This window comes from Corvus hawaiiensis, chromosome 8 (genome assembly GCF_020740725.1).
Source record: "Corvus hawaiiensis isolate bCorHaw1 chromosome 8, bCorHaw1.pri.cur, whole genome shotgun sequence".
Lineage (NCBI taxonomy): Eukaryota > Metazoa > Chordata > Aves > Passeriformes > Corvidae > Corvus > Corvus hawaiiensis.
In genome coordinates, this window is record NC_063220.1 from 6861840 (window position 1) to 7006018 (window position 144179).

At 41.3% G+C, this 144179-nt stretch overlaps 3 protein-coding genes across 3 annotated transcripts; 1 reads left to right on the forward strand and 2 right to left on the reverse strand.

The window, feature by feature from the left end:
* The first annotated feature begins 8995 nt into the window (after window positions 1-8995).
* On the forward strand, window positions 8996-62484 carry PDZD8 (PDZ domain containing 8). Its single transcript, XM_048311528.1, has 5 exons — window positions 8996-9965; window positions 26704-26826; window positions 30855-30957; window positions 56685-56847; window positions 57901-62484. The coding sequence occupies exons 1-5, from the start codon at window positions 9088-9090 to the stop codon at window positions 60093-60095; spliced, it is 3462 nt and encodes a 1153-aa protein (XP_048167485.1). The 5' UTR covers window positions 8996-9087; the 3' UTR covers window positions 60096-62484.
* Window positions 62485-63665: 1181 nt separating this feature from the next.
* On the reverse strand, window positions 63666-91008 carry SLC18A2 (solute carrier family 18 member A2). The gene is made up of 15 exons (XM_048311879.1): window positions 90793-91008; window positions 88685-89045; window positions 81436-81494; window positions 79293-79376; window positions 76841-76933; window positions 76352-76441; window positions 76200-76243; window positions 76064-76124; window positions 72636-72731; window positions 69660-69738; window positions 69360-69411; window positions 68881-68944; window positions 67684-67803; window positions 66992-67125; window positions 63666-65150 (listed from the first exon to the last, which is right to left on the reverse strand). Exons 1-15 carry the CDS (start codon window positions 90911-90913, stop codon window positions 65040-65042), a joined length of 1569 nt encoding a protein of 522 aa, XP_048167836.1. The 5' UTR covers window positions 90914-91008; the 3' UTR covers window positions 63666-65039.
* Window positions 91009-118474: 27466 nt separating this feature from the next.
* KCNK18 (potassium two pore domain channel subfamily K member 18) lies at window positions 118475-121717 on the reverse strand. Its single transcript, XM_048311271.1, has 2 exons — window positions 121546-121717; window positions 118475-119317 (listed from the first exon to the last, which is right to left on the reverse strand). The coding sequence occupies exons 1-2, from the start codon at window positions 121715-121717 to the stop codon at window positions 118506-118508; spliced, it is 984 nt and encodes a 327-aa protein (XP_048167228.1). The 3' UTR covers window positions 118475-118505.
* Window positions 121718-144179: the final 22462 nt, after the last annotated feature.

Sequence of the window (144179 nt, forward strand, 5' to 3'; positions counted from 1 at the left end):
TAGAAGCTGACAATACTCCCACTTGTACGAGGTGGTAGGAGTACACAGGCTGTGGAACTAAACAGCACTTGAGAGGAGCTTTACTCAGTTTTTCAACCCTTAGAAATTTGTACATGTACAGTTTCAGCACTTCATTAACAGTTTCTTGCCTTTGCAGATATCCCTTGTTTAATATACTCTCCTTTTTTAAAGCAGAAGGGCTTAGGATCAGCACTTAGGATCATTGTAATTGGGGTGATAAACGCAGCAATCCTATTATAAAAATAAGGGTTATCATTCATATGGCTGGCAGTGCATGCACTTGGAGCTCCCTCAGTAAAATCTGAGCAGTTTCAACACATGGAATTCAAACAAAAACTGCACTGACTGCATTAAAGATTTTATTTATCTTTGAGCTGAGCTGATCAGGTCACAGTACCAATGGCAGAAAATGTATTGCTGGTACTCAGGTAGTTACATGGGCTGCTCTTTTCAAAAGCTTTTGAGAACATGTTGCTGATCAAATGCAGTTAAGTCAAAATCTTGGCAAAAAAACCCTCCAAGTTTTTATTACCATATTCTAAGCTTTACCCATTCCAATAAAAATAACATTATTTGGAAATACAGCCCTCACAGAACTTCAGTTTCACTTTTTAGATGACAGTTTTCATCTTCCTGGCTTTTTTTTTTTTAAATATTGATTCGGATTAAATAACCTTGCAGGGATGACAAAATTTAGCAGAAATTATTCAGGAAGCCAAGCTGCTTTAAGGCTTATTTCAGAGAAGTTTTAAATTTCATATTGAAAATATTTGCTTCAGTTTTTCCATTTGTTAGATGTAGAGCTCAATAAGTAAGTTCAAATAGAAGTGTATGGGCTGCATTTCAGGCAGCTGTGGTTTTAGAGACATGCTTCTTAAATTAGTGGAATAACTGAAAATTTGTAGGCTGGTAGTGGGAGGAAATGCTCATCTGCTGTGATGCTGAAGACAACAAACAGGTTCCTCACTTCTTTTAGCCTGCAGATTAGAATTTCACCTTCTCACTCAATCCAGCATCCTCAGCATCACCGAGTGCCTGGGAAAAGAGAGTGGAAATTGAACGGATCCAAAGCTATGAATACCCATGAGCTTTGCTTTCTGGCCTAATGAAGCTACAGGAGTACAGTTTGTCCAAAATATGGGAAATTGTTCTTCAGTTAAAAGGGATTTGGATTTTTTGCCTTGACAGAAGTTTGGAAGTGAACATGAAGATCCTTGTTTTAAATTGCATTTCTGCCAGAAATTTCCATCTATTTTTACTGATAACCCAAATTTTAGAACAGCCTCCCCAGTCTGCTGATTTTCCTTACTATTTTTCTCACTTATTTTTGTTCCTTCCTTTGTGTAGGCAGTTCACTTAGCCTGTTCCTCTGCAATGCCTTATGCACAAAAAAAAGGTGTTAAAAAAAGTGTTAAAAACTTACAGCCTAGACTCCATGTCAAAGGATAAGGCCAGATCTGACTGTTACTACAGAGATAATAGTTTTACAACTTGCAAAATGTTTGTGACATTACGAATTGCTTCTGTCCTTTCAAATGTATCATTTCTTGAGTGTGAATCATGAGGTTGTGTTTCTGGGTGAATTTAAATTTGGCTGATGTTTGCCTTGCTCTGAACAGAAGCAGCACAGACAGCTTAGTATGAAACCAGACTATTAAATAAACTCTAAAGGGAGAATGGCAGGAATTGTAATGTTATGCTTTCTCAGCTGAAATGTGTTACTAATGGTACTTACAGAGATTTTAATATTATAGCTATTTGTCTTACGTAGTTGAACAAAGTAATTCATGTTATTACAAATATGTAGCCCAAATTGACATGTGTATGTATTAAAATACAAACATATGTACTTATATTAGAATTATCATTCAGATATGGCCGCAATGATTATTATTTGTCATTAAACATGGTCTTTGGGATATTTTCTGAGAAAATCTACTTGAGTTTGTGCAGAAATATGTTGTGAAGAGAATAAAACTTCGTGCATACAGATTAGCCTTGGGAGCCCATGTGCATCTTTTAATTCTCTGAATACAGAAGCATCAATACAGGCAGGGGAAGACAGTTGTGAAAACCTGTTAGGAGGAAGAAACAGAAATGAGAATATGTAAATAAACGTTTCCATTTACCTTTCCTGAGCTTCCCACCAGTATAAAAGGGACTTTCCCCCCCAGATTTATTTACATCAAAATGCCTGGTCTACCTTTGAGTGCTTGGAAAAAGTTATTTTAGTTTAAACTGCTGGGTTGAGGCGAGGAAGGGCTGACCAAACAGGAGGGGAGATGAAAGGATCTCTTCAGGCATTTGTGAACAGTTCAGCTCCACAAACACGCTTACAGATGCTGAGAAGGACAGCTTTATGTACAGCCCTGCGAAGGTGCCTGAGAAGCCCAAGGCATGAAAGGACACAGTCATGCCTGCCCACTGCACCTACACCAAACACACCTTCTCCATAAAGTACATGAGCTGATCAGTAATTTCCTTTTTGTTTTTCTTTTTAATGGCTCGAGACCTCATATGAAACTTAGCAGCAATCAGAGACGCTTAGGTGAGTAATGCAGAAATCCCAGAATCTTCCTTCTCTGAAAAAAACTCCAGTCTGAGCTAAAATTTCTGAGATACTCCCTCCAGCTTGGAGGACTGGAGCAGGTTCCCTCAAATCTTCTGCTCCCTTACTTAGCTTCTCTTTCCAGCTGAGCCCCGTAGGATACACGGGCCGTGCGAGCAGCTGCAGGCATCCAGGACCTGCCACGGCATGTCACCGATCCCAGGGCTGGAGCTGCTGAAATTGGATTACCGACTCTTTGCACAAGTAATTGCTCTCCCGAGACCCGGGCACGAACTCGGGCTCGGAGTGTGGCAGTGCCAGGCGGTTCCCTCCCACTGCCCCCGCAGCCCTTTCGCCCTCCCTGCCGCAGGACACAGAGGCTGATACAGAACCTCTGCCCTGCGCCTCCGCGGCTGCGGCCCGGCCGCGTGTGCAGCTCTGACCTTCCCGCAGGGGTGGTCCCCTCCAGCAGCAGGGAGCGAGGGAGGCAGCGAGGGAGCTCTTGCCGTGGCCTGATTTGGCCGAGCTTATCTGGAGGCTAACGAGACACAGCAGATGCTCCGCGACCGGCGGCTGCCGGACCTGACAACTACCTGCGGATTGACGCAGGGAATTACGCTTTTAATGAAGGGCAAGTGAGGCACAAAGCCTCACGGGGACCCTCATCTCAAAGCCCACACTCATCCCTGAAGTGTGTATTAACCCTTTAGCCAGTGAATCCCTGCGCAAACCAAAATTGCTTTTTAATGCAGTTTCCTGAAGCCTCTCCATCAGCCAGAGGCTGCTTTGGACTAATCCAGGAAGTGAGCCAAGCATTAAAAAAAATAATGTGAGGTTATGGAATATCAAAAACATATTGAACATAGTGTAATTATACTTGAAATGGATTAGGGGAAGTAGCTAAAACAATCTCCATTCTGAAAAAGATAATTTGGGCGCGTGCAAGAGGGTCTTGGGGAGGCTGCCTGCAGTCCTGAGCAGGGATGGTGAATGTGCTTCAGAGCATGTAAGGAAAAGGTACTGGAATGAACACTAAATGACAAATGTGATAATAACTGTCCCAAACATATCACTTCCTAAGCCTTAAGCAAGCTGGCATTTACATGAATACCACAAGTCAGCAAAGTAAATGCAGATAGAAGTGAAATGCGTGTGACAAGTCTCACTCGCATCTGCGAATTAAGTAACAGTTTCTGGACTTAAGATGTAACAGCAGACAGGGAATAAAGGAAATCTTCAGTTTGCCGCGGATACTGGTAATTTTAAAAGCCTGAATTTGTTGTATTTACAATTAAAATAGATATTTTTGAAATATTTTTTTTAATCTTGGAAAAGTTATCTGAGAGCTACAGTTCCTAAGCAGAGGATCTTGTTTCATGATAAAATAAAAGCTAGGTCTGTGTGAGATATTAACAGAATCCCTAATTAAGAACCAGGATACTTTAAGCTTGAACAAGATGAGCCTCTTGAAGCAAGCATCCAAAGCAACTTTACATCCAAAATGTTAAGCTCTTGATAAAACAAGCAGAACATACTTTAAAAGATAATTAAAGATGAGCTTCAGTGAAAATACTGGGTTTGTATTTGGGCCAAACTAAACCTTGGATGCAAACCCTCACTGTCGTTTTTTGTTTTAACATGTTCTGATCCAAAGTGGTTGGGCTCTAAGCCACTATTACCAAACAATTCAAGTGTTTTACTTGTTGCAGGTAAGACTGCAAAGCTGTTCACAAATGAGAGTATCCCTTTTGTGAGACAGATTATACCAGATCTGTAAATTTAAACACAGAGTTAAAAACCCTCTTCTTCAGAAGGAAATGTCAATTTGGGGCATCCGCATCTTTACTCAGCTAGTGGAGTTGTTTTGTTTTTTTCCTCCTGCTGCACACAATATTCACAATTCCAAAGTAAATTCTGTAGTTTCTCATTATCTCTGAAAACTGAGGGTTGGGTATCTCAGGAAGGATCCACCAAAAAGCAATATGTAATATGCACTCCTAACTTGAAAAAATAAGCCTTCCAGTGAGACATTTCTAGGATAGGAATAAAACCTCCTCAAATTCTCAGTTCCCATCCTTAAAAATAACTAGAAGTTGGGGGATGCATGTGTCATATTTTTTAGCAGGACGAATGGATGCATTAACGCAATGAAGCCAATGATTTATTCCGGCTGACGAAATGCTGGTGGTTCTCCATAGCACTAACACATCCTAAATACGATTGAGTCACCCAAACTGTATTTTTTTCCCACAAAATTCTGAGTGGGGGAACGTAGCTTGTAATAGTGAAATGTACTTGAGAGATTTGGAAACGAATATGGGGCCACAAGCAATGGATTCTCCTCTGGGCAAGGAATGGGCTCAGAGTGGGTGAGAGGCAAATTCCTCCAGGTCAGTTGAACAAATCTCCCCAGGAACCATCTGGAAACAGGGTGAGCTCTTTCTGCCAGCTCTGGGAGCAGCCTCACAGTGCAACCTGCCCCTTCGAAGGCAGAATTAAAACAAAAAAAAAGTAGGAATTTAGATGGCATCAAAGAAAATCTCACCTGACCTGAAGTCCCAGTGTTCTTAAAGAGGTTTACACCAATAAAATGCAGAATTGCCTGATATTAAGATAACACGGTGCTTGGCAGGGTTCAGAACTAGAACTGGAAGCAGTACTGATCACTGTGTTTCCTTTTTTTTTTCTTCAACATATCTTCAAAATTGGAGCAGACCAGCTGCTCTCTGTGCAGCATATCCTGTCTGAATTTGTAGATGCCTGAGGACAGTCAAAAGGAAAAGACACCCGCCAGCTGTCTGTCACCAGTGTAACTTCCAGCAATCTTTGTGTTTAATAGCCTTCAATGGATTGTTTTTTCCTCATGAATGTACCTAATCACTTTCTAAATCCTGTTTCATGCAGCACCATGAGAACGATAATCTAATTTTGGTCTCTAAGAGATGTAATACAAAAACAATAGGAGGCCCAGGAAAGAATGAAATCATTTTGCCAACAGATATTACAAAAGAAGGCAATAATTCCAGTCCAGTGATGAAGAAAATTACTAAAAACCACTCATTACAAAACAACCCAGCACATCCTGCTTTGAAAAACAATCATTTAGACTACTTTGCAATTTTGAAAAAAATAAAACCCACCCCATCTGTAATTGCCTTTCCAATATTGTGATATGGATGGTTCTTTCCTTGGTGCCACAACATGAACTTTAAAGTGTGCAGCTTTGACTGGTCCTACACTGCCTGGGGTTACTGAAAACTCTCCTAAAGCCCAGTGATCCTCGGACCAGGCATGAGTGAGATGAATTGAGACGAATGTTCCCAAGGCACCACCACTCTTTGCTTAGAACAGGAGAATTGCCTCAAACACATCCCTTCTGTGAATTTATGCTACTTGCGCTCTGTTATCAGTTAAGGAACTTTACTTATTTTGCAATCTTTGCACACTGTCATTGCTGCAATCTCCCACAAAATGTTGAAATTAATTTTGAAGTTCTATACTTAGAGATTTGCTGCCATCATGTCCTAAACTGATTTACAAATTAAGAGTATCTTCCTTGTTTAAATACAGGTAGAATATCCCTTTAATAAGCTATTTCCTAGTATTTTTTTAAAAGACCAGTATAAATATAGGCTTTTTTATTTTGCATGTCTTGTGTCCCATTTAATAAGTTCCAGCTATTCAAAGAGTAAACAACTGAGTACATTCTACACAGCTTTGTGCAACCAGGGTGAAATTGTTGAGATTACATAAACCTTTCTATTTATCTAGACTTCCAAAAAATGCAAATAAGAGCTTCCAAATGGAAGCCAAAGTAAAATATGCTCTTAAAGGCCCTTTTTAGATGGTATTAAGATGAATCTTCTTTTTCTCCTCTACCTGACGAATTTAAATACTTTTTTCTTTTATTTCAATCCTGTGTTATATAACATTTTTGCACAACCATTTTGTATTAACGTTACCACATTTGCTATTTCCCTCCATTCTCCCATTCTCATTGAAAATGCTAAAACACGCCCGATTCTTGCTTCATAACGTGTTTTTTAAGATAACATAGCTCCTGTTGAAAACGTTCCCAGGGAATGAGAAAAGCGATTACTGAGCTGAACATTTCAGAGGCTCTTAAGCTGCCATCAGGTGCACAGAATGTGCCAAATTCCCTATTCTGCTTGTCTAACAGAAGAAAATACTCAATTGAGACATCTGCAACATGACTTTTTTTTTTATCCTCCTGCTGTTCCTCCTGACCCAAAAGCAAGGCTGCTATTGCCTTTTTGAATAGATTAGTCCTTATCTGAAAAGCCATTTAGTTGCAAATCCCAAACCTTTCCACTATTACCACGTATGCCTGTATTAGCCACGGTAAAGGCCCGTAACAGAGCAGTTCAAATGTTGGACTAATGACCTCTGGTATTTCTATAGAAGTGCTCTGTTAAACACTCAGGCATTTCAACTTTCAGTCACAAGACCTATAAAAAATTCATACTCTGAATCTCTAGTTTCAAACCACAGCACTACATCATTAAGAGCTTTTCAATCCTCCCACCCCACACACTTTATGAAGGGGGATGGGGAAGAGAGCTTTTATCTTCCTGGCAATAAAATTTCACATTTTCTTCTCCTCTTGTTTGCATTTTTAAGCAGTTCTGGAGGTTGGGGAAAAAAACAGCCACCAATGTGAGCATGAGCTTTCTTTTATTCTATTAAAATATAACATAATCTGAGAAGTTTTAGCTAGGTATTTAGCTAAACATAAAAAACGGTGTAAAAAACAAGCTTAATCATTTATGTAACTTTTGTCTCAATTGTGGCTGCCTTTCAGAAATCATAAAACTTCCATTTCAAGACTGAAAGAAAAGACTACCCCCGACAAAGGGAAGCACCTGGAAAAACAGTGTACAGCTGACATAGTACATTCCCCAGCAGTATATACAGCTTTGATCTGGCTTTTAAATGAGTCTGCTGGATTAGAAGAACAGGGGTTTCTTTTGGATGCATGTTTATATTTTCCAGTAAAAATATGGTTATTTTCTATGACAATTTAGTAAACCAAAATAGAATACAATGGCTCTTCTAACCTCTCAAAATGTTCAAAATTACCCTTTCTGAAGAGTCACATGTTTTTCCTGCATGGTGTTGCCCTGTCTCATGTCACATTTCTTCTTTCTATCCTCACTCACTGCTTTTAAAGCGATGCTGTAATGCGCATCCTTCCTGGTCCCCAGTTTGATGGGGTGTCACTGGCCGTGCCACATGCACGGAGTACATCTGTCACCTCCCTGAAAGGGTTATGGGCAGCCTGGGCAGTGAGATCCCTCCTCTCCTCTCCTTTCCTCTGTGATCTCATCGAAGACACCGTTTGTCCTAAAAGAAACCTCTGTCCTTGATTGTCCTACCCACAGGACAGCAGCGATCTCATGCACATCACAGGCTGAAATATCACGCAAAGCTCTCAGCTTTCTTTTCTTCGTGTTCCTTTTCTCCATAGGTTTGGTTGGGCTTTTTTTACCTCATGTATTCAATGACGACTTTTAAGCACAAGTAGATAGCTGAAGGGGCCGGAAACAGATTTATATCTTATCACCGATAATAGCAGAGCTGGATAAAATGTCATCTAGGGAGGTTTTTTTTTTTTGGTTTTGTTTTTTTTTTTTTTTTTTAATGTGCTAAAAGCATCTCTCATCAGCAGGAAACAAAGAGGTTTCTAGGAAGTCACACAACGCCCACGAAAACAGACTTTATCTCATCGCCGCTCTCCGGAACAATTTTACCGAAACAATCCGCACCCGCCGCCGATTTTTGAAGAGGCTCAGCGTCCTTTTTCTGCCACCGCCCCCCGCTGCTCCTCGGGCGACCAAGCGCCACCAACCCCGGTCACCTTCCCGCGGGCGGTGCCGTCCCCCGCCCGTGCCCGCAGCGCCCGAACGGCGCCGGGAGAGCGGGGCGCCCACCCCGCCTGCCCTGCCCCGGACACCCCGCCCGCACCGCGACACCGGGCACGGCCCGCCGTGCAGAGGGTCTCGGGACCGTGCCCCGGCAGCAAGTCTCGGGGATGGCCAGGGAGAGGGGTCCCCGGGAGCGTTCTCAGGGAACGGGCCGTGGGAACGGGTCTCGGGAGCGAGGATCGGGAGCGCGCCCCGGGATCGCTCTCGGGAGCGAGCGCCGCCCCTCACGGCCGCGGGTGACCCCTGCACGCGCCACCGCCCCGCCCCGCCCACGCCGCTCCCCCCCGCGCGCACGCGCCCGCCGCGCCGTGACGCCACAGCGGTGCGCGGACCCATGACGTCGGTCGCCGATCCCGCCAATAGGAGCGCGCGGAGGGCGGGGCCGGCGCCGCTGGTTGGCTGCCGCCGCCGCCCCCGCCCCGCCCCGCCCCGCGGCCGGCGGCGGGGGGGGACCCGGATGAGGCGGCCCCTGGCGGCCGCGGCCGTTAAACGCCGGCCGGGCGCGGGCGCGACCCCCGCGATGGCGGCGGCGCGGTGAGGGCGGTGCGCCCGGGGCAGCGCGGAGGGCCGAGGATGCCGCTGCTGTACGTGATCCTGCTCTCGGCGCTGGCCGGCTGCTGCCTCACGCTCCTGCTCCAGCTCCTGCTCCTCTACAGGAAGAAGCCCGAGCCCCCCGGGGCGGACGGAGCCTACGGCGGTCTCGTCTACGCCCGCGTGGCGCCCGAGCACGGCCTCAGGGAATACCTGCAGGGCGCGGAGCCGGCCGGCGGCCCGGCGTCGGCGGAGCCAGCCCCCAGCCCGGCCCCGGCCTCTGCGCCCGCCGCCGCCCCGGGCCCCGAGCCCGGCCCCAAGCAGCAGCAGCCGGAGCCCCCTCCAGACCCGTCCTCCCGCGAGGAGACGTGCCACTTCCTCAATGCCATCTTCCTCTTCCTCTTCAGGGAGCTCAGGGACACTGCCCTGGTCAGGGACTGGGTCATCAAGAAGATCAAGGTGGAGTTCGAGGAGCTGCTCCAGGCCAAGATGACAGGGAAGGTGCTGGAGGGGCTCAGCCTCAGGGAGGTCTCTCTCGGCGATGTCCTGCCTGTCTTCAAGTCCGTGAAGCTCATCCGGCCGGTGATCTGCAATGGGGAGGGCTGTCCCGAGGAGCTGGGCTTTGAGGTAGATCTGGAGTACAATGGTGGCTTCCACTTGGCCATCGACGCTGACCTGGTGTTCGGCAAGTCGGCCTACCTCTTCGTGAAGATCTCCCGGGTGATGGGGAAGCTGAAGCTGGTCTTCACGCGCCTGCCCTTCACGCACTGGTTCTTCTCTTTTATGGATGACCCCGTGATACTCTTTGAGGTGAAGTCTCAGTTTGAAGGGAGGCCCATGCCTCAGCTCACTTCCATCATAGTGAACCAGTTCAAGAAAGTAATTAAGCGCAAGCACACCTTACCCAATTATAAAATCAGGTGAGTTGTCCTGCATCCTCAGCATTACTTGGGGTGGTGTGCGGCAGAATTGCTGCTTTGCTGTTAATGGGTATTAAGCATGGTACGTTGCTTGTCTGCTGGCAGAAGCTTTCCGTGAAAGGAAGGATCATTTTCCATTTATAACAGGTGGAGAAGCCATTGCACGGTGAGGTTGTGGCATGCCCTCAACTGGGTGTAACTAAGTGGCAGAATTAATGTGTATAAAAAGTTTTGGGGTCTTATTAGGTGTGTGGTAATAGGACCATGATATCCCTCTTCAGAAGAGGTAGGAGGATGTCTCCATGGAGAGTGTATGGGTTTGGGGTGTCCTCCCAAGCTTCTGCCACTGGTGAGCCACCAGGGCAAGACTTGTGGCTTATGCTTACCTATAGAGATGAGATGATTATTACTTAATATAAGAAAGGGTAGAGTTCACTCTCTAAGGAATATTTTTGAGATCCCATGATATGGGCAGTACGCTTCTTTTCTGGTCTGCTTAATTCCTTTAGCAATTGGGGGGGAAGTCTAAAAGTTGATAAGAGAAATATTGCCACTACTGTGGTAAGTAAAACTTTGGGGGACCTTTTGTTTTATTGGGGTTTTTTTTGTTTGTTTGTTTGGTTTTTTATTATAGTATGTTTTACAAATGCACACACTGCAGCACAGACTTCATTATATAGTGAATATAATGAAATGTGCAGTGATACCTCTGTAGCAGAAGTGGCAAGAGGCATATGTGCTTTGTTTCTGTCCTCTGATATTGATATCGAATGTCTTACCACTGTTCAGGTACTGTTTCCTTTCTGTTGTGTCTTACCACTCGTAGGATACCATGTTTCCTTTCTCTCTTGTTTGTGCTTTGTAGCTTTTGTTATGTGTTAAGTAAGGATTTCAGTTTTGTTTACCACATTCTTCTGCAATAAGCCTTTTCCCTGAAATTCGTGAGAGATGACTAACTGAAAATTCCCATTTGAATTTTGAAGTGTAATTAACCTTGTAGTGATGTAATTTTTAAAGCCTTTTCAGCTGGTTCTCCTGAAATTGAATTTATAAGAGCTCTCACGAAAGTGGATTTTTAAAATATCCAGGATTTGGATAGCCCTGTCAGGGCAATAAGTAGCTTTGTCAGGTAGTGTGGTAGTCCTTTCAAATTTTGAGGTACCAAATTGCTCTCCAGAAGAGAGTAACCCCTGGACAGCAGGGAAGCTGCTGTCAAGAGCAAGTTTGCTTCCATTCTCTTACTGTTTTGTAGAGAGTGAAGCTGTAAACCGTGGAGAAGAGCCCGAAGGAGAGGCTGTGATAGCACAGTCGTGGTGCAGAGTCAGCACTCCCAGCATACCTAGAAAGAACAAATGAACTTTGCACTCCCTAGACCAGCTTTTAGGGTTCCTGTGCAACCAGTGATGATGTGTTTCTCCCCTTCAGCAGATGTAAATGGGCATCTTCACTTTGCCTCTGAGAGATGCATGGGGACAGGAAGGTGTTTTCATTATTTAGTTAGAGGTAGTAAGTTTTCCATGTGTTTCTCAAACTTTCTGCCACCAGAAAGAATGAATGAGGCATGTGTGAGGGACTGGAAGGGCAAATAAGGCAAATAAGGAAAGATGCAGAGTGCAGAGCCTGAGACAGAAATGAGAAGTGTGAGGATAGAAGGTAACTGACACTAAGAATAATACATGAAGCATAAAGAATTACAAAATGAAGAAGAATTAACTTTTAGCATAAAGTGTTCTCTCTAGTTAAAGGAGTTGGGAATTTATGAGTGTTTCAGAGTAAAATGCAGTATCATAGCTGATTTCCACACTACATAGTGGCTGGTAGCCTAGTGTGTTCAGTGAAACAGTGTCCAACTCTGATATGGTGCTTTTGACCTTTACATTTTATGCCATGTACTGAACATATCATTTCAACCCCCTGTGTTGTGAAGGGGGCATTAAGGCAGGGCATTAAGGCAGGACACTAAGCTCATTGCACATGAATGGAATTGTCCTAAGAAAGGAAGACAGGGTCATTGGTGTCCCAGGTGTGTCCATAACATGGCCTTTAAAGCTTCAGGTGGGAACTTTTAACTGTCCACAGTAGCCCAAGGTTTTGTGGAATACAGACTAAAAGTACAAATTCTTCACCAGCATGTCCCAGGTGAGTTTAGGCAGGTGAATGCCCAAACTTGATAACAACTGAATAGTAACAATATACTCTTAGGTGGTGGCAGAGCTGAGAGTTCAGGTGTTACTGAGAACTGGTTTGGAAAACCAAGTCCCTTGCTGATAAGATGCAAAACTTGGGGCTTTAAACAGAGTTGTAAGATTACATTGGATTTGGGGTTATGGTATGCTAATATATTTCTTAGCAAAGAATAGATACGAAAAAGTCAGGAGTTTCTCAACTGCTTAATAACCTGTTACCTTACTTAAAGCTTAAAAGTTTCTCAACTACAGGGAACGTGATTATTCTCTCCTAATTTTTTCCTATTGCTTATATGCCTTTAAGTACATAGTCAGTATTTGCTTCCATGTGTAGTTCAAAACCTTTTTGGTGTGTCCCTACTCTTGCTCAAGTAACTTTGTAAATAAATCTTTGAATAGCAGTGATTACAACGTTGTAAACAAAAGCACTTGGAGTGTGAGGAGTTCTCTCTTCATCTGGTTAAAAGGGGCGCTTTGCTGCTCTGTTGGCTTCCACGCTGAAGCCCACAGAAGAGTTGTATCTTGTTTCAAGGTGTTAATTAGCATATAAAAATATGCCATTTTCTTTGGCTTTTGTATTAGGCCACTTCTCGAGGTTATTACTGGGTAGTGGATGGCAGATGAAGAGAACTTTTGCCAGTAGTTGATTTTGAACATCGTGTAGCTAAGTTTGTGTTACAGATCCTGGCCTCCTCTGTTATTTAGTTATAAAATACTGTATTAGAAAAATGTGTCTTCATATGTGTAGTGTCTGTTGCTACAGCCAAATTACTACACAAGTACTTTGTATTCTTTCCAGTTAGGTACAAAGTTTATGCAGCAGAGCACTGATGAGTAAGATCATATTTTGTATCGTCCATTTCTAGGACTGACTTTGTGTGATCTGCATAACTGTACCTTGAAAGTAGGAAAAGGCATCTTGCATTCCTGCTGTGCTCCTTAAGAGTCTCTAGGGAAAGGCACTGTAGCCTAGTTAGTGCATTTAAAGTTTGTCTAGAATTTTATGCACTTTTTTTCTCCATAAAAGCAATTGTCTACTAATTGAAAAAGAAGGGATGCACTTAATGTCTAAACAAATAAGTAGCAATTTGTGTTTTACTCTTATAGCATGTAATCGCTTTTCTCTGTCTCTTTAATAAATGTGTTTGTGTCTGGCAAAACACCCTGTTTTGTAGCTGCTCTACCATTGAATGGAATTGCTATCTTGTATAGTAGAATTTGAGTAAATGGATGTAAGGCTGATGGTAAAATCCAGTGAATGGTAGGCTGGGTTTTTCTTTTTTTTTTGTCATCGTTGATAAAGGATTTATGCAATTGATAATAGCAATAGTTATATTTTATAGTTAATGTGAATGTATTTGTTGTTTTGTAACAGAAATGCAAACAGCTTTTCTGCAAATATTTTGGTCTGTCAGAACAGTGTCTTGTTCAGATGTGGGGAAGATCTAATACAACTTTTTTTATTCTCTGGTATACATGAGTTCTACTGCACTTTTGGGAAACAAAATAACTGTAAGTTAATATTACTTCTTTTTTACTACTAGCTGTAATGAATAATTGCAGGTATCATTTATTTGACTCTAAATGCTCCAAACTCTATTTTGACTTGACTTAACTTTTTAAATTACCCTTTTTTTTAGTGCTAAGATACATTGACCAGTGGGTAGAGTTTGAGAATGAGCATGGAAAGCCTTGACTTCCCTGTTGGTTGGTTGTGATGTGAACTGCTGGTGTTCTGCAGTGGCCACTGACCCACTGGTTGTCTTATTGTCCCCAAATCTTTCATGCTGGCACTCTCAGGAACTGTGTTCAGTCAGTCTTGCATCTGCATAGCTTGACTTGACGCTGGATTTTTCACGTAGGTTTCTTTTAGTAGAGCAGGGCAGTGAATACTATCAGCAGGAAGCGGGGTTTATCTTGTGACCCGAGTTCAGCTTTTGTTTTTTCATTATACACAGTCAGTTCTTTAACGCTATAGACACTGTTCATGTTGGTTTTAACTTTATCTTGTCCTTTTAATAGTGGCTATTAAGATGGTTAACGCTAAGCTGCAGTCCCTTGCATTGCCATAGCATGTTTAGGATTTAGAGGCACAAAGTAAGGACTATTTCAGGTGTCTGGCTCCTTGCTCGATGGTGCTGTTGCAGTAGTCATGGGTTCATCTGTGTTAGTTCTCTAATGAGCTGTACCTTGCTCATTAACCTTTTATTAAGCTGCTTATGGTGACAACCTTGCTATGCGCCCCCTCACCTCAAGTTTACACTGGTTGTGTGGTGTCCAGCCTGTTCTTAATAGTTGGGTGTATTTTTGCTCTTTTGCACAGCTCCTGATCTTGCTTTTAAATTTTGGAGAGGTTTGGGTTTTGGGTTCCTTCTAGGCAATAAAAACGCAGTTTGCCATAATGAAGATACAAAGCCTGGTATGTATATGTAAAGTCCTTCTTCTGCCAGAATTTAACTTCCGAGTATTTCTTAAGCAGTGATGTAAAAAAACCTGACAGCTGCTTTTTTTTTCCTGAATGAAACATCTTGCAAGTTCATCCGTTCAGATTCTAAGCAGAGCTGGTGTTGCCTGAGCAGTGGGTCAGTTCTGTATATTTTAGAAACACTGTTTCTTAGTTTGTTACATTAAAAAACTCGAATATTTTGTATTGATACTAGCCTGCTTTGATAGACTATATTTGCTTTATTTTAACACATGCTACCACAGAGGGGAATAACTTTCTTTTCTTTAGAAGTATTCTCACAAAGCATTGCTTCTACCATTTCTATATTGGGTGTTTAGATTACCTCCTCTGGTCGCTTCCAACATGAATTTTCCTTAGAACTGATCATTTGCATTATATTTAGTCATGTTAGATAGTTTTATGCTTTATTTGGAAGCTGGGGCTATATTGAATTTCTCTGGGAAGAACAATTAGACTAGACTATTTTTATTTACCATTATAGAAGGCAATTTGAGAGTTACATAGTAGTTTCCTATTTTTGGCAAAACTTAAGCCTAGAAGTCATGTAAATAGCTATTGATTTGAAATGTGTTTTACAATAGAAATTACTTCATAACGAGGAAATGGAGGTATTTGAAAAACTATAAAATTTTAAGAAGTATGTATTATTCATATGATGAGGCTATATACAGGAGTACCAGAAATAATCAGAGCTTGGACTTGTGAGCATGTCTTTGCTTCAGAGACCTTTCTTTGTAGCTGCTGCAAAGGGAGAGATTTTCTTTTTGACTGGATTTCTACTGTAATTGATATGAATCTCTCTGCTAGTTAAATCTGTAAGACACTCCTGTATGAATTTCTCATTCCTACTGGTGCTGAAAGGAGAGAAGAGTCATTTGTTGGTTTTTTTTATTGTTTATTTTTTTTAAGGCCATGCCTATTCTAGATACAAAAATCTTCTAATGTACAAAAGCATTAAGAAAGCCCCCAGGATCTGAGTCCTTTTCTGCTCTGCAAAAATTGATGGTAAAGCAGCACTGTGATTTGCAGACTGTCCCAGAGGTACTGCCCTGAATGATGCCAGCACAGACTATTCTGCTAATGGCAAAGTGGTGATAATTTGACTCAGTAGATCTGTCTGTAGGTGGTAGTTTCATGCTTGAAAGATTATCTTAGTAGTGCATGGACAAGCAGTTTTTCTTAGTCTTACAGGAATTGGATAAATGGGTCTGTAGGCAACCTGACACACAATAAACACAATCAAACCTCAGAACAGCAAATATTTTCATTTTTTTCAAGGGTGCTACATGTGTACAAGGGAGCTTTGTAGTGCAGAGCTTTTTACTGTTTTGTTTTGGGAGGCATACATAATTTCTGGAGGGTCACTAAGTACAAGTTTCTTCACATTGTATGAAATTATATGGTACAATGTATGTATGTAAATCTTATGTAGCTATCAAGTTCAAATCCATTGGTTCTAAGGGTTTTGAAACATTTTTAGTCATCTTCCCCAGCTCCAGCACTTCATGAGTTTTCACACTGGAAGGATTTAATTCTGAAAGAATGCCAGTTTGAAACTTGTTCATTGTAAAGTCAGATTTAATGAGTGACCAGCTACATACCAGACATTTCCCAGTATACAGGTGACATTCTTTTCAGCTTAAGAGTGAGACTTTTTCTGTGGTTAGTCAACAAATCTTACATTTTCTATTCTTACCTGCAAGGGTGAGGAACTAACACATCACTGACTTGAGATGGTTTAGTGGAAAAAATTGGGAGGTATAGTCAGGGATGGAGAAAAAATCTCAGTTGGAGGGGGAGATGGATGAAGACACAAAGGAGTAAGTGTTGGTGATTAGTATCTGCCTTTTCTTGCAGCTAGAAATCCAGTAAGCTTAATTGGTCTGACATAAAAATAGGACCTCCTTCAACTTTTCTTCCTTGCAACAATATATAAAAGACTGTGCAATAATAATGAAAAGAAAATTACCTCATTTAATCCTTTGCTGGTTTGTATTTAAAAGTTACTTGATCTTAGTCCTGCAATGAACTTTCATGTGGATAGTGAATAAAGACTGAAAAATCTGCTAAGATTTATTTAGTACTTGATGGTGTTTCCTGTTCACCAGCATTGAGACCATGTTTCTGTTCATCTGGGCTCTGATCTTGAACTGATCTGCTGCTCAGTGAAAATAAATATGGATCTTTTTATCAGTTGTCCTAATTTGTGTTGCTTTCAGTGCATATGAATAAAATATGAACTAAGCAGTAGTAGTGTTTATTTTTTGAAAGGTAACTTTTTTCAAAATATAAATCATATAGGAGTTAATCACTTTACTGAACTGTAGGCACCTAAGAAATGTCTGGGTTTTGTTCTGAGCCTGCCTGCTGAAGCAGGTAGGTGTGTTCAGGCACTGGAATTGGGCTATTCTGAACCACCTTTTACAGGCTGTATTATAATTTTTAGACTCTGTGCATAGATAGCATGGTTAATGTTCCCTACCTGCCACACAGAACTGAACACTGGGTTTCCCTGAAGGAGATTACTTCAAGGAACAAAGATACAGAATTTTCCTGTAAAGATATGTAGCTAATACATCTCTCAGTAGCTCATTTGATGTAAAAATGTAGGAGTCTTTTTTGTCTAACCTATTTATATGTATTAAATGCACAAAGCAGTTAATCTTTTATTGGCAAATGACACTTGATCAGAAAGCTCTTAAAAGCAGCCTGGGTAAGGACAGTAGGTTTTAGTGGGATAGAACAGTGCAGTGCTGGTGAAGCTCAGTCTCAAGCTGCTGGATTCACTATTGGAGCTAGTCCTCTCATGTTCTGGATTTCTGTGGGAAACTGCTTATTCTGCATTCCTGCAGAGATTGCCTAAAGTCACCCAATCTGTTCCTGTGTTTACAGTTCATGTTCCTGCTTGCTTGATTTAAAACAGTTTTAACATTTGAGTATTCTTGATATTCTTTTTTCTTTAGAGTATAGTCAAAGACTTTGACTCCACTTCTAGGATTAATAAGCTTTATTTTCTAAAATGAGTATGGTGAGAAATTAGCGACCCACATTAGGTTACCTTAATAGATAATTTGTGTCACCCCAGTCTGCTAAAATCCCTGAATTGTGGAAGTACAAAAACCTTTGGATGATGATCTCAAACCATGCTTTCATCCAGAAAAAAGCAATAATCCAATGTGATGATGAAGACTCCTACATCACACCTGCCCAAGGCCATTAAGGTGCATCTTCTTCCCTAGGCACCCTGCCTTCTGGAAGGACTCCTACCCTGTGCAGCCCTGGACTCTGCTGCAGGACCCAGCTGGAGCCTGGCAGAGTTTTAGACCTGTCTGTGGCCAAACACAGCTCTGCAAACTGCCAGGAGATGCTGGCCATAGCAGACAAGAAAAGAAAGAGAGGGAAAACCTTAAATTTTGTGAGGTAAAAAACCCACAGAAATTGTGTTCAACCCTGAGTTGGGCTCTGGAGAGCTACTTAGTTTGGTATTTTCTTTCCCCTACAGGCTGCTCTAATTCATTTTAGCCTTAAAACTGTGGGGTACAACTTACCTTCATAACATTTTAATTCCCCTGTTCAGTGCTGCTGGAGTTCAGCAGAATGGCCTGTGAGGACCAGAGTCCCCAGCCCTCTCCATTAAAGCTGTTTCATATAATGAAAAATACAGGAATTCTACTACAGCAATACAGTTCACACATTTTTGAAGGCTCACCAGATGTCATAAAGCTCTGTCTGAAATAGAGTGTGTATTACAGTGATCAGCTGATGATAGTTAATCAGACTGTTACATGTCCTCAAAGACAGTAATTAATTGCCAGATATGACTAGCATAAAATTAGACTATGATAATCACTTGGGAATTAATTTTTTGGCAATTTTTTGTTGCTTTAGCTGAAAAACTTACAGGGACACTTTGAGATGTAAATTAAAAAAAATTCTTTCTGTCCAATATTTTTAAATTATCTGTGGACATCTAATGGAAATCGTAACACTTACATACTTCGTTCTGACTTTCTTAACTGTGACTTAATGCTAATCAGGATATTTTCCTGCATCAGTGTCAATGGCAACATTGTTATGAAAAATGCTCACTCAGAAGGAAATGTGTACAAATACTACAATCTACTTTTGTAATGGCATTGTGTTGTTTGCAAGTGAAATGAAGGTAGTAGTACTGGTCATAACTACTACCACATATGTAAAATGCTTTAAATTATGCTTAAATCTGTGAAAAATACCCGTCACATGTTTTATACGTAGTATCTTAAAGGTAACCCATTGTGTAGTCACTTGTGTAGTAAATGGCTTAAACCATTATTAAACCATTATTCCTGTTGGCCTAAGCTCAAATAGGAAGAGTAGAAATGGAAGATCCCAGTCTTGCACAGGGCTTCCTGGTGGTGCTTGGATCACCTCTGAATGATCTGGCTTGGTGAATAGTTCCTAAGTAATTAACCAGGGGTTATGACTCAGAAAACTTCAACAGCTGTGTGGTTTTTTGTTGGTTTGGGTTTTTTTTTTTTTTAAGAATAACTGCATACTTGCTAACAAAACCTGATGCCACATGTTAGAAGAAACAAAACAAAGGCTAATGTTTCCAAGCAAAGAAAGAGCCCAGTGAATTAAAAAGGGAGGTGGGGTGGGAACAGCAGTGTTAGTCAGTGGTATTGTTTTAAAACAATACTACAAAAACTCAGATGGTTTCTTCTTTTCCTCTGTTCCTCTGAATGAAGAGCAAATTAGAGAAAGTATTCAAATTTCTAATGAGGTTGGTAGGAAAAGGTTATACTAATTTGAGCAGCTGCTTCTATCAAATGTAATCACAAGTCCTAATTGTAACTTGCCATGAGGGATGCAGGATTTGGAAAGGGCAGGAATCCTTCCTGTTAATTAATCTTACAAACCCTTCCTGTGTTTGACTGTCAACAGTGGTGCCACAGGTCATGTCCAGACTGAGCTTCTGTGTTATTTGATCCTGTTTACTGTATGGGTCTATTAATAAAATGCTGTGACTTGCCCTGTGGTGTCATCTTTGCTTGGGGGACAGCTGGCAAGTACATGGCCATGGTGTGTCCCTGGGTCCATGTGTGCCCTCCCCACCACTGCAGACCCTGAGCTGTCTAAAAACCGGGCCCATAATGACTGCTGTTTACAGCTTCAGGGTGAGCTGTCAGTCATCTCAGCTTTGAAAATGGTACTACGAAGCCTGAGCTCCCAGGCAGTGAATTGGAGCATCTTCTGTCTTGTCAGAAGTGACTGGATAAATGTAGATTGAGGAGAATCTTCTGCAGTTCGAGCATTTTTAAAACTAACTGGAGGAGTGAGGATAAACCTTGGGAAGTCTCTTGCCTAGAATTCACAGTAGATACAAATGTTTTTTTCACTTTCGGTTTACAGCTGTCAGAGACTGCTTTCATCAGTGAGACAGTTGTTTTCTGTCTAAGCAGCCTGAGAGATGTCCCTTTTTTCCGCATGGATATAGGCTAGGGTTTAGAGCAGAGGATTAAAACTCTTCAGCTCAATGACTGAGTCGTGTTCAGAGCTTAGACTTCTCACAGAACATCATCTTTTTGCTATAACTGGGATTGCAGACAGGTGCTATTTGTAGAGGCTTGAGACTTCCTTATGGGAGAACATACTGCTGAAGTGAGCAAAAGCTAATGTTTGCCTAGCATCAGTCACTGGGACCAATCTCTAATCCAGCTGGCTAAAGGTAGACTTCTGGGGTGGCTTGGCTTTTATTTGCTTTTCTGTGTGTGTACTTTTTGTTTTATGTTATTTGTTTGGCTTTTTCCTGCTGCTGTTTTCCTTGAATGCCTAAAAGCTGGTTGCTAAACCACACCTACTTCTCTTTCAGCTCTATGTGAACATAAGCACATTCTGTGTTTTCTGTCCCATTTGGAGCAAAGCCACAGCAATTCAGGCTTTTTGGTTAGACAGGGAAATTTTGTCTTCATCCTGTCTGAATTACAGCAGGATTTTCATCTCTTAATTTGAATCAACAGGACCTGAAAACTCAGGGGTCAAACAGGCATTGACTACATTGAGTTAACTAAGCTGTTTCAGTAGTTTTGGAATTTAGGATTTGGGAAGCTAGTGTTTTTGAAATGCAAAAAAGTATGCACGTGGTCAAGTTGATCTGGTTTGTGCTGATAAGAAAGAAGTTTTGGTAAGATTTGTTTTTTACCTGTGGCTATTTCAATCCAGGCAGTAAAACCATATTGTTAAGACTCTCCACGTTGTATTTGCAATTTCTGTCATATAAGCAAGAAAAAAATCTACTGTCTTTTTTGAAGAAGTTACTAAGTTGTTTGCATTTATTCTTTTATTTGTTCTTGTGGAAGCCAAGAACAAATTGAAGTTTGAGAAGTGTCTTGTCTCGAGTGTATGATTCAAAATATACCTCAGAATTACTGAGAAGGTAGAAGACTGTAGTTTAAGAATCTGTGAAACTTCTTGGAAGAAAAAAAAGAGAATAGTAAAATCCTTGCCTTTTTTTATTTTTCTTTTGAGGACTTGGTTGAAGGGAACAAAAGGGCACTGTTTGTATATTGAGAACTTGTGTGTATGAGCCTCCTACATGGTGTGGCAGAATATCCTGTAAGACAGTGGGTGGATTACTAGATCTGATTTGTAGTTTACCATAACTCGTTATAGAAACCTACCGTAATTTGAATTGTTAAAGTCCCCTGAGTGTGAATGCTGACACAGTTCAGTAGCATTATTCCTTGAGAAATTAGTGGAAGCTGGAGAATTGCTTTTGTAAAATGTATAACAAAATCTATAAAGAAACCAGTACTGCTACTTTTTTTTTTTTTGCTCAAAGTAAGGATGAGCTCCATTTTTATATCTTCAGTGTGAAAAATGATATAAGCTGGTTACAATATAATTCCTGACAAGTATAAGTGTTAGCTGGTAAGTATTTTTAAATCTTAAGGTGATCATGTCTTTTTAGAAGTGGATTGTAATATTTTAGATTTTTTGTAGAAGTAAAACTTCATCTTAAATTACACACAGTGTAAGAATAGAGGGCTGTTTGTATCTTAAAATATCTGGTCTCAATGACTCTTTGAAATTTACACACTTTATAAGTGCCTGACTTGTGTTTCTGTGACTCAGGTGAAAAAGGCAATCTAAAAATGACTCAATTCTGTTGTGTAGTTAATTGAACCTTTTGATTACTCCCCAAACTGAAAATAAATTCAGCTGTTATTCTTTCAACAGCATTTTAGATACTAGAATCTTCAGATACGGTAGCATTTACAAAACTGAATTGGTGCTCTACTAGAATTCGAAGTAAAAATTAAGACTTGCAATGCATTTGAAGTAGTCCTATGCTGAAGATACTTGCATTTTTAGTTGATGGGTTCTTCTAAGATTAATTTTTTTTTTTTTTTTTGCTTCTTATTAATACTCAAATGTAACTTAAATTCCTAAACCTGAAAACGTTTGATCTTTATGTCAGTAGAGTAGTGCTGGGATTCATATTGTGCAAGTGTTTAATGTACTCTTAAACAGATGTTCAGTAATTTTAAACACTGTTTTAGATACCAAACTTACTGTATAAAACCAGAGAATAATTTAAAACTTTTTCTATAACTTACTCTAGAAAAATATGCTCACTTCTGAGTAAAAGCTCTACGAAATCCCACCTGCTCCTGCACTTAGAAATGAAACTGTAAGACTTTCTGGTTCTCCCAAGTAGGAGATGGAGTACTGAGAGCTTTTGAATTTTGATCCTGTTTCTGTTTAGCTCTGAACAATTTATTATTGTTTTTTTTTACTGTGATTGTGTATATTCTTAACTGATGCAATGAGCAGACACAGAAGCATATGGTTATACCAGATAAATCAATTTTTTTTAAGTTCTCAATAGATTTCCTCATGCAACTAAAAATATTGTTAAGTAGGTACTGAGGGGACCAGTTAATTTAGGTAATAGGTTAATTAAACTAAGGTATAAAAGACTTCTGTCCTCTTTTCTGTTAAAAGTTGGTTAAAGGACTGCAAAGCAATCATCACAGAATAGTGAATATAAATTAAAGGCAATGTGGGTCAGACATCTTTAAAACTTAAATCACTGAATTACAGACTTGTTCCATGTAGGTGAGTTCTGCTCCCAGAACTGGCAACTGGAAGGGAGAATTCCCCCCATTCAGGGCTGAAAGCACTCAAAATGAAGAGAATAAGGTTGATTTGCTTGGGGTTTTTCTGGACACACTTTTGATCTAGACTTTGATGAGGCGGTGGTGAGAGGGAATGAGTCACTGCAGAGCAAATGAGCCACTGAAGTGACTCTGAAGTCTGGCACGAATGGAGTGTAGAAGTCCTTCAAGTGAAGGAGACACTGCCTGCAGTGGCTGGAAACATTTTTGCTGTGCTTTGTGTGTGGAAGAGCTTAGTATTGTGCTATTTTAGTGTACACCTTTAATCCTATATATTAATTGAGTAACTTTATCTTAATTGCTTTCAGTGTAATCATCTGACTAATTCCTTGCATGAAGCAGAATTTTTTTGCTGTTTGTATCTTGCAATGTTTGTTAACAAACACTTGCTACTCTACAGCTTCTTTTAAATATTGCTTCTGTAGGGTTGTGGTTTTTTCACTTGCTAAAATTTCACATGAAGTTTGATTGATGGGTATTCCTCTTCATATTAATGCTAGGTTTTAGCTAGCATTTTCTTAATAGTGTGCTGTCTGAATTTCACTTTTAGACAAATAAGATGAGTTTGTGGAGGGACTCTGGTAATTTAAAAACAAGTTGAAAAGGCACTATAAGCATTTAATATAAGGCACTTCTAAAGACTTTCTGCAGAGAGCATCCATTGCTGGCCTGCTGCAGTCCAGCCAAACAAAAGGAGAGATATGATGGCTCTGTAAGAACATGTGCCCTGCTTTTAGAAGGTGGGGAAGCTCACAGGCTTTTCCTACTTTGGGGAAAAAGATGAGAGAACTGTGCTGCCTGTCCCTGTTGAGAGCGTGGATTTCCTGTGCATGGCTTTACAACATAAGGGAACCGTCCCACCCTGTTACCAGCACTCCCCATCTGGGTCTGTATTAGTTCACCAAATCCCACTGGGAAAGTCTTTCCAAATAAATAATGTCGTCTTGCGCTTCAATATTCTGACAACAGTTCAGTTCCCTAATATGTAATTGAAATCTACAGGAAATAGTTTAATTTTGGAAATGCACAAACTCTCTGTAAATTAAATAGATAAGTGCTATTATAAATTTGGAAGGGTTCAGAGTAGCTGACAAACATTAAAAATGCATTTAATATGAGATATTTAGCTCTTTGTATGTTGCTATGGAAATGGGTTATGTGTTCCTTTTTTGCTAAAGATTTTGCAAATTAGTTGTGGCGATAAGAATGTGAACATGAGTGCTTGTTGTAAATTAAACATGATGTTGAGACTGCCTTTTAATCCCATATTTGTAGGAAGTTTAACTAGTGCTGCACAAAGTCCTGCATGCACTGCGAAGTGTTTTGCATATTATTGCATATAACTGTATTGGTATTTTAGAATTATTTTGCCTTTAATTCACTGTTGTATAAATTTGTTAATTTTTTTTTTTTTTTCAAAATAGAAATCAAAAATATAGTAAACATTGTCTTAATCTAGCAAGGAAAATGGCTTGCTGGGGATTATTTCATTATACTGTGCTGCAGCAAAGGCTTGCAGTGTGTGCTGTACTAACACACTGTTCTGAAGTCACTTGAGGATGATGTTTTTGGTTTGAATGTGTAGGTGGATATGTCTGCATTCTTACTGGAATCAGTTATTTTGCTCTTCTGCTCTTCTTTCAGTATTTAAGATAGATTTGTCCAGGTTTGTGTTCTTGCTAAATAGGCTGCAGGATGTGTGCATATGTAAGCGAAAGGCCTTCGAAATACCAACACTTTTAAGTATGGTATTTGCAGAAATTGGAAGAGCTGAAGGTAGCCTATTGAATCTTCTGTCTTCTTCTTTGTCATTTTTCCCTGCCAGAAGTCTTGTTTCAGTAAGTTACTGAAGCTCGGAATGGTGGTTGTGCGTTCAATACTCCCATGGAAAACTATCTTTTTAATAGGTTTTAGGAAAAGGCGTATTGGCAGTTGCTGGTACTAATTGAAAAGTAGTTTATTAGTGCTTAAAAATCCTCAAACCTACAAGTACCTATTCACTCAAAACTTGGCATTATTTTGCAGGTTTTTTGCCTAACTCTTCTGCCTAATGAAATCTGAGCTAAGCCTGTATTTTGAGGGAGTAAAATCATTCCTAGCAGGTACCATTGCATGTGCTTAAAGTGAGAAACATGAGGTGGGTCTGAGTGGGGAGGTGGCCAGGCCCTGAAGTGGTACTAAGTTCTGTAGAGTCAAAATAGTGGGGTCATCTTGGTGTTTTTTCCCTACCCTTGTGATGCTTACTATTACTTTAGTAATTCAAGAACTATAAAGGAAAACTGTGAGTAAAATACCACACCAGTCAGTACATGCACAGGGCATATTTTGACTTGGTTATTTGGGGTATACTCATAAACCTAAACCATGGCCAGAGTGATTTAATGGCCTTGTATTTGTCATGCATAAGACTTAAAAAAAAAAAAAAGTGTTTAAAACTGAGTATTTTTATGTGACATATTTCAAAATGGTTTTCTTCATGAAGGAGTTAATGAGGGAGAAACTTGGAACCAAATTAAAGTTGAAGTTGAGTTGGATTTTAGGAAAATTGCTGGAGTGTTGAGTTGTGTTTATTCACAAAGAGAACAAAAGAAATGTCTTTCTCATGGCTCTGTACGAGGCTGTTGCTCATACAGAAACAGAGCGTCTTGAATCAGAGAGCATGGAGCTCCCTCCCAAAGTGTGTGCTGACAGTTAAAGGACACTTAATTATTTATTTGAGTTTCTGAAACTCTTCAGTTCAGCTCCATGTGACTGTTTCCTGAACATACTGTGATCTCTGAATGTGACAAGCAGATGCCTCTGATGGTTGAGCAAACAGTACTTATGAAAGACTTCTTTCTTATGAAATGACAGAGACATCCTGCAGGCTGTGCTGCTCCTCTTCTGCTATTCGTAAGTCTCCACACAAATAATCGCTGGGAGGCTGTGTCAGTGACAGAGGATGGAAACCAAAGCACAAGGCAGTGCTAGGAAATGAGAGCAATAAATAAAGACTGAAGGAAGGAATACCCTGTAGGAGGTTTTTTTTTTTCAAAAACTTTAGTACAGATGCTGTGATATCTTCCTTTGTGCGAGGTTGTGGCCCTTGCAGTTGGGATTGCCTGTGTGTGTCAGCCATGTGATGGGGCTGCAGCTGTGCAGCCTCTCCTCCGCCTCCCCTCCCTCAGATAGGGGCTGACACTGGAGCACTATCACTTAAAAACCAAATTGGTATTTATAACTCAGCATTTTCTAATCCATAAGAGAGAATTATGTGGTGAGATAGTCAGTGTTTTACACACGTTATCTTGAACATGAACTGCTTTTCCTGTGAATCACATGCTGCAGTGAGGGAAATAAAGTGTAAGGGCAAATATTTAGAATACCTGTATCTTTATTTTTATTTGAGAAAACTGGCTAAGAAGAGCAACTGAAAGTTTTTTACAAAGTGGGAGAAGACTCAATCTGTGTAACTAAAGGGAACTGTTCATTAGGGTGCACCAACAGCACTGTCATAAAAAGTTGAAGTTTTAGGGTCATAGCATATTTTCATCTTTCTATGCTGTGATGTTTATTCAGATGAACTTAAAGACCTGGGAAGATATTTACTGTAATAGGACTCTTGTATTGAATCATATTTGCAATCATAAACATACTGTGTGATTTTTACCTGCTTCCCACTTTCTCAGAATTTCCTGTGCTAGTAAATGTAACTCAGTCTATTCCTGTGAAGCAATCATTGTTTATATTGTTCAGTCTGCTGCATTTAAAAAGCTTTGGTAGCTCCTACTCATTTCCTTTGACCAATGAATATGTAGGAATGGCAGTATTTCTCTTAAATCGTGTTAAAGATTAATTACCATCCTGTTACCTTTTTTATAATTTTGTGTGTTCATATTATTTGTGTAATTTGAATTAAGAGAAATTTATTCTGTATTTTTCAGGTTCAAGCCATTTTTTCCATTTCAAGTATTGCCATCTGAGGAATATGAAGATCGAGACCTCTGTATACAGGATTTTCTGTTGACAGAAGGTCGACTGAAAGTCACATTAATTGAATGTACAAGGTATATTTTTGTGCACTTTTGCTCATTCTTGACTAAGCAAGGACCAGTGTTTCCTCAGTTTATAGTAATTATAGCTGTAGGCCAGTTCTGATTCACAAAGTGGCAGCTTTGGTGTTGTGATTGCACTCTAATCAAGAAATGTACTTTCCTTAAACTAAAAATGAGCAAAGGAAATTGCAGTTACTTTGAGAAACTTCTGTTTTGTGTGGGTGCAATCCTTTGCCTTTCTGAATTTTGCCTGGTTACAAGCTAATCTGTGCCTCCTCTTATTTGTTTGATTTGCCTTTCTGCCACACCAAATTAGGAGTCTCTTTCCAGGGCAATATAAATGTTGCAATTATATTACTGTATCATGTAAGCAGAGGGAAATAATTGTTTCACTCACTTGGATAAATCCAAATCACTTTTATAAGGCATTATTTATTGTCTTTGTCTTGAACAAAATAATGGAAAGAAATAAAATCTATTTCCTTCATTCATTGAAGAGAAAATTACTCTCTTCAAAGCTGGAGAGAAGGTGTATGGGCTCTTGGTTTGTTGGGGGGTTTTTTGTCAGGCCTCTTGGTTTATGTTAGATTTTATCCAAGTAGTGCTAAGGCTTTGATCTAGTCATGTGCAGTTCTATTCTTTATGAACTAAACTGCTTTGCAGAAAGACCTTTTTTTTTTACCTGTTCTTTTCATTGCTTGCATTCCCATGTCAACTCCTCTTGGCACTTTCTTTCTGTAGCATTGTACAACCACTTGAGCTGTATTTGCTGTACTAGTGTGGTTTATCAGCGCTGAGGATTTCTTGCTTCTAAGGGTTCTGTGGTGACAACAGTGGTTATATTTTTGTGATAGAATTCCTGCTTACCTATCTCCCTATCTTTGTGATGTTTTCTGTGGATAATCCAAGGATCCCAAAATGTCTGTCTTGAGTTCCTTGTCCACTAGGAGCATTTCCCCCTTTGCCTGTACTGAGTAAGGGAACTCTGATCTCTCTTCATAGCAGTTCTCCAATTTCAGCCCAGTGGTGCATTTCTTTTTATCCTAAGAGCCAAAATGACCGATCTTGCACTGTGTGCAGTTATTCTTGGTTTGGAAAGTAATCTTTTAAATGTTGTCTTTCCTGAATCTGAAACACTGTGCAGCATCAACTCTTGAGTTTCTTTGCACTGAGAACCCAGATTGCTCAGTCTGACATCATCATCTGACCTCTCAGTATTTTCAGCTGTCACAGATGCTTATCAGATGGCTGGGAGAGGATGCAGTTGCTGATTTGTCAGGTCTGGCATAATCCAAGTGTTTTATGCAGCTTGGGCTTTCTCAACACACCCTTCTCAGCCAAGATGTCTGACTGTTGGACCCACAGTAATTCCTCAGATCTTCCAGTTGCCCCATTCTTTTTTTGAACAGAACAACTACAACTGCTGTCCATAGGGTCCCTCAGTGAGTAAGTACTCTTGCTTTGCATCTGAAGGTATTGATGAGGTAGAAAGAGAAATAGGGAATTTTGGTAGTGAAAGAAGAAACATACAATATATATAAAAGTAACAGTGATCAAATTTCCCTTTTCCACCAGCCCTCTGTGAGTGGTGTGAAGTTGGCTGGGCCAATTCCCAGTACAGCACTTTGTGCTGACATCCAGGGCTTTTGCACTTATATCTGCCACAGAGGCCTGATCATTTTTCATTCTTTCATTCTCATTCCAGAATGAAAGATCACTTTAATTTCTGTGTGGTTTTCAATTTTGCTCAGTGCCCCAGAAGGTTTTATATTTTCTCAGTACAGTAGATGATCTTTGACTTCTGTACAGAGTTTGGAGTAGAATTCTTCCATCTAGTCAGGTAATGGAGTTCTGCTGCTTCTCCTGTTTGAGTCTGGACATCAGTGGTGAAACTATAGTGGTAAAACATTTAGCAAACTTTTTCTATGTTATAAATGGCCTGTTTAATTAAATTATGCTCTTCACATGACCCAATACTTGCACTTTTTGCGCTAATTGCAGGCTTGACCATAGCAATTTTCTGCTGTCATGTTTCTTTCTGTTGAAAGAAAAATTAAATTTTGCACATCTTTTAAATCAATGAAAGGATGGGAATTTTGGTGTAAATGAAAGGAGTATGTTTTGCTAGTTTTTATCTGACCTGTACGAAAACCTCAAATTTCTGTCAGTGTGATGCCCTCACAGAACTTAATTGTTGCAAAAATGCTGTTATCTGTCATTTTCTTCAAACTTTGAAGAAAAAGGGAAAAACAAAGCAGCATTCTGATAAATTTTGAGTTGTTTGTTGTTTTCTTTTTAAAGAGACACTATGAAGAAAGTAACAAAGCCTATAAACTCTGATTATATTAGGTGAGAATACGCTTCCAAAACTGTGCCATAAAGTGGGCACTTTTCAATCTGTAGGATATAGATATCTCTTTAATATATAGTTATATATAATCATGTCAGTCTTTATGTGCAGCCATCTTACAGGGTACAGCACCTTTGTTTGCATATTAATGGAGATATTGTTCAAACAAAAATTTTCTTAGTGTAGCAGTAGTTAAAATTTTCCCTCTGTCTTTCTGAAATTGCAAACTGAGCTCCAAACTCCAGCATGAAGAGCTCTTCAAAATTTTAATATGTAGTTGGGCTGTCTTGTGATGTATTTCTTCACCTTTCACCAGGTTAACAGGTGCTGTTGACCTGCTGTAAGGTGAAATCTCAGTATGGCTCTTTGTTTTCCTTGTGACTTTCATGTTACAGTTCTAGCTAAAAATTGTTGTATTCCTGTTTTGACCTATCTCATGTGCTTGTTTTTCTATCTAGTATAGCTAAATAGCTTCTGTGCTGATATTTTGGAGGGACCATAAGTACCCCTGAAAAATTGCACAGGAGTGTGTCTAAGTGATCAAAAGCAAGCTTGAGAGCTGTCACAGTCACAAAGGTGTTTTTCTGGGTCGGCTTAATTTTACCAGTTCTAATTATTGGTGAAAGTTGTCTTCAATAGCTTTACTTAATTTTCAAAGTATGTTTACTACAAATCTCCACATCTGAAAGAAGAGGTGTTTTTTTGATTATAAATATTTAACCTAGAAATATTATTTAACAATGTCAAGATAAACAGAGAAAATGGACATGTTTTTCTGACAGCTTTTGTCTGTATCATCTGAAGAGCTGTGTAACACATCACAGTCACAAATAAGGTACTTTGGATGAAAACTTAGAAACTGTTCTTGTCAAATGTATATAGAAGGTTGAGGGGGAATTATAATCTAACAGCTTTTTTGAATGGCTAAGGTTTGTTTGAAGTTTTTATTCCAAAATATTTATCTGCTTCCAGCTACTGTGAGATAAACTGTGAACAACTTGATTGTTGTTCTATAGCCTAAAGTTTATAGTCTGGGTTTTTTTCCTTTTCTAGTACTGATATCAGTCTGAAAAGCTTTGTAGCCTTCTGGAATAGGGTATCATGCATGAAGAACCACTCTTTCATTTGTTATAAATGTTACAAAAATCACAGATAAGAGGATCCCAGTTTAGTGAAATACAAATATAAGCAGTAGTAAACCGTGACTTTAATCTACGTAAGAACTCTCTTAAACCCAAGGAGAGCTTTGCATTGTGATGTTTAGGACTAAAGTGGACGACTCTGGTGGCTGTTGTTGGTCTTCTTAAAATAAAACACAAGTCCTTTATGGAAAAAATGCCAATTGAACACTTTGTTTAAAAACAGAAAACCCAAACAAACAAACCCAAAACCAAACCAAAACAACAACAACAACAACAAAAAATGGAAAACAAAGTAGGAAAAAAGTCAACTCAAAAAAACCCCTTAGCTAAAAATTCTGTTGTATTTTACATTTTTGGAGTTCTTCCACTAGAGGGTGGCAGTGGCTTTCCTTTGCTGTAGGGCTGTGCCTGTGCAATCTGTTGCATCTGGACTTCTATGTGTACACATTGGTACTAATAGTGTATAAATGAAGGATGGGGAGTTTAATGTGGTATCTGGGGTATATGTAATGGTATTACAGTTCTTACTATTGGCTCTTCTCTTTCAGGTTACTGATCTTTGGATCCTATGAAAGAGAAACAAATGTTCATTGCACAATGGAGCTGAGCAGTAATGTTTGGGAAGAGAAATCAAGAAGTTCTATTAAAACGGTAAAAAAAAAAAAGGGTGTCATCATTGCATATTGCAGTTTGTCTTGTGCTCCTGGTACATCATCTAGAAAGTGTGTCTTTAGGTAATCAAATGGGTGATGTAACAGGAAAAAAACAAACCCTAAACGTAGCAGACCAGTTACTTTTTAATCCACTGTCAAATTACCATGTATGGACAACATCACATTCAGTTATCACAACTGTGCTTGAAACTGTACCTGGTTTGAATATACTGTCAGCTGTCTAGCTGCATTAAAACAAATAGTGGAAAATAGGCATTTTATAATCCTGTTACATTTGGGTGGGGCAGTGTTTAGAAAGCAGTGAGTAAGATTCACCTGTCTTTGCCTGGCCAGTATTGTAAGGTAGTGTTTTACTAATTATTACACTTGATAACATGAGTTTAGCAGCATACAGCCTATAGACTGCCTGCCTTTTTGTGTGTGTGAGGGTGAGAATGACCTTTTTATATCTTCAGAGAAGAGGTGTGATGTATGAAAGAGCCTTTCAGTTTTACATTAGAGGGATATTGTGTTAGTAATCAAATTGAATTGGGCTTGTGCTGAGCAGTAAGTAGCATGCTTGTTGAAGAAAAACCCCTGAAGCTTTAAAAAGACTTCAGGTTAACAGTTGGTTTCATGTAAAGAAATCACTGGAACAGAAATCCCTGTCCTGCATTTTACCCTCTGCTGAGTGCAACTAGCTTAAGCATGTGCCTTTGTTATATCTGACTGGAGTTGTGTTTGGAGACCAGCATCATTTTCCACTGGAGTAGCAAGAATCCAGAATTTCAACGTCTCATTCAGTTTTCCACCATTAAATTCCACTTTGCATTGGTTCTAAAATCCTTCTAACAAATGCTGTGATACTTGTTTCCAGCTTACTGTGTATTATGTTTTGCCAAAAAGGGTATATGGCTGAGTAACATCTGTGTATGAAAACATGCATGGATCTGCAGGGTTGATGCTCTGGCAATGAAGGTGGCAGTGCATTGATTTACCAGTACGCTCCTCTGCACGGATAAGGCTGTGATTATTTTTAGGTGTTGAGTAGCACACATTCTTTTACACTCTTAACAACACAAGAGGAAAGGAAAAACACTCTGTAGACACTGTGGCACCAATGTGTTTGTGACAGCAGATGGCAGTAAGAGTAAATGAGTGAGGGTGGAATGGCTGCTTTTTAAAACTATGGAAAAGTACTCAGGGAGAGACTCTCAAAAACTCATCTTCTGTGTCAGCATCTAAAATGAAATGGCAGGTTTTTAAATGAAATGGCAGTTTTTAAAAATGTCTTCATGTATTTGGAAATCTGGCCTGCAGTGTACGGGAGGGTTTTCTGTGCAGTCCTTCATTAAGCGTGTTCAAACACTGCCAGAGAGCAGAGACTCCTTGGTTTGAGTTGCTGCATCTCGAGCTCAGCTGGCACTGGAGAATTCACTGTGCTCAACCACCATGAACTTGAGCCACTGGAATGGTGGCCTGGTTTAAAGATCGTGCTTTTGAAGGTCTTGATATGGTACAATACAGAAAATTAAAATTAGCAGTTTGCAGAACTACTTGTTGCTTCTTGATTTATATTCAACAGCTGTAGTGTAATCATGGAAATCTCTTTTCCTTAGGAAATCAGGTTACCTTTTCAAGCTAAGTTACGAAGTGTTAGGACATCTCACCGAGTGGTAAGAGTATTGCCAAAGATCCTCAACAAAGTAGGAAGTGTTGCTGACATATTTAGCACTGGAACTTTGTTTTTTTAAGAAATATTAACTGTGTGAGTAGTTAAATAGCAAGTTATAATGAAAAAAATGTGATATTTGTCCAAACAAAAAGTTTACTTCTATCCTTCTGATTATTAGTCCTAATGCAATATTAACCATGAGGCAGCAAATACTTAATCTTTCTAATATTAAATCCTTATTTTAATGCTCACATGTGCAATATTTACTCGAGATGAAGTTAGAATGAGTAACAACTTCAGAAACTGTGAAGAAGAAATGGCAGACAAACTTGAAGTGAAAAGTTAAAAGATATATTGTGGTTTAAAAGGATCTAATTTATACAAGCTTCACAAAGGCATGACAATACATCCTCTGATTCAGACTATGTTCTACAATGTTCCTGAGGAAAATTCTCATAACTTTCTATACTTCCTGACATTTTCATTCTTTTTATTGTGCTGGTAGTAGTGATAAAAGATTAGACAGATTTAATACTTTGTAATGAATTTTGGCAAGACTTTAATCTGATCCCAGAATTTATGCAACATTAGTAGATGTCACAATTGATTTTGAAAAAAGCTGCTGTGTTACTGAATATTTCTGGAGCATTATTGAAGTGTCTATTACAATACAAAGGTGTCTCAGGCTTATGTTTCTCAGGTCTGAAACACCAATAAGACTTCAGAGAGTGATTTGGCACATTCCCGTGTGAAACATTCTTAAATATCTTAATTAGTAGTACATGCTGGTGGAATTAACGTTAATCAGTGCATTGCTATGTAAAAATTATGTATGGCTAGGATGCAGTAATTAGCATTAGCAGCACTGGATTACTACGCAGGTGTTCCATGCTTAAATAATTAGATATGTCTCAATAGTGAGATACATGCTTGTAGATATGAAGTGGAGGCTGTATCATAAATGTGGATGGTTATGTCCATTGAACTGCCGGTCAGCAATACCAGATTTATTTCTACAAACAAAAAGAATTGTTCTATTTTCCCTTGGAACACATCTGTTCAGAGTGACCCCTGGGCCCCCTTACCCTTGATGAGACTCTTGCTGTGACTTTACCTGTGCCAGCACTTCCTGTATAATGTTGTGAAAGAACAGCATGATTTTTTCAGCAGAAATCAAAGTTCTCTATGCATAAGAGGGGAGAATATAGTCTGCCTTCTTTAGAACTGGCAGAAGAATGGACATAGAGATGAACTCGAGGTATGAGTAGTAGAGACCTGAGGTACCTGTGTAAGCACCCTGTGCATTGACTGCTGTGTCTTGACTGCTCTGTGGATGCTGGTGCTTTTCTCTGGATCCACCTCTGTAGAGAAGAGTGGCTCAAAAGTATTGTTGTACTGAAGTGAGAATCTTGTTTCTTACGAACTGCTCTGTTCATCTTTGTAGTCATGGTTTTTATCTACATCCTGATTTTTATGATAAAGATTAAGTAGTTTTCTAGAAATTGCAGAAACTATTGCAAAGAGATTGGTATCGTCTGATACTCTTATACCCAGAAAACATATGTAAACTGTAATTGGTTTGTACTTTTTATTGGTTGTAAGAATCTAAAGTAGTGAGGAGAGGTTCTCAGCTGCACACCAAAAATGTATCTGTTCCAAGTTTTCTCTTAGTATTTTTTATAGAAATTCAGGAGCACAAGAGAACCATTATTGATCATGAAATAATCAAGTTAGATAACCCAAAAAAAAGAAGGAACACTTTTAAACTCTGGTGTCAACTCGTTGTCTGAGGTGGTACTGTAAGAATAGCCATGGGTTTGTATTTCTCCACAGTTTCCTATTTCTACAGGCAGTAAGTGTTGAGGCTTTTTTGTTGTTGGTTGGGTTTTTCATTACAATTTTTGTGGAAATCCCTTCTGTAAATATTAACTTTAGCGATGCTGAAACTGCATTTCATATTCTGCAAAGTAAAAATTTCCATCTAAAATGCCACATCTGGTAGCCCATAGGATTCACTCTTGCAGCAGTTGTCTCAGGAGCACACAGATATCTTCTGAAGTAAGCTAATAATAGAAAGAATTAAAATAAACATCCCAGTGCTTTTTTATGAATACTGCTTGATGTTTTCTCCAGTTCATTCTGAACATTGTGGTTGGCACTGGAGTAACTCAAGGAGATGACCTTTAACACCATCTTTCAATCTTGCACTTTGAATTTGTTCATATGTATACCTAGAGATATATAGGCTATGATCTCCAGGCTGGTTGGTACCTGTTTATCAAAAAGAAGAGCAATATTTCTCAGCTTTTCATAAAACTAAATTTCCTTTATCAGGGATTAAGGGAAACTTAATGGTATTCCAGTACCATAACATATGAATCTAAAATGAAAAATAATGTAAATCAAATCCAGCCCTTCTGAAATGAGTTGCCTGAAGTTACTAAACTATAATGTCAAAATTTAAAGCAACTGTGAAATGTTAATTTGTAAATACATGGAGTTAAATGCCTCACAGTTGGCATTTCAGTGTGCTTATTTTACAGCCTGCCATTTCAGCATTTAATCCTATCAAAAGAAAGGAGGAGGATTAAAGCAAGAAAGGCTTTTTGAAAATGTCACTTTTTATGAAAATTCATGATCTTGTAAAACTTGGTAATATTTGTAAATACAATGGGGAATAGTTCTGAGATTTGTGCCTTACATAATATTCTGTAATCTGTCTTTCAAATAAACTTGAAGGCCATCAGGATTTTTTCAGTCTCATCCTAAACATTTAAGCTTTTTGACTTGGGGCTTCAAAAAGCTTTACTGTGATTTAATGAACAACCTCCTGTGAAAATGCACTGTAGTTCTTTATTGCTTAGGGATTGTAGAATATGAACATTAAAAACCCACACCAAAACCCCACTGACAGAGGGGTTTATTTCAGTGTATATTGAGATAGTTCTTTAGAACTCAATGTCATCATTCTAGTCACGGTCTGACCTGGTACTTCTTACCTGCTCATCAGAAGCTGTTCTGTGCTGCACCCCTGGGCATGAAGACCCTCGCTGGGCAGGCAGAAAGTGGAACTTGCCACACTGCAGCATTTGGCAGCAGGCAGTACTAGATATATCTATCATGTGCATCCAAATCTGGAGCTTCCCTTCCCTGCACCTTTTTCTCCCTATGTCCAAATTTGACATTGTGATCTTTCCCTGGAGTACTGCAGAAACTGACTGCTTGCAACCAATCTGACTTGCTGAGTCTCAAATTTAAAATAGTAGATGAAAAGATTCATGGATGAAATCCATTAATTGAGTGAGAAGAAGCTGTGCTGAATAGTGCTTAGTGCTCTCTGTGTTCTTGAACTTCCAGACCCCCAACTTTGAGAGCTGCCAACAAGGCTAATTCATGGTACTTGGGTTTAGGAAGAGTTCTGCAACCAGATACTTGTCTTGTATAGTGAAATAAGTTTGATTTGAAGCCACTTAATTCCAGTTGAAATCTCCGTTAGATTTTGTAGCCAAGTGGTTTTGCAGATGCCATTGGTGATACTGTCTATCCAGCTGGGGTCTTCCAAGCTGATATTTTGCAGGGTGTTGAACTCCCTGAAAACATGGCAGTGACCTCCTGACTCTTCACAAAGTTGTGAAAGAGGCTCCAGCCTTTTAATTGGTTGTGTTGGGTGAATACCCCATAGTAAGACTTCCCTGTATGACTGTTCCAGGACAAAAGTTACATGAAACTTCAGGCTTGCTCAGGATTAGTTTTGTTTCTTTAGTACTTTTTACAGAGCTGATATGAAAAGAATACTCATTTCTGCTGTGGTTTTATGCATGTAATAGCCAACCTGTAGTACAGGTTCTATGAGTTACCTTTCAGGTGACTATTTTATGTATCATCCTGGTAGTACCCAGTTCAAGTGGCAGTTGTAAGCTTTTCTTGTCATACTTTTTAATGTACAGTTTCATGTTTAAATATATATAACTAATAAGAAAACAGTAAATTATACCTTTTCCTTAGAAATGCTTGTAAAAGTAAACACTGTTTCAGAGTGTCACTAGATGTGGTACTGGTGACTCTTTTTTTCCTAGTCTTGTCACCTGTTCTGCAACCTGTCCAAATACCGAATGCAGTGTAAAGAGTTTTAAGTAGGTTTTACAGCAGCTGTCTTTCTCATTTGCAGAGAAATTGATTTACAGTGATAGCTGATCTTGCTAAATAAATAGATGGCTGATGCCCGAAAGCTAACTTAGTTTGTATAAACAGTATGGCTTATTGTAAGAGAGATAACAGTGTTTTATTGACCAGGGCACACAGAGTGGTTTCTGGGTAATTCAGTATTTCTGGAATGACTTTTTAAATTATTTTGTTACATCCTATTGCAAAGTTGCATGGCCAGATAAGCTGGCAGCTTCATTTGGAGGCTGCCTCACATGGCTGGAGTGGAAGGGGAGGGACTAACTTAAACACAGATATCTACAGCCATCTTTGGAGAAATAAGCTGGTTCTATTCTTACTGGTTTGTAGTTTGTCTTCTTCTTCAGCCATCCAGTTTACTTTTAAAATACATTTTCTCTGATAACCTTGTAATAGCTAACCTCTGCCTAACACAGGCTTTTTCTTTTCAGATTGAGAGACTGGGATCTGCTCTTACTAAGGAGGTAGTAACTGGACTGAAGCTAATTTACTCATCTGTATGGATGTTGTAATGATGTTGCAATGTTTCCCTACCAAATCAGGACCTCATCAAGTTGGGCATGCTTTCCTTCTGTTGGTGAACAGTTATGTCTCCCAAAATAATGAAGAAAGGGAGTCTGTGCTTGAATGTGTAATTACTGACCAGAAACGCTTTCCAGAGAGAAAGCCTGGGAGTGGGTAAAAAATTGTGGAAAAGAGGCCTGTGGCTGTGAGTAAAAATACTTGTTAAGAAATAGCAAGGTACTGGCACTTGGTGCTCATAGGCTGTCCTAAAACCAGTCATCTTCCAAAATCTGTGTGAGATGTGTGCAGGTTTGACACATGACAGAGTTGCAGAGTTGTTCTTTTCTGACTGCGAGTTGCTCAGTGGGAACTTGTCTGAGTGTTTCTGCCACAAGCAGTTCATCATCTGGAAGTTCATCTTGCAGCTAAGGAGGAGAAAATTACACTGGAGTTTCTGCAGATTGTCAAAGGATAGGCAAGTGCTTGTAGTTGTCACAGAACAGCTGATGTTTAACTTCTGCCCTTCAGGAATCTGATACTGTCCTTGCTTCCAAGTATAAACATCTCACCTGTTTATAGACTTTGGAGGGCATTAGTAACTACTGAGATGACTGTACAAGAAATCTCAGCTGCTTGGTTCTGATTCCTATTTTTATGTTTACACTGGCTAAGTTAACAATTACATTAGCTTAAACAAGAGCATCATCAGGTTTGATACCAGGAAGAAATTTGGAATGGCGATTTTAAAAAATATGCTTAATTAATAACTATAAAATAATTATTAATATGAATTATTTAACTAATAAACTTACCAGTCTTTAACGTAGGTATCTGATGCCCTTCAATGGGATAGAAATGAATTTTCTTACACCACAAATAGTTGATGTCTAGTCATTTTAAGTTTTGTGGTTGAAGTGTCAAAGTACAAGCATAAAATGTACTGAGTGACAGCAAAGCCTTTAATTTTGTGGGAGGAATTCCTTATTCTGAGTACACTCTAATGTATTGTAACTATTTTTATGAAGTCAAATGATTTAAGCAGTTCAGATTCTTGGACTCAAGGTAATGCAGTGTTGTTACATGTCACATCTTGCCTTCCTAGAATGTAATTATTTAACTGGACATTATCTTAAATCAACTATTTATCTTTTCTTTCTTTCTTCCTCTTCAATCACAAGCTAAACCAGAAATTAGGTGCTTGTCTCAGTGTTACAAGTCTTTTCTAGTTCTGGTGGAGCTCAACACGTGGAGGCCGCACAGAGTGTTTGAGAACAATGCTTGGTGTATTTACGTTGTTACAATTTCCGCTGGTTACTGCATACCAGTTACTGTGGCTGTTCTGTGTCTGTAGAGTAGCAGGAGTGAAATCTCACTTCGTAGGCAAAAGTGAATGTTAAGATAATTATCAGTGCAAGATAAGTGATTCTTAATGATGACCAAGTATCTTAAAAATAGTTTCCATAATTTAAAAAAATGTATAAGCAGAAATGTTATGAGGCAAGTGCAGTGCATGTTCTCCCAGAGCTCTGTGACGATGGCAGAGAGCACTAAGAGAATAATGTGAGTGGGCAGCGCAGCAATTGCCCTGGAAAAGCCTTGGGGATCAAACCTGGAACTGCCGATTCCCGTCACACAAATGAAATGACTAAAAGGTCACCTGGTGTATTAAGGTTAGAGGGAGCAGAGTGATGCTCTGCAAAGGCCACCTGCAGATCAGAAGTGATCAGGAGTAAATCATCATCAGAAAATGGAGCATTTCCCTTAATGCAATCTGGTAACAGGCTGCCTCTGGCAGAGTTTGGGTGAGATAAATAGAATTTATGAACTATGAATGTCTTCACAGATACTTTAACCAAAAGTCAGTATATTCAGATCTATACTTATGTCATCCCTTTCCATTTTTAGATGGAACAAATATCATGTCTGTGCACCCTCAGATCCATTTGATGTTAATCGAAGCTATAGATTTTCCCAGGCTGAAGGAAAGAAAAAAACCTAAGTCCTTAGAAACCTGAGGCAGATATGCAGAAATATTTTTGTGTGTTTGTTTGTTGGAGTTCTTTTAATTATAGAAGCCATCTAGAAGCATATATATTATAAATATGCATATGCACTTCTTGTGTAAAAGTAACTGCATGCACTTAGTAAATGTATATATAGATAAAATGAAAAACATCAGTTTTTCTACTTCAGTTAAATATAGATGGAAGTCTGATGCATAACAAGTTGAGCATATGTTAAAAAATGTAGGTACTTGCAAATACAATAAATGATCCTTGAGAAATTGGAATTGACTTACTTGAAGTTCATCAGCACTTATCTCTCCAGTGATCTATAACAGAGTCAAGAAATAACAAAGTTGATATTTAGAGAGCAATTGCAGAAATCTGTTTCTAGGTTCCACAGCAGTTAAATCACACATCTGTGGGAATATATCAGGAATAGTCTGCACAGCAGCTTGTAAACTAAAAACAATCACTTTATATAACTATGTGAGCTACATGTGAAGGGAGCATAGGATAGTATGGAATCTTTAAAGTGCCTGATTAATGTATGTTATCTACAGGTTTGAGAAACTCCCAGGAAATATGTGGTTGTACTATCACAAACATTGAGCAGCTGGCTTCAGCAGAAAAATTGGCTTGATTTCAAGCATTTCTTTATAAATATAGATATATAATCCAAGCATTTCTTTATAAATATATATATATATAATCCAAAACAAGATTAAAGTGGTATCTGGACAAGGTATCTGTTTGGTTACTAGACTAGAGTCAGTAATTTAGAACAGAAGGGAAGTAATCTGGTCCCAGCTCCAGCAAGGTCAGGGCTAAGCTGGCTCAGACCTTCTTCCTGAGCACAGTCAGGCAGTGCTTGTTGATAAAAGTCTTTTTTCTTCTAATTGTATTTCCACTTTTGCTAAATAGTCCATGACAGACTATACTGTTACACAGGGACGGGAGGGCAGCAGAGCTATCTGAACTGATTGTGACTAGTTAAAGAAAAATAATTCACAAAAAGACTAATTTAGTCTTCAGACTAGCCTAAGAATGTATCTGTAGGCTTGGCTTCAGATGGAATAAACTTTCTTTGTGTAGCAGGCAGTCCAGCCTAGAGGCAATTTTAGCCTAAAAACAATTAAATTGCATCAAGATGACACCTGAGGTACAGACCTGCTGGAGAGAGAAAGTAATATTAAACTTCTTCACTTTGGCTACAATGGGTGTATAGCCAAGACATGAAAACATCTATGATGGATTTTTATTCCTTGTAAAACAATATTTGAGAAAAGAACTCATTTTTAAAACAAGTTTTTTGCCTAGCTTGATAAATATTTGTATTTCCACTAGAGTTCATAAAGCTTTAGCTTTGGAAGAGAATCTGAAATAGCAAATATTCTGAAAATGTTTGTAATAACTAGGAGCAAACTTTTGGCTGCAGTTGGGAGCAGAGGCATTCAGATTCTTGCCAACTGCTGTGTAGAAGTATATGAGGAACCAAAAGTCTTGGTTGCATATGACTGAGGTAACCAAGAGTTGTAATTAATTGCCGAGCTTTAAAAATAGCTGCTAGGAGGAACAGATTTTATGACAGGTCATTAAAGCAACATTCCCTCATATCTAATAATTGTAATGAAAATAAATGAGATTTATCAGAAAATTAAGAACCTGATTCTTGCTAGGAAGAAAAAATTTACTTCCACAGAGATTTGTTTTATTTCTTTTAACAGATGGGAGTAGTAACCCATAAAGGCACTGGAAATGTGTCCTGGACACAATACACACTTTTCTGCATGTTCAGGAATAATTTAGCGGAGCAAAAGGCTCTTTTTTGATTTTGCCAAATCCTCAACCTGGTATATAACTCCTCAAATGCTGAGGTATGTATTTTAAATCTATGACAGAAGAGACTCAAGGAATGCTGCTGTGGCAGCAGGAAGAACAGTGTAGGGAAGGATGCTGTTTGGGTCTTAAGAGATTTTATCCTGGCCCTCCTTTTCAGCAAGGCAGTGGTAGAACAGGAGAGGTGCAAGCAAGTTCCTTTCTCTTTCTTCTCTTCTGTCTATATCAGAAATAACTCTTTGACATCGCAACTTGGCACTCTTATTTTTTATTTTTTCATTTTATTGGGGAGTAACTTTACCAACCAGCTTCTGAAAGAAATTCTTCTTCCTTTGGAAAGCTAGATTCTTTTTTTCTTGCTATGTGCTTTCCTGATGACTGGTGTCTAGCAGTTCTACAGATTACTAGGTAAGATTCAGGTGTTATGTATTGACAAATGCAAAGTTCAGGAGTATAAATTTCTGCTGTCAATAGAATGGATTGAATTTTTTTGTAGGTGGAATTTCTCTTGAGGCATCAGCATAAACCCAGAATAGGAGAGCAGTGGTTAATTTGTCATTACAGAAAAGCGAAAACTTCGCAAGTAGATCATGAACTTGAAGTGTCCAGACATCTTTTTATGTATCTATAGGTATCATGCATTTCTGCATAGCATTTATTAAGGAAAGAATAGCAGTTGAGAATGCTGAATGAGCAGGAAGCCAGTAACTATCAGTTGGTCAGAAATACTTCAAAGCAATGCCTTCTGTAAGAGAGAGAGTGTGGCCGATATGCAAAATGTGCGTGGGTGGTGCACTATAGATGCAGACAAGCTTTTTTTGAGTTTCTATCACTTCACCTCTTCCCCAACATCTCTTGAGTTCCATTTTTCAAGTATTGCTGCCATTTATCTTGAATATTGTGTAATGTGACTGTTGGCTAGGGGTCTTATCTAGTGTAAAGATTTATTTTTAATTGGTTATTGTCAGGACTGCAATTTTTTATTTAAAAATTTCAGAAAATCATATTTAGCCACACTACATTGAGGTAGTTGTGTCAACTGAGTGAGTGTCACTGAAATCTGGAGGCATAATTTTGATATCCATTTCAAAGTGTCGCATTGCTCAGTGGAAGAGTCTCGTCTGTGTATTAATTTAGCTATGTCTCCTTTTTTTATTCCTCTGAGTGTCTGTATACCTGTATAATGCCTTTTATTTTTTTTAATGAAAGCACAGTTATTTGTAAAATAGACTTTCAACTTCTGTTGGGAAAGATGTGTTTACCCAGGCAGAGACTTTAGCCAAGAAGGTGGCCTAGCTTGGCTCTAGTCCTTGTTACTCTCCTTGGCCCTGTGTCCTCAGAGCTTTGCTATTTGTATGGGGTTTTTTAAGTTGTATTTATTTCACAGGCATTGTATAGTGTTGACTGATTCTTTGTTCAATTTTCAATTAAATGAGTGAGTTGTGAAATCTTTGGAGAAGGTAATTGGCCACACTCCCAAGCAAGCTGGATTTCTGCTGAAGGAGGAGAGAAGGGGGAAATGGAAATAGAAGGATGTTGGGTTATGAAATCTGGTGGGAGAAGGGCCTGTAAAGGGCGTGGTACTTTACTCTCTGTGTAATAAAACCATAGCTCTCTCAATAATTATTAGCAACTTACTAATTGATGTTAGCATTATATTCAGATCATGATCCTTGCATGCCATTTTTAACCTGGGACTGCTTTCTACGCAAAATACTGTTTCAACTCAGAAACGTGTCCTTGTATGAAAATGGCAAAAAATAATGATGCTTCTGCTGAAAGTATCTAGATTACGGTTAATTTTGATGTTTGTCTGCCTTAATAGTGTAGACTTACCTGAGGTTTAATTACTTTGTAATGCTCTTGATCAAATGGTATGAAAGTATGTAAGTCATTGTCTGGTTTTGTGGACTTCAGGAGTTCATGAAGAAGGGCAAGCTGTGCATGGTGAACACACATGTTTATTCATTATGATTTTCTTTGAGCGTTGCAGACTAGCAGACTCCTAAAGTAAGCATTGATAGTTTTGGTTTTTTAGCTCCAAAATTGTCTTTCTTTTTTTCTTTTTCATGCAAAAAAGGCAATTATTTTCTTAATATAGTGTAATATATGCATGGAGGTCTCTACCAAATGTAACATTGCAAACAAATAATTGAAAAGCTGAGTTTAATCCATTGGTTTCTTGGTAGTTGATGTAAATTAATTACATTTTATTAATCAGAGGTCATGGGAATGGGAAAATTATAAGTCTTTTGCCATCGTAGTGCAGCCATGGGTTTACAAACTGCAGTTTTCCAGTCCAGGTCTGATTTTTTTTTTTTTTTTTTTTTTTTTTTTTTTTAGTTCCATCTCCAGTCTCCTTTCCCTTCCCATCTCTATATATACAGTCGTTTTACCCCTTTATTTTTTTTCCTCTAAACTCTGACTGAATGTAATTTTTCTGGTAGGTTTTTTTAATGTGTTGCAGAGGTTATAAAAAATATTGAACTCTAGTGGGAGGAAAGTGGCTGTATAACATCGGGAGCAAGCTGATGATTAAATTTGTAATTTTGTATCCGGAAGCTTTGCTATTAAAAATTTTGTTGGGTTTACTTTCTTTTTTACTGTGAGATATTTTGTCATTCATCACACTGCACATTTGTGTTTTCTATAGAGTCCTAATGTCTTAAGCTTGTAGGTTTTCAAATGAAGTATTTTTAAGAGCATCACTCTAAAAGAAAAACCTCAGACTTTTGAATACTTAGTACTGAATGTGCCATTTATGAACGATGCCTTTTTTGGCCTGTTTCACCAATGCCTTTACGGTGATGATCAAAAAAGTATAGTAGCATGGTCTGAACCAAGTATTCAAATTATTTTACAAGTTTTCATCAGCTTCTTAGATGCAATTTTCTTTTTTTTTTTTAATAAAGGTCATTGAAATTAAGTAAGCTGAATTATTCATACCTTCTTCAGTATGATTTTTTTTTTTAAGTTAGATTTGTTTCTCAAACATTGTACAGTATTGACTAATCCTTTGTTTGATTTTTCAATTAAATGAGTGAGTTCTGAATTCTTTGGGAGAGGTAATTGGTCACAGTCCCAAGCAAGCTGGGTTTCTGGTGACAGAGGAAAGAAGGGGAAAAGGGAAGTAGAAAGATGTTGCTTTACGAAATCTCATGGGTATTTTTCATATATATTTCACCAGCTATCAATAAAATCTGTTGCTAATTTAAAACTAATAGAGCATAAAACCAGAGTGTATGAAGTTATAGCGAGTGCTGAAGTAAAAGAAGTTTTTAAGCTTGACATAATTTCCTATTCATTCTTTCACTTACCTTACCAAAGGGAGATGAGGAAATGGTATATATTACTTCCCTGAGCCAGAAGATACAAAAAAAAAAAGTCAAAAGGAATGAACTTTTACTTCCACTATGGGTAGTGTTCTGTTCCTCTTGTAATTTTTTTTGTTGTACTCCTAATAAGCTGTTTCTGGAAGAATATTTATTTTTAGCCCTTTTACATGCTTTAGTGTTAGTGGTTTGAGATCTAAAATTGCTTTCTGGAGAAGATGTAGTTACAGAAATTGATTTCTTGTCATTCAGATAGCTGACTATAGGGAAAGGAAATCCTACTTTTTATTAGGAAGTTATGGTCACTTTGATTGCGTGGAGAGAAAACTGCACACAAAGATCCCTTCTGTGAAAAGTTCAGATGTTTGGATTTTCATGAAGCGTTTTTAGAAGCTCAGTTGCAAAGCTGGCTGGTATGTGATTCCAATTTATAGCTAATGTTCTGTTTCTAAATCATTCTTTGTAGCTGTTGGGAATTGATCTTTATGTGTTTAAAAAAATAATCTGGATTATTCTTCAAGTGCAGAGGAGATAGAGCTGGGTATTGATTTCTTTTGCAAAGTGAATTGTCAGTATGTTGATGTAAAGATATTTTCAGTTTAATAGTTGTGGCAATTTTTATAAGTGATGGTCAGTAACAGAATGAAAGTCTGGTTTCTAGGTGTGCTGTTGTCTTGGTGCTGCTAATTAGATGTGACATTGAGCTGCTGTTTCACTGCCTGCCAGCGACTTGTGCCCTATAACCGTAAATAAATTGATTTCATGTGATGTGTTCAACAAAATAACCAGAAATAGATGTATGGCTGTGGAAATCTTTACTGGTTATATATTTGTGTGTTTATACTGCAGTGTTTTGTCCAGAATTTAATTGAAAACAACTCAGTGTAGTTTGGCTGCCTTTCTAGGTACAGAAAGATTATTGTATACAAAACCTTGGCCTTCGTGTAGGAATTATTTGGAATACATTAAATACAAATCCTCATTTTTTCTGGCCATGGTAACGCAGAATTTCAGAAGAAAAGTGTGGATCTGGTTTTACCGGGCAAAGGGTGGGGCTGGGGCTGTATGCAACAGAAACTTCATTTTGATACAGATGGGTCTTCTATTTAATCTCTGAAGAGCTGTTAAGATCACGAATCATTTTACTACATCTGCTTTAGTTCCTTTGGGTTTAGCTAGTTCGGTGGGAATGTGGAAGTCTGAACACTCACTGGGTCACGCAGGATATTGTTCAGGCTTGTGCTTTGCTTTAATAGCCATCTAGCCATTAATGTTGATGAGACATGTACCAGTTGCCAAGAAAATAGTGTGTTTATGCAGTGCAGAAATAACAAACTGTTCTCTTAACTTCTATGGTATTTCAAATTGTGTGGTTATGTAGGTTCTAGGTGTATGTGAGGTCCCTATTGCTTTGGCCGTGTTATTGGTAAGAGTGTAATTTGTATTATCTGCAGTCATAATGGTTTGTTTGTGAGAATGTAGCTTTTCTGTCAGGAAAGTAACTTCTAAGCCCTTTAAAATGTTACTTTTACGCCCATTATTGAAATCTAAAAGTGACTACTTTCTAGTGCATATTAATTACATTGTATATCTGAATTCCATGGAGACTAGCATCTGTGATGCACATTATTGTAATTGCAGTGGATAATAACTTTTTGTATTTTTAGTTTTGATGGTAATATCCATGTCAGTATTCAGATAGCTAATGCTGCTGGTTCTGATAATCAAAATTGCCAAGCGGTTTCTGTGTGTGGAGAAAACTCTTCATTATGTCTCTTATTTCCATTATCAAGAACCTTACCTGATAGTCCAATATGTTGAGCTTATTCCAGGAAGGTTAATAGTAGCTGTGTTATCACCGTTGATTAGGTGCTTCCAAGATACATGTAAGTAAGTACTGTTTTAGAGGGTTTACTTTTAATGCATACACTTGAATGTTTTCAGGTTTTTTGCTTCCACCTTGGAGATGAACAAAACCCTGGGTTGACCTCTCATGTGCACTTATTCACAGTGCCTAAACTCATAGGTTTTCATTAATCTCCTTTATCTGTGATTTGCAATCCAGTGATTCATAACAAAGTAAAGTTTTTATTGGTTTGATGTCACATATGGTATTATTAATGAACTTAGTAGCCTTATTTCAGTATTTCTTTTTAGACTACCTGAGTTTTGCACTAAATATTTATGTAATGACCAAGTAATGCTTAAGCAATATTGGAGGAAGCCTTTTTCCTATCAAAGACTTATATGGTGATATAACATTAGGAAAAAAAATCAGTCTTTTCCATTTCTTCAGGGCCAAAGGAAATCATCAGAGTTGGGTTTAATAAAGACTAAAAGGATGTCAGTGAGTAAGAGCACTTAAAGAAGAGCTATGTTGATGTTTGTGCTAAATTGCTCTGCAAAGAAGAGCTCCACCTAAAACTGAAGGCCTGTATTTTACTTGCTTTTGACACTTCAAAGTTAAATGCAGGTTTTCTGCTGCCTTGTTTGTCTTTAACTCCTCCATTCTTGTCCTGTAATTGCTGTAAGAATGCTCCAGCAATTCATGATAATTGCTAAACAGTTTGCTTTTTGCATGTCGTGTAACCTGCTTCACCATGCAATTGGAAGGTGCAATTTTTTAAGCAGTGGCTTAGCTGAAGAGCACCTGCAATGTGTCAGAAGTACTGGGCAAAATAAGATACAGCTCCTCAGTTTGTTCTGTAACAAGCCTGTTCTGGATTTTGCTGATGTCAAATGTTTTCAGTGCTCATCAGGCAGACATGCAGATGTTTAATTTTGCTACGATGAATTGTCACATTTATTTTCAGACAAATAGCTCATGATGGTGAAGTTAGACATGTGCATAACATTTGCAGTATTGTGGCCTTAATGAATTACTATTTTAAATACGATCTTGGTCCAATATGTAACTCATTTCAGAATGAAATTACAAAATATTTTGTAACTTGTATTTTTTGGGTTTTACAAGCTATCATGTACACCAGAAAATGAGTCCCACTGCCTTGCTATTTAAGATGACTAGTAAGAAAATATCAAGACCTTTATCCATAAATACACTTCTTCCTAAAAATAAAACAAACCAAGCAGGAAAAATGCAACGTTCGTCTGAGATCGTTGTCTCCCCGTGCACAGACCACAGTTCACAAGGCTACAAAGACTAACAGAAAAACTTCCCTTTTTTCGCTGTTATATTGTCATCAAAAGCTGTTGTTCCTAATAATCCACAAAACAGCTGGTGGCTATTCCAGACCTTTGTAGGAAAGCAGAGGTAGAGAGTCCATCAAGCCTGATGTGTCTTTCTGTGTCACATTTGCTGTACAGACTTTTTCATCAATAATGCTGTTTGGGTTTTAAAGAGAAAGTAGTTTTGTTAATTAATTTTTAATTAATTTTACCTTCTTTTACATTTTAATTAATTGTGGCGGCCAAAACGTGATGTACTCATTAATGGGAAATTCTGTCTCTTAAAAACTGCTGCCAGTATAGCTTGGAGAAAATCCTATGTTATGCTTAAAGATACTTTAAATGGACAAGATTAAAAATGGTAGAGAGTAGTAAAAATATTAGACACTCTCAAAGCAACTGAAGTACTGCGCTTTAATATTAATATACCTGAAATAACTGAGCAGTGCAAACTTATCTGTACTAAGATTTAGTTCTGTCTCAACATCAAACTCAGAGCGGCCTAATTCATCTTGTGCTGACCAATTTGACATCAGAACACAGACCAACATGCTTAAAGTCAGCATATATGTTTCAATGTTTTGGTCACTGAAGAACATAAGAGCCAATCGCCTACCAGCCATTTCCAGATGCCAGTAAATGTAAGAAATCTTTTGAAGGCAAAGGTGTTTCATGTGTGTGTTTGGGGGGTTGTTGGTTGCTTGCTTTTGGGTTTTATAGCTCTTAGTGAAGGGGAGAAGCAATGGGAAAGTGGTATGGAGGTCATGTGCATCATCTGCTGAGATGATGCACTGGGAGAACAGTAACCACAATTTAAAAAAAAAAAAAAAAAAAAAATCTTTTTCTGGAACTGAGGTGTTTTTACAAGTTAAAAATGGTCTTTTAAAGGTCTAGTGCTATTACGACTCCAGTATTTCTTTCTTAACTTTATTCTGAATGTTTTAATTTCTGAGATTTTAACTTAAACTGTGCCTTTCAAAATGACCATGTCATTCCTCTGCTCTCAGCTCTCAGAACTCCCTTTAAGAAGTCAATGTCAGTCACACAAAGCTTGCAGAGATCCTTGTGATGGTGGATGAACACGAGTCAATCCATTGTATTAGAAGTGGGTCATTTTACAGAATTCCTTTATAAAGGAACTTTAGTATTCATTCAGTGACACTCATAAAAGATACCAAGGTGTAGCCAGTCCTATAAAGCTGCTCCAGCTGATAGGGTATGGAATGCAAATATATGTCAAAAATGCAGAAATTGCAAAATGGGCAGTGTTGAATTAAAGGAAACAAGCTGAAGAACTTATTTTCTGGTATTGCAAACGTTTGTACTAGAAAAATTGTGTGAATAATTAGTCTCAAGATGATTTTGAGTATTGGCTGATTCCTTTGTTTTATTGATGAAAATTGTTTTCAGGACAGAATGTGTTTTTCAGAGTTTTGGGTAGAAAGGTGAGCAGTGTGAAAAGCTGACTTTTTTTAGGGGATTAAGCAAGTGAACATCTGCTCAGGACAGCTGTGAGTACAGAAAAACCCTCCTGACTCTTGGGCTTTCAGCACAGAGTAAGAGCTGCAGTGGAGGAAAGCAGAACACCAGGTTAAGCAAAAAACAATTAATTAAAACTGTCTAAAATTTGAAGGATCAGCCTGGTCCAGAAACCCACTACAAACACTACATTGAACACTGGGTAAAGGTAAGGAATGGTTTAACTCTCAAATAAGGGGCATAGAACAGAAAGAGAAATTAGGAAAAGGTGGTTGAAATTTTATTTTTATTGGTGATATCTCCTTATGGTGAAAGTCCATTTTACAGTTAGTAGCTTTTCCAAACTTACTTTGGTTTTGCATGTTAAATTTTTAATAATATCATCAAATTTCTTCTTTCAGGCAAAATGGGTGCAAGAATATATTTTTGGCAGTTGCTCGGTTATGACTGTAAAAGGAATTGTGCAAAAACAATAATTGGGATTGCTGTTCAACAGGGGGTTTTTTTATATGCAGCAGATAGTTTCCTTTTGGTTTCTTATTGAAAGTTCTATTCACACATATATATATTTAAATGTTTAAGTGTATTAATAAATTTAGTTATTTGGGGGAAAAAATTACACACACCCCCTTCATCCACTGTTCTGTATATTGAGAAAAAATACATATTCATTCAACATATTTGCCTGATATGTTTTGTTAAGTTACTAAAAAAATGATGGGGACAAATCAAAATGATTGTTCAAATTAACTGAATGAGTGTAAACCTGGGAATGGTGGAAACATACATTAAAATTTCCACTTGAATGATACTATTAGTGTGTATATCTTTGGTATGGAGGAAGGATCACATAGCAAAAAAGAGTGTGTTACTGTCATAGAAGTCTTGATACAAATTTTGGAACAGTAACAACTTTAGATTTAACTTCAACTAAAAAAAATTAAAGTCAGATTTTTATTCAAGCAGTCTTTTATTAGCAATTTGACAAAATTATTTCACAAATCAGTAAATTAATTTCCAAGTTTGTAAATGTGTTTTCTAGTATATGTTTGTTTCTTAGAATGGCATATTGCTTCTCGCTGTGATGTACACTGATGTATTAAGTATCCAGTGTATTATCTTTTACATTGCATTGCCATCAGTCTTTTTCTAATGAGTGAATATCTTAAGTCAATTTCCTATGTAATTGGAAAATAATTTGATTGCAGAGATTATTTCCTTCCTTCTCATTGTTTGTCATACTGTATAGTCATTCTATAAATATTACTACAGCTTTTTATTTTATTTAAACCTTCTGTCAGTGTGTTTCAACATTTCTGAACCTGCTAAATGAAATACACTGGTTAAATCTGGAGATGGAGGCACATCCGTACATCTGCATCGTTACACCTGTGCATGTGTAAGACAGTGAACACAGTTTATAATTGATTCTCAGCGCATACTTCATTGACTACTGAGCTATTTAAGCAGCCCAAGAACAGGGCTAGCTCTTGGATGCTCAGAAAACTTTCCTCTCTTTCTGTTTTTGGGAGTTTTCTCTATGCCTGGCAAATGAAAGTGTTCCTGTCATCATGCATTCCTCAGTCAAGGTTTGCATCAGAACACGTCAGGGATTGTCGTGCCCCATGGACAGGAGGGCTGGAGAAGAGGTTGAAAAAGACTTGTGCTACATTGGCACTCTGTTTTTGGGCTTCAGGGCTGTGTCACAAGGAGAAGAAAAATATCTACTCCTTTTCTAAACCATAGATTGAAATCCTCCCAGAACATTAAAAGAAATTGATTTTCTTTCTTTTGTGTCCAGTGTTCCTAAGGAGCAAATCGTGAGTGTGGCGATACCCATTTCCTTTCACTGCCTCCTCTCCCCCGTAGATAATCTCAGTCACTTTGCTCTGCAGGTCATATATAATAACTGCATTCAGTAATAGGGTTGAAAAAAGCAATAATACCAAAGTCCATGTTTTAAAGATGTTTGCCAAAAACCTTTTTTCAATAATAAAAATAACTGAGTCTTCAGAAAAGAAGAAACTGCTTCCCAGTTTTGGACTTTAATGTTTTGGGGGTTTTTGACATGAAATATTCCTTCCTCTCCTCTCGGTGTGCGGGGTTGTCTGGAAGAATGTAATACTTTACAGACATATTCACAGACATTTTCACTTCTTTTTCCTCAAAACACATTAGACCATGCCTTGCTAGAATACTTAAGATCCCCTTTGGCAACTCTGATGGTTTGACTAAAATAATATTTTTATCTGTAGTACAGCACTGACATGGGTTCAGTTTCTGCTACATAGAGTGCGTTACGTTCCCTGATAGGGAATAGGAAGGATTTGAAAAAACAGTATTCTTTTAGTTGATGTAAAGTCAGTAAAATAAGATTCCTTATTTTTGCTTGGGTGATCAAGCTTTTCTTAGCATTTATTCAAAAGAATATGACATGCTTACTAAATTCTAGTGGATTTACTATGTTAATACTTGCAAATAGTTAAGCAAATACAGAATATTAGTTACAAAGTAAAATTAAGCTTTCAAAAAAACAATTTCCTTTTTAGTTCCTGAAAACAAGCAGGAATAAGTCTTATGTTCTAATTATCCTGCTGTGGCTTAATTTTGTGATTTTCTATTTTTGTATGCACATAATAGTTTTTAAAGTTTAGCTGAATGCTGTTGCACTGCTGGTTAGAGATTGTCATACACACTTTCCTAGATGTTGTAATCTCTGTATTTATTAATGGACATTATTTGTTATGTCTTGTCTTAGAAATTCTGAATGGAAGTGTTGTATCTAATGTTAACTTACATTCTACTTACAAGACTACAGTATTACTGGTGGCATCCTTACCTCTGAAATAAATCATAATCTAAATTCAGATGTACAGTTTTGGAATAAATAGTAAATGAGATGGCATCACATTTGTCTGTTGCCTATAAAAGGGATGCTTGTTTATCGTCCTGTTGTATTCATAAATTATTTCAGACTGATAATTTAATGAAGCATTTGAAGATTAAAACTGCATTGTGTTTTGACACTCATATAAATATTTGGCCATTTACATGATACTAGTAAGCTATAAATTTCTGATTAATCACTGTGGAGCTGTGGAGTTCAGTATTGGTATGTTTAAAAAGGTTTGGAAAAATTGATTTTCACTGATACTCAGCTGCTAGGCTTTCAGAACAAGAAGGCTGAGGCAAGGAAAGGCTGTGAGACACAAGATAATTTTCTCCTGCATTGTGTTTCCAAAGCATACGTCCAGTATTGAACTGAAAGTAGCAGTGGGGTTATGCTCTGCAGTGCCTCATACACTGGTGCATATAAATGAACTAAAGCCTGGGCTGTGAAATTAATACTTAAGGACTCTGTCATGTAAAAGTCAAGCATTCACAGCTCCACATCAAAATGCTCTATTAATTTTAAAGTTAATGGTCATCTTACGTCCTCTTGTTTTATTGTTTTTGGGGTTTTTTAAATAATAAAACACTAAGGGAATTAGTTCCTTTTTTTTTTTTTTTTTTTTTTCTCCCCCAGGATAATCATTCCTGTTTTGTTGCATCTTAATCTCAGCAAGTATTTAATAAATAGCCTGGGGATTGCTTGCCTTTTTTTAAAAAAACAGGTATATTTTCTCAGTTCTGGGATACAGTTTAGTTCTAACTCTTTCAAAATAAAACACACTGACAACGAAGTACTAATACCTGTTTTGTCTTGCTCCTTATTTAAATAACTACTGAGGTTTGCAGGAACTAGTAAAATGGAGCTATTAATTAGATCAAATTAAAATAAACTTGCTTTAATATGATACAGCTATAATTGGTTAAAATTTCCCTTTCTCCTGGGTGCAGCTGTTAGTTTTTCTCCCTTCAGCAAGGTTTCTTGATAATAAATGTCCTTTCATTATCAGCAATTTTCTTCTAACCTCTGTGTCATTTAGCTGATTTTCATCCTCCTCATGTTTTGTGTTCCAATAGCTCTTTGGCTCTTCACATTTATTAACAGGTCTTAATTTGAGGGGGAGACAGAAAGGCATAAAGTAGCTGTGCTGGGTATACAAAGATGTTTGGGTTTGTGAGTGTACTTGTTGGGGTGGAGGGTGTTTGAAAGCTCAAATGGTCTTCACCTGCATTCATCTTACCCTGAGATAACGTGGTATTACTTGCAGTTGCCAGAAAGAATAATCAAGGAAACTATTCATCTGGTTTGGGTTGATAAATAAGGCCAGTTTACTTCATGAGAAAGCTTGTGACTCTGCCAAAGTTAATAAAAAGTTGAGATGAACTTTGCTTGTTGTGTTCAAAGGCTCTCTCCTTCCAAAACAGCTTTCCATCAGATACTGCTGGAATATTGGAAGTCTCCTTGCCATCAGTGAGTCATACGCGTTGTAATCTGCAGGCCATGTCCCTGCATGGGAGCCAAATGTTCAGAGATACCTATGTATCTTGGGTCCCAGCTGTCCCTCATTTCTTTCATGTGGTCCCTCCCTGGGGGAGGAGGGAAGGGTGAAATGCTGGGGATCACCTCAGGGGTTTCTAGACTTTGCACTACAGAATATTTTCACTGTTGAGTCATCCACTATGTAGCTCTGCTCAAAGGAGCCCTTGGATTCAAAGGGAGCTCAAGAGGATGAGAGTCTGTACCAGCAAATTCTGAAAAAAAGAGCTTTTGGTAACTTTTTTTTCCGTTTTTACTGTCTAATTATGCCCTTCCTTTGTAGTATCTGCTCATCATGCACTTTGCCATGATTTCAAGTACCAACAGTGGTTAGAGGTCATTGCTGCCTATCTTCAAAACACTAGATACTGCAACACCAGCTCTTCTTTTCCTCCTGACGTTCTCTTTCAGACAAGACTTGTGGCTTTCTGAAGAAATCTTAACACTTTGGGCCACTCTTTGAACAGATCAGGAATTATCCAACTGTAAAAGAAAGGGGTAGGTTTGCCTGAGGTAACTCCTGTGACAGTGTTGTGATGGCCACCTTCCTTCAGTACTTGGGTGGTTCTCTGCTCTGCTCAGAGACTGAGTGGACAAGAGTTACCTCGTGTTGTGAACAAACTCACAGCAATGTCTCTCCTGCTGCCATGGAAAACTAACAGGGTGTCTATCCTGGATGGGTGTGACTCTCAAACATCTTGTCTTACTAATGAGCTCCAGTTCTGGGCGTTGAGATACAGAACTAGTGTAAGATTTCAGAAGAAACTATATGCGTCAAAATAGATGACTCCCTAAAGGAGTATAATTAAATGGCCAGAATAACATGGTGTTAAAAGGAAAACCATCTCGAGGTTTTTGTTGGGATTTTTTTCCCTTCACTGTTCTGTCTAAGCATCCATTACTTTCCCAGAATTCTCTCACTAAACAGCTTTCTACTTCATTGTGCTAACAAAAATTAGGGGAAAAAGTGGTTATAATTCGGTTTCCAGCCCTTTGTAATTTTCGTGTTTGTCAGCATTCCTTAAATGTGAGTTTACTTCCTGATCTTCATTATGATAGTTCCTCTTCTATTCAAACACAATGATTTGGAAATATTTTTTCAAGCTTAATCACTTAGAGTGAGTCTTACAAAGGAACCATCATAGGAAAACTGAGATTTGAGTACTTGGACTCTGAGCAAAGCTCAGAAATAATGGTTTCCTCATTGTTTGATAAGAATGTGCAGTTACATTATTGTGATCTTTGGATGTTGTTTTTGTTGCAGCTTTGCGTGCTGCCAAAGCAAATTCATGTCATTTGTTTTTTTGACAGTTAAAATATTCAATTAGTGTTGTTTGAAATTGCAGTAATTGTTTATGTTGTTTCCATACAGGACATTGCAACATTTGTGGGTTGCCAGCTTAAAGCTATATTGCATATAAATAAAGGACTAAAGCAGAAGAGCAATTCTTTTTTTTACAAAAAAAGTTTGTATTCTTCCACAGACATTTCTAATACTTCTTTGTTTCTTAACACTTAGGAGTTTATTATTTAATTTTTTTGAAACGTAGTTATGTAACAGTGGTTTTGGTGTAAATGAGGATGGCATTTAAACAAATGAACAAACATCAACCCAAGAACCCCATCAAGGTTGTTTCTGTAGGCAGCTATTTACTTGTTTCATTCTGAAGTAACCTTAAATCTGGGAACAGCATTTATGCTTATATTGGTCTTGTTATTCTTACTTACATTACTGTGTATTCACAATAGGAGTTTGAGAAAAAAGAGTAAGTGCCTGTAGGAAATGCAGAGAATAGTGACAAAGCTTAGAAAGTTAATGCAAGTCTGCTTCTTCAAACTCAGTGCTGTTCTTAAGCAAACTGCCAAGCAGTGCAGCATTTTTATTTCTATAAAGAACTGAACTATAGTTAACAAAAAACCAAGATGTGGTGCTGTTAAAATCATAGGAAAGGAGTGACAGCCATGGACTGAACTGAGTAATCCACTTCATCTTTGGAAAGCCATTGCACAAACTGAGTAAACAAACATATCCTCCAAAGAGGAGGCTCAGCTTCAGACAGTTCAAACATCCACAATTGAATAGCAGCAAAGTAAATGCAGAAGGACGGAGGAGAAGGCTGTCTACCTGAACTCAATAGATTGAAACCAAATACAAAATTTCCTGTGGAGGTTTCTACACTGTCAGCCTCTCTGTTCTTGGAAATCAAAAAAGCAAATTAAATTTCTATCCTTGAAGCTGAAACATATGAGTTCCCCTTTCAAATAGAATATATGTTGATGGAATGATGGTAGACAGTCATTTGAAATAGTCTAAAAGGAATGTGCTTTAGGGGAAAACAGGATATTGTTAAATTCATTAAGGACTGCTTTTATTAGGAAAAAAGTTGCCAAAGATCTCAGGCACTGAGGTCTGTAAACAATTGATCACTACCTGGGTCTCCTTGGTCTGTTATCTGAAAGTCAACTACAGGAACACCTCAGTTGTCTTTTTTTGTTGTTGTTCTTGTTGGGTTTTTTTTTTGTTTTTTTTTTTAAAGTATTTGAGGTTATTTGAGTTAAAATTTAAATTGTATTTATTTTGCAAGACATGTATGAGGGAAGGGTTTGAGTCTTTGAAGAAACTTTTTAGGCTATTTGTTAATTGAGATTTGTTCTAAATATACTTTAGCAATGTGTAAGTACATAAGAATTTTGTCACTCCAAACACCCTTTTGCACAGACTACTGGAGAGCTGCTCATAGTGTTAGGCTTTATAACACAAATGGGGTACATTCTGAGTGATACCTGGATTGATGCTACAGTGCTCCTAATAAAATGGATAATGAGGTTGTGTTTAGTCATAATATTTTATTTTGGACTCGGGCTTTTTGTGAATATCTCCAAAGGTGTAAACTTAGTTGGTAGACAGTTAATCAATTAGGTGATAATCTTAAATTGATGTCCTAACGTGTTTTTTAAATAATAATTTGTTTTTAATAATATAAATGGTATAATTTTATTTAAATGATATTTAAATAATATAATTTAATTTAAGTTAGTAGCCAAGAATCTTTGCAGGCAGCTTTACTGAGATACTTTTGACTTCTTTCTCTGCAGGCAGAACTTGTGAAAGGGAATCTGCAAAGCGTTGGGCTCACGCTGCGCCTTGTGCAGTCCAAGGAGGAGGATGCAGGGCATGTTGTCATTGAAACTGTGACTCCAAACTCACCTGCTGCAGCTGCTGATCTACAGAGAGGAGACAGACTGCTGGCAATTGGCAGTGAGTGATATGTCAGCTTTCACAATAAGGGTCGTCTTGTCACGTATGCAGTTCAACTAATCTCCCTTTCTTAATAATTGCAGTTGTGCTTGGCACTCAAAAGCTAGCAGTTATGTACTTATGGTCACTTAAGGTCTTTGTTTGCTTGATTTATTTTCTTGCATATTTATTTACTCCTTCCTAGGTAAAAGCCGAAAGAAGCTTGAATAAACATTTGGCAACAATATTAAAAACAGAACAAACAAACAGCAAAACAAAACAATAAAAACCCAAAAAGCCAAAACATTCATGTGACTGTGCTAGCAGGAAGTTTAAGCTTTTATAGAGGTTTTACGGACCAGAGCTTAAAAACTAAGAGTTCTTTTGCTTAGGTACTGCCTAAATAAGTCCCCATTACAATATTCCAGTGATTATTTTAAAAGGGTTTTCAGTTGCTTTGAACAGATAGTTGATGATTGCTTTAGAACAAAGGAAAAGTCGTTTTTGTATGATCCCCTGCATGGCTGTATTTGGACTGTGTGCTCATTAAGATGTTTTAGCTTGCATGTAATTTGGAAATACGTCAAACAACTGTGAAAGTTCTGCTGAGGAAGATGGTTCAGCTCACTCCAGCCATACTGATAATGTAGCATCATGGCCATATTTTTTTAATGTATTGGAACTATTTTCTTTTTTAGCATGCTTCTGTTTTAATTATCACTGTCTTTAAAGATACCCATCTTTTATGAGTCCGTTGTTAAATGTCTACTGCTGAAAAGTCCAAACTTACAGTAAGAGCAAAGTTAAAACTGTTTCCACATCAAATCAACATTACTCTGTAAGATTACAGTATTATTACCAAGCAGCAAACTGGAGTATTTATGTAATTATTTTTTCCAACTCCATATTTTCATGAATAAAATGGAGAGAATACATCTGTTACATTTCAGTTAAGCTTTTCTGTGGTAATTGACTTCCTTTGTTACTGAGCAACAATGTGTTTGTTGACTATTTCTGGTCATTTAGATTGTTATCATAATTAAAACTTAATAATGTCTGTCTTGTTTTTAATAGGTGTTAAAATCACATCAACTGTCCAAGTGTTGAAGCTTATTAGACAGGCTGGGGACAGAGTTCTAGTCTTCTATGAAAGGCCTGTTGGGTATAATCAGCATGGACCAGCACTGCAGGATGGATTTGGACAACTGGAGGACACTGCTTTCTTGGCACAGGCAGAAGATGACCAGAATAGTTTATCAGCTGATGCTGATGGCAGAGATTTTGATTCAGAATTTGAAGACTTAGCTTGTGATTCACCTGAGCAGAAAGAAGATCTGCCAACAACTCCAAGTCCCAAACGGTCGGTAGTAATTCTTGCTGCTGCTAAACCTCTTGGAACTATATCGCCCATCCTGAATCGGAAGCTGCATTTAGGAAGTTATCAGACAACATCAAAAACGCAACAAAAAGATGGGGCTAAAGTGGCAGCACCTAAAACTGTTGAGGTTTCAGATGCATCACAGCCATTGGGTAAACAGTCACAAGGATCCAGTACTAAGCCTCCTGTGCCACCTAGGCCACAAATTAAGCCTATTTTGTCTACTAGTGATAGCCAAAATGTGTTAGAAACCGGAGGTGTATGTTCCGATAAACCAGAGAGGCCACCTCCACCTGCAAATAATGGAGAAAAATCTACAGAGAAGATAGTTAAAATTAGTGATCAAATAGAAGACCCAGCAGTATCAAAAGTAGTAACAGCACCAAAGCAAGATACGTTAAAAGATGGACTTACAGAAAATGCACGTAGTTGCAAAGATAGTGATGATCAGCGAACATGGGAGTCACCAGAAATTCCGTATAAAATCCGTCAGGGCCGATGGCCAGTGACGAGAACATCCTCCTGTCTATTTGAAGTAGAAAGATACCACAAGTACCTTAATGTTGCACTGTGGTGCAGAGACCCTTTCAAAGCAGGTGGTTTTATCTGCTTAGGATATGCAAGCATAAAACTTGAAGAAATTGCTTTAGATTGTCTAGCTACAACCTCGATGGAATTTGTTAGAACATTTAAACTGGATGCTCCTACACCTAAAGCAGCAGTCACCAGAACAGCATTGCGGAGTTTGACAACCCATAAAGGTTTCAATGAAAAATTTTGTTATGGTGATGTAACTTTACAATTCAAATATTTAAAAGAAGGTGAAGTGGATGATTCAAGCATATTGCTGGAGAAAGAGAGGGAGTGTCACTTAGAAGAAGAAGCTCGTGCCCTTCAGAAAGAGGATCCTTTCTCGGGACAAGTTCTTACAGAGAACAAGCATAACTTTCAAGATACTCAGTTTCAGAATCCAACTTGGTGTGATTACTGCAAAAAGAAAGTATGGACTAAAGCAGCTTCGCAGTGCATGCTCTGTGCTTACGTTTGCCATAAAAAATGTCAAGAAAAATGTTTAACTGAGACGCCCTTTTGTGTAGGAGCTGAGAAGCGGCTCGATCGAACTGTGGGCGGTAGCCGAGCAGAGGGACAGGAGGCTCCCCCAGCCGCAGCCTCTCGGGTTGATTCCGAGGCCAAGTCTATGAACAGAACTACAGGTCTGACCAGGCATATCATCAACACGAGCACCCGCTTGCTGAACCTCCGGCAGGTGCCCAAAGCCCGCCTGGCCGAGCAGGGCCCGGACGTGGCCGAGCCTTCGCCAAAGCACACCCCAAACACGTCTGACAATGAGAGCAGCGATACCGAGCTCAGTGGACCGAGCAGCCCCTCCAAGCGGGCAGCGGGCACCGGCATCAAGCTGGTCCGGAAGGAGGGCGGCCTCGATGACAGTGTCTTCATTGCTGTTAAAGAAATTGGGCGTGATCTCTACAGAAGTTTACCCACAGAGGAGCGTTTTCAGAAATTAGAGTTTATGTTGGATAAGCTGCAGAATGAAATAGACCAAGAGCTGGAAAATAATAACTCGCTCGTTAAAGAAGAAAAAGAGACAATCGACGCGAGGAAAAAAGCTCTGATTTCTGCTGCACTGGCTAAGTCGGGTGAGAGACTGCAGGCCCTCACGCTGCTGATGATCCACTACAGGGCAGGCATTGAGGATATAGAGTCCCTGGAGAACATGTTCTTTGAGAAGCAATCCAAAAAAGTAACTAAAGATTTTGAGGAATCCAGTATAGCAGAAGAAGTGGATATTGAAGATGGCAGTCTGACAGAGGCTCCAACATTGAACATCATATCAGAAGAACCAGTTGATCCACCTCAATCAGTAGACTGATATTTACATATTTAGTCTTTGAAGGAATGGACTAAAGGAATCCTTTGCACTTAACTCCAAACACACCCAAATTAAATTAAAACACTGGTATAATGTGCGTGTCCTGCTTCTCCACAGTTAATTGCTAATAGTGGTTCTTCTCCAGCTACAGCACCATCATTTTGTTAAACTGGCTGGTTAAAACTACATTTTGGGGTTTATATTGGAAATTTATTTTTAATAACTTATTTTTATTTTTTCTAATTATGTAACCTTACCATTTCACATCAATGTGTGTGGTTTCCCTAATGTGTTACTTGCCCCCACTTCCCCTCCCCATATTATTTTTTTTTTTTAGCTAGTCTTTTCAATGGGAAACAGGCAGGATTTTCAAAACATTCAGTTTCCATTGTATGATGAAAACATTATAAGCTTGTTGCATGCCTAAGCTGATGACTGACGCAGAAGTCACGGAGGGGCCAGGCTTTTAAGTGTTGATCACAGTTTTATTGTATGTCTTCTAGGTAGTTGTGTATTTTTTGCCAAACATATCATGAAAGCAAACAAAAGGTCTTTCATTTTGTCTGTTATTAGTAGTTACTGAAATTACCATTGCATATCATTTGTTTTCCATGTTTTTGTTAAATATGAGTACTTTTTGTAGTTTGTAATTAACACAAGATATAGTAATGCTAAGCTAAAAGAAATCCTCCTTAGAACTTCGGACTATTGTTAGATACCAAAGTATAAACTGGTATCTCATAATAATTTAATTGGGAATATTTTCAAGGTAAGAGGCTTGTTGCCTTCCAGAGGAAAATCATATGTTCGTGATGTTGTATTATTTGATAGCCTGATAAAGGAAAGTTGTTCTTCACAAGAGTTGGAGGTTTCATTGCATTCTGTGAAAAAGCATGTAATGATGGTGTAAGTAATATAAGGAGATTAATATTTTGCTGCAGACTATCATTTTGGAAAGCTTAAGGTGCAAAATACAAAGTAACTAAACATGTTCTCTCAACACTTTCGAGTAATCAGAGTGGTAGGAGGTTGCATTCAGCTTCTCAGACAGAACATACAGTCTGAGCAGAAGGATCACCTTTGTCAGCAAAATGTCCTATAGTGTATATAACGTCTTTTATTTGAGTCAATTTGTGAGTCCAGTAGAGATGAGGAAGAAATTCAGCCAGCTGCTTTTGAAAAGAACTGTCTGGTCTTCTGCTGTGTGTAAACTGTGGATCTTAGCATCACCTGGCTAAGGCCATTGTTCTTATTTATTTCCTGTAGACATGTCTTTGTTTCACCTTCTGTGTATAGAAATTTTGTATAAAATATCATCTTAATTTTAGGTACTGTGCTAGGTACTTGTATCATTATCACTGGTATTGCTGGTAGTAGAAAAGAAACGCCTTTGTGGGAGTGGAGTTTGAGATGGTAAAATAACTCCTTTAGTTTTTGAGGTCATCTATAATGTACCTCTCCTTTAAATTTGCATCTTGGTTTAATTTGTGATGGGCAAAATTAAGCAGTGGTTTTCACCATGGAACAGCATACTTGTGCTTCTAAGCAAAATGGTTACTGCCAGTCATGCAACTACTTGCACTTTTTTGTGAGTTCTGGGCAGTTGATACTATTTAGTTGATGTATGGAAAACACTATCCATGCTAAAACAGGCATGTGACACACTTCTGAAATTAAGCTTCAGCAAATAATCGCACAAAATTAGCTTCCCTTCTTGTCTAAAAGTTATTTAACCTATACTTGCTTGAGATGCATATTAAGACTTCCCCACTGCATTTTCTCAGCGGCTTACCATTGGTGGTGATCTGCATTCAATCCCATCAGTGTTTGCTCTTACAGAATACTATAGAGGTTTTCAAATATATCCAAGTGCTTCATTTAAGCCCTGGTGCACATGAAGGAGCTGTGAAAACAATGCAAATACTGATTTCAAAAACACATTCATGGTTTTAAATTGTCCTGTGGAATACAGTGGGTAAGAAAAGCTGGATATCGTTTTCCTCGCATAGTGTTGCTTATGATGATGATTGTAAGAGGTAAATTAAATGTAGTGCAATATTTTTAAATATACCGAATGGAAAAAGGGCAAAATAGTTGTATTTTAGTGATAAGAAGGAAAACATAAATTCCTATCTGGCATTATTTACAATAAACAGTGAATCTCGAGGGGGAAATTGTCATACTACATTCCTGATGTAATCTTTGCTTCATGCTTGACTGTAAATAGCTGAAAATAAAGAATACCACAGAAAACAAGAATATCTTGACTTAATGATATCTGAATAGGTGGCAGCTACACATTTGCAGAAGATCTGCTTAATATGATTTTGTTGGCTATTATTTTATCATGAGAATAAGCTTTAATAAAATAGTTTTGCTAAATTATCAACTTCTTTGCATTGTGTCAATGTTTTTTAAACATTTCTATTTCAATAGCTTATCATCTAAAGCCACCACTTAAAGGAAGGATCTTCAGGGGAAAAACACACTTTACATTATATTAAACTACTGATTACTGGGTTAATTGGGCTGAGAAATTTGAAGTAAAGCGCCTGTGGAAGTTTACAATGGCAGAGGAGGAATAAGTAGTGGGAGGAAATGAATTAAGTGTCTTTATCACACTTAAATTGACACAGATCAAAATATACAAAATATGAAAAATCCGTATTTTTCCAGAACAGAAGGGGGATTTTTGTGTGTTTTCTGAGTAAAATTTCTCCTGACTGTCAGCAAAAAAGGTTTGGTTACTCATTACTCAAAAAATCCCAAACAACTGCTAAGTTTTTATTTGGGAGTGGGGGGAAAGGTGGCTCAGAGATTCCAAACGTGAGTGTCTGTGTGGATTTTAGTTACCTTCCTCTTTTGGTGGAGCAGGAGTGGAGCAAGAGCAGGGGAGCCCCTGCACCACATTGCTCTGCTCAGGAAATCATGGGAGGATGCTGCTCCCTAAGGCCCAGCAGAAACCTGGCTCCAGCTGCAGAAGAGGAATGTCATCCATGAATCTCTCCTTGGGTCTCCTCCTCATAGTCATGTTGCAGATTAATGCAAACTCCTCCTTGATTTTGATGTGCCCAAAAGTACAAAACCAAGCCATGAAGAAAGCCTTTCTGTGCTTTTTAAGAAATATATGGGAGTTGCTATGTTTGAATTACATACTTGTGAGGTCAGGCAATACACTGATTGATCAGCTGGCAAAAAAATGAACGTGTCCTGTAATAATTTAGAATTTTTGCATTGGTATTTCAGTTTCAAATTTGATTGGATTAACAATGTGATGTTGATCACAGGAGTTTAGTGAAGTTAAGTAAAATAACTTCTCTTGGGGCAAAGTTTCAGTCCAAATCACAGTAAAATCTGAACCTAATGTAAATAGTCACTGATCTGCACAGTTGTTACTTACTTGGTGCCAGTGAAGTATTCAGCAGATGACAGAATGTTGGTTCTGAAGCAGCTCTGAGAAGTGCTTTCCCACCAGCTGAGACACCTGACAGCTTGCTCCACGTTGGTAAAGCAGAAGCTTCATTCTTTTTTAATTCTTTTTTTTTCACTTTATTACAATAGATCATGAACTTCTGTCAGATAACTTTATTTTGATACGTTCTCAATGTGTAATTATTGACAGAGCAATACTTGATCCACTATATTTTTGATATTTTTTGACCATAGTATATACGCTTTACAAAACTATATGTAAACATAGTATCTATGCTGTAGTACATAAAACATCTGCAATTACATGAGAGAAGGCACATAAAGATTTTCATTTTACAAATGAAATGATACAGCATGGTTGAGAAGGACATTGGGACTGTTTTTAAAACACTTTCTTTCCAAGTCTTGTTTTGTCTCAGTGTAGATCAGGATTGCCTAATACAGTACTTCACCTGTAGTGGACTGTGTCCCCACATGTTAAGAGAGCTTGGTCACGAACTGGCTGGTTCTTCCATTTTTTAAAGCAAAGAGTATATTTGAACTCATTTAAAAAAATAAGTGTATTTTTAGATGTGTATGTAAATGCATGTAAAAGAGTTGTTTGAGCTGCTCCAGTTAGCAGCTCACTTTCAGTACATGCTAAGACTAAATACTGTAACACTGCAGCTTTTCTTAACCAGTCACTGATAATGCAACTAAAATAAGGTTGAGATATGTTAAGAGATCCAAATGATAAAAATACAAAAATTATCCTCATGCTGTTACATTCCCTGCCAAGAGAAAGGAACGATGCATATTCATACCAACTTGTTTACCTGGTGGTGTGTGTCTGGGGGGCTTCATGTTGCACAACTGCTTGATTGAAACTTTCTTAAATACCAATAATAGCAATACACTCAGCTGTTTAACAACCTGTTTTCCTCAACATTGGTGGTTCAGGGAGCGCTCACTCTTTCAACTGGCAGAGAAGTTGTATTATTATGACCTAAGTTGATGAAAAAAGCGATAGTGCTGTCCAGACTCTGAATTCCAGCTCGTTTCAATGTACCTACAAGGGTGCCACTTAAAAGGATGCAAATTGGATAGGTTTTCTTTAATGGTTGCTTTTTTTTAATTTCCAATTAAATAAGAAAGACTCGAGCTTTTGACAGTAACTTATGACACCAAATAAAATAGGAAATACTGTCAAGGAGGTGACTTTAAGAACCGAATAGTTAAAATTCACATTTTATACAGATTTATACTACACATTTAATAAAAAATAGAGTGTAATATTCAATAAAATTAAATACACAAAGAGTAACACTATACAAATGGTCTGTAAAAGCTCTTCCCCCCCCATAAGGCGGTTTGCAGTCTGCTCTATAGTCACGGGCAATAAATAACGTACCTTTGGTTTTTCTGACCATTTCACTATTAAATGTACAGTACAACTAAGACCTATTTCTGGATGAGATGTTTCACATGAACCACAGCATTTTGTACATCTAAATACGTTATATGGCTTTTGTGTTATTCATCACTTTCATATTCCTCCTCTTCTTCACCTATGGGGTAGGACTGGATGTTGTTCTGGGTGTACATTTTTGTTTTCACAGGACAGTTGTGATCCATGAGTATTGCCTGGAAGAAAACAGAGTGAGAGTATTTCTGCTTAACATCCAGCTGAGTCTGGGGCTGATCCACCACACAGCCAGCATGCTGCATGCACCACTCAGGGATTCACCTCTCCTCCCTTGAGGTAGAGCCCAAACTGATTGCAGTTAGGGTAAATTGAGTCCACAGGTCTGTGAGGTGGGATCTTGGCCCTAAAGACATCTCTGGAAAATTTCTCTTTCCAATATTTCAGCCCATGTATTATTGAAATACATTCACCTGCTCTCCAGATACAGTAGTTTACCCCTCCCATATTTAATCTCCATTTATTAAAAACTGGATGAATGGTCAAGAGCAGTCCTACTGCTTCCAGCCAGTTGTCTTTTACTGCTTTTGTTCCCTCTTTCCATGGAGATCCAGAACAGCATAACTGAGGGTAATGCCAAGAGGGGCAGTCCCACTACTGTGCCTTGCCCCCCATGGTAAGCTGAAAGTGGTAATCATGCTAAGGGCCAGATGAAGTACTAAATTCTCTGGGTTGAATTTTCCCAAGGAGTTTTGGAGCCATCGTGTAGTGTTCTTCATGGTGAATGTGATTAAGGGGGTTAATTAACTGTGCAAAGACCACAATTTTGGAGCCCTCCTTTTGACTCTCCAACCTGAAAGAATAGGTCCATCATTTTACTGCCATAAGCCACTTTGGGAACAGGAGCTATTTTGCATTTAAAGGTATGTTAGAGGTGGCAGATGCTGGAAGGTGTTGGAGCCATGGGGAGAGATCCTGTCCCTTCAGGGATTGTGATGTTACAAATGAAACTCTGTCAGGGACCAGGGAAGCACCTGGTAAATCTTATATTGCCAGGAAACAGCAGCTGATTTACTTTTTTTTTCTTTCTGTTCCTCAGCCTTATTTAATATATGGAAACCAAAACAAACTAAACCAGTGCAGTCAGCAAAGGTCATGACAAGGGATTAACTGGGATCTCTGGGATTCTGCAGTCCAAATATTAGCAAAACAGAAGGTCTCTGGCCTCACATGCATCATTATTTCAGCAAGATTCAATTTTCCACCTTCTGTGCTCTTGCCACTACGAAGTGAGCAGCGCAAGCAGCAGGTGCTATCCTTACCTTGCAGACATGTGCCACTGCAGAATAAGACCATGACCATGCAAGATCAGTTTCTTTTCACCCAAATGAACAACCAGCACCTACATTTTGGGCCCAGGGCAGCCTTGCTCAGGAAGAGCAAGGATGGAGTGCTGGGTGGGCTAAACCTACAGCCTGTAACACTGTTCTTACACACCCTACAGTGGCTGGGGAACCCTGAGTGCTCTAGAGCATTAAGTCTTCGGCAAATTTATATTAAAAAAACCCAAAACCCTGTGGTACGGATTGGACAAGAGAAGCCATTGCTTTGTAGGGGCAAGTGAACTGCATGGAGGAAGGAGAAGGAGGAAAAAAGATGATGCAAAATATACTGTAGAGGACCATGGGAAAAAAACAGGTTTAGGCACACCAAGGAATAATTTGGTCAATTGGCCAATACAGTTCTGGCTCTTCAAGGAAAACAGAAATGCATTCTTTACTGACTCCACCACAGCATAGGCTGTTGCTGAGGGATGTCTGCAGGACCCTGTTTACTAAAAATCACATTTGTGACTTTGTAACATCTAACTACTAAAGAGTTTGCCTTTATACATCTTGGACATAAAAAGAAGGGGGAGTTCATTCCAAAGTTAATGCCTGAGGGTGAAATACACTGTGCTGGTCCCATTTTGAGGAAATAAGAGGCAAAGATGCAAATATAAGTTACCATTTGTTTCACTGAAGAACCCAAAAGAAAAAAAAAGAAACCAAGTTACTCTTACCATTTTCTCCTCTTTGGCAGGTGGACTTCGAAGGAAAAAGCACAGGGGAGCAAAGAGGATATCCACAATTCCTATAATTGTCATGAGCCATGGGAATCCAATGGCCTTGGCAATGGCACCACCAGCAGAGGGACCTTGTACAGATAAAAACCCTTTTCTGGAGATTGCTCAGACACAAAATTTTCAGCAGTCACTTTAAACGAGGCTAATTTTATATACAAACCCCCGTCTTATAAATGGGTTTGAGGAATGTAAAGACATGTTTGTAATTACATGACAAAACTTTCCTAGCTCCATACCCCACATTCCTTGAGGAGATTAGAGATGTTCCTAAAGGTATCTGTGTCATGCACTCAAGGAGGCAGGGGGTCAGTGGGGAGTTACTCCTCTCACAGACTCTTGGAACACAGCTGTGGTGTTCATTTTAAATGTTCCGAAGCCTCTTTCCTAGGCATATCCTATTTGTGTTCAGTGCCTTCAGACACCTCCAAGCCTCTTACAGCTAATGAAGTGAGCACAACATTGCTGCAGAGGGGAACAGATGCCAAACAATTACCTCTGCTTTGGTTTCTTGCAGAAAATAAGAACCCCTTCTCATATAATCTGCAAGTGCTGCTGGGATTCACACCCGGCGTTGCAGCAGATTCCCTTTTCTTAACTGTGCTTTCCAGGCAGGGAAGGGCTGGACTTACCTATGGCAAAACCCATGCAAAAGGCAACGTCAGCTATTGCATACACACTGCCATAGACTGACACGTGGCGCAGATCCACCAGGTAGCCCATGATTGGCATCATGGAGGAGTCCACCATTCCTGCTCGTGAGGGAGCAAAACATGTTTCAGGAAAATGCTGCTCTTTTTTCCCCCCTACTTTTAACATCTTGGTGAACTATGTGCTAAGAAGGGATGCAAAAGCAGCTAAAAGGATGCTTATTCATAGCTAAGCAAAAGATTTGTGTAAAAATAGTCTGTATTATCTTTGCTTTTTATGGTCTTTGCTGTGTCTGGGGTCATGTGTGGGCATGTATACAGGTGTACATGTGACACCTGCCAGAGGGCAGGAGAGATGCGAGCTTAGAGTGTATCCACACTGCCCAGCAACTGTCTGTGCAAAGCTCCCACCTCACATTACCAGCCAAGTAACTAGGGGATAGTTATCTGGTGTGAACTTAACATATACTGAAGGTCTAAAGACAGCATTAGCCCCCAGTCCCTCAAAATTACTTACAGTGTTTTTATCATGTCTCTTGATACACACCCTCATTTCTGGCAAGGAACAGCACAGACAGCTCGCAAAACTGCTGAGATGCTTGGGATCTGTAGTTGTGCCTGTGACATCTTTCCTCACTACACATCGCTCGTGTGTGAAGATGCCCCAGAACATTTGCTGAGCAGTGAAAACCAAGGCAGGGTCCCCACTGCAGCCTGCATGGCCCAGCATAAGGAAGGGTCACACGTGTTACTTGAGGAGTGCACGTGTGTGGGCTTGGGAATTCCTCTTTATGTACAAAAGTGTTAAGCCTTTTTTTTTCTGTGGAAATATCTATATAAATCTTTTTCCACTGCAGGGAAACTGCAGACTCTGGGTTTGGGGCAGTGCATGGCTTCATTTCTGAAAGCAACATTTACATTCATGGACAGGTTGAAAGATCTGTTAGGTCGATGGAGCAATTCTGGGCTTGGGGGTCCAGCTTGTCTAAGGCAGCCTGGTTCAAACACCCTGAGCACTGTCCTTTAATCCTTTTTGCTCTGCCTGCCTGTATGGGCCACAGCTGAGGCTTCACCACTGTTAGATCAGAACGGCAACAAAACTGATTTTCCATGTAACTTCATATCAAATCATTTTTACATAAACAACAGATTGTGAGAACTCATTGCAAATTTTCTTACCTATGGCAAATCCAACTCCAAAAGTTGGTGCTATGAGCCCATAAATGTTTTTAGCAAATGGTACCTATAAAGGAAATTTCAGGCAGTTAATTATGTCACACTGCACATACTAATGAGGTTAGTTTCTTTTTCTGAGATAAATTCTCCAAGCAGTTATGGCCCATATCTAAGAGCTTGATCCTTGTTCTGAGTTGTCATTTCAGACAACTGTGCCATTAAACCACTGACACAGTTACTGTTATCAGCAAGAACAAACTGCTGAGTGACAGCTCAACAGAGGAGCATCCTCCTTTCAGAATCATCATTTCTAAAAATAATTGAAGCACTGAAATTGGAAAGCACTCAAAACTCTGATCTGGAACCTATTAACTACACATTGCTTAATAACATGTCATAAAAATCTCACTGGAAAAGGGCATATTTGAAGATGAGCACACAAACATTCACACGATTTAAAAGATGCATGATTGTCTACTTACACATAAAATACTTATTCCCACGATTAGCATCCCAAGCAAAGCACAAAGCCACCTATTAAAGAAGAAACATCACTCAGAGATGGGTGATAATGAGATATTAGAGCTGATCCTGAGTGTTTCAAAGCCATGTCTGAAGTGCTGAGTTAAACAGCAGAAGTAGCAATGTGTTCAAAAAGAAGCAATTTTGCTGCAATAGAACAAACTTTAATGATTTCCACTATCAATAAACTGCCCTGGGAAACACTGGAAATGGTACACAGAGAGACTGGAAGATCATTAGTATTTTTAAATTAACCATACCTTCCAATTTTGTGCGCAAGTATCCCAAAAAGATTCGTCCCAATGAGATAAGAGATGCTAGCTGGAAGAAAAGCAACGCCTGAAAAATACGAACGAGACATTTTATCAGCAAGGACTTTAGTGAAGTGTTAGAAGAAACTAATAAATCCCAGACACCGCAATTTTGATCTAGACACATCTAATAGAGCCCAAAGAATCAAATATCCGGTTTGTTGCTTCCCATGAAATCTAAAGACATCATCTGTGAAATGCAGGAGCAACGTGATGCCTTTGAAAAGAGTTTTTCAGCATCAGCTACAAGAACTGGTCTGGGAGAGGGGACAGAACAACAAAGAGCAAAAAGTTTATCTCTAACTACAGTAAGCTTTGGGATAGATCAAGGAAAGCAACTCTCCTGCAGCTTCAGGGCTTATGGAGCATATGCTCAGCACATGCAGCCAGCCCAGGATGCTCAGGGGTGGGTGATTCCCCCCTGCAGGAGGGGACAGCAGAGCTGCTGTAGCTTTGCAAGAGACAGTCCCCCTCTAAACCTGGGAATTCCATGAAGCTTCCTGTTACAGGCAAGTTTGTAGTGCCATGATATGGCCCTTGGTCAAATCGAGACTGAAGTCAAGCATATATCAATAATGAAAGGGTAAAAAGCCTTTAAAAATTGTAATGAAACAATTTAGCCATATTTTTAATTTTTTTTTAAATTATGTATTGGTTTAAATAAATTTAAAAAAACTACCTGTAATAACTTGCAGATGAGGACACCTGAGTAAATTCTTTCTGACTCTCTCATCCCCTACCTCCACTTGCAAAAGCTCATTTTTGGCACCAGCAAATGTTTTTCTATCCTTGAGGTTGCCACAGCAGTGGCCTTATCAGGAGTAGATGCCATTGTATGTGACATCTCTGGTTTAAAAGTCTGTACTGGAGGATTCATCCTCCCCTTACACAGAAGTCCCAGGGCAGGATGCAGGCAGAGATGTGGAAAGCAGCCATGACATCAGGGTACCTGACATTGCCTTCACATGTATATGCTCCTCATCTTTCACCAGGGCAACACAGATTTTCTCATTTCCTGCCTATCCATCTTCCTTCCCATCTCTCTGATATATTCATAAGAAAAAAATCAAGAGGTAATTTTTAGCACAGCAATATCCTGTGATTAAAAACCTTGTGGGTTACAGTGGTGATGCTGGGGAAAGACTTAATTTTCACCTGTGTAACCACAGCTACTTCAACACTGCTTGGAGCTGTCTGGTTATACCAAATGGTCACACAGAGCAGACCTTGGCAGCTGGAAAAGAGAAATAATACTGCAAATCTTGTAAAATAAGACTTGCACAGGTTGGTCTGTAAGCTGTGGTATTCTGAAGCAGAACCATAATTTTCTAAAGAGGTTTTATGCACAGTAATACTCATTGGTCACATCAAGGTTCTTCATACCTTCTTCAGATCATGCTTCAAACAGCTGCATTTCCAATTGCATGAGATAAGAATTTGCTTAAAACCCTGCAGTTCAAGGTACAATTTAAGAGGCTTAAAAATTTTAATTAATGCTGTCAAATCAGACAAAGGGAAATGGAGTCAATTACTTATATCATTAAGGGGTTAAATTAGTCTTAATTTAAAATGGGTATTTTTCTTCGAGTAACCTCTGTTCAATGAAGAGATTTGTGAATCTCATTTCTATTGCATCAGTAATATGAAACTAGTGAGGGAGATAGATAAGCAATATTTATTTTTCCTTTTTGAGGCTCAAAGTACCTATGTTTGCGTGTTCACTTTGCTGTATTACAGGCTAGAGGTTATTGTCAGGTCCAGCAGCACTTTAAGAACTGCGTCTGTGGCCACCCTAGATCTCAACTGCACTAATTGGAGCTAAGGTTTGTGCTTTCTTTAGGGTGTAGGGACACCTACATTAACAGAGAGTAGGAATATCAGCAGAACATCGTTTTTGTCAGGGATTTCTCTTTTTCTTTCAAATGCCATACACTGATTTTAAAAATACCCTCATGAAAGATCACAGCACAGGACACATCATTAAATTCATCAAGGAGGGAGATGAAGGCTGGGCATCCCCCACTTAAGAAGTTTCACATCAACCTCTCACACATGGTTTGTCACTCACTAGAATTTAACCCACTTTCTGGTGGTTTTTTCCCTGCTCTTGTTCACCTCAAAGAGAAAGTAACTGCCCCAGCTTTACTCTCTGGTGTAAATGGATTCATGGGGCATGTGCCCTGTTTGCCTGTGCACTTGGTTTCCCAAGACTGTGTCCCTGTTAAAAGTCGTAAAGAGGTCCAAGCTGGGGCTCCCCACTGCTTTCTGTTGAAAGGGATGATTAAGTAACCACTAAATGGATGTCAAATATACCAAATCCAAGGGAAAGTGCTCCTCACACCCTTGTGGCCGCGTTTTAAGCAAAAGTCCATGTTTCTACCACATGTTACCAGGATCAGCCTGGAAGGAGGCTGTGCTGCCACAAACACGTTTTGTACCCAGCACAGTGCACCTGCTGCAGATTTCTCTGCCTGCCTGCTCGGGGCAATTCAAACTAGGAACTGAGGAGGGACTCCCAATAGGGAAAAAAAAACCAAACAAAGGGTTTTGCTCTGCAGGGCTGGCTCTGCAGCTCCACAGGCACCTCGCAGCTACCCTGGCCAACACTCACTGCCAAAGCAGTGTTGGGATTCCCAATGGAGCTGGATCAACCCCAGTCCCAAGGCTGCCTGCAACTATTTTTCCTTGAAATGTGAGTGTAGCCCATTACAGGAGCTTCTATTGCAATAACATCACCCCACTCTCTATTTTTCTTACACACCAGTGTTTGTAATTGTTCAACTTTAACACTGACACTTTAAAGATTGTAAAAAAAAAAAAAAAAAAAAAAATTACCCTCCCCAAAGCAAATAATCTTTAACAGGACCAGAACTCAGACATTCAAAAGACAAAATATAGAGATGCAGACAATATACTGTACTTTACCAAGCTGCCATTTTTTTGAGCACATGGTCTCCATCATCCAAATGGGTAAAGCCGGTTCAAGCATAGCAATAGCCATATTTGCAAAACAGATTGATCCTTAAAGAAAGAAGGGAAGGGGTCAAAAATAGCAGTAATTATTTCTTTTGACTATAAACAAAACATCATGCAAAGAATGGATGCTTTTATATAAAATATTGCACTTTTTACAGCCCTATTTTTCAGATGGTGATTAAATAGAACACTATGTAAAATCACTGAACACTAACTTTTTATACGTTTCTATTCTCCTAGAAATTCTACAATAAAGGTTAAGCTATTTCATAATGTGAAAGTTTGCAGTGAGCTTGATGACATTTGGAAAGTTCATGAGGTCTGTTGTACAAATGATTAGCTGAAACCACAATCACTTGGTCTTTACCTGGTCTCCTGGGGCAATTCCAGAGCCCTGTTGTGTAAGAGGCTCAGGCTCTGACCCTATGCCTCTGTCATCTGAGAGATCATGCCTATATCACGTGATGGGATGTGGAGGTCTTGATTGTAAAAATACCCAGATACAACCACAGGGAAGTCTGTCCCCCAAAAATGGGAATTTTCTGTCAAGGTCCCATAGTCAGCAGCCAGCGAGCCTGTGCAGCAAACGTGGGTTTGGCTTTGAGCTTGCCCAGCCCTATGAATTTCAAATGCTTACGAATCTCTTTTGAATTCCTGGGCCTTTAATAACCCAAAGGGTAACAAGTGGTGGAAGTGCTGATTCAGTCTTGCCTGCCAGCTCAGCTCTGCCCTACACCACTGCCTGCAGATCCAGGCTCCAGTGGGTTTGTGTCGTGTTCATCTCTCCTCAGTAGTGCACTTCAGCTCTAGTGCAGGGATTATGAAACCCCATGGTATTTCTGTGGATTCAAGATGCCTTTCATGCTTACTCAAAAGACCCTCAGGCCCTCAAAGCTTAATGCAGGGCAACAGGACATGTCCCTTCTGCTAATCCCTTATGAAATGGCTTTTGGAAATCACTGCTGGAAGTGACAACCTCAAACTTGTGTTCCCATCTTTCTTTCAAATATTTACAATCTCTGAAATGTAGGAAAATATTCTAGACTCTTCCAGCCATTTACTATACAAACTTTACTTTTTTTTAGAAAGAAAAACAGATTTTTTCTGAGGTCAGAGAAACATTATTTCTCTCAGAACAAGTTCCTCATCATAAGGTTCAAAACCAAATGAGCACTGATGTCACTCTTTGCTCAAACCTGTCAGAATGTATTAGACTGTGTATCTGCAATTCCTAAAATGAGCTTGCTGGTTAGCTGGCTCACTCCCTTCCCGGGGCAAGGAGCAACAGTTCAGCCCTGCTTTGCCCTAAAGACAAAAGCCAACCTTTCCACTCAGGTGCAAGCTCCCAGAGTGTGTCTGTAAGGAGCCCCAGTTAAACTCCTTGGGGCTGCCCTCTTCCAAGCCAAAATCAGCCATGCTCAAACAGCTTCCTTGATGCTGGAAAAAATATTTCAGGTTGCACAAAGTGCAGCCAGAGGAAGCAGGACCATTCTAACAGAGATGGCTTAAATAGCAAAGGTTTTATTCTACTCGGAGAAAACCTCACAAAGGAATGAGAAAGAGGTGTGCTTGCACATGTTTGTGGCACCTATTTCTCCTGAGGCCAGGAAGCATCACCAGAGCTTACCAAGGTACTCAGGGATATGGTGATAAAGGTGCTTCAGATCTATGAAGTGTGCCCCAAGAAAAAAGTGAGAGCCTGAGCTGGTACTCTGCAATCTCGGGGCAAAGTCCAAGACCCTGCTACCTCAGCAAAGCTTCCCCAAAAGAAAACAAAGGTTTTTTCCTCAGTCTTGCCTGGAGCTGACCTTTCTTTAAAGGGCCATGTATCAAGGGCATGAATCCTACATCTTTTCTTCCTTGAATTAGATTAAATGTCCTGTGCTGGAAGGTGTGAAATTGCAGCCTTCCAGCTGAATCCCATCTCCACAGCCAAGAACCCCCTCAGCTTTCAGCAGAGTGCCACAGACATCACTGGCATTTTCCTGTGAAAGAGCAGGCACCCAGTGAAAAGCTGTCACACTCAAGGACCTGTGTGGTCATGGTGATATCTGTCTCAGCTCTGGTTTTGGAATCTGATCATTTAAACTAACTAAACTCTGCCCATGCAACCTTGTCAGGCAGTGGCACCTGACTTTCCTGTAATCCCTGTCAGTGAGGTCTGGCTGCAAGGATGACACTGATTTCACTCCCTGAGCTCCCCCCAGCAGTGACAAAACATGTCAGGAACATTTCTTCTGCCTGGGTTGGTGATTACTGGTGGCACAGACTACGAAGCATCACCTCTGACACAAACCAGAGTATTTGGCATTCAGCTCTGACAAAACCAAATCTGGTCTGCAAGTGAAATAAAGCAGGACAAGAGGCTGAGGTTAGAGAACATCAGCATTGTCTGTACAGTCAAAGCACTGGGCAGCCTCTGTCCTGGGAGGCAGAGACCCCAGGTGTCCTCCTTAATCCCATTGATAATCCATGGGAGAGACTTTCTCTTACTTTATATGCTTTAGCTGCTGTAAGAGAAGTTATTGAATCAGCTGAATGACAAATTTGATCTCTTATGACAAGTGCAGTCTTTGTTATTCTATTCTCTCAAATGCTTTTACTCACTGGTCTTTTAATGCTCCAAGAATTTCTCAGGCAAAAGGGATTGTATAATTTAAGTCACAGCTCGACCAAGTCACAAAGTTAAGGTTATGGTAATTCCCTAAGATCAGCAAGAAACTTCAAGAAATGCCTGGAGGAATTGCTCTGTTGGACAAGCAAGTTAGGATGAAGAAAGAGAACTGTGAAAATAATTATCTGTTTCCAGGTATTTTATCAACATTAGAAAGGTCTGGGCTTAATTACCGACTTCAGAGTAAGCATTCAACAATGTGCAATGCAAAAAGGCAAATTTCTCGTGAGACAGAAAGGCTCATTAGACAAATGACACAAATAAAACCACAGACCATTCAACCCAAACCTTTTCTGAAATACAACCCATGCTCAAGAGACCAAACTAACTCCCTCTTCAAACAGAAATGAAGTTCAGTGTTACTCCCTGTGCCTGCCTGTGATGTGCTGGGAATCCCTCACTCTGAAAGCCTTGGCCCAAGCCACTTGCCTCACAGGAAGTTTCCTGGCCACATCTCACTGCCTCAGCAGGCACCTGCAAGTCATTAGTGGCCTCTCAGTTGGAAAGACACATTTATTTCAAGCTTTCTGCCTATTGTGCTCCTACTGGTATATTCATCCTGTATTACCAACACAATCTTAGATCTTTATGTAAAGTAAACCAGCAAATGATGACACTGTTAAAGCAGCTCAGCCCAAGGCATTCCAGGAAGCCAGAAATGACACCAATGGCTGGTTTAAAGAAGAAAAAAAAGGTCTGGTACCTGCTGCAATAATGATATACGGGTCCTTCAAAAGCATCAGTATAGGTGTCCCCTTCTGACTCTGCGAAACAAAACCTTGGGATTAGGAAAGGCAAAGTGGCACCCATTGCCTACAGTGTTTTACCTTAATACTCACTTCTGCCTGAGTTCTGGAGGGCTGCAGGACAAGTAACTGAACAGCTGTGAAAAGAAATCAATGCTGTAACACTCCTCCAGGAAGGAGGAGGGATGGCAGGGATAGGAAAAGGATGTGCTTCAGGGAGATACTGACGCAGGGTATCTACTGACCTCCATCGAACAGAGCCAGCGCTGCCAGCACCAGGAAAGGAGAACTCTTGCCCACAAACTCATACATGATGCTCCCAAAAGGTGGGCCCACTGCCAGGGAAAGGAAAGGACACAGCTGTGAAGCCTCTGACTCTGAACAACCCACCTGCAAGCATTCAGACATCCAGCTACTGGCACAGAGCAACCAAAAATCCAGTTTAAAAATCCCAAAAAAGATTGTTGATCATGGCAATAACCATGTTCTTCATTCCCCAAAACACTCAGCAGCGTAAACAAAACCCAAGCATCTCAGATAGTACTGCCTGACACGTGTATCCACATAGGGAACGTCTGCTGTGGGAAAAGCTGTTTTTAACATGCACCATGAATCCAGTCTGGAGACTGCACAATACCATTAGACCCAGTGAGACCCTTCTGCTGCTTTCAGAGGTCCCAAGAACACAGCTGGGGGATAGTTTCTTTTGCCAGCAGAGCCTCCAACTCACTGACCTAATACTCCCATAGCCAGGCCTCCAAGTGCAATTCCCATTGCGTTGCCTCTCTCCTCATCATCCGTGTACACAGTGGCAAGCAAACCCATCCCTACAGTTAAAAAGAAAAAAAAAAAAAAAGAAACAAAAGGAGAGAAAGAAAAGAAAAAATTCAGCACAAAAATAGGCATCTGTGTGCTACAGTTTGTGGTCATCATTTGCCACAGCTACTAAACGTTATACAGAAATGACCAAGTATTTCTCTCTGTGGGTGTATATATATATACACACACATATATATATAAAGTCCCTCCCCATTGAACTAACTTCCAAGCACAAATGGTTTTGTCAATGCCCATGGTCTCCAAGACCATGTTCTATTGTGCAGTATCAGTCAGGTAATTTAGTGATGCCCTTATTTGTTAGATTCTTTATGCATCTCTTTGTCACAGAGCTTTACGACGATGCTGTTCAATGAGCAGAAACAAAGCTTTTGACAAGTATTCACCATTGTTTGTTTATACTTGGAGTGCACAAAGGTCTGGTGACCACTTAGCTCCAGTTGTGGTCAGTGCTCTGGGCAGGAGGTATTATGCAGAGCTGATTACTTTGTAAATGAGTATTTCAAGTCCAGCATCCAAAATTAAAGGATTCTTTTGACCTTTATCTTCACATGCCTTATTTCTGCACTTGATTATGAAACTTCATTACACAAAGGGAAACATGAAGCCTAATTTGCTTGTCTTTTTGTGGAGCACTCAGACTCTGTAGACGTAAATGCTGCAGAAGAGTCCTTATAGAAATTAATCATTCTGTTTTCAAATCGAGATTCACGCAGGACTCAGCAAATAAGGTCCACAGCTACACAGAAAAGGAAAACAATACATTGTATGGTTGATCATTAAGTAAATACCATCCATCATGTGCATCAAAAGAGCAGAGGTCCTGTGTGGATTACCATGTTTATTGAAAAGAGTGGATGACATCAAATTGTCTACATGAACAGACGGAGAGCTGTTAGAGACCTGCATTAGAATTCACAATGAATGTGGGACTTGGGGAAATATTCTGGAAAACAAGAAGGAGAGGGCAATGCAAAGAAGATAACACAAGGTTTTACACATAGGTAGAAATGACTGCACACACAAATGCAGGGGAGGAAATGATTGGCAGCAATAGTACACAAAAATCCCCTTTGCCTGTGAGATACACGGTGTGACTCTCACTGCTGGTGGCCCCTGTAAGGAGTCAGAGCTGCTTCCCAGAGCTGTGTCTGGTTCTGGTGCAACACAGGGAGAAAGCTGGGGGTGCCTGGAGACCATGCAGAGAATGGCAACGAGGGTGAGCAAGGGCTTGGAATAATACCTGTGAGGGGCCACTGCAGGACTTCCAATTTAAAACCAGAGGGGAGGAAACTGATGTGAGAGGTGATAACAGTCTTGCAATATGAAAAAGAGCCAGAAAGATAAAGAAAGGAAAATGTTCTTTGTGTTCTCTGAAGGATGGGAAGCAGAAATAAGTTCACATGGCAGTAAGGAGCCTTTAGATGAGACATCAGGAAAAAAACTTCCTGACCATAAAGGTACTTAAGCACAGAGCTGGATGCTGAGGGCAGTTCTGGAGGCTTCTGAGGTCATGCCTGTCAAGTGTGCATGAGGAATGACAGATACTAAGTTGATCCTGCCTTCAGGAAGGGGATGGACTAGATGGTCCCTTGGCCTTTTCTGCTCTTTTGTGTACATTGGCTGAGAAAAAAATAAAGTCATGTGCTCATCTAAGAGCCAGTAGCTCAAGATGCACCCTTGCACAGGGACTGAGTTAAAGCTGAACAATAGGTTTGATTCTGGCATGTGTTCCCTTGGGAAAGCTGGACTTGTAACCTTAACTGATGTCAGTTCCTGCTATTGCAGGAAAGTTTCCCAAGATTGAAATATTCAGCATGAACAAAACATATTATCTCCAGCCTCAACGTCAAGAATGCTCAAATAATTTGGGCTGAAAACCCATACTCCATTTTACCTACTCATTTAAAAATGAGACAGTTTCATTGGAAAGATATACTGAGGCCAAACTGGCAGCCAGCATGGTAAGCCCTTGAAAACAACATTTCATAACAGAAATTTCTGTAACAGACAGAGCTGCAGTTCTAACTGTAATAAGTACCAACCTAAGTTCCCAGTGACCTTTAAAATGGCTAAAAATGAATTTAAAATGTTGAAGACACAGGTGCAGAAATCCCAGGGAGAGTGCAGTTCATTTAGTGCTCTTACCTCTACTGCAACCCAAATACCAAGGAAGTCTTAAAAGACATTTGCTTTTGAGCTACTTTATATGAAAAGAACAGAAAAAAAAAAAAAAAGAAATTGATTTAATTGAATATTTTTGTATAAATAATTGAATGTGCTGACAAAATTCAATCCAAAAAATGACTGAAAGTGATTTGCTCTTTCCTCTATCACCTCTTCTCTTACCTGCCACCGAAGAGCAGGAGGAACCCACTCCTTGAAGGGACCTGGCAATAAATAGTAGTGCATAGCTTCCAGAGAAGGCAAACACTACAGAAAAAAAAAAAACCAGAGGTAAATTTTTTAATTTGGTTAAGTCTAACTAGGTTAAGAAGCTAGATTTCTTGAAACTATCACAAAAACTTCCTACAATTTAGTCAAGTGTTTACAGTGACTTGTGCCACTTTCAATACTAACTGCATTATTTTCTCTTATTGCATTTAGATGTGTCAGTGTTGAATTGCTCTCAGGTGTCTAGGCCTCCAGCTAACACAGAATGCAAGATCCCAAGCAGTTTTAACTAATTACTTAGGATTTGATTACATCTGCTCTGATTCAGCTGCACACAGGAGGAGTAATAAGACTTTTTCTTTCCAGCCTCACCTCTCCATACTGCTTTGTTTGAGGCTGCCCAGTCTGGAGCTCCAGGCACTTGGGGAAAGCAGGATGCAAAACACACTCACCAATGTTTCCTCCAATAATGAGTGGGTGGAGAGAGCTTTTCCCAGGTGCTGCCAGCCCCGTGCCAGATGTGTGCAGCGCAGCTGGCTGAAGGTGCAGGGAAGCCAGATCCACCTATTCAAAACCTGCAGGAAGTTCCTGCTCCTCCCAAAAGCAGAGACACTGCACCAGAGAACGTGCCACTCTTTCTTTCCCCTAGAGATTTAAGCCCAGGCTTCACCCCCAGCCACTTCCTGCATGCTGCACTCAGCCTGGCTGAATTCCCCACCCACAACACCGGAAAACAGGAGTGTCCCAGAAACCCAACCACATCTGTGCTTGTAGAGCCCATGTCGTTGTAGATGTCATTAAATCTACAATGAGATTTTAAGGCTTTTTATCAGCTCCCATCTGTTGACCACTTAAGGAATTTTGCTGGCCAGGTTATAGCTGCTAGAAGCTGTTGTGCACCAATTAAACATGGGATCCACGTGCACTGCTCCCACCTGCCCAGTGGGGTTGTGACTCTTGGGCTTTTCAACAGGTCTTATAGAAATCCCCACTATGTGGGCAGAGAAAAATCAAGACAAATAAAGGAAAAAAGGAGTTCAGCAAATCAGTATTTCTCTCCTTTGCCATGAATTAGGCTCACTATTCTTGGCTACATCCCAACCAGAATTTATCTAACATGTTCCTAAAACGCAGAGTTGTCAGTGGCTCTAAGACCAGGTCATCATCTCTAGTAGCATTCAGTCCCCTTGAGCATACAGTTTTAAGATCATAGAATCATAGAATGTTTTGTGTTGGAAGAGACCATAAAGATCACCATGGCTCCAATCCCCTGCCACGGGCAGGGACACCTTCCACTATCCCAGGTTGCTCCAAGCCATGCCCAACCTGGCCTTGAGGACTTCCAGGGATGGGACACCCACATTTCTTCTGGGAAACCTGTCATTATTCTTTCTTTTATGTACAGTGGACATGGAAAACTGTTTGTCCCCGTCCTTTTTTGTCTTAGGCTCTACTATATCTTACATCTGCCTTCCGAGGCAAAAACAGTTCTTCCAGTGATCCTCACAGGCTTCTAATGACCCTTGATGCTCTCTGTGCTCTTTCTGTCTGGACCACAGCTTTAAATGTCAGGCCAAAACCAAACATAAAACAGCAGCTGAAGCCTTATCAATGCCATTAGAGCAGGCAAATTATCTCAGCTGATTTGCAGGCTGTGCTCCTGTTTGCACATCCCACAGCGATGTTTAGCAACGTTGTGATCCTGTTGACTCATACTCTACTCATGAGCCACTGCAGCCTCATGATCTTTCTGATAAGCCCCCATGATATCTATTTGTTCAGGGCCTTGCAAGACAGCTCTCCCATGGCTGTCTATTTAAAATTGTCTGAGCACTGCTCCAGATCACAAAGACCTGAAAGATTCAGCTAAGGAAGAGGCCCACTGAGGTGGGATGGAGGGCTGTGATTAGAACACATTCCTAAGAGAGCACTTGTTCAATCTCATCAGTATCACCATCAACATGTGGCACGCTCCCTTAAATTTTCCTTGGAAATCAGTCCCCTTATATCAACAAGAAGAATTCCTCGTGATAATTATTATGGACCATTTATTTAAAAGTTGTCCCTAGGCCAGACCAGATGAGATGTGGACACTTACTGATTGTTGAAACAAACATGATGCAGAAGCCAGCAAACAGTGGAATCTGGTAGCCTATTCTGGAAAACAAAAAGAACATTCAGATTTCTGAGGTTGTCCCATGGAGGTTTTGAGTTAGTCTTACATGAGTTCACACACCACACCACAAACCCAGCCTACAGTTTCTTGGTAGGCTTTGAACTATTTATTGTGGACCACATGACCATATTTGTCCACATTACAAATTTATTTTCATCTGACACAACAGACTTTGCATATGAAATCCCTGGAAGAAATCCTTCTCATGATTGCCCTGATTGCCTTGTTCTCATTCTGTCTTAATTGTTCCCAATAAAACCCCTCTGAGCAGCCTCTACGAGGTTGCCAAAGATATGCCAAGGGAAGATTTGCCTGAGTGTGCTGAGCTTTGAAATATCCAGTCATGTTTCAATGCTCATCTGTTTCCATCCTCATGAGACAATGATTATAATGAGACATGGTCAAGCCAATGGCTTTTTTACTGGAAAATTTTGTCATCAGCTTTTCTGGGAGTTTTGCCTCAGGAGCACTGGAAGAGTCCCAAAGTGCCTGAGTATAATATTTTTGCTTTCCATGTGTTTATGAGTAGAAATGGAGCTGATCAAAGCTTTCTTCATTAGGACTCTAAACAGCCTGTAGAAATGCCTGGTTGCTCCAAGTATTTTCAAGTTTCCAGGAAATAAAGAATTTCCTGGCTGGGAAGCAAATACATTTTTTGAGAGGCTAAAACTGAAAATTCAACAACAACAACAACAACAAAAATCACAATATATTGTTTTTCACTCCATTAAAAATCTACTCTAGAGTCAAAACCTAGGTAGCTCTGAAGACAGTGTGCATATTCTATCCTGAACACTTTGTTCACAGCTTCATTTTTTGTACGATTGTGCGTCTCTAAATATATTTGCCAGGACATTATTTAATGGCCAAATTCTTCAACAATGGACGATGCTTTTCAGAGGAGCACTTTCAAAGGATTTCAGCTTCCAATGATTTGACAGTGTTGTGCATTTAAATGGGCAGTATTGGTTAAACAAGGTCAATCAAATAATGGAAGGGTCTACAATGGCCCTTTTAACTTTTAATAATAATAGTCATGACATTGGCAAACCAAAATAATTATTCTGAGCTTCGTTTTTTCTTAATATTTTTATACAATCAAGAACCTTCAATAATGGAAAACCCTCTGAAGTGCAGAGCTAAAAGTTCATTGTTTGTCTCATTCTTGTGAATGAAAGAAATTGAGCATTCATGTGGTATTTTGCCTTAAATCATCACTGCATTAAAATATGATAGAAACATAGTGCACAGATTCTTCTAGTTGAAATTTGTAAGCAGATGTTTTAAATATCCAGCAGAGATTGGTTACTCGTGTGCTACTTACTGGACTAGCATCTCCAAAGCAAATTAAATCCCCATCACAAACTTCCTCTTAATAATAACTTCAATCTCTCAGCACCTGGATACATGGCATATAAGAGAGCAATATTTTTTTTTGCCTACTCTATTTAAAGTGAATGATTGTTCTACGCCAGCCTTTCTCTTGCTGTGTGTGTGGGATGCTGGTCTCCACTGGTGTTTCTGTGTACATGAGGAAATAAAAAATTACCTCTTACCAACCTCTTACCTGCCTCAGAGATGAGGAGAGCACTTCCCTTCCCAGTGGGCCCAGGTAGAACAGGCCACAGAGAGTTTGATCATAATTGCTTTGATTTTGAGGTTTTTCAGTTAAAGAAAGCACTGATAGGAGTACAGACAAAAAAATAAACACTGCAGGTACGGATGCTGCTGGTGGTGGGAATTATCAGCTTTCTCTGGGGTATGAAAGCAGAAGGTGAATGTCCTTATGCCTTCTCCCACTGCAAAGTAAAGTAGGGCTGTGTCTGTCAAGGCCATCCCAGAGGTATCTAGGACGGACAGTGTGGGAGAGAATTCTGCTTTCAGTACAGAAAGCAAGCAATTCATAGACTTGACACAGGGCCTATGAGACAGCAACTTCTTTCTGCTACAAGTACATTGAAATAATATTCAGTTATTTGCATGAAGAGAAATGCCATCCAAACTGGCTCCCACGTTCACGTTTCCATCGTTACATCAGGGACATGAGCCATGAGATCTTCCATAAGCATTCATGGGTTAAACACAGAGCATTGCTATCATACTAAATAAAGGAGATTTCAACTCTTGCAATAGGCTTCCTACGCCTGGGAAGTTTCTGGTGGTTGAAGGCAGGAAGAAAATAAGTATTTTGGAAGTCACTTCCAATGCTCAGTGAAATCCTGTTGGAGCATTGCTCTTAATTTTTGCAGTCGCAGATATTATTCTTCCTTTTCCTTGGACAAACAGGGACACAGCAAGGTGGGAAGTGACACACAGCAGAGGGTGAGAGTTAAAGAAGTCCTTATAATACTCTGGAAAGATAATACTGCCTAGAGCATCTCCCACAATGTGGAGATGCACAGTTCTGGAGTGCTGTCCCTGCATGGGATTGCTGAACCTCTGAGTTGGCAGTTGTGCTACCACAAATGTCTAACCTGCAGCTGCATTCTCTGGTCTGTTAGAGAGCACAGACTGAGAGGTTTTGCCAAACCAGTAGACATACAACATAAACAATCACAAAAAGGAGAGGCCCCAGCTGTAACAGCCCCTTCAGTGATTCTGTTCCTTGGTCCTGGGACATTCATGTTCTTTCCATGTGAAAAGAGTGAATATGACTTTCTCCTTCTCAGCCATGACATGGCACTCTCCATCACAGTTACCTCTCCATTTTGTTCCTCTGCATGTATCCAACACCAAAGAATATTATAGCCTCTCTCTTATTTTTTCTTGTTACTATGGGCAAGCATATAATTTTCTTGGGCACTCCTTTCAAAATCCTCCAAGCAATTCTAAAGCAGAGTCCAGCATGTCTCACCAAGGCTGCTTGCAGCTAAAAGTGCTTATTACAAGTATTTTTGATCTCTGAAAAAGTCTGAGTCACTACCTGAAGGAGGGAAGGGAAAGGCTGCCACTGATGGAGAATGCCCACAAGAGCTCCATTTCAGTCACAATGGCCCCAGATTATAGGACTCTCAAGAAATTATTTATACCCATTAACAAGATAACCCCAGAATAAGACAACTGACTGGTGGTTCTGTGCAACAGTCAAATAAAGCTTACACTGACCAGGTGAGCAGCTGTGGATTATTAGAACCTAATTATCAATTACAGTGCTGCAAATCCACTGATTCCAACCTTGCTGTTACACAGCTCCATGGCACCCCTGTGAGCACCCATTGCTAGGTCTGTCCTGGCTGGCACTCTGGCTCTCCTTCACTGGCAGTGAAGACAGGGGAGGATTTATGGCAAGAAGAATATGTTCCTGGAGGTTTTGAACCAATGAACCATTTAATGTGTGTGTAGGTAAAGGCAAACATGTAGAGTCAGCAGGGACAGGACATGTGGTCCCTGCACTCCCCACTTGCATGCTGGAGCACAGGGAAGGCAGAGGGACAGAGTGACCTGCAGAACAGATCACTTCAATCTCCTGCCAACACCTGGAAGGACAGCTCACACAGGAACTGAACTGTAAATAAGTAGCTACAAATGTTATTTATTCCTCTGCCTCCTCCTATGTGTGTGTCTTGGGCACAAACACATTGTGGTCCTAGCTGCTCTCTCTCTCATGCAAAGGAGTTCAAAGCTATAGCCAGGATAGTGTCAAAAAGATGATGATGAAAGTATCTAACAATTCTTTAATGGTTTTTGAGGCTGATATGGATCAGCATGAGGTTAAAACTACATATTTTTTCAGACTGATAAAAAAAAGAAGGGGACACACATGGCAGAGGCATTGATCTGCTCTGGTGGTTGAAGGGTTGGCACAGCTGGGCTCACAGCCTGGTGCACAGAGCTTGGTGAGAGTTTGAAAAAAGCAATGGAATAAATCAGAGAATCACAGAATGGTTTGGGTTGGAAGGGAATTTAGACCCCATCTCCTTCCAACCCCATGCCATGTGTAGGGACACCTTCCACTGGACCAGGTTGCTCAAAGCTCCATCTGACCTGGCCTTGAACACTTCCAGGGATGGGGCAGCCACAGCTTCTCTGGGCACCTGTTCCAGTACAGCTGGATAAACCAGTTATAAAGGGCAGCCTTTTGCACACTCTCTTCACTGGACAGCTTTAGGCAGAGCCTTCACTCCTCCCGTGCCAGTGCATCCTTCTCACCAAGACCCCTGTGTCAAATTCTGTCCTTTATGTGCAGTTCCTTACCAATTTCGTTACCAGGAAAAACGTAATGTGCTTCTGACCCACAAAATCTTATCAGCTCTGCCCTGAAACCATGCCACAGTGGGAAGTGTGCTGTTGACTTCTTATGGCAAAGCCATCACCAGTGTTTGCTTTTCTAGGACTTTGTTAGGGCAGAGGGAACTTGTATTGTTTCAGGAATTGCAAACCTGTTCTCTGAGCCAGGTGTGTCTGGTATTCCATGGAAAGAGCTGGGCTTTAAATAGGGAATGTTTTTCTCAGAACTTACTCCTTGAATGAAACCAATTTTGAAATTTATGAAAATCTACACCTTCAGTAATTATTAAAGAAGGGAAAACAGGCCTCCAAAACTTTCAGAAAACCTAAAAAATAGTGATTATTTGCACACTCATATGAGCAGAACATCCTGTTGCTGCTGTACAAACTCAAGCACTCAAAGCCAGTGCCTGGTGAAAACCAGCACCTGATTAAAATTCTAAACCACTCTTGAACAGCTATATTTGATGGAAAAATAAAGATCACTGTACACAATGTGCTACTTATTTGAAAAAGAAAGCTACTGGGCATCTCAACCAACTGTGCACACTCATCTTGAAACAAGAAACCGTTTCTCCTTAAGCTTTGATATTTTGCTGGAATTTTGTAGACATAATAAAGGCAAAAAGCTTAACAGTAACCAAACAGCTTATCAGTGGTAAGGAAGAGCCTTTCTAGTCATAACTCAGATATTTTCTGTTTGATTTATACCATCACAAATTTTAGCTGATCATATACATTGTTATTAGAAATTGTCAGTTTAAGAGGGGGAGGGTATCCAGTAACTTCTAGAGTTAATTGATAAATGTGTTAACTGATCTTTCCCACTAAACATTTCTCAGAAGAAAGGCAGATACCGGTACCAAGATACAAATAATGCATGAAAGAAAATCAGTGAACCCTAAATCTAATTTAGGGCCACTTTGCCATTAAGGCACTCCTTCGGCTGTATGAGGGAAGAGTTTGTCATGTGGGATGAGGGGATGACGTGCTCCTTGGTTTTCCTCCTCACACTCACTGCCCATCTGAGCAAACCTGCCCCTGTGACTGCAGTCACACACCCTGCCCTGGGCAAAAACCTGCAGGATGTTTCCAGGAGGAAACCTCAGCTCACAGCACTGAAGTTCACACTGGTGTGGTGCCAACCCTGACCCTAACAGGAAAGGGAGATGCTACAAGAACATCTCACTCCTCATTGCCAAGCCCAGGGATGCATCACGCACGTCCCAGGAGCTGGCTCCAGGGGAGAGGTGTGACCACATGCCTTTCTCCTGCCTTGGCAGGCTCTGGAAATGGTGACGCTAACAGAAAAAGAGCAAATATCAATAGTGCAATAATTTAGGTACTTAGGAAAAGTGACACACCTAAAGAACTATTATAAAAATATTATTCGATGTTATGTTACTTTACCTGCAGATGAGCCATGATATCCTCACTAAACAGTACAGAAAATCCAGGTAAGAAAAATCCTTTTTCCTCCTCAGCTTACAGCAATATTCGTGGAAAAGTAATTTTGTGGTGGCGTGCTTATATCTGTGTAGGTGATATGTATTGGTGATAAGGGGAAATGAGAGAGAAATGAAACTGTCTCTCTTAATCATTTAAAGCTTTTGTGTTTAGATCAGTTCCACAGATCAAGCACAGGTTTTGAATACATAACACTGTGAGCCCAAATGCTGCTTAGCCCTCCGCTGGATAATCTTTCATGAGATTGAAATAAAACCCTCAGGCTACACATATATATTTGCGTGGGTGTGTGTGTCTACATGTATGTATATACATATATATGCTCTAAAGCCTAAGGTACTTTTGGCTTCAAAATCTGAAATATCTAGCATTGGAGCATATTGGTTGTTTTAAATATTGTCACCTATGATGGACATTGACAGCTTAAACAAAAGTGTTCTACAAGTACAAATTTCTGCTGCATATTATCTTCTGAAAGGAATAATTCTTCTCTATGAAAACAGCTTACATAAGAAATATGTAGATCAGTGACTGGGCTAAATACAATTTGGAGTTTATTTCCTGCAGAGATTGATCTCAGAGTGTGTTTGGGAGGACTGAAGCTGCTTCTGTGGGGAGCAGTTACACAAAAATGCTAACAATGAAATCAAATTAATTATTAATATCAAAAATTTAAATGATATTATATATACTCTTTAATCTTCATGTAAACATCATCAGTACTTGGATTTGGAGAGGGGCTTTAAGTCATTTATATCAGTGTTTATAAGCTTGACCCTGCATTAAATAAATTTTCTGTAAAGTCCCATTTAAACCTATTTGGTTCAAGAAATCATATATTTGCAAGAAATCAGGGGGAGCAATTAGAAGGCTGGGCTGAATCATGTACTGCTGGAAATGTGGGACGCACTGAACTTGGTGATGAACATGGCATCAGCAAAACTGGACACTTGCTCACTTTTCACTGAAGTCCACACAAATTTCCCACTGGTTCTCACCTCAGACAGCTCCAAACCATCACACACCAAATCGGACCAAGAGCTGCTCATCCCATCAGTGAGAGCAAGGAAGGGACCTGAACCCTGCCTACAGTTTCAACATCATCTTTGCCTAATGTGGGTGTCACAGGAATATTGACAATCTGTGTAAATACTACATTGCAGTGTCTTTTGGCCTCCTATAGTGATATGGGAGACAATTCAACACCATTTCAGCAAATGTTTCTATAAAAACCCGAGGTCTCAGGAGCTGGAGGAAAAGTGTATGATACTGATGGCTGATGTGCAGCTATTTTGGAAAGGGTGTGAACGTTTACAAGTGTTTACCAAATGTATTTCACTAAAATATTGCTCCAGAAAAAGCAAGAAGGCAGTAAGCCAGGGCCAAAAGAGAATTAAGAATAATTAGTTTCAAATACTAATCCGGGCTAAAACATGAGTGTGAAATCCTAAGTGATGGTGCAGCAGCAGTTCCGTACCTGTTTGTCAGAGGCCCTATGAAGGGGTTGGTCAGCAGCTGCACTGTTGCTTTTGAAGCAAACAAGAGACCGACTTGGACATTTTCATTCAGCAGCTCCTTGTCATCCTTGGGGCAGTCAGAGGGGGAAGGAGTCACACTGACAACCATTTGTTCTGTCTGGGTCTGGTGCAGCTCTCCAGGTCGTGTCTTGTCAGATTCGTTTCTCGTGACCATCGTTTCCATCGTCGAATTGTCGTAGTAGGAAAAGATGCTTTGAAAATTGTCCATCGTTGCTGAGGGGAGGTTAGGCTTAGCAGTCTGGATTTCTGTGGCATTTTTCTCGTGTTCGATGCTGTAAAGGTAACTGGGAATTATTGGCACTGGAAAAACAAATAGAATACATTGGCATCTTACTATCAGGTTGTTTGTAAATGGAATCACCAAGTTTTCTTGCTTGCTTTGCCATTAGTTGGGAAATACAAGGCTTTCCTACAGAGCACATTCAGAAACAAAACTGAAAGAGAAGTTTGTTCACAGGAAAAAACACACCCATAACTCAGAAGTGCAGTTTAAAACAAAAAGTTCATTTACATTATTCTCTATGTTTTGATAGCTTTCATACGATTCTGTAAGGTTTTCTATACAGACATCATTAAGCAAAATATAAGAAGTATCAAAACCCATGACTGAAGCCTCTTTGTTGCACGTGGCTCCACAAAACCTTTTATTAGACTGTGAAAGCATGATTAATGAGAACAGCATTGGAATGATTATTAAATCAAAATATAAAATATACAATAAACAACATTTCTAAAATAAACCACAAAAATATTGATACGTAGCAGCCATAAGAAGGAAAAAATGTAACAGTCCTATATCAAGGAATCAGAACTAATGTGTTGATATTTGCATATCTCATTTTTTTATAAATTTACATTGAAAAGATCACCCAGAAGGAACCATCTTTACATGCTTTAGGATCTTAGCTGCAATTTAATTGCTTTAACATGTATCTCAGATATTAGGATTTCAGAGTTTGTAAAAACAGATGTCAGGTTCATTCCTTTTAACACAAGTGACAGACTCACCCCTTCCCATCCTGCATTTTGTCCTGAAAAAGCCCACCCTCCCAAGGCTGCAAGCTATAATAATTTCTAGGGCTTCTAGCATACATATTACTAAACAAGTGATTAAATATTAATAATTTTATAAGGAATTATATTGATGTAAAAAAAATTCCAAAATCAATTTGCAAAAAATAGATTTTTTTTTAATCTAAGGTCTACCTTGTGGCATCAACTTTTGATGAAGCCCCTTCAAGAAATTCAGAAGTCTGATTTGGAAGCTGAGTGCAGCATCACCTGAGAGCTGGCTCTGCACAGACCGAGTCATTTCCAGGACATCCATGAGCCACTGGTTTCTCTGAAACGTTTTCTTTAAATTCTTATAAACATTTGAATATGAGCAGTTCTAAATCTACCAGTGAAAAATATTCAATTGTTTTATTTGAGTAGATGCCTGAATCTTGACACTATGGCACTGAAGTAATTAAAAGTTGGATTTTAGACCTTGATCAAAACTTGGATTATTTTATTAAACTAACCCATGGAAGTGCTTTTCTTAAAAGTGAGTTAGATAGTTTTTTTATTAACCTATCATTTTCAGACCTATGTGGGGGAAAGAGGAGCTATCACAAGGAAACAGGCATCTCCAGTGTTATCTAGCCTGTTGTTTCAGTTGCATGACCACAGGAGAAAAAATTATGATGAGCTAAAAATACTGTTATCTCTCCTTCCGTGAAGTGTTAGTGGCGTTTAGTAGGAAAAGGAAAAAAAAAAAAGAAAAAGAGAAAAAGAAGAGTTATTGGGACCTTTTTATACCATTTCTTATCCTGCAATTAACATGGAAACAAAGCGAGACTTTGATGTCCACGGCGGCGCGTTTGCAATGCCTGGAATATAATTCATGGTTTAAAATAGCTAAATAAATAAATAAATAAATAAATCAGTGTTTGAAAATGTTGGGTTTGAGAGCATTAATCAGGCATTCAGGGAGCACATCTGCCGCCGGAGATCATGCCTGGCAAAAACCGGGAGAGGGAAACAAGCCCAAGCCCATTCCACCTACCGACTACGGTGAGCAGCATGTTGTCCAGCAGCAGGGCGATGAAGACGATGAGCAGGATGAGTTTGCGGGACTGGCGGCTCTCCCGCAGCCAGCGGAGCAGCCCGAGCTCGCCCCAAGCCATGCTCCGGCCCGGCTGCGGACACCCAGAGGCCGTGGGGCGGCGGGGACCGGCGGGGACCCGGGCGGCAGCTGCGCTCCCGCGGCCCCGCTCCGCGCTGCGCTCCGGCGGCCCCGCTCCGCGCTGCGCTCCGGCGGCCCCGCTCCGCGCTGCGCTCCGGCGGCCCCGCTCCGCGCTGCGCTCCGGCGGCCCCGCTCCGCGCTGCGCTCCCGCGGCCCCGCTCCGCGCTGCGCTCCGGCGGCCCCGCTCCGCGCTGCGCTCCGGCGGCCCCGCTCCGCGCTGCGCTCCCGCGGCCCCGCTCCGCGCTGCGCTCCGGCGGCCCCGCTCCGCGCTGCGCTCCGGCGGCCCCGCTCCGCGCTGAGCTCCGGCGGCCCCGCTCCGCGCTGCGCTCCGGCGGCCCCGCTCCGCGCTGCGCTCCCGGCGCGCGTCCCCGGCCGGCCGCTCGCTGCCAGCGGCACGGCGGGAGCCGGGAGAGGAGGAGCGGGAGGAGGAGGAGAGGAGAGGAGAGGGGGCGGCACCTCTGGTCCCCGTGTGAGCCCGGGGAGCGCTGGCAGCGGCGCGGGGAGGGCTCCCCTCCTCTGTCCTCTTGTGCCCTCCTCTCTCTGTCCCCCCACCTCAGGCAGGGATGCTCCGGGACAGCCGGGGCGGGTCGGGCCGCGCCTGAGCCTCTGTGTGCCCAGCGAACCTCTGTGTGCCCAGCGGGATGTGCCAGAACCTCTGTGTGCCCAGCGGGATGCGCCGAGACAGGGGCAGGGAGGGGAAAAGTCGCTGCTCAGACACCGGAGCACATCGGTGCGGCCTTTGGCGAGCCGCACAGAACAACTGCCTAAAATTAGGAATTTCATAGAATCTTAGAATATCGGAAGGGACCCACCGGGATCATCGAGCCCAACTCTCAGCCCTATGCAGGACACCCCAAGAATCCTAGCACGTGCCTGAGAGCATTGTCCAAACATTTCTTGAGCTCAGGAAGTCTCGGTGCTGTGACCACACCTGGGGACTGTGTTCCCTGCTGTGAACTTCCCTGGGGAGCCTGTTCCAGTGCTCAGCCACCCTCTGGGGGAGAAACGTCCTCCTGATATCCAACCTAAACCTTCCCTAACTCAGCTTCATGCCGTTTCCTTGAGTCGTGTGCCTGGTGATGAGAGGGAAGAGATCGGTACTTGCCCCTGAGCTTCCCCTCATGAAGACCCCAGTGAGGTCTCCCCTCAATTTTTCTCATCTTCTCCGCATGGCATCCCAAGAGTTTGACTCACCTTATCAATTTCTTCTCAATTTATGTTAAAAAAGAGATTAACCACATTGAACTGGCCAAGAAACACATTTTAACAAAGGTTTAACTTCTGTAAAACTCTTGTCCTTCATATCACATAACACAAAACTTTCTTTTAGTCACCAAATACGGAGCAAATACTTTGTGAACTGTTCTTTGCTTCACAGAGCTCCACTTTTGGAAAAACCAACTGAATGGGAGCTTCAGGAGTTCAGGAGCCCCAGATCCGAACGTGATGCTGAAGATAATGACATCATGTCTACTCAAGTCATTTACTTCTGTAGCTACATTGCTTGCTGTGCATTTTAATCACTTTAGTGGTTTTCATCTTGGGTGGGATGTGATTTTACTGCTAATGCAGGTTTCTCAGGAAAGGTGCTCAAACTTCTGCTGGTGCCTCTGTGGCAGCAGCCATTTCATGCTCTAAACACCCAGATTGAGAACAAAAGACATTTACACTGGAATTCTGCCAATGTCACTTATAGGAGGAGATAACTTTTTATGGTCTAAATTGGGCTCCTAGGTTTTAACCTGTCTCTGGGTGAACTTTGACAGGTCTTGGGAATGGGAATAAATTTTCAGGACAGAGGGTTATTTGCTATACACAGATTTTTCTAAAAAGAATGAAAAGTGGGAGAGGATCTGCTGACAGCTCAGCTTTCTTTTGTTTGCATGCAGCTAGCTTTGATTTTATTTGACATGTCCACCATGTATTATTTCTATATAGAACCTATTATGCCAGCACATGACAAGTATCACCCAAAGCTGTTAACAGGTTATTGATTCTTGAATGATGGCTTAAAATTGTCTTGGGGTTTTTAAACTTTTTTTTAAACAGCAGCTTCAGGAGTTGGACACATTCACATTTGAAGCTGAAGTTCCAAAACAGCACTTCTGTATTCAGAGGAAATAGAAAAATAAAATCAACTGGATTGAACTGAGGAGAAATGTTTCACCTTTCGAGTGTCAGACACTGAAGGCACTTAGTCAAAAAATGACATTATTTAGTTGACAACTTGCATGGATTGCAGTAGGAGGAGGGGAGCACCAGCTCTGGTCAGCAGCAGAAGCAGCATTAATATGGGATGCACGTCAGTGGAATGTCAATAGCAATATTTTACCAGGAAAACATGGATCTGGGTATTTTGTATTCCCAACAATTCACAGGAGAGTTAATCAACAGCAATGCTGTTGTTCTGTCACCTGTCAAAAAGCAGATGTGGAGAGAAATGAGATGTTTTTCTAACCATTCCTGAAGAGGGACATGACTGTAGAAGCAATTTTTTTCTACCTCTTGGCATCAATGACATGACAGGGGGACCTTCCCTTCCTCCTGCCTCCTCTCTCAGTCCTTTCTTCTGGGATATTTCTCCTCCTCATGCCTCTCTTGCTGTGGTGCTCCAGCACACTGACAACATCTGGTCACTTCACTGGAGTTTTACTTCACTCCTCTTTCTTACTGTCCTGGTTTCTCTTGCCTTCAGCTAATTGATTGTTTGATAAATAATGCTAAAATATATATGCAGAATCATGCCTGTGCTATTAGCATGGGTAGACAGAAGAGCACTCAAGAACATTAATTTGCATGTGAAGGTGCCTGTTGGTGCATGGATACTTTTGCTTTCCTAATCCAGCTGATGGAATTGTGGTTACCCCCAGGAAGGGAGCAGGGCAGAAGCCTGCCAGGTTTGCTGCTCTGCAGGTGTCAACTGCATTCAGGCAAATAATGATTCCTCCACTAGCATCCATTTGTCTTTAATCAGTCATCTCTGTGTCTGCTGAAGAACAAGCAGAAAAGGAATAGGACTGCAGCCAAATCAGCTGTTGATGTTTTCAAGTTTTTACTATTCTGTAATTTTTAATTAAGATTGTTCAAAAAAGAGTGAAGAAAAGCCATGGAGCTTTTTTTCCCAGTTGTTATTCTAGCTTTCAAGAGAACAGTGGAGTAAAAATGCTCAAAAATGCTCAAATATGCTTTGAAAAATGCTGGTCAGCTCCATCTCTTTTGCTAAATCTCTACTTTTTATTTGCTTTGACTTCTTTAACTATGCACATGCTTATTAGACCCATATTTAATAATGCAATCACTTTATTAATTTTAATAAGAAATTAATACGAAATAGACTTCTAGTAAGAAAATTTCAGAATAAATAAACTCTGAAACTAGTTCCAAAAGGGTATTTTTATTTAGAAATACAAATCTTGAGAACTTACTTAAAAATACTTCCCATCCCTGGAAGTGTCCAAGGCCAGGCTGGATGGAGCTTGGAGCAACCTGGTCTAGTGGAAGGTGTCCCTGCCTGTGGCAGGGGGTATTGGAATTAGATGATCTTTAAAACCCTTTCCGACACAAAGCATTCCATGATTCCATTGCAAGCACCAGGGAGAAGTGGAATTTTTCTCATTTGCTCACAGGTTCCTTAAATGTTGAAATTTAGAAAAAAACACTCCTGGTTCTCACAATCCAGTCTGAGAAATGCACTACCTTGCTGGCTTCTTTGGGAAAATCAATCCCTTTTAAAGCTGTCTCTTTTTAAGATTTACATTTCTTTTTTAGTGCTCGGAGCTTTAATTTGCAATACTTCATAATTAACTTAGCTTTCTCTATGAATTAATAATTTGAAGTTATTGCTACTGGGGAAAACTCCTGCCATAAATAATTCTCACAGTTTAAGTTGGAAGGCATACCTGGCAGCTTATGTTTTACTAATAGCACATAACATACTTAGTCAGCTTTTTCATCCTTTGCAGCTCTTTCCAGACTTTTTTTCCCCCTCTGTGCCCAACAGTCATGCTGCTAATTACTCTGCAGTGAGATTGTGTGGTAGTTAGTTCCACTGAATAATGCATCTCCTCTTCTCCAGGCACAGAGGGTGTGCATTATATTTTAATCTGCAGAAATTATAACCTACAGAAAGTGTGTGTGCAAATGTGTATTTCTATATCTATGATTTCTCACTATGGCATGTAATGTTCACAGGAGAGAGGAAAAAAAGCAGAAATTTTGCTTTTCATAGAATCACTGACCAATTCATCTACAATGCTAAACATTTATTTGGCTGAACAACTGTGTGTGATAACCAGGTCTGACATGCTCTGAGGAGGTAATTTTTAAAGCTGGAAAGGCTCAGGGTGGAGGAATGGGATGCGGGAGAAGAAGAGACATTGCACAGCTCATGTATCTCTGCTAAAAAGGAGTAAAATATCACTTGCTCCCCTTTGAATAGAAACAACAGCATTAATTTTAGTGTCAGAATACAGGACAGGCATTTCCCCATCCACCAAGAAACTACACAGGTGGTTCTTGTTGTAGGAAAGCTGTGGTGGAAGAGGAGATGGTGATATGAACATAAACAGGTGATGCTTTGTTGTGATGCTTATGGAAAATTATACATGTATATATGTGTCATGGACAAAATCCTGAGCCTCTATACATAATGGCAGAGGCCAGCTACATGCATTAAATAATTTAACCCGCTAAAAAGGAAAGTTTTTCAAGGCACTTGAAAGTTTTAGGGCATTTATTCTAAAATATTTTTCACACATAGTCTTGGCCCAAAATAGGAGTAGCAGTCTGAGATGCTGTTCCTTCAGGTTTGCTCTGTACCATTCACACTGAAAACAAAAAAGCCCCAAGAGTTGAACATTTCAAACCTTCATTGAAACCCTCACAATATAATATTGTGAGGGTTTCAATGAAGGTTTGAAATGTTCAATGTGTTTCAATACTAGGAAATTGTGTTCTATGGTAAAACATCTCTAAAATTCATTTTTAAGCTATTTTGCTATTCACACTAGAAAAAAGCATTTGACAGTTCTGGACTTGGGGGACTGCTTGAATAGAAAAACAACATTTAACCCTGCTCCCTGTCTAAACCCCCGAGGAAAACACCTCAACTGGGATACTTAAACATGTTACAGCATGAAAAGAGTGTTTAGGTATAGCTGGGAGACTATTTGGCTACTTATCTATATGGTAGCTAAAGTAATGGCAGAATAAACACCCCCAATGCTTCACCAGTGTCAATGGTTTCCTGGCATGCCAGTTATATCCTTTATCCTTGTGTTTTAGACTTGCTTGAAAATTTAGCCTAAAGAAACCAGGAGACAGGAGAGGAGGGAGAGGCAGTGCACTTCCGTCCCACATCCCAAAACATCGTCATTTCTTGCCTTTTGCACCCGGAATATTTTTCATTCCTGAGAGCAAACATTAACAAGAGCTGCATGGGGCTGAGGATTTAATGTGTCTGTCCACATGAACTGTCCAGGAGAACCATCACGCTGCAAGATGGCCAGGGAAGCTATTTTTAGCATTTCCATGGCAGGCTTTGTCTGAGTACTCCGGTATTACTGACCACAGGCTAGTGATGGAGAGATCTGGCTCTGACAAGACTCATCTCACAAGAAAAGAGGCTCTGCCAAGCACATTAAAAGCTGGAAAATAACTAGGCTAAATAACACCTTGTTGTATCTGTTCTTTCCAAGCTGGTATTCCTTGTGGAGTGAACACAGCCCTGAGGGCACTCTTAGCTCCGTGATCAATGGGAAGACATGCTGGTCTCAGTTTTACAAACCTAATTATTTTCTTCAGAAATCTGTCTGAAACTAAAAAGCATCTGACAAAAAAATGCTCTTCCTATCCCTGTAGCTCAGAGGAATTCAGTCATTGCATGTGAATTGTGTTTCTATTGACTGCTCACGTGTCTTTTGAAACTTGTATTTTCTAGGTGGCTCTGCAAGAAAACACAGTCCCCCTTCAGGCACGAACTGTGAACTCCTTGTATCAAGAAAAATATTTAGCAGTGAGAATGCAGTATGAGTTTGTATTTACAGACATAAAGGGATGTGGGTATGTGTCTAAGATCAGTTACTCAGGTAATGGTGCACAACCCACTCACCCCGGGAATCCTTGTGGAGTCATTCCCTGTTCTCCAATACAGCTTTAGTGAAGTTGGCTTTAAGAATGCTAAACCAAGCTGTACCTTTGTCTTTCTAAAGGACAAGTTAAGTGTCAATAAAATAAAATAAGGTTCATTTGCCATGTTACAGAATTATGATGTTACAGTAGAGTCCCTCAAATACATAATCATCAGTGAAAATGGCTCCAAAAAGCTTAATTAACATTTAAGTGCAAATCCCGGCCGTCATGGAAAGTGAATCCACTCTAAAATCCTTGAATTGCCTGCCAGACCTACATCTAAATGTATTATCCTAGAATAAACCTTGTGGAAAATTCATAATGAAAAACAAGCCAACCACCCAGAGCAGGTGTGACCTGCAGACTGCTGAATACTGTGATTGCTTCCCATAGATTGTAATTTTAGAAACACCTGGGCTGAATGTGCTGTGCTGATGCAGCAGCCTCATGGGTCCTAATGAAATAATTATGGGATAAGAGTACAAAGAAACATTCAGAGCTTGCAAGAAAACAAACAGCTGTAATGCAGGAACAAAGATACTAGATGAGCTGGGGGACAAAAAGCTTTTGTATGGGTTTATTTATATTGCCTGCATAAATGAAATCTCTTCACACCTTTATGCAATATGTTAGATATAAGTGCAATCAATTAAAAATGTTAACTGCCTGGTCTGGGGAAAATCACATCAGTTTTACAGGACAAGGCCTTACATAAAATATCCTGGTCTTACAGGAAAGATGGGAAGGCAGAAGATGAGGTTTCTGCCACCTACATCTGCAAGTAGGAGCAATCCCAGACAAACCTAAGAAGTCAATGAGTTTTTCTTTTGGTAGGTGATAGAGGTCAGGTTGAAGGAAGATTGGTGAAATGTACCAAGAAATAAGTATGTTGAAAATAAAAATGCATGACAGTGTCTAAAATATCTGAAGATTAAAAATTGACACTGAACAGGTCTGAATCCTGGCAAAATTCAGTTCTGAGATTGTTCTGAGTGATGCAGTAGAACATCAGTGAAATGGGGGGTGCATGAGCTCTGCCTCTCAGCCGTGTGTGACTCACTCAGGATCTCCCTGGACACCCAGAACCATCCATGGACTTGCTCCCTCACCCACTGCTAATGGATGAAATTCAAGGAAGATTTCCACTCTAATACTCTGACAGCCCTAAAAGTTACTCACATGTATAATCCCTGACTTCAAGATGTGACTTTGCTGGACTGGATCTAAAATATCTTAGCAATAATTATAAATATTTAAGTTTTTTAAAAAAATAAAAAGCTTTCTGAACAGTTCTCTTTTGTGTAACTTTTAATTAGAATTTATATCTCTCTGAAATATCTATTCTAGAGGCAATGAAGAGACAAAAATTAAGTTTATATCTTACATGAAATTGTTTAATTCTTTACACAGAAAAACATGATTTACAATCTAAAATGACTGAAACCCTTTGTTTCAACAAACCAGTCATAATCTCTTAGATGCCAGCATACACAACTGGAAATGCTGCAGTAAATTTCTTCAGCCAAATTCCTTTTTTAAAAATCTTAATTGATTTTCTTCCACCAATAGTGCTTGTGGTTTTACACTGGTTTTCAACAGGAGATTTTTTTCTGTCCCTTGGACCATATGATCTTCATATGAGTCTAAACACACTTGGAAAAATAGGAAGCCTGGGAATATAAATTGCACTTCTGTGCTTAGTCACAAATGGCTGAGCACAATGAGATTTTACAATAAACCAGAAATGTCTGTGTTTTGTTGTGTCAATAAATGTTCCAGGGATGCTCTTAAAGACAATAAATTACTGGTAATGGAACACTATCCTCAGCATGTAGAAGTCATTTTCCACTTCCAGACATTCTCAGATTAGGTTTAAATTTCTATTAGAAAATCCTAAATGTGTTTGGTTGAAGAAAATCTTTTTAATGCCTAGAAATAATCTGGCAGTGGCTGGTTAGAGCAGAGTTAGCAAGAGTATTCCTGGGGAGAACAGTTTACACATATGGAAGGGAACTTGGCTCCAACAGAACCCTACCACTTGCAGAGGGAACAATACACAGAGATTTCAGAGCCTGTAATTTTTTGCAGCTGCTCAGCTGAAGGGTAAACATGTCAGTGCTAAGGAAATCATCTTGAGGGACTGAGTTTGTAACAGGGGTGTAAGTCCTGGTCCGGGCTGCCCTTGGCAGAGATGTCTTCATAAAGCTTGTTCTCAAAAGCCTTTGAAGTGGCAGAAATAAATGATGGACATGGGAAGCAGGGCAGGATAGAAGGCAAACAGGGAAGGGAAGAATCATAAGTGAAGGAAACAGCAGAAAACAGGGCTCTGGTGTACAGCCATTCACATTTTTGCAAATACAGCTGTTCATCTCCCTGAGGATCCACTGAAATCCGTGGTGTATTTATCACCAGTGTTTGTGTGCTTGTGGTGTCTGCAGCCTGGGCCTGAAGGTGCAGATCCTGGGGTTCTTACACACCCTCTTTTCTTCAGCACTGCCTTTAGCAATAGAAAATCAAAGCAGGAGAACCCTTCCTTTTTTTTTTTTTTTTCCTTATTAATGTCTGCAATACTAAAGTCCAGAAAAATATGTGCACTTACAAGTGTAAAAACTGAACAATCTTCAAGACTGCCACACTCGTCCTGCTCCTACACTGAAAAATAAAGAGTTAACTAGAGATGCATAGCCTTGAGAGGAACTTCTGTATTGACTTTCTAGGTTTTTCAGAAAGAAATCCACAAGGGATTCAGAAGGAATTTCAGAGGGACTAATTAGTTTCGTGCTCTGTGAGAAATATCGCTGCTCAACTTAGATTCTGCTGGAGTGCACTGCACTGTCTCCCACACTAATGACCCCAAAACAAGGGGCAAATTATTCATTCATGATCAATGCATTCAAATTCAAAATTGCATTTCACTTAGCATAAAGTCTGCTTTATTTCATATTTTATTTCGCTTTGTAGAACCCTGAAATGAAAGGAGAATGAACTGTTGCTGTTAATGGCTACATTTCCATTAGCTATAGCAGGGCTTGCCCATACAGGTGATGTTTGGCCTGTGCTACGTAAGTGAAAAAGAAAGGTTACTATTTATTGTCAGAAGCCATCAAAGCTGGCTGTGCTCCCTTCTGTCTTCTGTCAGTGTTTCAAACTTTTGTGAGTCCTGTGTGATCTTAATGTGTCAGATAATTTTGCCTATTATGTGCAGGGGTCCATGAGCATGGACTCATAATGCCATGTTGATGTATAAACACATGTATTTATATGTAGGTTTGGATAAATTATATATGTAAAGTGAGCTCTGCAGTTTTGTTTTCAACCCTACTTAAAAAAATTATGTGTATTTTATGCATTGCAACTGCCCATTTATATTGCAGCATGTCTGACTGAGCTTTTCCTGATGTCTTTATGGACATTTTCCAAGGTAACATGAAGAGTAAAAGCATTAATAAACTCTGATTCTATGAAGCTGTGTTAAATGCATTCAGAAAAAGAGGAAGCAAGTATGAGCCAGCAGGCTCCAAGCAGTGAAGAGAGTTCTGGTGAACCTGCTGCACACCGTCATGTGAGATTCCACTTTTAAGGACCAAAACTTTCCTGCTGTGTTAGGCCTGCTGACAGCAACAGCTCCTCTGGGCCACAGCAGTCCTAGATGAGCCCTCAATGGTACATGGGCTAGAGGATTTCCATGGATCTTCCAGGGCAAAGCAGTTCAATAAAATACCTCTTTACACCTGTACTTTCTCAGATGCCTTAATTTTTGCCATGGTATCCAAGTTACACAGCAGAGGAGCAAAGCTGGGATGGTGTCGGATGGTTAAAAAAAACAGGAATTAACAGATACAGTGGCAAAAAATCTCAGCTGGTTGTGTCTGGCATGTAGAAGGGGAGGTGTGTAGGTGTGAAGCATGTGGTATCAGCGAGCAAAATGCCATCAGCCTTCACACAGGTGAGAAAAGAGGTCAGCAGGGGCCCTCCTGGAGATGGGAATTTGGAGCAGCTCTCAGGTGAGACTCCACTCAGTCATTGAGAGCCACTCAATCTTCCTCACAGGGTCCAGGGAGGGGGTGGTTCAGGCCTTTGGTGTTGAAAATTTAACTACAAATAACAGAGCCAGTGCTGAATCAAAAGATGCATTTGCTCAAACTGAGAAGCCATGAGCTGTAAAACCTAAGTTGAAGGAAGAGCTTTCCCTGAAAGCATTACAAAGGCTTAGTTTGGCAACCAGAGATTTTTTTTCTTTAATGTAGCAGAATGCAACACAATGGATAAGACTGCAGAAGCCATGAAATGGAAAATGATGATTTGCTGAACACTGCATTTAAAAACCTTCGGTACCTCCATCTCTATCCATGGACCAGCCTGGGAGCAGGAGAGTATTTCTGCACAGGGAGAAGGGATTCCTCTATTCATGACATCAAAGGTTAAATTTTTGCTAGATAACACTTTTGCCTTTCTGAAAAGGAAGGAGAACTTATGTAAAATCAGGATTCTGTGACATGGAGTATCTTCTTTGTCATACAACCCTGGCTTAATATAGCTTTTTTTAACCTATATAGTTTTATACCATTTTTCCTTTAACTTCCCTGTGTGAACAAAGCCAATCACATATGAAATATCTGGGGACAACTTTTCCATAGTCAGAAATCTTTCTAGTTCCTCTGCTTTCCATGGCAGCTCACCACAACTGGTGTTTTGATCCAGGACAGGTCAGTTAATCCTTGTGAAGTTTAAACACTTTAGGGGAGGGAAGTTCCACAGTTAGATATTCAGACCTGGCAAACGTTCAGCATCCTACATGTGAGATGTGAGTGGAGGTGGCCATCCTGCAGGTGCTGGGACACAGGCACTGGGTCTGAGTGGGGCCAGAGGGCCGAGGGGCTCGACCTCCACCTGCTGTGTGACGCTGCCTGGGCTCTCTATTAGATTAAACATCCTCATTTTCCAGTCACCAGATTTTTCCCTGCAGGAAGAGTCAGTCATTGTCAATATTTATAAAGCCCAATGAGACCTCTTCACTGTAGGGCGAAAAGTGTTTCATCATTATGAGTTTCCAACTCTTCAGTGACATTTGATGAAATCATATTAAGGGTAATTATATTTGAGGGGAGCACGTCTGAGTTCTAATGAGGCTTTATAGTTATTCATTCATTATCTAATTTCTTCATTTTCATTTTCCAAAGGTTTCTTTGCTTCATTCAGCTAAATTAAGGGAGAGCCATGTTCATAGCCTCTTCCCTTCAACTTTCAGGTCCTTTACTGAGTTTTATGACTCCACACTGGTGAATATTTGCACACAGTTTCTTGATTTTTAGCTTCTAGGGGGTCCCATTATATGTGAGAAGTTATGGAGAAGAATAGCTTTATGAATAATACACTCCCAGGTTTACAGGCTGCATTTTGGGGGGTTTTATTAAAGGAAATTGTTACATAAAAGAGTGGGCTTTGTGTTTTCAGAAATGACTGCAGTTAGTGGGATGAAAGCCAGGCACTACAGATGCTTCACACAAGAAGTATATGCAGATTTGAAGTATAAATCCCATTTTGGCCACATATTCTGGACTGAAAGGGAAATGGACTGAGATTCACACTGAGTTGTACTAAAGATGAATATCTTCTCTGCCAGTCTGGTTTAGTTCATTATTTAAGTCCCTGACATGGGAAAAAAGTCTCTGGATTTTAACAGGAGAGCATATCATCATTATTTTTTCCATCTCTTTCTGTGCCTTTTCCATGAGGAATCCAGGTAAGATACATCCACTGAAAGCTGCAAATTATATCCATAACCATAATTATAATTATAATTAACCATCTAGATTGCCTGCAGTAAAGAAGGCAAAGAAGTGATAAAGGTGCCAGTTGGCTTGTGTGTAAGGATGTGTTTCCCAAAAACTTTTCCTGATTTCTGGTTAAAAATTCTTTTTCAGGGGATATGAAGTAAGTTTTTGGAATTGCACACTGTGACCAATCACCATAAGGATCAGCTTCTGATAAGAAATATGAAGCACCAAAATATCACAGATTATCACATATTAACAGAGCACAGTTTTTCAATATTGTGTATCTGTAACTGATTAATTTTCTAAAATAAATATTCCTAATTTCCTAAATTAAATAATGATTTTTAAAATGCAAAACCTTTTTCCTGTTTTTTCTTAGATTGTCCTGTAAGTATATAGTAGCAGATCCCTCATACTTTGAGATACAAACAACCCAAACCAAGGATCTGAGAATCAAGATCCTGTAAACTTCAGGAATTCTGGGAATTGAAAATTCAAATCTAGATATTTCTAGATAGCCATTTTGTTTTTATTAGCTGTACATCTGAATTCTGGGCTGTTCCCAGTCTCACTTTGAATCCAATTGTGTCTTGAACATCTCTCGAATTTCACCTGCAATTAAATACTATGTTTTTCTTTCCATATGATTTCTCTTTGTCAAAAATAATCAGGTACTCCTTCTTCTTTGCAAAAAAATTACCTCTGATTTAGCTCTGCTAGAGCCTGCATCGACATGAAAGGAACTTTCAATAGGCTACCTCCACTGCCTCTATTTTCAAATCACAATATTTGCATAGACTGTCTCTTCACAAGAATAAATAAAAGAGAGAAAGCAAAGCAATAAAAGGAAAACTCGCGGATAAAAGAAATAATTTGCAATGCTCGTGAAGGCAAAGCATCGTGCTACATCTTTGTTTTTCAAACAACCCAAACCAGCTTCAAAGTTAGACTCTAAAGGCAGGATCAATATCCATAGCAACTAATTGCATTTACTGCACCTGCTGGAAAGTGCAGTGGCCGTGTGCACGAATACCAGAGTAACCTGGCTGCTGCAAATGACACAGAGCCTGGCTGAAGGTCTGTCCTTGGGCTCCTCTGTGCCATCTTCAGGATATTCTGTTGCTGATGCTCAGACTCTGTTATGTTTTTGAGAAATACATTGTCCTTCCTCTTCTGCTGTTCTTGACACCAAAAGCATTCCAAAGAATTAAAGAAACTCTGTCATCCTCCCTCAGACCATGATGATTACAAAAATCTTGGCACAGGTGGCACATAGAAATTGCTGCCTGCTTGATCATTAGGAAGTGCCACTTCCCCCCTTGCTCCTGCATGCAGCTCTCCCTCTTCTGTTTGGAGTAATTGGATGCTGCTCAGGGCAGGCATTGCCTTCACATTATTTATTTACACAGCGTATAACATAAAGGACTTCCAGTCCTGGGCTGGGACTACAGTCTCCTTCCATACAGGAACTAACACATCAATAGGGGTTTATCAATACTCCTTGCAACACCCCTCTATCAGACAGCACTGAGCTGAGCAGTTTGTTCCATTGCAGACTGAGCATGACCACCTAAGCCCAAACAGCATTTCTATCAACCATCCAGCAGTGCTGTGTTTGAAATGTTCACAAAAGCAGAACAATATCCTGTAGCTGGAACTTCCCCTTGTGGATATTCCACAAGCAGAACACTCTTTCTTGGTGTTTATCAAATATTGTAATTCAGCTGAGTTTTTTTATGAAACAGTAATCCGTTCAGTGTAAAAGGCTGACAATATTAGAAATTCTTCTGTGTGTGGTTTAGTCCTATTTGATTGCACAGATAACATGCTTCTCTTTGTCAGTTTTATATACACAACTTGTAGAGTCAGAAAGAGACCAGGGTCTGAAATATATAGAGAAGATCAATAAACAGCAACAAAGACATCTTTTAAATGTTAACATTTCCTTTCTGGGTCCTGTAAGCCTTGCCAAGAATTGCCTATGGATATATGATCTCATTTAAAGCACATTTCTTTTGTGATAGGTGTTCAAAAGGTACGTTTATGAAACAGATCTTGCTCTTTTTAAAATTTGTTTGTCCCAAAAAAATTAATTGACAAGTGTTGATTAATACTCACCAAAATAATTTGCTTGCTCTGATATAACCCTTGAACTCTTTGTTAGTGTTTTCCAGCCAGTCCTTTCTAAGAAGAGAAGCAACATTCATTGGGCAGATAGTGAAATGAATGCTTGGGCTCATTTTCTGTACATGTGCAGTCCCCCTCTCCCTGTGTGTGTGAGCAGCCCTTCTGTTTTGTCTTGCTCTTATCTGACAATAACCACTGCCTGGGAAAGCAGGGGCTGTTGCAGCCCCAAGTCACGGAGTCACAGCCACGGCGTACACAAACGAGGACATTGACGAAGCCCAGAGTAATAAATCTGTGTCAGGAAGATGGATTTGGGTCAGTTTTCACCTCTCTGTGCAGCCCTGGATCTGCAGAGCGGCCCAAGGGGCTCAGTGCTGATGCTGCCCCGGTCCCTCTCTAGGCCCTTGTTGTAAATCCGTGCTGCTCTATGCAATAGTAACTTCTGCCCGGATTTCTGCCTGAACTGATGCGAGAATTGCCCTGGAGGAGGCGGGGGGAGAGGGAAGAGGGTAGACATGGAGGACAGGGGAAGGGTATGGTGGCTGCTGTGTCTGTTCTGCATGCTCAGCCCCTGCCCTCTCTCCTCCTTGAAAAGCAAACACGGAGAAATCCCTGCAAGGTGCAGCACTGGGGAACTGCAGGGACAGCAAAAGGGGCAGTACGAGGCCACCAGCAGGGATCTGCACCCATTCTCCCTCCTCCTCTCAGGAAGGTACCCACCTGGTCTCCTCCATGGCCCGGGAATGACACTCAGGAGCATGTCACCACTGGTTAACATCTCCTTTTCCTTCACACTTTCATCAGTGATCCCATTTGTGCTGATTGCCATTGCTGGCAGCCATTCTCTTTCCCTGTGTATTTTATTTCCTCCTGCATTCAGGGCAGGGAAAGTTCAGCATTCGGAGCAGCTTTTAGAGGGGTGGTGAGGTCGGTGTTACTCTGGGATGGGGCTGTGGTGCAGGGACTGACATTTTGTGTGTTTACATCAGATCTGCCTTGTGCAGTTATAATCAGCCATGCTACTGGGACTATAAGCTGGAATGATTCAAGTGCTGTGGCCTCTACCATTGCAACATAAATTCCACTAAAAATAGCAATAATAAGAGAAACTGGAGACATTTAAGCAGGAGTCTGGGCCTAGTGTAAACAAGGATGGAAAAGAACAAATAAAAGATTATCTGTCCTTTGAAACACCCACATTCCTGCCAATTCAAATATTGACTAGCTGCAGAATAGGAAAAATCACTGCTTGCAGTGGGATGGAAATGGCAGAGCTTGCTTCAGAATAACCCAGAAAGCAAAAATGATGTTTGGAGGCTTCCAACAAGGACCAGAGCTCCAAAGCAAGAAAAAAAAAAAGGCACTGTGTGCATTGAGGAGGATATCTCAGGGATGCTTTTTCAGTGTGAAGTCTGAGTGGAGACATAAATCTCACACCCAGGATGCATTGTGGCATTTAGTGTTCATAGATTAGAATATCCTTGGTTGGAAAGGACTCACAAGGATCATCAAGTCCAACTCCTGGCACTGCACAGTGGTGACACCAGCTTTATAGAGTGGTTGTGAAAACACCCTCCTTGCTGGTTGTTTCCATGGGCATGGTGGGAAACGGATGTGGAACTGATTTGGCTGAAGACTTGTGCATTCAGGGTATCCTTCAACCAGATCCATTTTCTTTCTCTGTTTGTAATCCTGAAATGGTAACAACTTCCCATTGAGTTCCTGAAGTGATTATCCATCTCACACCACCATGGGGTGTGCTTGGTGACATGACTTCCATGAACTCCCCTGTGTTCCATCACACCCTGAAGTCAGTACTGTTCTTGTTGTGTTAGGGTTTGTTTTGACCATTATTTTAATTGTAGTGTGATGGATGATGGTTTGATTTGACTTTTTAAAATTTGTTGTGTGTGTCCAGTGATTTTTTTTCAACACAATAAACTTAAAATAAATCTTTCAGGCTGAGATGTTCATTTTTTTACTGCAAGAAAGGCCTGTAGAGATCAATTATAGGAACAAAGAATTAAAATCTGGCCCCTCCTCTAGTATGAATTAAATCTTATATCCTATGGTGAACAAACAGCATATTAGACTTTGCCACAGTCCTCAAAGGCATTATTCCCACACTACAGTGGATGAGGGCAAATAAAGCCAAGAGAGCTGTAATTTGCTTTAAGTCATTCATCCAAACTGATGCAAAATAAAAAGCAGAGCGTAAAATGTCCTGTTCTAGATCAGTTTCTCTTGCCATCAGCCAGTGCTTCCCCTGCTGGCATGCAGAGCAATGTGGGCAGTGGTTTTACCCTTCTTGGCCCTCCCTGCACACGAACAAGGATTGCAAAGGTCTCCGTTTTCACTGGCTGCCTCCCACATGGGTTTGGGTGGGCCTGGCTTTGGAACTGACACTTTGTCACCTCCTCTGTCCCTGCTTTGGGCAGTGATCTCCAGGTTCCACTGCAGGAAACTCTTTTTCACCTCCTGAGGAACAGAAGAGGAATTGGAGAGAGGCAGGAGGAACAGCAGCACTGTGGAGTCAGCAGACCCAGCTGCTGATTCTGGCTCTGGCCCTGAGCTGCTGTATGGCTCTAAATCTTCTGTGCCTCAGTTTGCCCATTCATATGGCCATGATTAAGAAATTTCAGATTTTTCAATACTTCCTATATATTTTTTTGTCTAAAAGGAATGTTAAAATAAGAACTGATCGAGGATCATCTTAAAATCTATGCTCTCTCTATGCAGAAAAATGTAGGGCTTCACATCGAATTATTTTTATGGCCTTTGTTTGCTTTAAAACCAATAACAGATTGACTATTCTGTGTATTTTGTTATTCTTTCCTTCCTAATAACTTCATTCGTATGCTCCTTCTTTTAAAGTCTCCAACTAGCAATCCTACTGTTCCTGTGTAAAAAACTTGTTCCTAATGTTGCATAGAATTTTCTAAGTCATTCTCTGGTTACCAAGGCAGACGAACCCTAATGAACAAATGGGAAGATTTGACGCCACTTCAGCCGTGCCATCTGGTGGCACTGGGCCTCCCGAAGGAAGGAGGTCTGCTTGCACCATCTAGTGGCTTCAGGTAACCGAGCCGAAGGGATTTTCTATTCCCAGCCCACATCCCCAGCAAGCCTGAATAATAAAAATACAGACGAGGCATTTGCAATTTCAGGTAACTCTAAGTGAACACAGGAAATGCAAAAAGCAAACTTACCTCCGGGGAAAAAAAATGAGAATTTTCTACTAATCAGTTCTTTTCCCCCACACCCATTTTCATTTACCATTACCACCATTCAAAGCACAAGAAAGCAGAATCCTTAAGAAGTAAAATAAGGAGGAGAGTTCTTCCACAACAATACAAAAGAAAGCATCTGTCCAATCTAACTTCCCAGGGTCGATATTTTGTGAAGGTCAGACTGTGATTATTATCACACATCCTTCCTTTAGCAGCTGCTTAAGAACGGCTTTGCTTTCCTCCAAAGAGAAGTAGAGCTGTGGAAGCAAAGCTACAGAGAGTATCTCATCACTCTTTTTAAGTGAATGTAAAGAAAGACATCTCCAAAGACTTTAGAAGTACAACTGGAACAACAGGAGCTGCGTTATTCAGGGATAGAGTCACATTAAAACTCCTTGGTTTTCCATTGAAGAAAATAAGAGTTTTGCAGTTGTTGTCAATCACTCTGAGTTTGGGAATTTACCTGAGCTAAGCAAACAGCACCTTGCTCTCTCACCATGGAGACCCATGGACATGTCAGAGGATGGAAAGCCTCCAGGAAGAGAGAGTCCCAGGTTGTGTTTAATGGATGCCTATAGACTTCTTCAAACACAAATGATTCATCCCTCAAGACAGCATAATAAATGTAGGAAGTAGAACACTTCATTATGAAACACATGACCTGCTAAACGACCTGGACAGAATTCTTTGTAAATGGTATCCTTCACTCAGAGTAGCCTTTGAGTCATGTTCGAACATAAATACACAGTGCCTTAGAAAGCCTTTCTAGGAATTTAAGCCCTTGCTGTTTGCCATAAAGTGTTTTTAGGGTCCTTCTGAAGAGAGAGGGCCCTACATCTTGCAGAGGCAACAGGAGCCTATTTGGTTTAAAAGGTTCTGGGACTTTAAGAGAACTTGAGCTCAACTGAACAATTTTTTATGCATATTGCTTTCCACTCATAAATACAAATTTAACTTCCCTTCACTCACTGTGTTCTCTGGGACTAAAAATTACATTTAAAAAGGCAAATAGTCCAGAGAGGTTATCCCTATGTTAACCTTGCAGAAAGGAGCAGGTGTGTATTCTCCAGACTGCAGGGACCCAGAGACCTCTCTGTGGAGCTAAAAGAATGAAAGGATGCATCTTGCTTTGCTGTCACCAGAGATCCACATAGGCCTGCAGAAGTGAGGGCAGTGCCATCCTTTGTCCAGGGGTTCATCTCTCTCCCAGGTTTGACCATTATAACCTATCAGACCACGTGTGCATTGCCCATCTCACTCTCAGACATTATAATCTGCTTTGCTTTGATTTTTCTTTCTTTTTCATTAAATCAGGTTGCTTCAAGCCCTTCTTGCTATGAAGTTCTCTTTCAGCTAAACTTCTTTCTGTACAATTTTGACAAATACTTCAGGGAGTGAGCCAAGAAGGCTCTGAAATGAAGCATCTCCTTTAAGGGTCTGTCAGGGTCTCAGTCCCTTCTCAACAATAACAAGCATTCAAGTGTGGTTGCTTTTCTGACTGATCTCTTTCCTGCACCTGTTCCAGCTTAGTTCTAAGGCAGCTGTTGCCTGTAAACAAGTGATGCTTGTGGACTCCTGAGTACAGATTTTCTTACCATAAATCACTTAATCTTGGCAATATAGTAATATGACTATAAACACTCCTATGTAAGTACTTCTCTGGCACACAGGCCTTCTACTTCAGTCTCATAAACTGTGCCGATGATTTGCAATTTTGCAAATTTCTCACATCTTTCTTTCCCCACTCTAGAGAGAGAAAAAGTGTTTTCCTCGATCTGTGCTTGTCAAATTCTTGCTGTGCTGGATTACACCACTCTTCCAGCTTTCCAGGCAGCTTCAAGCACGAGAGCTATCTATCATCATGAAAGCTAAATTAATGTCCAAAGGCTGACAAACTCATGCTTTCCTCAGTATTATCCAAGAGATTAATGTAGAGATCAGTAAAGATATTTCTAAACACTAAAACCCAAAGCCAATGCATTGGTTGGGCATTCACTGACTGACTGGCCAGGTCAAGTGTCCATGAGCTGGAAGTGAACTTCACCGTGGGATGAGGTGGCACAGCTGGAGCAGGACAGATGGGCAATGCAGACACTTTCCGTGTCATGAAATTTCATGGTGTTGTGGGAGACTTCTGCATTCACAGCTCCTATTTCACCACATTTCTTCTTTTTTGAAATTCACCGCAGCTGCTTCACAGATCTCCTCAGTCACCCAGTGACACATATTTGTGCACATGCCATGAGGAGTTTCTCTTTCTTGCTCAGCCAGCACAGGCAGGAAGTGAGAAGGGCTGCGTTAGTCTCAGAGATGCAGCCAGCAGCAGGCAGGCAGCAAGAAACTCTCAGATAAACAGTGATTTAAAGTCCTTATCTAAGATGCTCCAAGGAACTGCCATAACAAAAATAATAAACTCCAGAAATAATAATTATTAACAGAATTCAAGGAGCCTGACCCCGATCCCATGCTGGGTTTATAATTTCACGATTTTTTCTGACTTCGACAGAGCTGCTTCCCTCTGAAACTGCTGAAAGTGTAATCAGAGTCAGGGACCAAATCTTTCGGCCTCCTTATTTGAGCTGCTCTGAAAGGTTGTATAGCCCCTTGCTGATGCCATTCAGACTAAAAAGCAGGTGAGATTTTTAGATCAAAGCAGCATTTGCCAAAGTCAGCCACTTCAAATCCTTCTGTGTGAAGTGGTAGGCTGCAGAATTTTACAGGAACAGGCTCCCTCATGGCTTTTTATGGCACCTTTTCCAAACAGTAGAAATGCTGAGAACAGTTTCTAGTGTGGTTTCCTGTTCCCATCAGTAAGAGCTTATAATTGAACAAATAAAATACCTGACTTTAAAAACACTGGACTTCAATTAAGCTCAAGTCAAAGTTTTTATTGGAACATCATCTCTAAAATCCGTTTTAAGGACACCTGGAGACTGAGTTTAATGACTACCTTAGTTGCTGTGTTTACAGGGCTGTTATTATTGATGCTGCTGCTTTCCTGTTCTCTTTTAATGGAAAACAAGACCAACAGAGGGAATATATCCATGCTTCTCCAAGGAAGAAGTTAATCTCTGACCCGTGGCAGGGTGAGCCTTGGTGTCCTGGGGAACATGTCACACTTCTCAGGCTCTGCCAGAGTATCCAGGGACATGCTGGATCCAGATGGGAACTGAGACAGGGAGTTCTGTTCAAAGCCAGTGACAATGGCAAACATAGCCACAGAAAAAAATAATTAATAACCACATGACTGCTTAATGTAGGTATAAGACACATCTTAGTGTTTGTCTGGTTTTGACCAAGAAGAACTTGGATTTATTGAGAAATTTCCCTGTCTCCACAGTCTGGACTCATGTCCTGATTTCAGGTCAGTGTTGCTGGCCTGGAGAAAAACCTTTATCTAGCCCTTTCAAGAGAAAAAAAAAGACAAGTAATCAGTAATTTAGGCAGTTTTGTGTAGGAAAAAACCTTCCCATGCTAGGACAGTTTAGGCATGAAATGGCTCTTCCAAAACCAGAATCAAAGTGATTAATGGCTAAACGTATTCAATTTGTCACTTCTCTCCAAACCTGACTTTTCTAAAGCATGGTGAGCTTTGCCACAGATCTCAAGAAGATCAGAATTCAGCCCTCTCCTTCTTAAATAGCATTTATAAGTGGCTTTCTTAGAAAGCAAACACATGTACACATGCCAGTCCTTAACCTCTTCGAGGACGAGAAGTGTTCATTTCCTTGGCAGAGAAAATTGCTGTAAAAACCCTTTGGCACTGTAACTTTTCTTGCAGGGGAGATATCAAAGAGGTGCTCTTGGCTGTCAAATGTTAGTCCAAGCATTCACTATTTACAGACCCGTTCAGAAAGTGAGACTTCTTAGTCTGATTAGACAGAAAATTATGTCCTGCTCTTAAACTCCAAGGAAAATTCATGAGCCTCCCTTTGCTCTCTTATTTCCTCTTCCCAGGGAGTACAAGGCTACCTTATAATAAGAGTATTTAAACTGTTTGAGAAACGTTTTTTTATCAAGAATACCACCTATTTCTTTGTCTGAAGTAGATCACACCAGTGTTTGGTGTTCTCCTGGGAGATATGGAAAAGCTTGGAATGAGCCTTGGAGAAGCCAGTCGTCTTTCACCAGCAGTGTGACCGGACATGTCTCTGTGTGAGAAGCTGGAGTTGCAGTGACAGCATGGGAGGATCACAAAGAGCTTTGTCTTTCAGGTCTTTCCCTTCTTACTCACATGAATGGCTCATCTCACAGAGTCATTCACAGGTGGAATTGTTAAAGCCTTTCCAGAAGCTCTCTGTTGACCATCAACACTTTGCGGTTCAGCCAAAAATCCCACTGTACACTCAGATTTGCTTTGAAAACACTTACAACTTTTAGCTGGCAAGTGTATTTGGAAAACTGTCCATTAAGCATCAGTGAAATCTAGGTAGTCAGTGCTCTCCTGAGAGTTTTGATGGTTGTGTGAGAGAAAAAAAGCCTAAAACCATGTGTATTATCAAGCTGGTGAGCAGAAGGTTTAATACATAACTGAATTCCCCAAACTCCCAAATTCCTTTAGGAGCAACATCTTCTATTACTTGCCAAGAAAAGTATAAAGTGAGGAAAATATTAGAAAGTGAGTGTCTTATACCCACAGTCAGAACCCCAGCCTCCAGCTCTAGTAATGTTTCTCAAATCTTTTTGCCACGTGTGACAAAAGGCAGCAAACGGGTGGCTCTCCCCCACAGGACACAGATCAGAGAGCACGATGACAGTCTGCAGTGCACAGCAGATCAAGGAACTCTCTTCCAGCAGCACATCAAGTACATTGGCAATTTTATATGCTGGTTTTGTGGTGTTCTCTCAGTCAGTTTCCCTGTTCACACAGGACTCTGTGGAAGCAGATAACGTAATCAATCAATGTTGTTAGACAGCGTCATTACCCTGATTTCTCATCAGTAGATGCTTAACACAGCACTTCATTTTTCACTGTCAAATTTCTACTCTTTTCTTCTTGCTTTGCTTTCCTTTCCCTTCTTGCCCATTGCTTTCCATTTCTTCTGGACTTTGGTGCACCCTAAAAATGCACAGACATAAAGTTTTATGCACAAAACCAGTGTTGGAAGGATTCTGTCTCTGGCCAGATACTGAGAGCTTCATCACTTTGAAAAAGCCTGAACTAACCTCAAAAGAACTACATTTTATCTACTCAGACACTGAATTTTTAACTCAAAGGGAAAAAAAAAAAAAGAAGAAAAAAACCTCAGATTCACATGCAAACTCGTAAGCACACAAGCCAACTAACATTTGTTCAAGCACTTCCTAAGACTCTCTAACAAAAACCACGTGCAGAAAATTGGTTATTGGCATGTACAAGCAATACATTCATGGACTTCATTGCTCATGAAGGTTTGCACTTAGACCTCAGGCTGCTATCCTAAAAATAGTGGCTTCATATATGAGAGACCTGCTGTCTTCACATAGCTGGGATTTGCTGTACGAGTGCTGGAGCAAATCCCTCATATTCCTGCCACTATCTGTGCCTGTGTACTTTAACAATAAATTGAAATTTATCCTGAGCAAGCTGATCTCCCTTGCTCTGTGTGTAAACGCAGGCTGCCATGTCGGATGGCTTGAAAAATATTTATTCTACCTTATATGTGGTGCAAAAGGTAAGGAAGAAAGGGAAATACAGCCCAGCTAAATATTTTAAGTTGGTCTTAGAACATAGCATGTCCTAGCAGAACATGCTGAATACAGCCTGTGGAGTTGCTTAATAACAGTAATAATAACAAAAAAATAATAATAAGATATTGCTGTTACTTATATATAAGAAAAATACATTTTCAAAAAGTGTTTAATTTATGAAAGCCAGGTAAAATGATAAGAGCCATCCTTCTGGGTTCACAAAACATTCACATTGCATGCAACAGCCACACATGCTGCATTTGATGCTCCCTGTGGTCTGGAAATTAGGATCACAAGGTATGCTGGGAACTTGGAAGCAAAGAGAACTGCAGGGACTGCTCTCAGCTGGAGTCCCAGCCTTTGCCTCTGCTGAGCCCGCCACCCCACATGCAATTAGCATTCATTATATGGCAGTGTTTTTACGATGTGGGTGCATCTCCAACTGGAACAAGTTGAAAAAGCATGAAAACCATCAAAGTGTTATCAGATGTTATTAGCATTGAGCCCACTAAAATCTGGAGTACATCTGAACTACTGGCACACAGATGACAAGTCCTACATCTCATTAAGAATTTCCTGAGTCCTCAGATGTTCTGCTCATGCAAAAGATGCTTGTGAATGAAATGTCATTCTTTGAATGACAAAGCAGAGTCTAAGAGGAATATTTTAGAGGGTTTCATTAATGGCTTTTCAGTCCAGACCCTCTATCTTCTTTCTGCCACTGTTTTATCTCTCAGGAGGATTTCTTGCACAGACTTTCTGCCCTCCTGTGGCTGCTGGTGGTGAGACCTGTGCTGGAGCCCCTCATCCAGCTCTGCTGGTTTAAGACGGGCTCTCCAACCAGGCTGGCTGCACAAACCTTCCCAAGCCAGAGGCACCAGCCCTCACTATATTTTCAGTCTCAAGCATCTCTTCACCATATTTATGTCTACACAGAAAATGGCTTTTTCCTCTGCCGCTGCTGTCATTTTCTCCCTCTAACCCTTCTGCCCAAAGATTATTTTCCCCTCCTTCCACTCATTCCTCCATGGTTCTCCCTGTGAGTCACACAACAGGAATACCCTCCTCTCTGCTCCTAAGTGCTCGTGACAGCTGCCATCTTGGCCCAATCAAGGGTGATTGATCCAGCATCCTTCAGCGTCAAGTGCATTTGATCTGTAAAGCTCTCCAGCTGGGGCTGTAATAACTCATATCCGCTGTGGGTTACACATCAAGCAGCTCTTTCCCCATCAGTCACGTCTTTCCTGATAGAAGAGTTCTTCAATGAAGCCCTTCACATCTAATCCACCATCTCATGCAGATCGTGATGGGAAAAATTTATGAAAAGCAATATTTTGTGCTGCTTTGAAGCAAACAAAGCTGAGCTCCATGTCAATTTTGCTGAATAAAAACTTCTGTGGACAGAGACTGTGAATTCTTCCAGGATTTAGTCCATGATAAGAACAGTCAAATCATAAATATTTATGCCTGGGGCTCACTAAATGAGCCATTACTCACTACTTTGTTTCATTTTCATTAACTCTGTGGCTATATTTACTGCATTTACATTCAGATCCTGCTATGCAGTGTGAACTGCTGCTGTCACTGTCAGCCCAAGGCTCTGACATCTGGAAACAGGCTCCCAGCTCAGAGAGTAAGAGAATCAGGGCCAGATATTCCTGTTTGTGGGGGATCACTATTTCAGTGCACCTGAACAGAAGACATAAATACCTTTTCATACCTGACAATGCAATGTGTGCCCACCTCCCCACCCTCCTTTAGTTTCACCACACAAGCAAAATGACCACATTACTTTTACTGCAGGCTGGTTGTGTTGTGCTGCCTAAATCACAATGTTGGGTGATATGTTTTGCACAATCAGACTGGACTGGTTTGTCTAGCTGGCTCACAAATACGAAACTAAATATCTATTCAGGCATTAGATTTGCCGAGTGTTTTTTATCTCTATAGCAATATGTTCTACACATAACAGGCATGGAAATAAGGCCAGAATAGGATGGACAGAACACTTTCTGTCTCTGAGAGACAGCAGGTTGCAAAGGAAGAAAACAGGGGCAGCAAAGTCTGTAGAGAGGCACCTCCTCATCTCTCAATTCAGAACTCAGTGATTATTGAGCCAGAATTGTTATCTTTGGATTTAGTTGTTTTTAAAGCTTTTCTTTCATGGTTTTGTCTCATCTCTCATTGATCTAATGGGAACTTTTAATTGCCACATCCTCCCATGACAAGAAGTATCTACGGCTTAATTACATGTTGCGTGAAGCACCATTTTCTCTTCTTTCTGTTTCTTTTCTTAAGCCTGTCACATGTGGGATTCATTTGGCAGCCCAAGCTCTCATAATGAGAGATGTCTGAAAATCATTCCATCACTCCTTGTTTCCCTTCTCTGTGCCCTTGTAACATTACACATCCCTCCATCAGTCTCTCACCTCTTTCCAGGCTAGAGAGCTACTGTACGTGTCTTGTATGGAATTTGTTCCCTATTTTGCTCATCCTTTGCCCTGGGCTATAAAATTTTTTACAAATTTACATATCCTTTGGGAGGTGAAGAACCAGAACTGTGCATTACATTCAACGGTCAGGTGCATTATTGGTTTATAGAGGGTAATGGTGATGTGATTTGTTCCCTCTCCTTCAACAAAATCCGGTTTTATCCCCCTTAATTGACAGGTTCTATAGGAAAAAAAGCTGTTTATTGCCATCACTAGGCCATAACTAGAATGATTTGGTGCAGAATCCTTATTGCAAAACCAGCCAAAATTCCCTAAATCCATAAAATAAATGGCAACGTATTAAGGTACTGTGCCAATGAGAAATCTATAGGGCATAAATTCAGGATTAACTGCTCTCCACAAATGACATCCCACAAATGATATGACAGAAACAAATTAAATTATACAAAGACCAGTGGTTAAAAATGCTGACATGTTTAGGATATCACAAGGAAAACCTTGGGAGACAGGAAGTGCAGTTATCTGATCCAAAGCCCATCATATCATCCAAGACCTTTCACTGATTTCTGAAAACTTTGACATGGTACCAAAGTTCTGCACAGATTTTAATCTGAGGACATAAAATTAAGTAATATGAGAGTAGCAATACGAATGGAGGGACTTTCCATGTAAAGCCAAAATCACAGCAAACATGACAGAGTTAACTGAAGTTTCTTCCAGCTTCTGTAGTTTTTATTTTTATTCTTATAAAACACTTTTCTATATACTATCAGTCATTATATGTCTTGCATATCATCAATGCTTAATTGCATCTAATTATTAAGGACTGAATACATAGTGCCACATACTTGGAGTGCAACAGATATAAGGTGGCATGTAAATACTCTGAAAATCTCAGCTCCAACAGGTAAACTTGTTAATGGAAGGTATTTTACATTCTGTCATAATCAAGCATTTTTTTATTATTTAGAGATGTTTGCATTTATTGGGCATGCATATCATCTATGAGTTAAAAGGTGGTTAATCAAAGTCAGTGGTTTCTTTTATACTAATTATATATTTTTATTCTTAATTATTGTTTTTAATGAAAAGCTATTATTGACAGTTCAAATTATTAATAATATAAGCAAAATCTTGAAGAAACAACAATATTCTCATCTTAACATGCTCCACAGTTATATAACTACAAGATCCTCTCCACATCCCAGTGAAACAGTTGGGCTTTTCCTTCTACAGGCGGGTCAAGGAGCTCCCAGAAGTCCAGCAGTCTGTGCAGAGTGAGATGTGGATGAGGAGTGGGGACTTCTGGGGTTGGTGTTCAACACTTGCTCCTTTTGCAGCAAAGACATGGAGTGTCACTCCAGGGCTGTAACCACTCCAGGTTTGCTCTGTGCCTTCCCCAGATGCCACCAAGGAGCAGAACTTGCCATGAGCGCCTCAGTAGCTGGACACCATGGGACACACATTGACTCCAGGCTGAGTACAGACATGATAAATCATGATTGAACAGGAGTGGTTTCAGCCCTGAACAGACGAGAAGTTCTCTGATTGGTTTCTGGACAGGTGACAGAGGAAGATGGAAAAATGTGGAGTCCTTCCTTTCCACTGAAGCTTTCCCTAGCCTGTGCAAGGTGTGATGTTTGCCTTACACAGCAGCTGGATCCATGCCTCTCCTCCCCAGCTCTCTCTGATGATGAGCAGATGGCAGCAGCAAGGTGTCACAGATCAGGACAGACAGCCACAACCCTGGCTGCAGAGAAGGTGGCAGGACAGGACCTGCCAGGTGAGCTGGGCCTTGCTTGAACAAGTACTGAAGGCAAAATTCCTGAACTGGCTTGCTGTGGGAGCAGGGGACAGAAAGGCTGCAGAAAGTCAGAACTTTGCAAAACATGTCAGGGAGAACTGGCAGGGAGAGCCTTCATCTTCTTCATCATGCAGCATCTTTGCTTATTTAGGAGAAGGGACCCCTTTGGAAAGTAGTCCCTGGAGATGACTTCACCAAGTGCCTCCAGAGGCATTCAGCCATTTCACAGTCATTTCTCAGAGAAAATCAGATGGCACCTGGCAGCCCAAGGCAGAAATACACAGAAACAGTTTCATCTCATTGCAGTGGCCAGTGCGGACAAGTGAAGGAGAAATGACTGCTCTTATTTTGGATATATCTTCTTTGATGGCATCTTTTTCTCTGCACAAAATGAAATCACCTTTTTATACAGAACAATTAAGCGGTCTTGGCCCAGCTTAAAAGCAATGAAGACAATTTCCATGCCGATCATAATGTAGAGGGAAAAAAACAAGAAAAACTTGGGATGTTCTAGTTTTGTATCTCCAAATCCAATAGTGGTCAAAGTGATAAAGCAGAAATAAAAGGCTTCCTGAAAATCCATATTTCTTTCCCAGTTTGGAAGAATAGCAGCTGCACAGGAGATGTACACAAAGATAACAAGCACCATCAATACAATGGGCACATCTAATTTTTCCAACTCTTTCCCTATCTTGTCAAAATTCTCGATTACTCTGGACACCGTCTTTCCCCTGGCTAGTTCAGGACATGAACTCCATCTCTCCATGGTTTTATTTCTTGCTTGTTGTGTGTTTTCATTCTCCCTGGCAATTAACATTTCGAAAAGTTCCACGTTGCGATATTTGACCGGCCTCCGTTTCATACCTGACTGACTTCTCAGCACTTCCATAATCGTCTGGGGCTCATTGATGACTATTTTAGACTGTGCCCTGGATTTCAGTTCACTCCTTTTGCTACACGTGGATCCAGAACAGAGTTTAGAGGCCTGAATTTTGGACTGTACTTTCCTGAACTCGTTGTAAGACTTGGATAAGACAGTGGCAAGGATGTCTCCCATGTCCGTCAGGACCAAGAACATCAGAGGGATCCCAAAAAAAGCATACAACATGCAGAGATATTTCCCAATCCGTGTCACAGGATAGGTATTACCATAACCTTGAACAAGAACAAGGAGAGGAAGAGAAGGGAAAGAGAGAGAGATGTGATACATAAAATGGTAGCAGAAGATTTCCCTTAATCCAATTTGGGTATTTATATTTCCTTCCTCTAACACGTTGGATGTGAAACTTCAGTTCTAAGTCAGTGCTTTTCCTTTATAGTGGGAGAAAACACTGGTGTTATAGTAACTGTATTAAATGTTAATAGCTGTTTTTCTCCTCGTCCTTCAGAAGACATTGAGTATTTCTTCTCTCCCTTCAAAACCACTGCTCTTTTCTAGATGAGCTTCTAGGCCAAGTACTTAGCCTGTAAGATTATCAGCTCATATGCTGAGGTATGTTCTCTTTCATTTTCTTCATCCATTCATGTTTTCCACTTGTGGCTGCCACAGGCTTTGGTCTGAACCCAAGCTCAGTCCCTGCTTTGATGTGAGGCACTGAAATACTACTTATTCTTGGTCACTGCTCCCCACAGGCTAACTGAGAATGCTAATCTTTACTGTTGAAGCAATTGGGAAAGATTATTGTAGTTGTTGCACAGAGTGATTTTATTTACTCTTTTTTAAATTGATTTCAGTAAAAATAACTTGTGTGGTTTCAAGGCTTAAAACTTATGCTGAGCTAAAATTTAGCTATCTAGAAATCTATCCTAGCTGAGCCACTAGGGAGCTTCCCTGGACAGGAAAGAGATGGCAGTTCTGACCATCAAACTTCAGAGTAGATGCCTCAGTTCTCCCAGACAACTCAAGGTAGATAATTTGATTCTATCCTGAGGTGATTTATCGGTTCCTAATACTGGAAATAACAAATCCACTGCAATGGAAATAGCCACCTACTCCATCTACAAGCTGCAAATATTCCAGGCTTTCTATTGATCCCAAAACTCAGGTCAAAACTGAAGAAGATGCATTAATACTCAGTGCTCTGAAGGCAAAAAGTACTAGCAGTTTAGAAATAAATAAGTTGGGTCAGTGTGTATGGGGATATTTATCAAGTCCCATGGTAAAGGAGGTGGGTAAATACACCCAGGGAAGACATTTCCAACAATATGCTTTTTCATCAGTTTGCTGAAGTCAAAGCTTTCTGATAAAACATCCCCTTTCAAAAGATCCTGGCTGCTACGTTTGTCCCAGGAAATATTCATAAGGCTGAGGATTCTGGTCACATCCCCAGTGTGTCTCTGACCACCCAGACTTCTCTCTTCAAACTGCAAGAAGCTGAGTTTGAACAGTCATCTAAGACATGAGAGTCTGAGGTTCGAGCTGTGACACAGCACACAAGAGCACTGAGTACATCAGCTCTCACACTGTTCCTTGTATAGGATAAGCTCTTGTTTAAGGTTCAGTTTTTCTTTTACTGTAAGATGCAGACCCGTGCTGGGATCTTGACCATATCCAATGCAGTGAAGAACTGTTTTTGCAATTTGATACAATGCTGTGGGAATATTTCCCATCCAGCTTTGATTATGACAAATTTGGATAGACAGTCCCTGTACTTGCCAGCATTTGAGAAAGATTAACAAAGGGATAAAAGTAGCTTTGGGAATGAGCATGAGGAGTTGTATTTAGCTATGCAGAGGGAGCCAAAATCAGAGCAGATGTTTCTATTTGATCTAGGTCCTCCTTTGAAATATGAAGTCAGAATGAAAGATTTCAGAGATGTGACTTAAACACTATCACGTGCTGTTAACCCAGAGAAATGTGAACACCACCGTGGTTAATTACAGAGCCACAGATTAACAGAGCTAAATTAGACATAAGTAACTGAGAAGCAATTGAAAAAACAATATATGCATTATGAATTACTTTTTCCAGAGAAGAAAACATTACCCAAGAAGACACACAACAATGAGAAGGATAAGGTCTGACTGAGTAATTGAGCTCTCTTTTTGGTCCAATAATTCTGTGCACATCATATGTGAATACATATTACAGTATATATGTAATGATGCAGTTAATTAGTGTGTACCATCACTAGTTACCAAATTATCACTTGTTTCTGTGACTCAGCTATGTCTCTGCAGTCTGTGTTTGCAGAACTGCTTGGAGACTCATCATCAATACTCAGGAGAAAAATTCAAGGGGATTTGAGCTTTGGGTTTAGAAGGGGTGTTTTTGTTTGTTTGTTTGTTTGTTTAGGGTGGTTTTAATTCCATGGAAGAAATGCATTAGAGAAAGCAGCAATCGGAATTGATTCTGAAGGGTGTTACTTTACCTCCGTACTTACCCACAGTGGTGAATACTGTGCAGCAAAAAAAGAGAGACCCAAAGAAATTCCATCTGTCTTCTGGACTGATAAACCAGACTGGGTCAGCTGTGTTGAAAAGCTCACGGATGTCATTCTTATATATTTTCTCATTTTCCGTCACGTTATCTGTCACAGTCACAGCAGGAGGCATAGTGAGTGTTTGCAGACCACCACTCGGAGCAGTCAGCCTATTACTCTAGTGAAATTTACTCCAGCTGAAGACTTCTTCATATTCTCTCAAAAGATAAAAATACTCACCTTCTCACCCTCCCCTTTCAAGCCCCTCACCCCCACCTCTGAAGAAATCAGGTGGGTTCAGTGGCTTCGGTGAATAAAGAAACAAGGAACAAATAAACATAATTATAAAGAAGTAGGGCAAGAAGACTGAATAATCAGCTTCCAGCTTGAATGTCCTGTTTCATTTTAGAATTCCCAGGAGATTAGTCTTCTTTTGACCCAGAGACATTAAGAAATGTGGGGTCAACAGCAGGGAACCGACATGAACCACTTGCATCTCACTGCCCAGTGCCCTGCTGTGAATCCCAGAGCTGCAACCCTTATTCCTCCTCCCCATGGCTGAGCCTTGCTTGAAAAGATATTATTTACAGGGTTAATTTCCCAAAACTGGTCATTGTGTCAGCACAGCTACCTGAGTGAAGCCTATGTAAAAGCCCCATCACAAATCCAGGAGGATTTCTAGCTGTTCTCTTCTCCTCTACCCTCTCCATCAGCATCACTGGGTCTGGGGTGCAGAATGGCTCCTGTCCCCCTTCTGAGCATCCCATCACCAGAGGGCTGGTAGGGAAGCTCAGAGCAGGGAAGAGGGAACTGGAGAAACTTTCTGAGAGAGGATTCAGCCCCCAGCAAACTGAAGGAAATACCACAGGAATCTCAGCTTCTTGTTAAGAACCTGAGGTAACCTGGGCAAAAGGGAGAACACAGGAAAATCATTCCAGGCAGAAGCACAGGGGCTGGGGAAGCTTGCAGCCAAAAATCACAGCTAAGGAAGAAAACAGCAGTCATTAGCTAGGCAGAGAGAAAATCCTGTTTGCAGGGTCAGCTGTTAGTATTTTGAAGAATGTCTTCAAAAGCAAAAAAAATCTCCTTCAAAAAGCAAGATAATGAGTAGCTCCCTGTATGGTTAAGACATTTTGAAATTCCAGTACATACCTGATAACTTTCTGGCGAGGTAGGTCAGATTCTGCAGAAATGTTATATATTCTTCACTTAAAGTCACCTCCCGGTTACCTTCAATGTGGGAAAACATGAGAGCCCCAAGAAAAGCATAGATGACAAGAGACAGAATGAAGCAGGCATGAGGAAACACTGCCCAAAATATTTTTTTGCATGTCATTTTGTGTCGCAGAGGCTGTGATGTTGTTGCCATCCTAAGTTCACTTTTTTGTTTTAATATATAATTTTGTGGAGAAGACACAGCTTTTAGAAAGAAGAATGAGGATGTAAAAGCTTTTGCAGCCAAGAAAAGCTTCTCCTGTGAAAACAAGGGTTGTTCTGCCTCAGGCTTTCAGATCACATGTCTTTATAAGTGAAGATTGCACTACAGTCCCCACGGAAAAGGAGCACAACTAATCAAGCCCTGAAATACTTCTCAGTTGACGCCATGCCACTCTATCCCTGAATTATTATTGATCAGCCAGCACTGTAATGCACATGGATTACCAGCTCTTATCAGCTTCCACTGGAGCCAACTCGTGCTTAAAGTTTCTTTTCCTGAACAACAGTTTCCCATTCATAGAGCAGAAACACTTCCAGCTCCCAGGAGGGAAAATGTGTACTGTAAGGGATGGAGTTCTTTAAAGATTTCTCCCAGAAACAAACAGGGAAATTTAAAATTAACCAAAAGAAGGAGATGGCACTAATTGTAACCCCTGGGCAGACTATAGAACAATTAATTTCTCCTTCAGAGGGCTTAAAGAATCTCTGTGAAATCTTTGCAGAGAAGGTCTTTTGAATTTTAAATTCTTTTTCTCCCAAGCAAAAATAAAATAAAAAAGAGTCAAGAAGGTTTTGCCTAATTCTTACTTGAATAAAATAAACTCTTTCTATATTAATGGAGGTTTCTATCATGAAATTCCCACTGACCTTAGTAAGTAAGAACTGCGAGATTCTGTTCGGGGTTAGTGATCTTTGCAAACTATATCCAACTTTAAAAATAAAGCCTTTCTTTTCATCCATCCCTCTAAAACACTCAGAGCAACAAGCAGTTTCACTGCCCTTTGCAATGTTTGTAGTGGTAGTAAGGGGAGTTGGACCTTACAGAAAGAGGCATTAAATATTTCATCTCCATCTTTCATTAAAAATTGAAACACTCTTGTGCAGCCAAGACCGACTGAGCTGTATATATGGAACATGTCCACATGTCCACACAGAAATCCTACATGGTTACAATGATTTCTTCTAGGTCAAACTCTCAGCAAATTGGATCAGAAGATAGTTTATGTTCAGCAGTGTGCGAGTCTCCACTATAAAAAAGAGGCTTTCAGGGCTAAGACAAAAATAAACCTGCTTGCTTGCTACTTTTCTGGTTATCTGTCTCCTTGGCTTAGTCTTGCTTTTTGGCAACAGATTTATAAATCCTCTTATTGCAGCCAATCTCTTTTATTTTTTTTCCCCCGTTGACCTGAAACACAGGGTTAAAAACTGCTGCTGTTCATAATTAGTCAAAAGCAACACAACTTCCTGAGAGGTTGTACCTGGAGATAATGTACATAGGTTTGGTGTCCTTTGTGCTGGAATAGTTATGCTGGAGACTAAAACATTGGACAGCAATTTGCTACTGTCCAAATGCATGGGTTGCACACACCTGGAGGAGTCAATGTGGTTCTGCTACCCTGCTCTCAGTTAAAAACTGGGAAAATTTCAAAAGCAACAAGGATGGCTGAAGGTACGGCCAGATTTCAGACAAAGAATGACTGAGAAGTCATTGGCCAGGGGGAAAAAACTGTGACTGAGGAACTATATAACAGCAATCTTCAATCTCCCAGGTGTTCTGGAGAGAGCAGGTGAGGCATCAGCTCTCTGTAGCCTCTTCTGGAAGCAGAGTTGAGGACCATCAAATTAAGAAAGTAGAAAGCTGCTTCAAAACAAATAAAACAGGATTGTTTCTCACATAGCTAGAAAAGCCTTTGCCAAAGGATTTCCATACATGAAAGAGAATGGAGAGGTGTTTAGAAAAACAGTCATTAATACTGACTACAAACCACACATGGCTCAATAAAGCCCCTGAACTGAAAATAGTTTGCAGTTGTAAAAATAAGATGGGGTACTGGGCCAAATGGGCTGCTGTCTGAGGCAACATATTCACACCAATGTTCTAAAACAGGTTTTCACTGACCAGTATGGTAATTCTGATACCGTTTGTCCTGCACAGTTTTTCATCTACAACTCAGATATAAACATCTTTCCTACAAAGTGCTTTAAAATCTTCTCAGCCTCCTCCTACACATGGTACTGCAAAGTATTTAGCAATTCCCAGGAGCTTCTCAGCCATTTGCAGCATCAGGCTCTAAGCTTGTGACAACAAGAAAATTTAATAAAAATAAAACCAGAAATGATTTTTACATTATTTGCTTAATCTAAACCATTTCCCACTATTGCTGTATTACATATTTGAACTCAGTTGCTTAAAAGCAAATCCCACTAACCACAAGTTATTCCAAATTGAGTTACTGGTACTTGTATTGAGAGAGATTTTTGCAATATACATTTCCTATTCACATTAATGGGCAGCAAACCTGCACTTGTCCCAACTTCCATTTCTTTGATTAGGGCAAATGTGAGTGCTCTGTAAGGTGCTGCTTGAAAGGGAAGTTTTTGACCACAGCTGCAAGGTTAAATAATTCCAGTAAAAATATACTTACGATGAAATTGCTATTTTATCTGATATTTCTGGATTACATAGGTTAAACCTAGAAGGTCATTGTTTGGGCAGAGAGAAATATTTTTCAATAATCAGTAAAACTCTCCCTGCATTAAGTCATCTGCCACGTTGCCAAAGACCTACCTCTTCTGTGAAACACCACTGGATTCTCCATTCTGTGCTGACAAAGAGTGTAATGTCATCCTTTCTTAGAGAAATCAAAGGGACTTGAAGGATGACAGTGCTTTTTAAAAATAAATGGCAATGGACTAAATTGTTTGCTTTCATTTACACCTGGCATTGATTCTGATGGGAATAATTTTTGATAGAAGACTGAGACCTCAGCCTGGCAGCACTTCATGACAACGAGAATTAAAAACATTCAATTCAAGGTTGAATGTAAACAAGGATCATGGAAGATTTGATCTATTGTCCTATTATAGGCCCCTGGAAAGTATTTCCAGAATGCATTAGTATGCCTAAGCTCCCCAAGAAAATGAATGTTTTGGTATAATGGTGATATCACCCCCAAAAACTCTTAAACAACAAAAACAAGTGGCAGCAGTAATTGCATCTAGAAAGCAATCTCAGGGCTGTGTAAGCATTAGATTTGATCCCAAGACATAATGACACACACTCGAGGTCAGCTGGGGGGTGGTGTTTGTGAGGTTTCACTTTTAGTGTCCTGAGCACTTTCAAAGGACTCCTCCCACCTCCCACCCACGATGGTTATCCCAATACTTTCCATCCCTGGGTTTTTTTGAGGCCTGTCCTTGTGGGATTTCAGCCCACAGTGGGGCCCAGGAGCAGCACTGGCCCAAGTCCCACCCTAACACAGACACATGACATTTGTGCAGAGCAAATACATCCTGCCAGATGAGCCACACGAGACTTTAAGGCACCCTGCAATTATTTTTCTCCTCACAACCCCATATTCCACATTTCCCTGGAATATGAATTCCCCTGACACCTCCTGTTCTTACCACTGCACCCCTAACACCTCACACTGCTGGGATGGAGAGAGAAATCCACTAACTGGCACTGTAGGGTGTGTTGGATACCCCATGGAAGGTTTAGCTTTCTTTGAATGCATCTTTAAAAGTCTCTCTTTTGCTCGAGTCAAGTACTTGAGCTCGTAACCTCTGGGAATATTTGAGAGCACTCAGGGCTAACGTGCTGACACTACATAGAATGCTAAGTGGATTCAAAGATGTCCAGGACTCTCACCCTGAATAGGAGAATTTCCTGTTTCATTCTTTGTTCACACCAAAGCCAAGCAAGTGGTCCCATCACTTCACTTAAAAGGGAAAAACACTTTCATACACCCCAGGACCAGCTAAGTCTTGGGTACTAGTTTCTGTTCCTCCTCTTTCTTTTTAAGAGGGATAAAATCACACAGTCAGAAAACACTTTTGATGGGAGCCTTTTCTACCTGGTAACTAAACACAGGACTGGTTTTTGTTCACTCACAGACTAACCAGCCACTTGATCCCCTCTCCCTCACCCCCAAATTATTGCGGGGGTAGAAAGACTTCACTTTGCCTTCCTCTTCCCCAAACCTGAGCAACCACAACAGCCCAGAAGGAGTAGAGCTTCCCCCTCCATGAGGAAATATTACCCTTCCTCCCTTGGGAGCTGATGACATCTCTCTCCCAGAGCTTCAGCCAGTACCCAGGGGTTCACCTCATCTGGAGGGTTTGGTTGCTGCAAGGCTGAGGTTTCCAACACAGCAGAGCTCTGTGTCAGACACTTCTGCTCCTGCTGCTCTCTGAAAGATGTGCTAAGTCAGAATACATTTGGGGCTGGGAGGGGAAGCTGCTCTAGACAGACCACACTCTTCCAGACCCTTTCTAAAGGGCCACAAGCAAAATCAAACACTGGTGGTTAGAGGGCAACAGTTTTTAATCATGGTGGGGACAACTTTGCAAACAAAGCCACCTCACTGCTCATTTCTTTGTGTGTCTCCTTTGAATGCTGTGACATCCCTTCAGGGTGTTATAACAAGCAGAAAGGTTGGTATCACCATGAGCCACCAGCATCAGACCCCACGGCACAGAAGCCTTGGTTTTCCAGATAAGCAAAGGGGATTACTGAGGTTCAGCTACAAGTCTTATGCCAAAGTCTTTACTGAGTTAATGTAGTGAACATAATGCTGGTATAGTGGAGACTATCTCAGCACAGTAGTTCATTTTAAGGCAAACAAGCTCCCTGTAGAGAGATCAGAAAGCTGCTTCTTAGGAATTTAATTAACATTAGAGTATGTGAGATTATATGCTTCATGAAAGCATCATGATTCATGTCAACAGAGCCATTCTGCACTTACTTGAACTGGCAAAAACCCACATAGATTCAACATGACAAGTCTACTTTGCTCTTAAAAAATGTTTATTCTTTATTATTATTAATGTGGCAGCATATGTATATAAGCAATTTAAAAGAGGTGAATCTAAAACCTCAAATATGAGAACAAACTTTTAGCCATAAACATCCACCAGCATTCATGTGAGACTGTCTCTGTGACTGGCACAGACCCTCTCAACTCTCAGCATGCAAAACACTAATGAAAAAACAAGTCTGTTGATCTTATTTCCAATGTCACATACAAGTTCAGTCAAAGAGAACACAGATAAAAAGTCATCCTTTGCAGGCTGCAGTATTGGCTAAGTATTAGGGATAAAACCGAGGTCAAAATGTGTATCTGGAAGAGCTCTGAGGTCATTAAGGACTGTAAATCCCCAAAGTACCCTGCTTACAGTATTTTCTACCCTCAGTCATCCATGGCACTTTATAAACCACAGGCAGGAGTCTGCAAGATGCCCACAATCAGACACCTCTTTCTGCCTCCTCTCCCTGGCAATCAGACTGGGCATGGTTTCATGTCAGCGGCTCAGAGTTTCTTGAGTGTCAGGCTAAATTTTCCATCACTTGTTTTCATCCCGATTTTCCTAATGACACTAAGCGATTTCTCTTCCCCTTTTGTGTAAAGTAATCTTAGAAGAGTTTTAACTCCATTATCCTACCACTCATTAGTCATTGTGGATTTGAGGGGTGGAAGACACTTTCACAGATGGGTGTGCCTTGGGACAACATTGAGTGGACACTTGTCTTCAAATTTCTTTCAATTCTGCTGATTTCCTTTAGCTCTGAGCAGGAGTACATGAACTTTTCCAATCCCGTCCCACCCATTTCAGCTAATAAACCGTTAATTACTTACCCTTTGTAATGCTGGCCCTTTAAATGTTTTGGCAGTCATGGGAATAGTTCTTAAATGCTTCTTAGTGAATCAGTAAACAACATTTTGCCACCTTAGTGGGGGACACTCTCAGGTTCTGGGCCCATGTAGCTTCACATATTTAATTATTTTAAGACATGATTTCTCAATGATGTGATCCTGCCTGGGCTGATATGTAAAACTGCTCTATAAAAGCACCTTCTGCAAAATATTTGGAAAAAAATTAATGCAAAATTACCCATCTTTTCTGAGGAATGTCTAATAAAAATTGAGTGTGGAATGAGGTCTCTTCTTCCACTCTTCTCAATAACAAAGAAAAATCCTGTAGAACTTCTGTATGAGCCATCTGGGCCACAGGCCCCAGTGCTGTGAACCCTGCGGATTCACCCGGGGACGGCTTGGCTCTTCCTGAGACTGCCTGGCACCCAGACTGCCCACTGCTGCTCAGACTGCAGGAAAAAGCCATCTAAATGGCACTGGCCTTCTCCAGGGTCACTTGGGAATTCGAGATGTATGGGGGGAGCAGCTCAGCTGCAGGATGAATATAAGTTCAGCCAGGGTGATTGTTTGAATCCCTCCAGGCGGCCAAACCAGCTGGTGGCATCGTATTCAGAGTGATGGGGCTTTAGGTTACAGCATTCAGGGATTTAGCTTTTGTCTAAACAGAAGGACATCAGAAACACATCAGAAATGAAATGTTGAGCAGCTGAGAGATAAGGGAGTTTTCAGATGAGCCCTGAAGGCTGTGCACACACAGAGGAGGAAGGAAGCAGGGCTGGAGGTGACTGCATGTCCCCATGAAGTAATGAGTGCTGGCAGTGCTGGTCATGAGGAGAAGCACAGCCTCCTGAGTCCTACAGCACCAAGAACCTTCGCTCCATCACTGCTCTCCTAATGCAACAAGAGGGAAGGGGTGATGGCCCTGCCTGGAAAACAAGGGCCCCTAAACTGCTGCCAGCAGTCCTCAGCATGGAGCAAAATGAAGAGTCTTGACAAGATGCCTTATGGACACTGCTGCATTTCCTAATTTTTCCAGGCTAACTGCTGATGGAAGGAGAACTGCAATGGTAGCCACTCTATGCTGGCCTCTTACATGTTCTTCAAGAGTTATTGCTCAGCTCCTATCTCTTCCCAACAGTCCCATGGCATCAGCTCACTTCTGCTGCTGGGTATCTCACCAAACCTGCCAGGATTTCTCAGTCTGTATGCCAGGACTTTCTTTTTCTTTCTTTCCAGAGGAATTATCTGGTCACAATGCTGAATAATTTGTTAGAAGGCCAACCCAGACAGCTGTGTGAAATGTTTGCCCCAAAAGAGACTCACATCACATTACATTTGCAGATCAGCTTCTCTGGCTGGTAACCACGTCAGAGGCATGGCACAGAGCAAAGGCACAAACCCCATCATCTCCTTTCAACAAGTCATGGAAACACACAGTAACTCCTTCAGCAGACTCTGTCAGACCAGGGTCCCCTCAACAAAATATTGCTGCCATAACTGCAAGATGTGCCCAGCCCAAATCTCCTGCTCTTTGTCAGCAATATCACTGCTCTAGAGCTCACCAAGCCAACAGATTGGCTTCAGTATTGTTGGTCAGATTGCTGCAGGCTGGATGAGGCATCTCAGATCCAGGAGCTCTGGACATAACTGAGGTTTGTTTCCAAATGCACAAGAGTTGCCAAAGGACAGAGAGGCCCTCCTTCCCAAAATTTTGTTTCAACAGTACATAGAACCTCTATTCTTCCTTTCAGTCAGGTGTTTATATAAGCAAAAGTATCTTGGGAAGCGCCCTTCGTAGATTTGGATCTTTCTGTCCCTTCTGAAATGACCAGGATTTTTGTTCATTAATTTGAAGCTGAGATTGTCTGCAGTCCAACACTAATAGCAGAAATGTGCCATTTACACCAATTAAGCATTCAACTTAATGTCTTTATATAGCTGATCTGTAGCAGAATTTGGTCAGATTCTGCTTTCTTTTAAACTCATATAACACAGTTTAATGGATATGAAAGCAGAATTAGCTTTTCTTTTATTTTTTAATAAGCCATTTTAGACATTCTAGCTGTAGACTCATCACTCACACCACATTTCTGTCTCCTGCTTGGCTTCTCTTTTACTTTTCCTGTCCCAGAACTTACTGTTCTCTACAAGGAGAAACACACAACACACACAATATGCAAAATTACAGAGGAGAATCCCAGGCCAGGGCAGAACCATATTTTAAAGACTTGTTTTAGGATGGCCACGTTGAGCACTCAGAAGTAAAAAGCTCTGTTAATGCTGTAACCTGGGCACATCCCCTTATGCATTTGCATGGAGTCACAGTCTTCAATTTACACGAAGCCATCAAGTATCTTCATTCCCAGCCAAACTCTTTCCCAGAGCAACTCCACATAGGCTCAGCTGCCCATGTGTGCTGCAGAGCACATACCGGGGGTATTCAATGGATAACAATGAATAACTCAGCTGCATGGTCCTGCTGTGCTGGAGAAAGTTTCTGTGCAGTAAAACGTGGTTGAACTTCCCTATCACAGGGAGCAGAAAGCAGGTTCTTGTGAACAGGGAGAATAAGGTGGCCCTGTGAGGAGTTGTAAGGATAGGAAAAGCAGCTGAGCTACTCAGTCTGCACTGCTCATCTGTCTGCTGGAAGAGGAAGATTGGAGAAGAAATCCAGTTTAAGGTATTCTCACCTCTACACGTGTTCACTTGTACATGTGTATTTGCTCAGGCTACAGCAGATTTCTGCACACAGTTGCACTGGATCCCAAAAGGAAGTGAATTGTGGCAGAGCCAGAGGGATGGATAAACAGCCCAAAAAATATTGTGTGGAGATAGGATAAGGGAGAATGACTTTAAGCTAAAGGAGGGTAAGTTTAGGTCATATATTAGGATGAATTTTTTTACTGTGAGGGTAGTGAGGCACTGAAACAGGCTGCCCAGGGGAGCTGTGGATGCCCCATCCATGGAAGTGTTCAAGACCAGGCTGGATTTGGCTTTGAGTAACCTGGTCTAGAGGAAAGGGTCCTTGCCCACAGCAGGAAGGTTGCAGAGATGATCTTTAAGGTCCTTTTCAACCCAAACCATTCTATGATTCTCTGAAGAGACACATCTTGGCAAAAAATACCTTTTTTTGCAGAATCCCATCGCAAAGTGATTCCCAAACAGCACATCTGCCAGTGCCCTCTGCCCTGCCACAGGGGCATGCAACAGCCACAACAGGGAGGAGCAGGATCCACCCAGTCCTACTCCTGCCCCTCACCTCTGCCTCCATCAGCAGCTGCTCAGGAAAGGGCAGGAGTGCAAGGCAAGCTGGAGTGGTATTTTCCCAGAATAGTGCTTTAGCCTCAAGCAATTTGCAGTTCATGGACTTCCTGAGCCGAAGACGGCATTTCTGTGGCAAGGAAAGTATTTCCAAGCCCTTGAAAAAAACAGGAGTTCATCAAGGGGTGGCACCTGCCGGGAAACCTTCCCGCGGGCCGGGCTGGTGCGTGCCCGTTATCCAGCTCCAGTACGGTTTCCCAGGAGAGATGGTTGGAATTTGCCAAGGCAGCAGGGGAAGGGAGGGCGGAGGGATGCTCCCGCTCCGGCTCGGCCGCCAGTACCGCCGCGCTGCCGCCAGAGAGAGCTCGAAGCCCGCGGGCCGAGCAGCGCCGGGCGCTCCCGGGGCAGCGCCGAGCGCGTCCCGCGTCCCAGCGGGAGCTCAGGCAGCTCCAAAGGGTCTGGGACAGCGGCCGGGAGGGCTGAGGGACATCCAGCACCTCTGGCAGCTGATGCCCAGCCCGCTCAGCCTCTGTAGCATGTCTTCACCGTGGTCCAAACGCCTTTGAAATGTGAGGCAGGAAATGCAAGGAGGATGGAGAGGGATTTTTCTCAAGAGCGTGGAGTGACAGGACAAGGGGGAATGGCTTCAAACTGAAAGAGAGTAAGTTTAGGTTAGATACTTGGGGGGGAAATCGTTTCTGTGAGGGTCGTGATGCACAGGTTTCCCAGGAAAGTTGTGGATGCCCCATCCCGATAAGAATTCAAGGCTATGTTGGATAAAGCTCTGAGCAATCTAGTGTAGTAAAAGGTGAGCCTGTCCGTGGCAGGATTTTGGAACTTGCCAGTCTTTAAGGTCCCTTCCAAGCCAGGCCATGTTATGATTCTAAGATTCTGTGCCGTCAGTGAGCTCCTACGAATTGCTGGTGAATTCTTGGCACCAGGTACACGCAAACAGAAACATAATCACTTGCGACCTCCCTTACACATTGCTTTATGGATTACCACTCAAAGATCTGTCAATGCGGGGTCAGTTGGCCAGATGGATGTTCTGAGGGAGTTGATCTGCTGCAAACTGTAGCAAGAGGACAAGCAGCATCCTGGAATATCTGTGAGGGACAGCACTGTGCCACTTGTGTGCTCACCATTGCTCTCCTGGGCACCCTGGCCCCTTTTTTGAGAACTCTTGTTTGCAGCGCTCCAAAGAGCAGCCCCTGGTTTTGCAGGCAATGGGAGAGAGAGCAAGGAAGGATATCTCCAGGGTTTTGCAAGTATAGCTATGGTGAACAGCCTGCAGCTATCCAGCTAGTGTGAGGAGTGTCATTTTAATCATAAAAACCAAGAGTTTGTTATAACATTAGTCTCTCCCCTGAACCTCATCTGGATCTCACTCACTCCTGCCTGATCTCTAAACTAGTGTGAGATAAAAGGGGAACAGAGACACCAGGAGAGCCTACAAGTTCTACCTCCCTTGCCAAGCTTAAGAGCATGTCCTTTCACATCCTCCTCACCAGCTCCCCCCGCCATCACACAGGACATTCCCCCAAGCTGCCTCCGTGTCCCACAGAGCTGGTGCCCGTAATGGAGAACCTCTCCACTCGTGCTGCTGTTTCAGCAGAGAAAGAAGTGGCAGCTGCTGCACAGCTCTGCTGTGCCATGTCTTGCCTGGATACACATGAAAGTGAAGCCCAGGTCATCCCTGAGGGGGAAGGTTTCAGCTCTGCACATGCAGTGATGAGGAGCTCCAAGGAATCTGCATTGCAAGAACCCTAAATTGGAGCATGGCTCTCTCCCAAAGACACACGAGAACTGGTGCAGCCCTCGCTGCCCCAGGAGGCAGCAGCTAAACAGACTCAGCTGGTCCCCTCAAACTACCACAGCCCCAACTAAAATGACAGCTCCTGGGCCTGTTTCAAAACTATCAATGTCCCAGGCACTTGCTGGGATAAGCAACACACCTGAATTCCTTCAGAAACACCCTCAACAGGGAGTCATCTCTTCACATCAGTATATTTTTGTTGGGGTCCCTCCCCTGCCATGGAGCCCTGGGAGAGGGGCCCTGAGGGCACAGACACGGGGCTTCCCTGTCCCTGCTCAGCCTCGTTCCCATTGGTTGGTTTGTGTTCCCTGCGCGGGCAGAAGGACCCTTGGTCCCGTGACTGGAACAGTTCCTGGGCAGAGCCCCGGCCATGCGGCTGGAGAAATAAACATCTCTGAAACAGCTATCAAGAATCTGTCTGTCCATATATATTTCCTTTCCATGGGACTCCTGGTTTGATATATGCGTGTTGCAGGATCACCACTGCAACAAATGGTGGAGATTTGTGAGCAGAACGATCCCCGATCCCTAAGCGACTGATTTGTGTGAGTAAACCCTGGAAACTTTGGATTCCTCTTCTTGGTTTTGCTTTGCTATTCCATATCTAAACTATGGAGGAACCGTGGGAAGACTCTTGGCTCTCAGAGCCGCATATGGACATTTATCTTAAACTTAAAATGATTCTTGAACAACGATTTGTAAATTTTAGCTTGATTCAAGCTCAAAAAGAACTGAAACACTTCCTGGCATGGTTGTTTAAGAACTTTTTCTATGTTTCTTGGGATTTAATTCTTACCAAGGGCTTTTGGAAAACCGTTTGGACACAGTTAATACTGGAGTCAAAATATATGCCGATGGAAGAATATTTTCGTGAATATTATTTAGTTACCGAGACTGTTGAGCAGTGTCAGCTGTGTCCTGGCGAAGGGAATCCTGGCGCAGGGACCGTGCGGCCCAGGCCACGTGCGCCGAGCGCTCTGCGAGCAGCAGCGAGGCAGTTCCCGCGCGCGGGCGGAGCCACGCGAGCCGCAGTGTCGGTGGCGGAGCGAGGCGCGGCGGGAGCGGCGGGACCCGGCGGTGCCCGAATGGCCCCGTGCAGCGCGTGGTGGAGCGAGCCCCGGGAACGCCCGACCGAGAGGGGCGGCGCGCGGGCAGCGGCTGGCGGCGGTGGCGGTGGAACGGAGCCGCGTCCAGCCGAGACGAGCGCTGGAGCAGGGCGCGGGGGGGGTCGTCGCTCGGGGGCCCGGCCGAGACGTGGGTGCAGCGCCCGACAGCGGCAGCGAAGCTGCGACCAGAGGAGGCGACGCACGGAGAACTGAGCGGCACGGCCCGGCCCGGCCCGCACAGCCCCGAACGCGACCCCGGGAAGAGCGCGCAGGCACCAGCAGCCCCGACAATTCCAACACGGGAGCGACCGAAGGAGAGAGCAAAGACGCAGCGAGACAGAAAACAGCAGCCACTCGGAAAAAGGAAAAGATCATAGCAACTAAGACCTTAGGGATAGTAAAATGGTATAATGTTAAGCAAAATTATGGTTTTATAACAAGGTGTGACAACCAGCAAGACATATTCGTGCATAGAACTGCTATTAAAAAGAATAACCCTGAAAAATGCATCCCAAGCTTGGGAGATGGAGAGGTGGTGGAATTTAATATTGTACTAGGGAGAAAAGGGTTACAAGCATCGCAGGTCACTGGGCCTGATGGTGTTCCTGTAAAAGGCAGTATATATGCTAAAAATCGTGGTCATGTTAGACAGTATCTCTATTGTAAGTCCCCCCTACAGTTTCCCTTTCCTAATCCCACCTTTCCCTTTTACCCTATGTCCTATTACCCCCAGTGTATTCCCAATCCGTTTTTTCACCCATGGTTTCCCTCACAAAACCATGCTTTTGCCAATTGTTTCCCCAAAAATCCCTTTCCAATGCCGAGTGGGGGATGAAAAGGGGGAGGGAAGAAGTTAAACCCTCTCCTGCCTCAGTTTCCCCACAAAGCATGCTCAGAGTTCTGTCTCCCTTCTGTCAGCCCTAAGATGTTCCACAGAATCTGTTTGGACATTTAAAGACTCAGGAGGGTGGCTTGTTTTGTCTTGAAACTGTTCTTGTTATGTTTATCCAGTTGTTTTCATTCTCCTTTTATTAAAATAAAACGGGTGAGGTGTTGGGGTCCCTCCCCTGCCGTGTAGCCCTGGGAGAGGGGCCCTGAGGGCACAGACACGGGGTTTCCTGCCCCTGCTCAGCCTCGTTCCCATTGGTTGGTTTGTGTTCCCTGCGCGGGCAGAAGGACCCTTGGTCCCGTGACTGGAACAGTTCCTGGGCAGAGCCCCGGCCATGCGGCTGGAGAAATAAACATCTCTGAAACATCTAGCAAGAATCTGTCTGTCCATATATATTTCCTTTCCACGGGACTCCTGGTTTGATATATGCGTGTTGCAGGATCCCCACTGCAACATATTTTTACACATCTTCAAGGCAGCCCAGAAGACTGAAGGCTCATATCAGCACCCAGGGACAATTTGAGTGTTCCTAACACACCTGAAGGGCTCAGAGCCCTACTGATGGGTCACACTCATCCTCATCCTCATACTATGTCTGGTTTAGTCACCTCTAGCTCGCTGGATATGCATAATCTTTCACCTTGAAGTCTCTTTAAACACTTGACAATGTCATTACTTTCTTGGCAAACTTCAAGCCCTTACAAGAAGACAAATATGAGTCAGGGAATGTAAAAAAACCAAGTAACATTTTTAAAATAGGCTAGAGAATATATATCCTTCCTGACAAGGGTCTCATTAGAGATTATCTGATCACATCCTCTCAACTGAATTTTTGACTTAGGGTATCCTTCCAATCACCTTCTGGCTGGGCCAGATCCTGTTTCTGATTATTCCTGTCCTATGGAAATGAAACCATGTAAAATGAAAGTTAATAATGCACAGTTTATTTTCAGACAGATGGAATATTTCATTAACTACTCTCGGGATTTTGGCATGAGTTTTTAAAATAGGATTCTCAACCTAATCTAAACCAAATGGGAAAATATATTCATCATTGTGGCAGAAACTATGGAGGAGACAAACTTCTTCTAAGTAGCACTTTCCTTTCTGCAGTCCCTTCTCTTGCCCAGGGATCAGAGCTGCTTGTACTCCCTTTCCCTTGAGCCACTTTTTCATTAATTTAGAAGAGATCCCAGATGCACTCAGGAAACCACAGATGTCACAGATGGCAGCGCCACAGCACCTCCGTTGGGAAGCAGGACTGCCTTATTCCAGCTCAGCCAATGGCTGGAAAGAGGTCCTACCTTAATCCAGGTGGGTGATCCCTTTTGATGTCTTCTTAGCAAGCAAAGTGAGAGGGGAGGTCTCCTTTTAATATCTGGGACTGAAAACTGGCCTGAGCTGCAGCACCGAGCAGTCAGTCCCTGGCAGGAGCTTGGCCAGCGGTCTGCTTTGTGCCCAAGCCCTGCCAGAGGCTGTTATCATACCAACACAGGCTGGGGACTGTCTCCATTTTGGCACACGTGTGTTGAGTCCCTTGGATTAACCTTTGCTTAATTACACATCTCAGGCTAAATACTTTGAATGTAATGTGAGGGGAATCTGGCTTATATGGGTCTTTTTTGTCCCATTTCTCATTTGTGCTGAGAGTCACCCCTGGCCCAGGTAGACTTTAGAAGTAAATGAAAAGACTGAATCTAATACTCATCAATGCACCTGATGGGATTGTCTGTAATGTATTTCCCAGCCTTAAAGTCTTTTCAAAAGTCCATAAAATACACCATTTCCTTGTGCATTTTTTCCCATAACCATGCTAATTCGCCATCCCAGTTGTGCAGATTGTGCTGGGGCAAGAGGTGTTCTGATTATTTCCTTTGTTTATGGTATTAGACTTAAACTATTGTTGATCTTATTGTTCTTATTTGTAACGTGTTCACCTCACTAGGACAGTAATTGTGTCAAGCAAGTTGGAGTCCAATCTGCAGAGCTGAATATTCAGAACAGCAAAAGAAAGGCTCCAATTTTTCAAGCAGAGGGCATATTACTCCTCCATTTGGATTATTAAATTCTAATTATAGCCTGTTGATCCAGTTACAATGTTGTTTGTAAATCTAAATACAGTTCTCTAAAGCCTGCATTTTATTTCTTAACCTGTTGATGCTTAGTAAAAAAACACCAGTGTGCCTAATAGAGCAGGTGGAGCTCAGCTTGCTTGTGATCAAGCTCTTTTTCCCTCATCTGTATTCCTTTGGGTATGTTTAGGAATGAGAGCTTAACACCAGGAAGAACCATGAAAAAGCATTTCACATAATGCCTTGGTACCTGTGGACTCAACAGAGCTGGGGTCAGGAAGATATTTTCCCTTAGGTAGCATTAATGAGGATTCCCAGGCTTTTTGGGAGGAGGGCAAAGGCAGTTGGGTTTGGTGTCTCCGCTCTTCGGGCAGTTGCCCAAGCTCTTCTGGGAACAGCCCCTTAACAATTCCCTCTTATACAGACAATTCTTTTAGTCCCTTCTTTTCATGCAATGTTTTCTGCCCTTCCAAGACCTTTTCTTTCCTCTGTCTTCACGAATATTAAATGCAAGGAAAGCAGAGAAGCCCAAGCCAAGTGGTGTGAGCAGCAATGGTTCCCAGGAAGTGCTGCATTTCAGATGGCTGAAAAGCCTCCCCAGCTCTAAGCTGGGAGTGTACCTGCAGCATCCTCCCTCACCTGTAAGTGGAGAGGCATTTTGAGTAAGAAATTACTGTGATGGATGATTGCCTGAGTCCATAAACCATACTCCCGTCACAACCTTCTTTTTTCTTCCAAGCCTTCTTTAAAGCTCCAGCACCCTTGTGCGCTCACAGTGCTCACAAGCCCCCAGCACAGGCTTTTAGCCAGGCTTCTCACACACCTGGTGAGGTGGCCCACTGTGGCTTGACTGCTGGGCATGGAAATCACCAGATGCACACTCATGATTGTCACTAAATCTTGGAGAGCTCCTCCCTGAGCTAGGCTCAGCTCCAGGCAGGGAAGCATTGCAATGTCACAATAGTGGGAAGGGCTAGGAAGGGGTTTTTGATGTTTTGACAGGTGGTGTTGGGGAATTTGCCCAGTTCCTCCTTTCATCCTTGTCACTCAGAATCCACTGGGCAAGGAAGGGAGGGAGGTGCCCTTCCTGATAGGAAATGAAGTGAAGTTCTCCTAGAGATTTTCTGCTGAGGTCTCTACCCAGGAGTGCTTTGACAGAAATTTGGGATACAAATGTCCAAGCAATGGACAGCTCCAGCAGGTACCACTCTTGCTGTGGATCCTTTCCCATGGGTCCAACCGGGAAAGTCACTGGGATCCAGGTGGTGGGGGTGGAAGGTAGAACCTCCTTCCTCCCCTTCAAACAGCATCTGTGCTTGCAGTCTTGGCCTGGGCAAGCATGGAGCACAGAGTACAAGGATTGAAAGACATCAGGATATTCCAACAGCTGGGATGAGGATGGAATGGGGGACAGGGCAGGAGTTAGCTGGAGAGCTGAGTGCTCACACACACACACGTTTCCACATGAGATGTGCAAGGCAGGCTGGTGCTCCCTCCTGGGAGGAAAAGTGCTGTTTCCTTGCAAAACCCAGTGGATCAGCTAAGAGGGCACAGCCTTCAAGCCATGGGAAAGGCCTGCCTGTGGCTCTGCTTGCATCTCTGTGTCCTCCTGGGTGGGGACAAGAGGGTTCCATCTCCTCCAAGCTGTCACTGAACCTTGACAGTGCTCCCATGAAGGTGCGAAGGAAACTTTTCTCTTCTCAGATGGCTGTGACCAACGGGGAAAAAAGTATTGAGCCCAGGGTCTCTGCCAGGGAAAAGACAAGCTGGGCTGGAGGAGAGCAAGGGGGCTGCTTCTACTGCAAGGAAACAAATCTATTTCTCTAGTTGGGCAGAGTGCAGCATAGTGCTCTCATTGCTGGGAGTGAGGGCTGGCTGGGGCAAAAAGGCTCTGCTTGACCTTCTGCTGAATTCCTTGGCTTCATCCCTTCTGGAACAGCCTCCTTCCCCCACCGTCAGTGTGCATTTAATGGGGAGAAAGAGGCTTTTCCTGCATTTAGACGTTCCCAGCAGCCAGAGACCTGCAGAAGCTGACCTGAGAGGTGAGGGAAGGACCCTCGCTCTGCCCCGAGGAGAGGCACTTGTGCAGCTCAAGTAAAAACTCACTGCCATGCCCGAGCAAGCAGGTTTCTAAGGATCCCTGAAAGCCACAGGGAAAGGCTGTAGTCCCGGGGATGTCGCGCTGCCTCTCGTCCCCTGCGCTCCCCGGTGCTCCGGCTGTGGGGTGACAGTGCTGTGCCGTCCCCAGACCGCAGCGTCCGCCGCCGTGGAGCGCCGAACGCCTCGGGCGAGCCGGGCTCGGGGGGACGTCGAGGGAGACGGAGAAGGAGAGCAAGGAGTAGCAACCAGAGTGTGACCCCTGCCTGGAGGGGGGACGGCGACGTGGGAACCGGAGAGGACGAAGGCGCCGACTCCGCAGCTCTCGTCCGTCACCCCCGCGGAGCCGGGGCGCCCGGGACGGGGCCGCTGCCCGGTCTGAGCGCGCGGCGAACTGGGGCCGCCTGAGCCCCGGCCGGTCGCGGCGGGGGGCAGAGGCTCTTCACCCTTCGGGGGCTCCGCGCCCGGGCGCCTGCCCGCTGTGCCGGCCGTGCTGCGGCTCCGAGCCGCCCCTGCCCCTCGCAAGGGCCGGGGCTCTCCGCTTTGGGTCCCCCAGCCTGAGTTTTCCAGCTCCGCGGGCTGGGAAAGGCCACAAGGGTGGGTTTGCTCCCTCGTGGCTTCGCTGCTGTTTGCACCGGGGAGTGTCCGAGGAGAGGCGCGGAGCCGCGGGCGGCTCTGGAGACACCGGCACCAGTTCCAAGGGATGCTCCCGCCCCGCGCCGGGGCACCCGCGGCCCGGCCCCGATGTGTGCCCCGCCGGGCCAGGAGATGCGAGGGATGGATGTCCTCCCGAGCCTAGGGAGAAAATAAAGAAAATAAATGGAAGCCAAACACCCCGCTGAACCGCGCTCACCCCGCCGCCAGCCGCCGGCGGGGCAGCAGCGATTTCACCGCCGGAGGCGAGGGGAAGGGGGAGCGATGGAGCCGGGACAGGTCCTGCGTGGGGAGCTGCTGTGGCTGTCGGCTCGCGGGTTCTCTCCTTGTAACCACTGCCCTGCCCGTGGAAGGAGTCACGACATTGCATCTGGGGAGAGGCTGCGGTTCAGCGCCTCTCGGGAACGGAACTCTCTCTTTATTCTAGGTTTCCAAACCACTTGTAAAATAACAAAAAAAGGTGGACGAAGGTCCGGTCTAAAATCCTGGAAACAAAAGGCAGTTTCCAGGCATCAGCCGGTGCTGGAACCGGCCCGCTCAGGTGCCGGGGAAGCGTTCGGGCTGTGTGTCTGGGCTCTTGCTCAGCCCCGAGGCCGGCACCATCGAACTCTCGAACTGGCACAAATAAATTACCGGCAGGATGTGATAGCGCGATTCGGTTTGTTCTAGTTAAGTTTTCCTTCCTTTACAGGAAAGATATTCGGTTATTCTGTTCGGTTATCTCCCGCCACTCTCCCTGTGTTACTGTGGTACCCAAAGACTGTCGACGACAGAGAAGAAAACAAATTTACTGACAAAATGTGTGAGAAAAAAAAATTACAGTATTTTTTGGTCTTCAGAAACCAGACCTGACACCGGCTATGAAAAAAAAAAAAAAAAAGCAGCAAACACAAATTTTTCAAAATCGTCTCTCATTTAAGGTAAAATTCGACCAACCATTACAAGGAAAGATTTTAAAGCAACCGGGAAACTGTCAAAAGTTTGTTAAAATAAATAAAAATCCGTTTAATTGTTCAGTGATTCTAAGCAGTTTAATATCAAAGTGGGTTTTTAGATGAGAGGCAATACTTCCAAATAACAGACCACCACTACCTAAACTGATTTTAGTTGTGCTTCCACATGCGAGGCACATTACCGAATGAATAAAATGTGCCTTGGAGGTTCTCAAATCTCCTTAAAACTGTATTTGATTAAGATAAATTAATTCATTACAGTTATCAAAGAGCACGTTAAAGCATCATTCCTCGTTTTCTATATTTGCCTCCATTCCCGCACTATTTTCTTTTTCTCTCTTTTCTTTCTCTCTTTCTTTCTTTCTTTCTCTCTTTCTTTCTTTCTTTCTCTCTCTTTCTTTCTTTCTCTCTCTCTCTTTCTCTCTTTTCCTTTCCTTCTTCTCCTGACATGAAAACCTGCTTAATATTCTTACACTACAACGAGATAAAGGAAAAATTACGAATTCAACCTGGCATATATCTCTTCTTTCCTAGTTTCACCTCAGCTGAACAAAACGCAAGCCCACGATTTTCCCAGGGTGCTGTGAGATACGTTCCTCACTGTGCTCTGTTGCTCCCGGCCGCTACGGACCAGCAAGGGAACCGGGGCTGCGGGCGAGCCCGGCCGGGAAGAAGCAGGGAACTCATCCCCGCGCGTACGGGGAACTCGCAGCCCTAATCCCGCTCCATCTTGGGAGGTGGCAGGCACGAAAAAAAAAGGGGGAAAAAGGGTTTTGTTTCCCCATTGTGCCTCTGTCCTGAATAGAAACCTCTGCGGCTTCCGCCCGCCCGGGAGCGGCTGGCCCGGGGGAGGCTGGCGGAGGGGGGGGGCTCGCCCTGGTACCCCCCAGCTGCCCCCAGGAGCGGGGCTGGAAAATACCGGCGGCTGCGGCTGCCTCCGCCCGCGCTGGGGCAGGATCCGCCCGTCCCTTCCCGAGGGGCGAGAGCGCGGAGGGGCGGGCGGCACACGCGTGGGTCGGCGGCGGGTGGCCCCGGGAGCGGCGGGACGTGCGCGGGGATGCGCCGGGAAGAGCGGATGGGGCGCGCGCGGGGGCGGGACGCGCGTGGGGAGCGCGGGATGGGAGGAGCGCGCGTGGGGCGGGCGCGGCGCGCGTGGGCGGTGCCGGGCCCGCGGGGCAGCCCCGTGGGGACGGACCCTGCGGCCGGGCCCGGCTGTCCCGCGGCCGTGCCCGGCTGGCTCCCGGAACAGGCCTTCCCCGGGCCCGCGTGGGAGCGAGGGCAGGGCGGCCCTGGAGCGGGCCGGGGATGGGCGTGCGGGGCCGCTGTCGCTGGGGCCGGGCTCGGCTCTCTCCCGCCTCCCGCAGTCCCCTCTGCGGAGCCGGGAGCCGGCCGAGGCACGGCCATCCGTGCGGGCAGGTGAAGCGTCCTGCCGAGGGCGTCCGGAGCGGCCCGGGCCCCGCCGCTCTCCCTTCGCCGGGGATGCCGTCCCGGCCCGGCCGCCCCTCGGAGCCGGGAGCGGGGCGGGGGCGAACCTGCCGGGCCGGCGGAGCTGCTGCGGGGACCGAGTGGGACGGGGGGAGCCCCCACCGCTGCCCCGCTCCCACCCCGCTCTGGGACTGGGGGTTTTCCCTGCCCCGAGAGCAGCCGGGCTGCAGCGGCGTCAGGCCGGGCGGCGGCATCGCCGACGCTGCAGAACAGGTTTTTGTTTGTCTAGCCCCCTTCTTTCTTTTTCTCACACAACAAATTTTCCTTTTTCTTTTTCCTTTTCTTTCCTTTCCATTTTTCGTTTTCTTTTTCTTTTTTTTCTTTCCCTATTTCTTTCCCTCCTTCTTTTCTTCTTTCTTTTTCATTTCTTTTTTCTTTCCCTTTTTACTTTCCTTTTTCTTTTTCTCCTTTTTTTGTCTTTCTCTTTCTTTTTCTTTTCCACTTTCTTTTCCATTTTCTTTTCTATTTTCTCTTTCTTCCTCTTCCTCGTTTTTCCTTTCCATTTCCTTTTTCTTTTCCATTTCCTTTTTCTTTTCCATTTCCTTTTTCTTTCTTCCGTAGTGCCAGTATCTTCACGCTTTTCTGAGCTATTTAAAACAAAGTTTAAAACAAGGTTTAAATGCAGTTTAAAACAAAGCTATAAACGCCAATCACCAAACGCCATTTTCCCAATGAATAACTTCCTTAAAGCATCCCCCTTACCTTCGGCTGGCGCCCGATGCAGCGGGATTCAGGGAAAGGAAGCGCTGTTCCTGCCGTACAGAGCAGGGAGCACCGCAATTAGGGAGCAGGTAAACTGGCAGGGCTTATGTGGCAGGTACTTGAGAGTATTACCTTAACAAGAGAAGTTATTTGAAAGCGCTAACTCTGCCCATCATCCCAAGGCTGTTAGTAATTTTAATTTACAGCCGTAATCTCTTTAACAGCAAATATGACACAGGTTTGTGAGCTAGCTGGCCCCTCGCCATCCGAGTCACACTGTGAGAGTTATGGTTCCCCAGGACTGGGGAACCCAACGGAGCCCTCTCAATTCCGTTCTCCCCACCGTCGAGGTGGTGACGGTTTTGTGTAGTTAATTCTAAAATGCTTGGCAGCTTGCCCGTCAAACCATAAGCAACAGAAAAATGCAAACAAACTCTGTGTTTAATAGTCACCGGACAGTGCAACT

Coding starts and splice junctions, on each gene's coding strand:
- SLC18A2 (XM_048311879.1), bottom strand. CDS start 90,913: ATGGCTTGGGGCGAGCTCGGGCTGCTCCGCTGGCTGCGGGAGAGCCGC. Junction 76,244..76,351: donor GCTGGCTCTGTTCGATGGAG/GTCAGTAGATAC, acceptor TTCTTTTCACAG/CTGTTCAGTTACTTGTCCTG. Junction 65,151..66,991: donor CTGCCAAAGAGGAGAAAATG/GTAAGAGTAACT, acceptor GTTTTCTTCCAG/GCAATACTCATGGATCACAA.
- KCNK18 (XM_048311271.1), bottom strand. CDS start 121,717: ATGCCTCCTGCTGTGACTGTGACAGATAACGTGACGGAAAATGAGAAA. Junction 119,318..121,545: donor CACAGTATTCACCACTGTGG/GTAAGTACGGAG, acceptor TTCTTGTTCAAG/GTTATGGTAATACCTATCCT.
- PDZD8 (XM_048311528.1), top strand. CDS start 9,088: ATGCCGCTGCTGTACGTGATCCTGCTCTCGGCGCTGGCCGGCTGCTGC. Junction 9,966..26,703: donor TTACCCAATTATAAAATCAG/GTGAGTTGTCCT, acceptor TGTATTTTTCAG/GTTCAAGCCATTTTTTCCAT. Junction 56,848..57,900: donor CAGACTGCTGGCAATTGGCA/GTGAGTGATATG, acceptor TGTTTTTAATAG/GTGTTAAAATCACATCAACT.